The following is a 144,179-nucleotide window of genomic DNA, read 5'->3' as shown; positions in this document are numbered from 1 at the left end:
GAGATTCTCACACAGTAATGATTGGGACTTATTGTGTTTGTGTTCAAACTGTTTTTAAGATTTTCCAGCAAACAAAATACCCACCAAATGTATGCATATATATTTTAATACTTTTGGATACTGAACTGTGTTTTAGCAAGCAGGATATGATACAGACATCAGCAAACTTTTTAGCCCAAAGAAGGCAGGCTTATTTCAGAGAACACAGAGAGCTGTCTACTACTTGCATGAACACTCAGATTGTGTTTGCTCAGGTTTCTAGACACCCTTTGCTCACACGGGGCATACTCAGAGACTTAACACTGTTAGCATACTCACACTGGTATTAATACTGCATTATCTCATTAGCATAGTCACTCCTATACTAGTAACTTGATACATAATCTCACAGGTTTTAAAAGGACAAATCCTAAATCACTGTTTAAATATAGCACTATTGGAAAGTCCTTGTGGTATCAAACCAGCAAAATAAGGAATGGAACCAAAATCCATAAATACAGGGTTAATGATTCTATAATCTCCATGTGCATTAATTTACTAATGATTCTTGGAATTTAACTACATTACCGTGCTGTAGATATTTCACATCTCACCATCACAATGTGACTTTTTTGAACTTCACTTTGCAGTTAATTATATTTGAGTTCCACTAATAAAATTGAAGAGATTTGGCACTAATCTCTCACTGTTATAGTAACAAACCCGACACATGCAATTTCAAATGAAAAACTAAAGAAACTAGATAATTTTGTGGATGGATAGTGGAGTGCAAGAGTCAGTAAGATCTAGGTCATCAGGTAGAACTCGATCCAGGCTGGTATTGGCAAAAAATCATTACCACCTGATGTGGCTATTTGATAGTCTATGTAGCAGTGGTGAAAATTGGGCAACTTATTTAAGCTATATTTAAGCACCAGACTTTTAGGCACTCAAGTTTGAAAACTGTGTCCATCCAACTTTTGACTTCCTACACTGCCTCTGAATTTGGACCATTGGGTCTAAAGCCTGATCTACACTTAAACTTAGGTAGACATAGCTATGGCAGTCAGAGGTGTGAAAAATCCACACCTCGGAGCATCATAGTTATACCAAGCTAACCCCAAGTGCAGAGCCAGCTAGGCCAACAGAAGAATGATTCTGTTGACTTAGTAACCATCACTCAGGGAGATGGAGTTCCTACAGCGACTGAAAAAACCCTTCTATTGCTGTAGTCTACAGTCTACACTGTGGGATTCCATAGCATAGCTACAATGCCATGTCTATGCTGCAATAGTGCCTGTAGTATAAATGTGCCTTAGAGTAGCTTAATTCAGTGGAGTGGAAGAGAGGCCTATAGTAGGAAGAGCAAATAACAAGATTGGTGTAAGAAGGTTTCTGTTAGTCTTTAAAGTACAAGTTTTTCCAGCTCTTTGGCTTGTAAATTACATCTACTTTGATATTGTCTCTAAATTTGTTAATTGTTTGCTAAATGTTCCTGCCCTGTTAAATGATGGTGTCTGTTGATAAATTACCATTCCTTTTCAATGAAAAAAAAATGGTGGTAAATAGTTGAAGCATCAGGAAACTTTCTTAAATTATTTGCTTGCAAAAAAGTAATCTCTTTAACACATTTATTGATTACAAACCACAAGGGAACAACCTTCTTTTCATCATATTCTTTCTTCCGAATCTTTTTGACTGATCATTATGCAGCTGTGGAATGGGAGGACAAGGAGTTGAGAGCATCATTGCATCCCCCCCAGTTACCTGTAATTTTTAAATGTGTACTTCTCTTTTGTTCTGCTCAATTAACTGGCTTGCCTTAGCAAAGGAGCTGATATTTTAAAAACAGACAATGATTTAAAATTTCTACTTGAATACCTCATTTTAAAGAACATTGGACTCAAACTAATGCCCACTGGAATCAATGGGAGTCCTTTCATTGACTTCATTGAGCTCTGGTCTATACTACAAATTTATGTCACTATAACTACATCACTCAGGGGTGTGGAGTAATGTGGCTATACCAACCTAACCCCCAGTGTAGATAGTGCTATGTTGATAGAGGGCTTCTGCCTTTGACATAGCTACTGCCTCTCTGGGAGATGGAGTACCTATGCTGATGGAAGAAACTTTCCCATTGGTGTGAGTGATGTCTTCACTGAACACTACAGTGGCGCAGCGTAGCTTCAGCACTGTAAATGTCAACAAGCCTGGAGTTCTGTATTAGACTCAGAGAGAATATGGGAAGACACTGCTTGTGAAATGGATAAGTGTTGTATATTTTGCTTTTTATACAATAGACATAGTATGAAGAAACCACACAAGTAGAACAATTTCCTAATAACTAAGTTTTTATAAACTATACAAAACTTGCAATGCCTATACACATATATACACTGCTACTGTGGCAGATTTCTAAACATGGAATAAAATGGGCACCAGCTGATGGTTCACAACTAGTTAAAGGGATACTGTCTAACTGCTATATTCCTATATGATGTAGGAGTGGGAGTTGGAAGCAGTGGCTTCTGTCTTCAACTCTGCCCATTATGCTGTTTGACCTTGAGCAAGTCATTTAACCTCCCCACTTTTTGCATCTGTAAAACAAACATAATTATTCTTACCTGACTCACATGGGTGTTGGGAGGATTAATTAACTCAAGCTCATGGTGTCGTTTGAGATCCTGTGGCAAAAGGTGTTCTGTAAGTGAAAAGCAATGTTAGTTTATTCAAATATGAAAAGTTTCTGTTAAAACTTCTGCCAAAATGCAAGTCTGATCCAGTAAAAGGGTGAGTATGTTAGTCTTTTGTTGAAATAAGATTCTTTCCTGTTTGGGAGTCTTAGGTGTTACCCAATCTGTGGATATACTCGTTCACTCACACATTATGTCAGCACAGTACAGTTTTAATTAAAATTGATATTGCTCTTCTGGTGAGCTGGGCTGATCGGTTCAGCTGAATTTGAACACCTGTGAACCTGGCTTACTGGCAAATGTGTGAATAATATAGGCATTCAATCATTGTCCCATTCTCCTATCTTCAGTTCTCAGCTCTCAAGCACCAGTCTATGACCTGCTTTATCAGTGAGGGAGACAAGACTCCAACCAATGCAAATCAAACAGGCTGAACAGGAGTTTCTCCTCCAACTGTTTGTGGGCAGGCAGTCATGAGGATGAACAGCAGGAGGCCAGCCCATCTAAGATTTGTACTTCAGTAAGTGTATTTGATTAAACATTTTGAAAAGTTAGGACACTTTTTTATTTTGGATTAAACACTGGATCAAAATTTGGCCTTGGAGATGGAAGGCAATAACCTAAATTGCAAAATTTAATACTAGTATTATATGGTGGTGATCAGCAATTTATGTCCAATATTGCATGACTATAATTAAATCTATTCAATACTTGTATCAGTAAGCAATGTGTGGCAGTGCATAGGGCTCTGGACTGGGAATCTGGTGATGTGGGTTCTATTGCCCTGCTGCTGACCTGCCGTGAGACCTTTGGCAAATCCATCTTCTCTGTGTTTGGGATAGGGACTGTTTTTTTTCTCTGTGTTTGTACAGCTCCTGGCACAATGGTAGCCTGATCTGAGCTGGCCTCTAGTTACTACTTGAATTCAAATAATACTACAGTAGTAAACAAAATAATGAGATAAAAATATCATTGGACCTAGATTTCAGCATCAGCTTAACAAAGCCTTTTTTTTTTTCACCTACCATTTTTTTGTTGCTGATACAATAGTTTAGGTCTTTTAGATGATGATAAAACCATGTTTTGAAATAATTGTGAGCACAGAATGTATCTACAGTTATTTCCCACCAGCAAGTTGCTAGTGCAAAAACAAGTCATTTAAAAAAATCATGGTGCATGATAAAAATACCTTACATTTAGGTAAATAAATGTAATCTACGTGTGAAATATATATATATACATATAGAATTCTCCACGTACCTGGAAAATTATGGAGTGACCTTTTTAAGTCAGGGCGGGTTCTACGGTAACATTATTTGGGGGCAAGTCGGTATTTTGGGTCCCTAGATGTTGCTATCTTAAAAAAAACAAAAAACAAATAATCTTCCAGGAGTCCAGGGCTAATTAGAGCTCTGGAAAATCTTGGATTTTAAGAGTTTAAAATAGTTAAATTTGGCTACCATGTCAGCATGTTGCTGTGATTTAGAATTTATATAAAGGATGAAGTAAGTGTGTGTGTGTGTATGTATATATGATTCATATTCTGGCCTTTTTGACAATAACTTGGGGCCCCTTGAAGATTGTTGGAGGGGCAAGAAGGACATTTGCAGCCCTGTAGTACTGGGCCTGTTTTAAGCATAGCAAAGTTTGCTATGTTTCCACACAAAAAGAACATCTGTGCCATGAAGACCTCAGAATGCAAATGGATAAGTCAAACAAAAAGTTAGAGGAAGGAAGTAGAATGTCCATTTTACAGATGGAGCTCAGAGGTGCATAGAGATTAAGTGATTTGCCCAAATTCACACAGGAAGTTTGTGACAGAGCTAGGAACCAAACTAAGATTTCCTGAGTCCCAGCTCAGTATTTTACCCGCACACTCACCTCTCCTCTCATAGGAATGAGCCCACTGAGCCCCTGGTTGCTAATATAATTTAAACACAATAAATTATAGGAGATTATTGTAAGTGGGAATTATTTGTGTAGAAGTTTGTTGTGCATACAGGCTTTCCAAATGAAACACAAATTCTGGTTTACAAGGCTACATAAACATTGTTAAAAATCAGAATGGTCCATAAAGCTTTACTGCTCATTAATCATAGAATCAATTAATTCGGCCCTATCTGCATATTGGCTAGGTGCTGACTGATGATATAACATCTCTGGTGTTCCTTGCGGTGTCTGATTGGACAGACTTCCCTTTTAAAACGCCGTAAAATCAGCAGATTAGTATATTATCTCTTGTTTTTAAAAACAAATTTTATAGGACGGGAAGGGGGGCTTGGGAGGAGGTCTGGGGCCTAGGCTTACAAGCTAAATTATTTATTATTTATTTAATGCATCATTTTTCTTGAACACACAATATCAAATAAAGAGTCTTCTGCACTCCATTGCCTAAGTTGATGGCTCAAGGGAAACCATCCCCAAGCTGTAATGCAGTCCATATGGCTGGCTGTTTGAAGTGCGCTTAGTACTCCATTAAAGATTCTCCATTTATACTTCTCAATCTGATTTCGATAAGACGCAGGTTTCCTTTGCCAGCCTGACTTGATACAAACATGTAATGGATTAATTCCATAATAAATTATACTGACAATAAAGCTTTTTGGACAATTTTGCCTTTTAAAGTAACTTTTTTTTTATGTACTCATAAATCTAAATTGATTTTTAAATACAGAACTACTTGATATTCGGGCACATAATCTTGCACCATGTATGTTATTTCTTAGTGCATTCTGTTTTTTGTCGTGGTTTTGTAGCCTGCCCACCTGACAGATCCTGCTGAATACTAAGAGCTTTCTGAAATAGCATTGCATCTAGAAATGTACTGAATTGAGGAACGTAGCTCACTGTCATTCAGGGAACTCCAGCTGGTTCCTATCTGGCCCAAGTGGTGGTGTCATAAACAGATAAGAAAAGTTAATAGCACAGAAGTACTTTATATCTCTTTGACTATAAAGGGTTAACAAGTTCAGTAAGCCTGGCTGTCACCTGACCAGAGGATCAATCAGGAGACAGGATACTTTCAAATCTTGAGGGAGGGAAGTTTCTGTGTATGCTGTTAGTTTTTGGTAGTTGTTCACTCTGGGGGCTCAGAGGGACCAGATGTGCAACCAGGTTTCTCTCCAATCTCCCTGATACAGGTTGTTATAGATCTAGAATAGTAAGTACTAGGTAGGTAAAGCGAGTTAGGCTTATGTTTGTTTTCTTTATTTGCAAATATGTATTTGGCTGAAAGGAGTTCAAATTGGTATTTTGCTGAAAAGATTTTAATTTGTACTTGTATACTTAGGCTGGGAGGGAGTTCCCAGTGTCTATAGCTGAAAGACCCTGTACCTATTCCATCTTAAATTTACAAAGATAATTTTCACTGTTTTTTTCTCTCTTTAATTAAAAGTTTCTTGTTTAAGAAGCTGATTGTTTTTTTTATTCTGGTGTGAGACCCCAGGGGACTGGGTCTGGATTCACCAGGGAATTGGTGGGGAGAAAGGAGGGAAGAGGGAGAGAGAGGCTAATTTCTCTCTGTGTCAGGATTACTTTCTCTCTCAGGAAGAGTCTGGGAGGGGGAAAGAGAAGGAGGGAGGAAGGTGAATTTTCCTCTCTGTTTAAGATTCAAGGAGTTTGAATCACAGTGATCTTCCAGGATAACCCAGGGAGGGGAAGTCTGGGAGAGGTAACGGTGGGGGAAAGGGTTTGCTTTCCTTGTGTTAAGATCCAGAGGGTCTGGGTCTTGTGGGGTCCCCGGGCAAGGTTTTGAGGGGACCAGAGTGTACCAGGCACTGGAATTCCTGGTTGATGGCAGCGCTACGGGTACTAAGCTGGTAATTGAGCTTAGAGGAATTCATGCTGGTACCCCATCTTTTGGACGCTAAGGTTCAGAGTGGGGAATTGTACCATGACAGGTGGTTTGACTCCATTACTTCCACACTCAAAAAGACATTTGCATGAAGTCTCTAATCACTTAATAGTATGAAAAGTCGCCATATTACTTCTAAAATCCTTTTGGTTCGTTTTGTGACTCTCACCATCTTTTATTCATTCTTATGTTGTCATTGCTAGATATTATTTGTATTGTGGTAGTGAGACACGTTGTTCTGGGCATTGTACAAACAGAGACCCAAAAGATGATCCCTGGCCAAAACAGTTTACAGTCTAAGTTTAAGATGAAAATACCTATGACTCTTTTTGGAACTCTTCCCCTCTGTTCTGAATCCCACAATGACTGGCAAAGACACAGGTGCAGTAAGTGGCTGTGAAGAAACCCTTTACTGATGGTCAAGCATAACGGATCATTATAATATTCTATCAAACTACCTGTAGATGGTCCTGCTAGCAAGACAATATTCTGCTGTGGAATCCCACAGATTATATTATCTGCCTAGAGAGAACCATGAACCAGAGAGGTGGGTCTGGGCCTAAGAATAGATGGGTGGATAGTTCACTGAATCAGAGCAGGGAAGCACTGAAATTAATGGATCTGGTAAAGTGGGAGCAGCCAGGCTCTCCCAGGATACTGGGAATGGTGTGGAGAAAGAAAAGAGAAACAGGAGATGCTCTTACCGCCTCAATTTGCCATTGTTTATTGAATCAGCAGGGAGACTGAGAGGGCTTTAGGAGGAGGAGGAGAGAGGCAAGCTGGTGTGGTTAAGGGGAAAGAATGAATGAGAAATTCTGGAGCTCTTGTGCAGGAAAGGGGAAAGATAAAGGAAGGAGATGGGTTGGAAAGATCTGACCAAATATAAAGGAAGAGGTATAAGATCCTATGTAGACTAGAAGAGAGGACAAAGGCTATTTGAGTGAGAGAGAAGTATTGAGAGTCATGGCTGGGAGGAAGAGGAGTCTGGTGACCAGATGAGCAAGAAAGAAATAGCGAAAAGATGGGGAAATGGAAATAAGAAAGAAATGGAGGAAAGATGAAAGAAGATGGACAAGAAGTTAAGAATGTGAGAGAAGAAATAGGAATATGGTATCCAGTAATAGCCATTAAGAAAAGGACAGAATTGACCAGAGAAGGAAACAAACAAACTAGAGTGAAAGAACAAATGGAAAAAGAGAAACATTGCAAGTTTAATCCTTTTATAGTAAGTACAGGGTTCAAATAATGTCCTTAAACACCCTCCTTTGATCTTAAGGAGGAATTCTGCTCAATGAGGATCAATTTGATCATAATATACTACATCCAGATCCATAAACCACCAAACTTTCTAAAGCAGGCACACACATAGAAACAAAATCTCACTCTATCAAGGACAGAGTGAGTTTTTTAATTTAATTTTAATGCCCAGACCAAACCCATTATGTTATGATGCACTCTAATTATCTCTCAAACTGAAACATTTTTTACCTTCAACCAAGTTGCTTTCAGAAAGGTTTAACATCCTTCCTACTTAGAAAAGAAAGACCATATATTTCTTCCCTACCTGATCCTTTAAACCTAAGTCCCAATGATCAATAAAAGCAAAGGGACAGACACAACAGCTGCAGTCGGAAATGATTTTTAGAAAGTATTTCATTTGTCCATACAGTTAAATGGACACTTGGAGCAGTGGTGACTGTGGTCCCAATCCTACAAAGAATCATGCACATACTTAGTGTTAGACATGTGAGTGGTCCCAGTGAAGTAAATGGGTAGTGTTCATTCAGCAATAGGGGTTTAACAAAGGCACTCTCTGAAAAGCACATGCGCAAGTCTTTGATTTTATCCCCCTGACTATATAAGGAAGTATTGGGTGATATCATTGAGTAATGGGGAATGCAAATCTCACCTCTTTGACGTAACCTCCAAAAAAATTATTGATCAATATATTTATTGATCCAAGTATCTAGGCACCCTAATGCACATTAACAATATAATTTAAATCTCAGCAGTGTTATATGAGCACTTCAGAAAAAAGTCCAGCCAGCCACCTTATAAAATCTCCATTCCGCTCCTTCACTGTTTAGGAAGCATACCCTCACCCTGGTCCAAAAAATGCTATCACTTAGATGTCTTTTGTGGTGTGCCTGCAAGGTCACCACATGAAAAATAAAAATACAAAAAACCTTGTCACCAATGTGAGAAGGAAAATAAATAGAGATCCTATAAATACAGAGATTTCTGAAGTAGAGCACCCCAAAATTGAGGCGAACAAGAACAGTGGCTACTTTTGAAAAGCTGAACCATAAGGTCTCTGTACCACTGCATGGGGTTTGCCAGATTTGGAGTTCTCCTTTGCTCCCGTGTTTAGTTTTGGTTCATGTGGGTATTTGAACCACATGGAGATGTCCACTTAAGAATTATTTAAGTAAGGAATTCCAGGTAATTATCAAATAAGGTTATGGGAATTCTGGAAGGAAGGGAGGTTTGTTTGCAGAAAAATGTTATGGTGTATCATCAGATTCTATGGCTGCTGATATGTAGGAGGTCTGGCTAGATGGTCTAATGTATCTTTCTGATCTTAAATCCATGAATCATCCCGCTACAGTTTGCACACACAGGATACTTTGTGAAGGAGTTTCCCGTCTCCTTCACAAAAGGCTAGGATCAGTGGGGAGAAGGTGTGGGTTAAAAGGAGGGATGTTATCCGTCCCCCTGCTTCCCACAAGATTTTTGGAGAATTCCTATGAACAGTTGGTGCATTAATATTTTTCATGGTCCTTTTATGTGTTTTGCAGCCTTCCTGTCCAAGAGCTGGTTTGAAGTCCCAAGCACTCAGTATTGGTATTTCTGGCTGCCTTGCAGCTTTTCAGGGACCCATATAAATCCTGGAGTGGACTAAGTCATGAGGTGGGAATCACTATTTGTTCTACAGGGAGGCGAACCCTCCTTCCTGGTGGAACAATATGGGGAATTCTCAATTGACCAAAAATCCGTACTCCTGTTAAAGCCTAAACGTTGGCGTCATCTATCAGATGGCTAATATGGAATTCCAAACCACGTTAAAATAGATACAATTAGTTAACATATTTGAAAAAAAAATCTTTAATTATAATATACTTTGCTGAGTGTACCACTGATGGTAGCCATTTCACACATTACAGCACTTCTTCTGATTGCTTAATGATGATTAAAGCACATTAAAAATAGTTTTTTCTCTCCTCATCTATAATTACCTCTGTGAAAGAATGTACTACTCCTTAAAGCAGGGCTCCCCAACGTGGTGCCCGTGGGCACCATGGCGCCCACTGGGAATCTAAGTGTGTCCACATACTGGCCAGCGGACGAGCATCCACTGAAATGCCGCCGCCGAGCATCCAGAGGCGTCGTTGCTGATTTTCGGCGGTATTTCTGTAGTGACGCCTCTGGATGATGCTACTTGTCAGCAGAATTTCAGCATATGCTCGTCCGCCATCACAGTCTTCTGTGGCTCGTCGTCTGGCGCCTGCTAGATTAAAAAGGTTTGGGACCACTTCCTTAAAGGGACAGTCTGGAGGCTACAGCTGGGATTGCCTGGGGTGTATCCAAGGAGACCCCAGGGCTGATCTGTTTGAACAGGATGCTGAGAAAGAGAAAGGGGAGTAGAAGTCATGCAGGCTGCAGTGGACGATGGTTGTTTCTCTTAGATTATAGGAGACAGACCTAACTAGAGACTTTGTTTGTGAACTTCAATTTTGGGAGCTGAACTAGGGCCCTGAGGTGAGGACCTTATGAACTGTGTATTGTAATTGCTCTTACCCTGAAACATTATTAAAAGGGGATGTGCTATTTGTCGGTGTGTGTTGACTTCTCCTTCCCCTGGGCTGTGAAAATGAATGTATTGCTGCCCCAATAGGGGAAATTAAGGAGGGGCATGCCCACAGTGCCACACAAGGCTGCAAGCTCCTCTCTTTTTCCTATCCTGCTATTACAGTGGATACAGCTGTAAAGTTCATCTCAATGGTAGAACAGAGTGTCTCCTCCAGGACCTGGTCTGTTGGTATTGGTCTATGAGCCTCTGTTTGTGAGAAGGGGGGAGCATGTCACAAGTTGAAACATCTCCTTTCCTGAGGAACATAACATATCTATGATCCTCCCAGCTGCAATCAGCCACTGCAGTGAAAGACTTAGTCACTGCTTTCTGAAGCTCCAGTGTATGGAAGTATTCACCACAATTTCCAGCATGGCCAGTAAAGAATTCTGAACGTTGTTACAGACTGCTCTGAACTTTGATTAAAAGTTTAAAGCATTCTAGTTCAATGACTTCTGTCAAAACCTTTTGACTATCCAGATGTCATGCTTAAGTGTTCCTTATATAACCTGGTATCCATGCTTGAATGCTTCTTCTGAAGATTGGTCTAAATTGTAAAGATGTGGAATTAAATTGGTTTCTATGTTATAGCTTCAAAGACATGGAAAAACAATGGTGAGATAATTGTCTATGAATAATCACAGGGTGAAACTTCTAAATAGATAAAATAAGGAATATCCACGGTAAGATTGTTCTTTAGGTTAGAGGTTTAAGTGGAGGGAGGTTAGAAAATAAGTGGGTGAGGAGCCATTAATCTGTTTCTGGATGGAGAGTTAGTCTCAGGTAGGATGGCAAATGAAATAGCATACTCATAAACTTAATGTGGGCAATAAATAATGGAATTCTTGTCCATCTATTCTTATTTGGGTTGGGCTGAAAAGTGAATGTTTAAATCTGATTCCACTCGTATATAGTGTTACTCTTTACAGTAACTGGGAAAAAATCTGCTTTTAGTTTTTATTGCTATAAAACCAGAGTAACTCCATTGAAATAAAATTAATGGAGTTACTCCATCTTTATAGTTATGTGTGTAAGGGCAGAAATTAGTCTACTGTGTCTTTTCCAAAATGCAGTGTCCTCACAAGACAGCGATGCAAAGGGTCTGGGAAATTACTTGTTCCCATTCACAATTACTTGCACAATTGAGCTAAAGCCTAGATTTTTTGAGACTTTATTCAAGATTGAAGAGGGTGCCATGGAAACACTAAACTGCATGAAATATTTAATATACATTTTGCAAGAGTGGTGTAGATCTTCACTTTAGAGAAAATGAACAAAGCTGGTAGAGTTCAGACAAATCTCTCTCTCTCTCTCTCTCTCTCTCTCTCTTAAATCAATAGTATCCAATGACCTATTTTCAGAGGTCCTGAGCACCTACAGCTGTAATTAACTTCAGTGAGAATTGTGAGTGCTCAGCACTTCTGCAAAATCAGGCCACAAGCTCTTAACACTGCATTTGAGACCTTACATTCTATCTGAGATATTGCCAAGAAAGCACAGATAGATCTTTGGTTCTATGTTTGTTCTTGGCTCAGAGATCCCTGTCCTTGATTAGCCTTGTTATTTCATCATAGAACTGAGTCAAACACATAAATATGTAGAACTTTCATGATGCTTTCTACATCTCTGAGCCAAATAGGAGGTGAACACGGAGTTTTTCCTAATGAAGCTATAGAATTTATATGCTAGAATACAAGCTTTCTTATTTTTGAGTACACAGAAATGTGCTAGGTTCCTTACGAAGCAAATGAAATCACAGGCCAACATTTTCAAAAGTCACTAATGATACTGGGTACCTCAGTTTTTGGGTGACCCAACTTTTGAGAGCTCTTAAAGGGGTCAATTGATAATTAGTCTTGTAAGTGGAATAGGTCACCCATAGATATCATGGAGGGAAAAGAGGAGATGGCCAAAAATGTACCCCTGGAGAACTCCAACAGAGAGGGGACATGCAGTGAAGAAGAGTTACCAAAGAAAACAAATGAAAGTATTGTTAAAGAAGTAAGAGGAGAAGCAGTGAAGTCAGAGTCAAAAAGACCAAGAGAAGACAAGTTATATGGTCAGGGATGTGGGAGTGACCAACTGTATCAAAGACAGCATAAAGGTCCATATGGATGCTGTATAAGCCTTGAAACTTAGCTAGATAAGAGCTCATTTGAGAGTAGATCTAGCAGTGAGTTTGATGCAATGAGGTTAATACAGAGTAGGTAGATGGCCTTACTAATAATCTTGGATTTGGGAGGGAAAGTGGATGGTAGTTGAAAATGGGAAGGGACAAGAGCAGTTTTTATAGGACAGGAGAAACTGGTGCATATTTATACAGGAAAGTGCCAAAGGAGAGGGAAAGATTTACTGTGTGGGTAGGGTAAGCAGTTGGGGGCAGGGTAAAGGGTTTGTTGAGATAGTCAAAGGAACAATATAGTAGTTGCAGGAGAAGAGTAAGTGAGAGTTCTCAAAGGTTATGTCTGCACTATCACTGGATCAATGCTCCAGCGTTCGATGCACGAGGGGTCAATTTAGTGGGCTAAATCAACGGCAGATCACTCTCTGGTCGATCCCAGTACTCCACCAGGAATGAGAAGAGTAAGGTAAAGTGACAGGAGAATATCTCTTGTTGACCCAGCATAGTGCAGACACCGCAGTAAGTCGACCTAAGCTACGTCGACTATAGCTATGTTATTCACTTAGCTGGAGTTGAGTTATATAGGTCGACTTACCACAGTAGAGTAGATCTAGCAGAAGTCAATGATGAGAGAAACCTGAAATGATGTGAGGAGAAAGTGAGATGAAAAGTGAAAAAAGAAAGATTGCACTGGATTTTGTTGATTGACCCTTGAATAAATTGGCTAGATCCCAGACAAAGAGGGGAGGAGGAGTGACAGAAGGGCTTGAAATCAGCAAGAGGCCATCCCAGTGTGTGAAAAGAGAATCTCACATTGTGGAAGATGATGAGGTGAGAATTCCTGGGGCTGAAGGGATGAGATGATTGCTGAAGAAGGGCACAGATCCTGATGAAGTGGGATGAGAGTCAGGGAAAACATTGCCAGAAGTGAGAGAGAGAGAGAGGGGAAGCATCTGAGAATAGATTGGCAGAGGAGGCAAGATATATACTCGGGGGGTGGGGCGGGGGAAGGGGGACAAAGGAGAAGTTAGAGATGGTGTGATAGGATCCCCAGGGTACAACCTGGAACTGGAGTACTGCTCTGCCCACTTAACTCTCCAACCTAGGCTGTCTCTCACAATGCTTTGCTAGTGATAAACAGCAAACCCCTCCAGGCATTGTTATCATTCAGTATAACAACATGTGGAGCCCCATACCCAGCTAGATTGCATGAATGCTCCCTGAGCCACTCTCAAAACACACAGAGAAAGGTACCAGCAAATATCCCAAGTCCCCAGCGGGCACCCCAGAACTGTACCATTTTGCATTGGTCAGAAGCCTGACCAGCGTACGTTTATTACCCAGTCCACCCTCCCCTCAAAGGGGAGAGGACACACACAAGCCTTTGTAAACTGAGCTGAGATTTTCCAAGCACTTCAATAAAACTCACTTTTTTAGGTAAAATATAAAACAGATTTATTAACTACAGAAGGATAGATTGTAAGTGATTATAAGTGGTAGGCACCAAAGGTCAGAGATAGCTACTATATAAAAGGTAAGCATACTGTCTAAACCTTAAACCTTATTAGATTAGGCAGTATTTGGATCAAGCAGTTTTTCTCACCTCGTTGTTGGTACATTGCAGTCCTTACTATCCAGGTTTCCCCTTTAAGTCTGGGAAGAGTCTCCTCAGTTCAAGTCTTCCTCTTCCCAACATTCTTGTTGCTTCCAGTGTACGTGGGGGAAGAAAAAGTTAAAAGCATTGTGCCACTGTCCCCTATTTTATATCCTCAGTCCATGTGCCTGGAAAACACTAGCCCAGACATGTTCTGGTGGGCTTTGCTGAGTCACAAAGTTGAGCAATCCCCATTGTGTGGTGCTTTTCTTACAAAATTGTAAAAGCCCTGTTTGCAACTCCCCTGCTGATTAATGGTCATGTAACACCCTCCTCGGAGTATCACTTCCTTTGTTGTCACTAGAGAACTAGCAATGGAGACTCTCAAACTTACAACATTTCAATAACGATCATAGAGCAAAATCTCATAACTTCATATACGCTAATGATATACACATAATTTGACAGAATAATGGGTTTCAGCAGATAAGATATCTTGCATGGCCCCCTTCATATGAAATATCAGAACCATATACAAATGATGAATATGAGGGTTACAGGATGCTAGTTTGGGGTACAGCGTATCACAGAGGAAGGAAGGAAGAAAAGAAGAGAGTTAATGAAAGGATCAAAAGGGAGAATAAGGAAGGAAACATGGAAATGTGGCAGACAAGGTGGAGAAGATGGGATGAGTAGAAGGACAGGGACTGGGCAGAAAAGGTTTAGTGCAAATGAACATGTTGTCCAAACAACTAGTTAACCAACTGATGAATTTATTAAGCAGAGAATAATTAATTAGTGAGGAAGTCACCTGAGCAATGAATAAATTGGTCAATTAAATATGCAGAGAAACAATAGCGCAATACCTCAATAAAGTAGGTAGGGTATCAATTAGGCAAATGAGCAATCTGCTGGTAAAATAAAAAAGGAGGTTGTTGAAAAGAATAGAGTTAGGGAGTGGTCAAGCAACTGGGTCTGATTATTCAGCCATTCAAAGTGGAATAGGACAGAACTGAGATTATTACCAGGGAGGAGTATCACAAGGAGAGGGTGGAGTGAAACCCGTAAACAGAACTGTAGAAGCTAGGCCATTTATCACAATGATTGGTGGCTGCCCTTCTAGAGGTAGGTCACAGAGGTGCAGTAGTGCTAAATGGAGACTGTGCAGCAATGCCTAGTGCTGTGTACTGGAGCTTGATTCAGTACCTGGTTCCACATGAATGTAAGGCAGTAGGGCACTCTGTGGAGCTGTGTAGGAGCCATGATCTAGTGATTGTGTCAGAGACCAGCAGTTGGGCTGAAGAGGGGGAACTCATAGCTACGTAGCTCTCTAGCATGATAATGAATAATATGGTTAAAATCATATCTCTCCTTTGTCCCTCATTGACCTCTTTGTTACCCTGCTTGTTTGTGTGTAAGGTTGTAGGAGCACAAGCTGCTTCAAATTTCTACTAATGCTAACTTCACTTCTTCCTACACTTGCCTGGGATCACAGCAGACTAGCATCTCCTGCTGTGCACTGAGGTTTCACCATTAGAGGACTAAGTGGGACATCAAGATTCATGAACTCCCATCCAACAGTTGTAATTTCAGCCACTTTAAGGAGCAGTCCATTTGTGTCTACTTCAATTCCAAAGGCTACCAGCCAGTCTGTAACACAATCCGAATCTATTACATTTAAGTCATCTGAGTCATCTTTTTTAAGACAGTCAAATGTAGAGATATCCATAAGGAAACAAAGTATGTTTTCCATACATGTGTTGTACGTCTGCACACATTTTTTTAAAATATGTGACAGTATTACAAAACCGACAACTTTTTCACGACCTTTAATTTAGTGTATTTTAAACATATGGTGGGATGCTGTTCTTTTCATGGAAGTGGTAAATGTATTTTATGTATGTGCACAATACATTTGATTAAAGAAATACAATACAAAGGAAAGCATCTATTTTCCTATTTGGAGTGGGAAATTAGCTGTCATTGAAAAACATTGGAACGCTTATTTAGCTAGGATCAATGAGCATGAAGAGGCAAAACAGAAGATGCAACATTGTGGTCTGGTAGACTGTGCACTGGACTGGAGATGTGTATTTTTTTGTCCCAGGCTCTGCCATTGACCCTTTAATGCGATGGTGAGCAAGTCACTTCACCTCTCTGTACCTCTGTTTTTCCCCTTCCTTTCTTTATTTATCATGTCTATTCAGATAGTCCCTGCCCAAAAGGGTTTACAATCTCTCACTATGTGTAGGGCATAACACAAGGCATCCCAGAAGAATGGCCAGACTGGGTCAGACCAATGGTCCATGTAGCCCAGTATCCTGTCTTCTGATAGTGGCCAATACCAGGTGCTTCAGAGAGAATGAACAGAACAGGCAATCATTGAGTGATCTGTCTGTCCCCTGTTGTCCATTCCCAGCTTCTGGCAATCAGAGGCTAGGGATGCCCAGAGCATGGGGTTGCATCCTGACCATCTTGGTTAATAGCCATTGATGGACCTATCCTCCATTCTCAGTGATTCAGTAATGGCAGAATCTGTTATTATTATTTGTATGAGAGCTGCAAGGTGGATTTCACCTCTGACATTGTGCTCTCCCTACATGTACAGATTGGCTATGGCTGGTCGTGTTGTAGTGGGAGGTTTATACAGAAGTTGAGGAGGAGCATTATGTGGGGTTGTGTACTGAAGGGAGAGGGGCTATCAAAGTTTACCTGAGTTTTGGGCAAACATCCAAATGATTATCCCAGTCTCTGGAGAGTCAACCATCCTAAGTCAAGATCCATGGTGTAGAGATGAGAGAAGAAAATTACCCACAGAATTTATGCTTTGACAATAGTCCAGTGACAACATGAGAATTTTTTTGTTTATTTTTAGGCTTTTGATCAATGAAAAGCAATCTTGATGGTTGAAAACTACAGGCTACTTTTTGCTTATTCTTGTGGGGATAGAGGTGGAAGAAATCTACCACACTGCAGAAGATACTTGAAAGTTGCCTGTTTTTTCCTTTCTCAAATTCCTATTCCAGTCTATTTTCTTGAATGTATGCAATGTGTAAGTCTGCCAAAATCTTTAATGCAAAGTTGAGGCTGACTAGCAGTGTATTGTGCTCTTTTAGAATATTAAATTCACCCATACTTAAACCTGTGAAAATCAGAAAATACAGACCAGCCCCACTCAATATGCATGCGAATTGTAGTCCAATCTTCTTATTAGAATCAGTTCCTTACTGGGGGAATTTTATCTGTGAGGCCTTTTGATCAAATGACTCCAAATATCACCTTGCCCCTGTTTTTGTATACCAATATTCCAGATAATCTCAGTATGCATGTGGATTTTAGAGTTGTTGAATATTGAGAAGCTCTTATTGGAGAGGGAGTTGTATCTCAGGAACCCCTTGATCAAAGGACCCCAGCTCACACCACTATCTCTGGCCCTAATGTAGCACAGCAATTTTATGATGGGGCAATAACACCATCCCTGTTAAAGTTGCACCAGAAGTTCCTTTTTAACAGAAGGCAAAAAAGTTATACAAAATTCAGTCTTTTGTGTTAGAATATCATTTTTAAATGCTTGTTGAATTTTGGGCACTACTTGATTCTTCTATAGCAGGTTGGCAGAGGGAGAAAGAGATCATTTGAGGATTAATAGGACTGCTTTTAAAATGATCATATGACTAATTTGCTAGTGTCTGGCTTTTCCTTCACAACTCTTTTTCATAAAAACAACAGCACTTTGTGGGGTGGAAATGATAAATGAGAAGCCTTGGTTTGTGTAGATTAGATGGATTATTCTAGAAAGTTGAGATTTTTTGTGTTTATTTTTATGATAAACATAAGTTTCTGTTTTGACTGACAACAGAATCCTGGTGCCACATTACTCAATGTGAACCTTATGGCAGGCCTTGGAATAAGCCTCTTTACTATGGGCCTGTTTCCTGATGCTCATCAACCCATCGGATCATGCTGACACTGAGAGTGACTTGCCTTTTTCTTTGATCGCTCTCAGTCCCACTGATGAAGAAATGGGGGAGGAGAATGTGAAATGATTACATTACCCTATGGACAGGTCTCACGCATATGGAGTGCCTATAGATAGAGATGCTAAAGCCTTTAGAGTGCAAAAACCTTTGATATATTTTTTTAACTGGTCCTTGGTACCATACAGTAGCTGATCTCAGGGGCAGTCCATGCTATAATTGTAATGACTATTAAAGCCTTAGATTTGCATCAAAAAAAGTTAAGAATCTAAAACTTACCAGCTAATTTTAAGGGGCTTTATCTCAGGAACTACTTGACCAAATCACCCCAAAGTTGTACCACAAGCTCTAGTTCATTCCTTTTTACAGCATACCATTCTTCAAGACAAAGGTGTGTAGGTTTTACAGCAATTTTCATATAAAAAAGATCCTTTTGGGAGTGTTCTATCTGAGGAATCCCTGGACCATAGAAACATAGAAGATTAGGTTTGGAAGAGACTGCAGGAGGTCATCTAGTCCAACCCCCTGCTTAAACCAGGATCAACACCAACTAAACCATCTCAGCCAGGACTTTGTCAAGCTGAGTCTTAAAAACCTCTAAGGAAGGAGACTCCACTACCTCCCTAGGTAACCCATTCCAGTGCTTCACCATCCTCCTAGTGAAATAGTTTTTCCTAATATCCAACCTAGACCTCACCCACTGCAACTTGAGATCATTGATCCTTGTTCTGTCATCTGCTGCCATTGAGAACAGCCTAGCTCCATCCTCTTTGGAACCCCCTTCAGATAGTTGAAGGCTGCTATCAACACCCCCTCCCCCATGCTAATTTTCTGCAGACTAAAGAAGCCCAGTTCCCTCAGCCTCTTCTCATAAGTCATGTGCCTCAGCCCCTAATAATTTTGTTGCCCTCCACTGGACTCTCTCCAATTTGTCCACATAGTTTCTGTGGTGGGGGGTGGGGAGCAAAACTGGACACAGTACTCCAGATGTGGCCTCACCAGTGCTGAACAGAGGGGAATAATCACTTCCCTCGATCTGCTGCCAGTACTTCTTCTAATGCAGCCCAATATGCCACTCGCATTCTTGGCAACAAGATCACACTGTTGACTCATATCCAGCTTCTCATCCACTGTAACACCCAGGTCCTTTTCTGCAGAACTGCTACTTAGCCAGTTGGTCCCCAGCCTGTAGCAGTGCGTGGTGTGATTGGAATAACAGAGACTTGGTGGGATAACTCACATGACTGGAGTACTGACATGGGTGGGTATAAACTGTTCAGGAAGGACAGGCAAGGCAGAAAAGGTTGGGAAGTTTCATTGTATGTAAGAGAGGAGTATGACTGCTCAGAGCTCCAATATGAAACTGCAGAAAAACTTGAGTCTCCGAATTAAGTTTAGAAGTGTGAGCAACAAAGGTGATGTCGTGGTGGGAGTCTGCTAAAGGCCACCAGACCTGGGGGATGAGGTGGACGAGGCTTTCTTACGGCAACTAGCAGAATTTACTAGATCGCAGTCCCTGGTTCTCATGGGAGACTTTAATCACCTCGATACCTGCTGGGAGAGCAATACAGCGGTGCACAGACAATCCAGGAAGTTTTTGGAAAGTGTAGGGGACAATTTTCTGGTGCAAGTGCTGGAGAAACCAACTAGGGGCAGAGTTCTTCTCAACCTGCTGCTCACAAACTAAGAAGAATTAGTAGGGAAAGCAAAAGTGGATGGGAACCTGGGAGGCAGTGACCATGAGATGGATGAGTTCAGGATCCTGACACAAGGAAGAAAGGAGAGGAGCAGAATATGGACCCCAAACTTCAGAAAAGCAGACTTTTGACTCCCTCAGGGAACTGATAGGCAGGATCTCCTGGGAGAACAACATGAGGGGGAAAGGAGTCCAAGAGCGCTGGCTGTATTTTAAAGAATCCTTATTGACGTTGCAGGAAAAAAACATCCTGATGTGTAGAAAGAATAGTAAATATGGCAGGCGACCAGCTTGGCTTAACAAGTGAACTCTCTTCTGATCTTAAATCCAAAAAAGAAGCTTACAAGAAGTGGAAGACTGGACAAATGACCAGAGAGGAGTATAAAAATATTGCTCAGGCATGCAGGAGTGAAATCAGCGCGGCCAAATCACATTTGGAGTTGCAGCTAGCAAGAGATGTTAAGAGTAACAAGAAGGGTTTCTTCAGGTATGTTAGCAACAAGAAGAAAGTCAAGGAAAGTGTGGGCCCCTTACTGAATGAGGGTGCCAACCTAGTGACAGATGATGATGTGGAAAAAGCTAATGTACTAAATGCTTTTTTTGCCTGTCTTCACAAACAAGGTCAGTTCCCAGACTGCTGCACTGGGCAGCACAGTATGGGGAGGGGGTGACCAGCCCTCTGTGGAAAAAGACGTGGTTCGGGACTATTTAGAAAGACTGGACGAGCAAATGGGAAGTGCTTCCAAATCGATTTCTTGAAGACCTGATCCATGATTCCTCCAGGGACTGAGGTGAGGCTGATCAGTCTGTAGTTCCCCAGATTCTCCTTCTTCTGTCTTTTAAAGATGAGCACTATGTTTTCCTTTTTTCCAATTGTCCAGGACCTCCTCGTCACCACGAGTTTTCAGAGATAATGGCCAATGGCTCTGCAATCACATCAGCCAACTTCCTCAGCACCCTCAGATGCATTGCCTCTGGCTCCATAAACTTGTGCATGTCTAGCTTTTCCAAATAGTCCTTAACATGCTCTTTCACTGCTGAGGGCTGCTCATCTCCTCTCCCTATTGTGCTGCCAATTGCAGCAGTCTGGGAGCTGACCTTGTCTGTGAAGACAGAGGAAAAACAAGCATTGTATACTTCAGCTTTTTCCATATCAGTTGTCACTAGGTTGCCTCCCCCATTCAGTAAGGGTCCCACACTTTCCCTGACCACCTTTTTTGTCGCTAACATACCTGTAGAAACCCTTCTTGTTACCAAATGGCCCTAAACTCGCATCGCTAACATTACCCCAACCCAAATGAGGCATAGCAATTTTCAAAACCATCTGAGTATACATGTAGATTTTAGAGCACTTTGAAAATTGGCTCTTAAACCAAAAGTTTGCTCTCAGGGTAAAATTTCCAAAAAAAAGCATTGTCAAGAAGCTGGTAAGGGCAAGACTCCAGTTTGCAATACAAGGATGTTGCCTGGAGATCAATGGCCATAGCATGTTACCTTCAGCCACCTAGTTACTCAGACATCAGGCCATTTGCAAACAGTCTGGCTTGCCACAGCCCTTCTCCTGCTGCACATGTGAGAGAGGCTTTCTCTTGCCTTGGCTTGAGCCACATTGTAGCTTCAATTAACTTTTTACATATTGCTTCCGGAAAGGGACACTGGTTGCTCACTGAGATCAATCTCGAATGGTTAATATTAGTTTGGGGAGGGTCAGGGTGATAGTTTGAGTCCCAGGTGTAACTAAAAAATTATCAGAACCGTAAAGTTTTGAAGGCATGTGACTCTTTTGGGGAAGGGATTATAACTTGGGAACCCCGTGCTCAAATGACGTCAGATTTTGATCACTGCCCTAACCCAGACCCCAGTGAGGCACAGCACCAATTTTCAAGACAATCTGAAAAAGCATGTTGATTGTAGAGCATTTAGAAAAAAATTGGCTGTTAAGATTGACACGAGCTTACTGTTTAACTTCAGTGGGGCTACTGCCCCAGTATAATGTAACATACCTATAGCACTTTCTTGTCATCATGTGGTACAACATGTGGTATCTCATGTATCTTACCTGCTGTATTGTATTTTAAGTGCCAATATGCCGGCTAGAGATGAGCAATGCTACCAAAAACATTAGGTAAATGATTGTTACAGGCCAATGTCAAGGGTGCAGTGAAAGGTTCAGATGAGTTGACATTTGGGATGGAAGGTCAGATTGAGGGGGTTTGTCATTACAGACGTGAAGTAGACTTTGGCAGCTGAAAAGAAGGCTGCTTCTGAACTTTCATTGCTCCGTCCACCATAACTCCCTTTCCTGTGCAGAGACCAACTCTCTATGTTAGAAGATGAACTTCAGGTCCAGAAGCATCTGTTTTAAGAATTATTGGGTGCTTATGTTTAGTAATACAGTCTAGCATAATCCAAATCCTAGTGTTGTGAAATCCTACCCAATTTACCAGAGGGTCTGCAACAGGACAACTGTGTATCATTCACTCATTCCTAGAGAGCCATGTGTCTACCTTTCAGAGGTATAGAGTGTCTTCATATTACCTGCTTTGCCTTAATACTCCCTTTCAAGTTGCACTGTAGATTTCACCAGAGGACTCCTCATCCCTGAGTCCAGAGTAAACTTCTGGATTCTCTTGGTGCCATGCCAATCGCTATTTTCTTTCCCCAACAGCACCTATTGTAACATAAATAACATCTAATACATGATGTAATGACTCAAAGCAAAATATTGCTACCTTCTGATGTTTTCTCATTGCCAGTACCAGAAAGCTTAATTTTTTCCTAATTTACATGCTTAATATTTATGTTGGATGGAATTCTCTGTGAAAACATGAAAAATATGTAAAAACAAATGGTAAATTAAATAGTCAACAATACATTTACTGTTGGAAACAAAAAAGCACTTTTTATAGTGCAAAAGGAAAAGTTATCGACTCCAGATGCATTTTGCACATTTTTAACACTGAGAACATTTAATGCACAACTAACAGACTCTCCAGCCTATGTTTAATAACTACTATAAAATGTCTTAGAAAAATAGCAATAACTCTTCAGTGTTTACAAACAATGGAACTTTGAACATGCATTGCATTTGTATGTTTATTCTTCCATTGCTGACAACTGTAGCTTGTGATCCATTTCAGGAAACACCTGCCTTGTTTAGAAGTTCTAAAATGGAGGATATAAATTACAGTCCCTGAAAAGTTTTATGAACCATTTTACCCGAGCCAGCTCCTATGCTGTTAACTTTGTGTTCATTGCATCTGCAGCTTTCCAGACTAGTAGATGACCACTGCTGCTATGATTATATGTAAACTACATTCGTCATTGTTTTCCGTGAAAGACACTTTGGAGCACAGTGTCTGCTCAATGTGAAGTTAGCATTAACCCCTTTGACTGGCCTTCACTGCAAATTTGGTGGAAGCCTTCCTTCTTATGTCTCACCAGTGTTCCATTATCATTTATTATTTGTATTATAGCAGAGCTATGAGACCCCAGCTGAGACTGGGGACTCTCTGTGCTAGGCATTGTACAATACATAGGGTATGCCTACATTGTTTGCAGTTTGGGCTACAGGGATGCGAATCGCAGTGTCCACCTAAATACTGCTCTGTAACTCCCCTGTATGGACTCTGTGGGTGCGAGCTAAAAGGTTTCTATTTCGCATTAACATAAGCCAAGAGAGTTAATGTGAAGTAGGAACCTTTCAGTTTGAGCCTGCAGTGTCCACACAGCAGAGTTACAGCGGAGCACTTAGATGCATGCTGCTATTCACATCCGTATAGTCTGAATTGTGGGGCAGTGTAGACATGTCCATAGTGAAGGACAGTTCCTGACCTAAAGAACTTAGTTTAAATAGACAAGATAAGGCACAGAGGTGAGGCAACATGCCCAAGGTCTCACAGCAGGTCAGTCGCAGAGCCTGGACTAGACCTTGGTCTTCAGATTCCTAGTCAGCGCTCTGTCCAGTAGAGAGCACTACCTCTCCTCCTTAAGGGTCTGCACTTCCGAGGTGGTGATTCTTGAACATGCAGCACGACTAGAGAACTAGTTTGCTCCATACAGTTGGTACATGAGGCAGCTTTAAAGTGATTTACACTTATTTTCAGCGTAAGCGTATCTTAAGCATTTAATATGCTTACACATATCCTAACTTCAGACTGTTGCCGGCAGATAACTGCCTGAGGCCAAGCAACAGCGGGGGGGTCCGTCGCCTGGTGTGCCGCGCCAATAAACACACCAGGGTGGAGAAGCAAACCAAGTTTATTTGAGATCTCAAAGCGGTGCAGGGAGATTGACTCAGATCAAGCACACCTAAAACAAGCAGTCTGTTCCTTTATATCCATGAGAACTTTTCTCACTGACTAGCAATCCCCCGTTTCCCCTCCCTCCTCCTCCTTCCTCCCCCTGTAGCAATTACGTAAGCGCAGGTGCATTAAGTAATCTTGGCCGCGGCAGCTCGTTAGTAAGTTTTCCTTCTGCAAGTTATCTTGTCCTTCTGCTAAAGGTGCACAGGCCTCATTATTTCTGCTTTAGACCAGTTAGAACTGTTGCAACTGATAACAGCTGTTACACCTGGCCTTTTAGGTCGATTAAAGTTCAAACATGGAGGGACTCTTGTCTGCTGAGGCCTAAAACCAGGAAGGCTCCATACTCTTGTGGCCTTCCACCCTCCTGAGTTACGTAGGGTTATGCTTAGTGACACCAACAACTCCCTCCTTTGAGAATACTCAACAAACTTTTGGCTGAGTGTTCTCACATTTAAAGGATAACATGTGATTTAGCTCTAGGGAGCTGAAGTGCTTTACAGCAAGCAAGCAAGAGAAGAGTAACAATACACAACACCACACCAGTGAGCAGGAGGTGAACAATGCCTTCCCCTATTTTTCCCAGGTTAAGTAACCAGCCCCAGAGGGAATCAGAAATAGTGGGTTTCCTTTCCTGGGCCTTCCACTGTTTAAAAGCCTGTTTGGCTGACAGGATGTACTTTTTAATATCCTGTGCGTCTTCTGGGACATAAGTACAGCATTCATCCCCTATAAGGGCGCACATCCTGCCCTGGGAAGCCACACTTCCACCCAGGAAGTGTCCAAGTATGTCTCCATGATCACAGATCAGATGGTATTTCTGATGCGTCTGTAAGGGCAGTGGGCCAAGTCTGGTACTCAAGATCACTTCAAATGGCCATCATCTGGTAATTCAGGAAATCCCGAATTCCTAAACATACTAGATCCCACTGCAATGCCTTCCCAGCCTCAGTGATATTCAATACCATCTTTCCTTGGTGTAGTACTATAATACACCTGTTATTTAACTATTCTCAGGTACTTTCAAAAGGCATCGACATTAATAGCATAGGAGGGGGGGTTACATTATTAGTCACTCTCCAGGACACAGGGCGCAGCCTGTAGAATAAACCCCAAAATCCAATTAATACCACATTCCCAAACATGGGTCCCACAAATGTCCTCCCACCAGTGTATAATTCTTTGTTTCTTCACCAGGGTCAGTTCTTAATGTTCTTTCTAGTCAGGAATTCCTGGACTTTGGCAATTTCAGTGGAGCGAGTGTTCCTTCTTCTTTCCCAAAACAGTCGTGGTGCAGCATCCTTGTACTTTTTCCCTACTGTCCAGAAGGCACAGTGGAGCTAGAAGGTGAAATAGGCTAATCATCAGTAGGAGAATTCTCCCGATGTGGAGGGGTCTTTTTGCAGTGAGAATCTTGGGTCCATGCAGTCAGTCTTTGACATTTTACAGCGACGGTGGTAGTCACCGGGACTTAAGGGCCTTTCCAGGGTGGAGCCAGAGCAGACTTTCGTCGGTGGACCTTTACATCAATCCCGTCTCCTGGTTCCAAAGAGTGGTAGGGCTGCTAGGGTCTTTGGGTAGCTCTTCTTTACCTGTGAGAAAAGAAACTTAACACATTTCATTAGTGCCTGGCAATGTTTTGCAAATCTCATAGCTGCGTGGGCAAATTCAAGCCCTCCTTTTCCTGGTTGTTAGCCAAGTCTTAACTGTGAGCAGTGTTCTTGAATGGAGTCAGTATCTTATCTATAGCCTGAGCTTGCTATTTTATTTTATTTTTTTTTCAGTTAATTCATTCTGTTCTTTGTCCTTCTTCCCTTCTTGGCTTCTTTTAACCTGCAAAGGAAACTTCCACTTTTTACTTATACACCTTCTTCCCAACAATGAAGACATAAACATTGTCATTATACAGTACATTAGTCTTATTATTTAATATATGCCACACACACCCTTTTACTAAAATAACCTTATTACAGAGCTTTGGAGCAACAAGCCAGGACAAGCACACCCACTTTGAGGAGTTCACTCAATACAACCTCTAGTCCAATAGCCTTTCACCATCCCCAGCCCTCTGGCTAGAAATCTGAGGTAGCCAAAAAGATCCCATGTACAATATGGGGAGTGGGTTAACTTTTCATGTCTTTGCTTTCAAAGACTGTTGGTATGCAAATTTTAACAACAATTTTTGCAATTAACAGTTTGGCCAATGAAATTTCTTTTCTTTACTTAAGGAAATGCATTAGACTTTAGTATATTACATTTTCCTGATTTATCCAAACACTTTGTATTCCAAGTTGAACAAAACAAATATCTGCATTTTAATTTAACCTTTTTGTTTGATTTTAAACTAGACTATTTTATAAAAATATTAAACACAAAAATTCCGGCCACAAGACAAACACCACAGGACAGAACATAGAACACAAAACATGATTCCTATTGTGCCAGTAAATGCATGGTACGTTGAATGCTGTTCAGCTGGCATCAGTTTTCTCTGATTATCTGAAAGACAAAAAAAAAAGAGAGGTCTACCCACCCCTTCTGGGCAGACAATCATCGCTTGAAATATACAAATACTCTTGTTGGCTTCAGGCAAAACAGAGGAATTACCCCATAGTTTCTTGTATTTGTTTCATAGGCAGCCCAGGTTTTCAGTTACATAACACTGTATACATTCTTCAGCTAATTCAACTAAATTGTTCATAGCCAAACCAAATGATTGCAATCCAATAACTTCTTTTCCTGAATTTATTTACAAACATTTCACAGACACCAAAAACTTTTTTTTCTTTAGCATTTTTACAAAGTTCAACTGCTGTTTCGTTCAGCAACTACAGAGTTAACTTCTCACTCTCCCTTAAATCACTTGCTTGTCTCCCAACAGCCACTTTTATCAACTTAAATCACCATTCCAAGTAAGTCCTGGGTATTTGAAATCTCCATGCTTACACTTACTGACGCCTTCCTTCCACTACACCCTTAAAGTTTTCCAACCTGTTTTCCAATCTCTCTGTCTGTTGCCTGCCCGCCTGGGCCCGATCCTGCTTTTCTTGCTGAACCGTCCCTTCCATGGGCACCAACTTGTTCCACTACCAGTTTAGCTAGGAGGGTGGGCTTCTCATCTAGCCCCCACCCCTCCTGGTCTCTTCCCTTAAACATTCTTACTCACAAGACTACCCAAGTCCTCCTTCATGAGGCTTGCCACCTGGACAAAAACACATGGCCCATTGGGCAAAGGCCATTTACTTAACATATAATTTAAAGGACTATTCTTAGAGGGTTTACCCAGAGACTCATTCATCTGTTTGACACTTAAACAGAAAAGAGAATTACACAGAGAGCAGAGGGAATTACAGTCTAAGCCAGACTTTCCCACTTCTATACACTGACCGCTACAGGGGACGGGACAGAAGGATCTCAATTCAACCTCAGAACTTTCTTGCACACATGGCTTCCACTCCGAGGAATTACGAACAAGAGGTTCAGTTCTGCCCACACTCCTAACGCCCAAATGAACAGAGCAGAAAAACAACAGTAACCGGTTAAACAGAACAGAACCAGAACCAGATAGCGTTTTCTTATCCTATTAGGACTCACTTTTACTCATGCAGTTCTCAACATATAACACCAACAGTACCAAGCAAAGCAAACACAAAATAACAAGGGTAAAACAAATAGATGGTGTAAATTCTGCAGGGCTCCCCCCTTCTTAATTGCTCACCAAACTGTGACAAATTTCTGTTACCAATCTATCCCTCGTGTCAGGTGATCAGGCTGACACTACAGGATCGTTGGGGGAAGATAAAGAAAACACACCATATAACTGTATTTTAAAGCTCCATTAATAAAATAATAAAACAACAACGGAGAGTGTTGGGAACGCTCCCTCATCACTCAGGAAAACATTAATGCCCCAAGCCCCTTTCATACCCACACACGTACGTCCAGACTGGCCACTTCTGTGTATAATGTTCAGAGAAGGTGGGAGAGGTGAACTGGAGATTATCCTGTATACAGCTTGTCCAGAATTTCTAACATGCTTCTGCTCTTTGGAGGGCTGTTCTCTTGCACCCTGGAATCTTCTGCAGCATCTCTTTCAGAGATTCCAGTCCAGGTCAGCTGCCTGCGGCTTCTTCAGTGTCACCAAGCCACACCGGCTCCGGGGTCACAAAGGCACACTGTTGGATCTTACTGGACAGTTAAGCTTTGGAAATGTATTCTCAATTCTGTAACTTGTATTTCCTTTGCTTCGCCTCTGTCTATATTTTTTCCTTCACAGCCAGCTGGGGCCGAAAGCAGCCCCTCCCTGCACCAAGCACAGTCCGCGCCGATTCCTGACCCTGAACGCAGAGCAATCCCCCCCTTCCATCCCTGGGCCAAGATGATTTTTAAATTAACCCATTCCTTTCCTCAATAGACAAATTTGCTCACCCTGTGTCAGGGCTTTTTGGTGATTAAACGCTCCTCTTAGATGTATGATCTTATCTAGATTGAAGTACCTTCTAGTGGGCATTATTTAGATGGATTTTCACGGTGTAAATATTCCAATTCTCTAAATACCTGCAGGTTGTTGAACTATAATGTACGTACATGTAATATGCTGGGGTACCCTTAGGGGGTGAGATGGAATGTTTAGACTGTCCCCCACCCATTTTCCACTTACACACACAGGGAGGGTGCCCTGTCCGCGCTAGCGGCTCATAAACTAAGGATTTTTCCCTACAGGGTACTCACACAGGAGAGGCTAACGAGGATGGCCACGACCCTCCTACACCTCCCTTCAGCAAAGAGCGTCGGCTAGTCTCTGGGAGACGGCGCCGCTTACTCTGATTGCATCCAGTGAGATGATCAGACTGTCAGTAGCCCACACAGAAAGGAAAGGGGAAGGGAAGATGGGTACACACACTCCTAGACCCAGGCAGCTTCCTCACCGGACGATGCCAGGCCAAGTCAGCCCACCATGGGTTGGACCTCCTAAAGATCCACTAGTTACCGGGCTTGCGTTAGAGTAGTCCTGGTCACGAGCTTTTGCTTCACAGGGTACTCTGGGCGTCTTCCGGTAACAGTCATTCACACTGGCCCCCAGTACCATTCTGCATTTGATCTTGCTTTTTAGCTACAACAGGGAGAGAGTGCACTAGGACATGGGGTCTCCCCTTTCTAAACAGGTCCCTCCTTTTTCCCTGCACTATCCCTAACCTGCTTTTGGATCCCTGCACTCTGCCAGACAGAGGGAAGAACTGGAGCTACAGTGGGGTATTTTTACAAGAGCTCTCCATACAAACAACTTCAGAAGCTACCCATTTACTGACAAAACAGGAGTAATTGGAGGATCGTGTTATAATTAAGTGATCCTTCCGGTGGCCACCTTTCTGGTCCTCTAGTTGATATTGAGGCCAGTCTACTATACAGAACTTTTTAGTTTGCTTTTAGTTAGTGGATCTGATCCAAGCACTTCCCAATTCGCTAGAATGCATTCTAAGGGTGTACACCGTGCCCTGCCTGTACTCTGTCCCTGCCCCATATCCTAGGGTGACACTGGGCATCCCCAGGTCATAACAGGCAAAAATCCAGACCACTGGACTGTTCCTACCTTATCCAAGGGACCGGTTCCTCACCGTCGCCCTCAACTGCTTCTCCACTACTCGAGCGCGTTGCACCGTTGTGCCCTCTGGGGTCAGTCGAACTGCGTCTCCGCCGAGGCCCCCGGTGAAGTCACCGGTGCGCGCTGGGCGTCGGTCGTCGCCGCAATCCGTCGACCACCAGAAGGGACCCAGGCAAGGCTAATTTTAGCCTCAATGCCCCACGTTGGGCGCCAAGAACTGTTGCCGGCAGATAACTGCCTGAGGCCAAGCAACAGCGGGGGGGGTCCGTCGCCTGGTGTGCCGCGCCAATAAACACACCAGGGTGGAGAAGCAAACCAAGTTTATTTGAGATCTCAAAGCGGTGCAGGGAGATTGACTCAGATCAAGCACACCTAAAACAAGCAGTCTGTTCCTTTATATCCATGAGAACTTTTCTCACTGACTAGCAATCCCCCGTTTCCCCTCCCTCCTCCTCCTTCCTCCCCCTGTAGCAATTACGTAAGCGCAGGTGCATTAAGTAATCTTGGCCGCGGCAGCTCGTTAGTAAGTTTTCCTTCTGCAAGTTATCTTGTCCTTCTGCTAAAGGTGCACAGGCCTCATTATTTCTGCTTTAGACCAGTTAGAACTGTTGCAACTGATAACAGCTGTTACACCTGGCCTTTTAGGTCGATTAAAGTTCAAACATGGAGGGACTCTTGTCTGCTGAGGCCTAAAACCAGGAAGGCTCCATACTCTTGTGGCCTTCCACCCTCCTGAGTTACGTAGGGTTATGCTTAGTGACACCAACAAGACCATTCCTCACTAATTTTGAAATTCACGTACAAACTGGTCCAAAGTTTGGACCTGTGTGTGGATTATTTGAAAATTCTCTTGCCATGAAGTAGAAACCTAAAGTAGTAGTAATTTTGCAAGTAACAGGCAATCATCAAATAAACAGTCAAATTCTACTGTCATCCTGCTGCAATGAATTGTGATGGGTTACACAAGGATTACTAAGACTAGAATTTGGCACCACTGAATGAATGTGACTGGGGAAGGAAGTGCACTTAGATTAGTCTAGCATCTACATGCTCTGAAAATTGCATTGCACATTTTAATTTTCTTCTGATCACAATATTTCACATCCAAATGGCTGGGACTCTTCTTTCATTTATGGATGTATGAAGCAGATAATCCAGGCATGGGGGGTGGTGAGATCATAAAAGATTAAAGGTGCATGTCTTTGTGCTGGAGATGGACTGAAACTGACCGACTTTTCTCTTGCTTCCACTCTCTCCAGTGCATCTCTGAAAATTTACCTGCAATTGCAATCAGCAATTTGATAGTATTAAAATCAATAGCAAAACTCCCATTTACATCACTGGATCTGGGATTTCACCTATTATGTAGAACATACATAGACTCTAAGAAAGACGGGACACCAAATTCTGTCTATTAGACCACTTCAGTGAAATCACCTACATAAAATGCAACAGAGGGTAAGAGAAAAGGAAGTTCAGCATTAAAATGTTTTGCACAATAGTTCCATGGGCACAGAAAATTGAATGTTTAATAGTTTGCCTTATTTGAGGTTGTAAAGTTACAAGTGACATCTTTTTTCATTTCCCTGTTGGTTGAATAGAGAGAGGATAAGTTGAGAGGTGGCTATACCAAAGGGCTTGTCTACAAGGTGACTTAGTGTGTTGCAAGCCAGGGTGTGAAAGTGCACATCAGACTAGAATATTGTACAAAGTCACCACGTGGATCCCAGTATCACACACTAAAAGTTCTGTCGCTTTTTACAGATCCAGACTAACACGGCTACCCCTCTGATACTTAGAAGTTCTGTAGTTCTTTTGATGTACTGCTATTTCAAACAGAACTAAGCCATATACAAAGTCTACATATAGACAAGTCCAGAATCTTGAAGCTACAAATCAAGGCCCTGAAAGTGCTCACACATGTGCTTAACTTTATGCACAGGGGAAGTCCCAGGGAGTAGTAAAGTTAGCAGGATTAGATTTGCCACACTAAGATCTATTTAGCAAAGCATATTGCAAACAATAAAGAATTGTATGGAGAGAATGGAGGCAGTTATGGGAGGAGAACACATCTCTTGACTAGAAAGTAACTAAACGTTTAGATCCAAATAATAGATAGTATGAAAAGGTGGAATTCCTTGGGTTAATTAAAAGTACCAAAATAATTGAGCCCTTATAAGTACTATATTAATTTTTTTTTCTCTGCTCACTTGAGTTACATTTACCCTGGTCTGGTGCATCAGGCAACTTTTGCCAGTTCTCAGATCTGTGATGAAAACTTGCTATATTTCAGTGTGTTCATTACTTTTGCTATTTGTATCATCATGATTATCAACACAGAGGCAGCTTTTTTAAAAAAAATTCTTCAATAAATGTTTTCCAATAATTACTACTTCTTTTCAGAGTTTGTGGTTAACAAGCCAAACACTCAAAGCAATCCATAAAATGCCTGAAAATAGCACAAGAAATATAGTTCCTGCTCCCTGTTGGGGTTTGTTTCTTTCAGAGACATAACCTGAAGTCTGGTGTTGAGAATTCCACAAACTGGGCAGGCAGGTATCTGAGTGAAATTGAATCTGAACTTTGAGAAGGGAGGAGAAAAGGAAGGAAAGTGCACAAAAGATCTTTCTTCCCTTCCCTAATGGCTGAATACATGATATTTGGAAGCATTCAGAATCAGAATGCCTCCAGAAAAATGATGATCTATAGTGATGAAATTATTAAGGAAACAGCTTGAGCTGAGAACTCTTACTGTATTATTTTTATTAGATATTTGAATGTAGATAAAATAATAAACAATACAAATATGTAAGGCAGGGGTCGGCAACCTTTCAGCAGTGGTGTGCCGAGTCTTCATTTATTCACTCTAATTTAAGGTTTTGCATGCCAGTAATACATTTTAATGTTTTTAGAAGGTCTTTTTCTATGTCTATAATATATAACTAAACTATTGTTGTATGTAAAGTAAATAAGGTTTTTAAAATGTTTAAGAAGCTTAATTTAAAATTAAATTAAAATGCACAGCCCCACTGGACTGGTGGCCAGGACCCAAGCAATGAGAGTGCCACTGACAATCAGCTTGTGTGCCGCTCTTGGTACATATGACATAAGTTGCCTATCCCTGATCTAAGGCAAATTATGAACTTTAAATGTGTGTAGTGTCTGTATAGTCAGACTCTTTAGAAGTGCTAACACCTAATTAGGCACTTAACTGAGTCAGTTTTTTTCCCCCCTTCAATAGGGTTCCAGCATTGTTCTTAATCTCATCATCCTGAGCACTTCTGCAAATCTGGCCCTTTTATTTAGGTGCTTATGGAAGTTGTGCGGTTTTTGAAAATCTTACCTAACATTTACAATCTGTGTATTTGCCAAGCACAATTAAAGATCAATCGTGATCCCCTTTGAACTGGAGGGGACCAGGATTTATAAATAAGCAATTGTAACTTATGATTTTACATACCTCACCACTTTCAGTCTTCACTGTGCTACGTTTTTCTTTAATGGGATACTCTTTTCTCAGGTGTGGCAAGTATGCTGTGTTACTGTTATCTGAAGGTAACAGTGTGTTTAAAATTGACTCTCAAAAGTTTGCTGAGAGACAGTTCATCAACTGTGGGCTGAGATTAAATTGTATCAAAGCCACAACAGTGCAATATATGTACAATGAGGAGTGTCGTCCACTTTTATCTCAGTCACCATATGTAATTAAAAACATCAAAAGTTGAGATTTTATGGGGGAAAGAGAGAGAAAGCTCAGCTGAATTGTACTGTACTAATGTCTTTTAAAATGTTCAATAGATATTGTTACATAGGAAAAGAGCTTTCATTAAGTGAGATAACAGCAATTCAGAGAGAATGGGGTGGTTTGTTTTTTTTTTCCTCTTAGACATGTTACAGGAGTATGACCAGATGGATGCCTGACTAACCCATACTCAGAAATATTAGGGACACCATTTCCTGTTTCATTTAGCATGAAACACATACTCAGATTTTGTCTGTCTTCTTACTTTTCTCCATCACCATCCTTAAAATTCAACTTTGTTCTAAAAGATCTGGCTATTTTCTAATATTCAGAAAATATTTCATGACAGACTAAAAATATCTTCAGTGCCTTCTAGAGGCATTACGCAGTTATAACAAGGAGAGTTCATGCACCATCAATCAAACTTCAGTCTGAGAAAGAAAGTGCAGTGTTCAAACCATGAAGCACAGTGATAGAATTCGAACCTATAGCAAATGATTGAAGATAGCAAATGACACCTGCCAAGACTATGTCAGTCACCTTGACGTTTCCCTGACTAGACATGTGGCTTTATTACTGGTAAATTTCAGGCTGCCACGGCAGACAAATGTGCTGTTTCGTACCTGTCTCTACTGTTCACTCAGCACATACATCCCAATTTACATTTGGCCTCTTAGGGGAAAGTCAGTGCCATTGCCTATCTGTCCTGTGTTTTCTCCTTGCCCTCTTCATGCTTGCTTCTTGGTTTTATGGGCTACCTCAGCTTTACCTTTGCACATTTTTTATTTTTTACGCTAGAAATCTTGGGCTCATTTAGCAACATCAGAAAACACAAGAGACCAGGAATCAGACCTACAAAGTAATGGATTATTCTGCAGTCAATGCAATGTCCTACATGAAGCATTAGGCGTGATAGTTATGTTCTTTGTGAGGGTGCCATCTAAAAGCAAATTACAGCTAATAAATATGGATAGAAACTTGCCTTTTGGTAGTATCGCACTAATTACACAAGCTGCAATATTGTCATTTGCCTTTTCAAATGCCACGGCATATAGAGCTATCGCTCAAGTGAGACCTACCCTTGTTTCCTTTTGAAAAACAGGACTTTCAATGATTCTGATATGATTTGCCATTTCCTATTGAACTGTCATGACGAACTTGGAGAGATACCATCCAGGATGCAGGTGTCCAGGTCAAATGAAAAAGGAGGAAGTTCAAAGACATCCCCTCCCACAATTCCTGATATTGTAGCGCCAGCAATGTGTGTCACAGGAAATCTCAAAAAAGGCACATGCTGGTGAGGACTCAAACAGTGATGATATACAGACTCTATGATAGCTGGCAGTCAAAACTTAACTAATTGTAATCATGGTATACTCTAGACTGTGATCTAAAGAAAGTTATCTATTTGTATTTATTAGAAATGAATGATTAATTGTAAACAAAACAAAAAAAGTCTTTTAACCCCTCGTCCCCACACCGTAGCATAGGCATTGTTTACAATAACCTGTCAATTTCTTTTTGTGTGTGTGCGCGCTATCCAGTGCATAGGATAATACACTGGCTATATCATGGTGGTTGCCTTTAGTATTGCATGTAATAGCTGGAAAAGCCTTTTAATTGTATATTTTGGTGTCCGTTACCAAGCACACTAATATTCTTTAAGCTGTACTGGAAAAATAAATGAATGTCCCACCACACCCATCAATTTCAGTGTGAATGTAAAACTTGTTAAGATTCCTTTACGTTTCATGAGGCAAGTCTTAGGAACAACACATATGCTGTTCTTAAACAGCTACAGCTACACAAGCGGGCTACCTCCCTATTCTTATCAACAGCTGAACTAAATATAAAAAGCATTCTTTTATAAAGTGCCATTTAGATTCCAATGTAATAGAGATGTAATGCATATGTCAAGTTACTGAAATGTCAGCTTAAATAGAAGCCAGTGTGTCATCTAGTAATTACTGCTATTTAGGCCCTAAGTATTTGATGCTAATATTAGCAAGTGAGTGTTGAGAATATATAGTGTGAAAGTAAAAACAAAAAAAAGATGATAAAACAAAATTACATTCCATAATGCTTAAATAACTACCAGTCATGCAGCTATTATAACTAACAGTTTTATAATTACAATAGTCTAAATCAGAAGAAATAAAATGTCTGTCTTGTAAAATCAGCCTATTTTCAAAATCACGTTTTATTGCCTTGTGATACTCTAGACAAAATGAGAAAATCAGATTCAAATGCTAAGTGTTTTCTTGCAGAGGAAAAGTCAGTTCAGTTTTGCTAAACCTCATTAGTTGTGTTTTTGTTTTTTTTTGTTAAATCCACAAAGTATCTATGTATGCTTTAAGCTGAACTTAGGGCATGTTATGTTCCATTTCCAGAGCAGCATCTTAATGACTGTTGCTTAGGTCTGTTGGCTTTCCTTAAATATTCCCTGGAGTAGTGTTTCACTTAAAGCAGCATTCTAAATGTAGCCTTCTATAGCACTTCCTTGTGGTCCTCAACTCCTGCATCAGGCTTATGTTTTAAAAACATGTAGTCTATGCAGACCACCTGTTAATGGCTAATGATCCTGACAAAAAGCCAGTTATATCATGATGCTTTCCTAGCAAAGCTGATAAATGTGAAAGAGACATTTCAGAGCAGAGCAGCACAAGGTTGAGCATATATTAGACTCGCATTACAAGTGCTGTTTCTAAGCTAATCATCTCTCTCTTGAAAGAACTGAACAAAAAGAGAAGGAAAGGTTTGAGCGTGACAATTGTAAATGTGCATTTTCATTTATAAAACTTAAGATCAGATCAAGAAAGCAGATTTATACATCCCTTCCCCTCCCCACAAAGAGTATTGGGTGATAAAAGTATCATGAGCAAACTAAGATTAATCTGTTCAGTAACACTGAAGCTGTCTTCTCTAACTCACCATGCAGGCAACAGTCTCGGCAAAAGGTAATGAACGGTTTCCAAATCCATTTGAAAATACCAACTTTCCAATGATGTAAATATCTTCAAATGAACTGGCCTAAAAATAGAAATTTAAATATATGGAATGAAAGGAAAGGTGTTAAATATATAAAAAGATGTTAACCCCCATCCCCACCCTACCCCTACTATTCTGAGATGCGTTTTGTCAGATAAGTAAATTAAATTTCAATGACTGAATATATAAAAAGTTCACATGACTTATCCAGGCCTAGCACTAAGAGCTACAGAAAGTAGAAGGGGATCATTTGTCCATAGTGAAATTTGAACTATGGAATCAGCAGGTTTTAAACAAAAGCAAGGGAATTATGTGTTGCTTAGCGAGCTGGAGCCATGATATTGTAAGTCTGGCCATGAGATACATTTTTCTTTTGGCTCCAGATACTACTATTGCAATGAATAAGTTGGGTCCAGAGTAGAAAGTGTGTATTTGTGCCAACATGTGTTTGATATCCTTATTTTTGTTTAGCATCTCCAAGAGCCAATGCTTCTCTGAGACGTATAAATTCAAAGGAAAGATTACACTCAGATGCATTATAAAAGGTGAGTGGATTTTTTGTATAATAAGAGGCACTCATCTGTATTGCTTGCAAATCAGCTACAGTGGTCACTATTATTTTAAGGACAGAGGGGATCTCGGATACCATTGTATAGTAACTCTTAACAAAGATTTACTTTTTCCTGGCAACTGCTGTGCCTAACAACTTATTTTACTTGGAATGTTTTCTGCCCAAGGGTTATAAGTCTGAATGCTGTGGGTGTGTTATTCTTCCACATTTATTCATGTGTTGAGTGTGTACCTTATTCCATGAGTAGTCCAAGTGATGTCTATGAGACAATCTATTAATGTCAAGGGCAATACTACTCAAAGTTGGTAACTGTGGCAGAATAGGGCCGCCGTTTGTGAGATCATGTTTCAAAATGTTCCCAAATTGCTGCTGTGGAATAGTTTGCAACTGCTTTGCAGAAAGAACTTGCTTTGACAGTAGAGAGAACAAAGTTTGGTGCCAAGAGACTCTGTTTCTATTTATTTCTCTTTATCAGTTCTGATATGACCTTCATCACCATAGTATCTAAGTGCCTTCCAGAAGTGGAATGGCTTCTTCCTAGTCTATATTTTCCTTTGCAGCTATTTCAGTGTTAAATTTTAAAACATGGATACATACAAGGAAAATATGGGTTAGTCTGTACAGTAGTGTAAAATGCCAGTTCCTTTAACATCATAGGAGTTTTGCAGAGGTTTCAATGAGACGACAATAATGGCATATATATAAAAACACAGAAATGAACGATATAGTAGTAACTCTGGAAAATGTCATAAACCAATAAGAGTAAGATAAAAGCAAACATAATAAGATTAACACAATGAGCAAAAAGTGAAACTGCTTTAAATATTTTAAATGCCTAGTTGTAGCATGAGTGCAGTGGTATTTATTGTGCTAAACACTAATTTATACAGTAAGGCTGGTCCAAAATGTTCCATCAAAACAGTGTTTTGGTTAAAAAGAAATGGGATATAGTTTTCTGTTTAAAAAATTGAACTTTTTGACTCTATTCCAATTACTGTTTTGGCAGAACCAATCTCCAGACACTTGTTGTAGAATTTTCAAAAGTGCATGATTCTCTAGAATTTTATCTGATTTCTGTGGATGTAAATAAAAAGGAGGGGAGATGTCTGGTTTTATGTATCTCTCTCTGTGTATACATGTGCTTTTCTAAATATATGTATAGCTGCCCAGATAGAAAGAAGATTATATTATTAACCATTAAGAGGGCTACATTGTTCTTGGACTCTTAGAGTAGAACTGAAAAGTTTTGTAGCTTCAAAGCCTGAGTGCAGGTGTCCAGATTTCTCGTGCAACATCACTGACACACACAGCTGCATTCCCTATGCTCTGCTTTAGGTGTTAGTGAAATCATCAACTGTAGCAGAGGAAACATGAAGTCCTGTTTCAGCAGGTAAACTAGGGAGAGACCTTTGACATCAAGGATGCTATGCCTGTAATGTACACATGTAAAAACAAAACCTGCATTTATTACTCAGGGAAAACTCAAATTGGCCACAATGGAAGTTTTACCTGAGTTAATAAAGCCTTCAGGAATTGGTCCTTGTTTGATAGCCTGAATCCTGAATTTTTCCATTGATTTCAGTGTGGCCAGAATTTCACACATTCACTTCAGTAAGTTTAAAACTAAATAAGGATATCAGTGCTTGGCAGCTAATGGCCTAATCCTGCAACCACATATATCAGGGTTAGTTCTGCATTGCACAGTAGTAAGCAGTGTGCCTGATGCTAAGTGCTTCATAGAATTGGGTCCACAGAGAGCACCAGTGCTTTCTCCTGTCTGCCTTTATATTTTTGAGACTTATTTCAAGTCCTCTTTAATTACAACAAATACAAGGTATGGATGTAATTTAGCACATCATCTCAATATGGCATTGTCCCATGCTATTAATTGATAGCCATGGAGTATATGACATTCAGTTGTGCTTCAGGGTGACTGGTCCAAGAATTCACCAGAATTCCGCAAAAAACACTCATCTCAGTTAAAATATCTGTTCAGTCTCATTCTGTGCAGAAATACCTTTGGGTGCTGGGGGAACCCCTGAGTTTTCAGCAATATTATATAACAGTGGAATACACATTATATAGTAGACATAATAAATCAGCATTATGGTTGAGAAGTAATATTTCATGGTTACAGTAACAGACACAGTAAAGTTGAGACTTGTAATTTCCCCATTGTTCTTATCAATAAAGCTGAACAGGTGTCACTGATCTTTTGGAGCCAATATTCGTGCCTGAGCAGCTACATTCTAAATATATTTAAAGAAAAAACAAAAGCACTCATTACCTGGAGTTTCCTATTTAATGGATTCAGACCTTCTGGGGACAGGAGATAAATGAAGGTAAGATGAAACCTTTAGATGTTGTCTTGATCAGTGTTGACACTTTTCCTTGGGGGCTGACAGCTGCTTATGAATTCATCTTAAACATAACACCCAAGATCAACAAAAATGCTTTCCTTTTTCTGTATGTAGAATAAGGATACTGAGCAGCATTTATCATAAGGGACAAGCCAATTAGGACTAATTTGTGATCAAATAAAGACTATAGTCTGATCACTAAAGAACTCTTCTCATATCTCTCAATTATATTTAATTGTTTTTTTTCTGTTGAATTCTGGGCTTTTTAGCTGTTAATATGAAATTGTTATAGCTATTATCATGCCAAAGCAGATGCTGACAGAACCTGAACTTCAATGAATGTAATAAATCTACTCAATGGAGCTCACTAATTAAGACAATCTTCCTACTCTATTCATCAGGAAAAGGTGCTTTCATTCTAGTCTATATTGCTTTTACAAACCCCTTTGACCTTGTTTGTTGTTAGATGGCTCAAAAGTTATGGCTGGTTTAAAATTTTTCTCTCAACTGTTTTTGGAAAGAGAGTTGGATTTTTCAACTCAACAAAATTTTCTGTGGAAAATTTAGATGAAAATAATTTTCATTTGTATCAATTTTCCATGGAATCTCTTTTACCAGTGATGTTAATAATAATTTACATAACTGTACTTGTTTTAATACCGTAATTGTCTTATATATTATTAGCACTTTTGTCACTGGCAACTGGATTTTAGGCAAGTAGGCAATTTCAGGAAGCCCTGATTGTGGTTTCTGACCTATATCTGTATGAGTAGATACCGATGCATTGAGCTATTGTGTTTGAACTAATGCTGCAAGTAATATTTAATCTGGACCAGGGGTAGGCAGCCTATGGCACGTGTGCTGAAGGCAGCGCACGAGCTGATTTTCAGTGGTGCTCACACTGCCTGGGTTCTGGCCACCGGTCCTGAGGGCTCTGCATTTTAACTGAATTTTAAATGAAGCTTCTTAAACATTTTAAAAACCTTATTTACTTTAATATACAACTAAACTATTTGTTGTATGTATAGACTTATAGAAAGAGACCTTCTAAAAAGATTAAGATGTATTACCGGCACGCAAAACCTTAAATCAGAGTGAATAAATGAAGACTCAGCCCAGCACTTCTGAAAGGTTGCTGACCCCTGATTTGGACTGTACGTGAAAAAGAGGTTAATTCCCAACTTTCAATGAGAGTTGGGATTTAAGGAACTATTTGAAGAAGGCATGAGTGAAATACAGATATTTTACCTTGTCTCGGAAGGTAAGTTCCCTAGATCTACATACTTATTCTATTAGCTGAGTATGGTTTATGAATCATGATTTTTATATTCTGAAAGAAGACCAGGCTTAAAGCAAGTTACCCTGTTTGCACCAAGCTTCAGCTCTTGCCTTTGGCCTTCATTTCTATCTACATATATGAATATGTAAAGTTAGTGCAAAAGAGTAGAAATATACAAGTATACGCAAAAGCTCATCCCAAGTAAGTATTTTGTATATGCAAAGTTGCATGGATTTAAACGAAGACCATATTGGTGATACTTTTGAAACTCTGTCCTTAAGTGCTGAAGACATGATCAGAGAAACAAGATGGGTGAGGCAATATCTTTTATTGGAGCAGCTTCTCTTGGTGAGAGAGACAAGCTTTTGAACTTATGCAGAGCTCTTCTTCAGCTCTGTCTCACCTCAAAAGCTTGTCTCTCTCACCAACAGAAGTTGGTCCAATAAAAGGTATCTGACCCACCTTTTCTCTCTAATATGCTGAGACTGACCTAAACTGCAGAAGACACAATCAGGTAGATGAATGGGAGGGAAGTGATGATCCTCTGAGTTTTGGAACTGTGCTTGTAGTACTGATCCAAGAGAACTCCAATGCCACCATCAGGGCCATCCTTAGGCATAGGCAGAATAGGCAGCTGCGTAGGGCCTCACACTGCCTGGGGGCACCACTCTCCAGGCAGCCCAGACAGCGTAGAAGCAGGGCTGCTGGGTCCTAGAGAGAGCCGAATGCAGCACAGTCTGAGGAATGGGATTGGCTGCTGGGGTCTCTGGGAAGGGGAGGGGGTAGGGGTTGTGGAAGGAGCTCACCTGTGAGTGTGACTCTTCCCCCCCTGGCTGAGGTGAGGTGAGGCAGGCTCTGTGGCTCTGGAACCAGTATCCTTTGTTGTCTCCCATAACATCCATTCTTCTCCCCCCTGCCCCACGGAGCAATCCCTCCTTTCTCCCTCCTCCCCAGGAGCACCCCTCTCTCTCTCCTCCCTCCCCTCCGTCAGGGCTAGGTTGGGTGAAGTGCTGGGGGGGAAGGGAGGCTGGCTGGCTGCTTGCTGAGGAATGAAAGTGAAAGTAACTCTCTTCCTCGGCAGGCAGCCAGGATTGGAATGTCACACGGGGTTTGGCTGGGGTTAGCCAGATGTGTGAAAAATCAGGATAGGGGATTGGGGTACAGTGATCAGATATTCCTATTTTATAGGGACAGTCCCAATTTTGGGGTCTTTTTCTTATATAGGCTCCTTTTACCCCCCCACCCCCACCCATCCCTGTCCTGATTTTACGCACTTTCTGTCTGGTCACTCTAGGTGGGGGTAATTGGTGCCTATATAAGACAAAGCCCCAAATATCGGGACTGGCCCTATAAAATCAGGACATCTGGATCTGGCCACCCTAGCTGGGGAACGCCTCTCCCCCAGGCTGGCAGCTGCCAGCGATCCATCTCATCCGGGGGGAGCTGCACAGGGCAGGATGAGCTGCTGTGGCTCCATGGGTGCCCTGTCCCTGAGATCAGATGCTGTGCTAACTTCACCATGGTCCATAAGGCTGGTGGTGGTGCCCATTGGCGTGTGATTGGACCTGAGGGTTTGCTGCTGCTGTTGCCACTCTGCACCCCAAGAGGTGGATTTTGGGGTCCTGCAGTTTTCCACCTATCTCCTCCTCTACTGCAGCTGTTGGACCAGCGGGCTGGGGGGTGAGCCAAGCATGAAAGCAGTACTGTGTTGCCATTTAGATTGTCATTTAACAACTTTGTTTGCCAAAAATTCTTGCTAACAATCCTGAATCCAATTTCAATATTTATTTTAAAAAAAATCAATATCTTAGCCAAAAACAGAAAATTAAGTTGTTGACAATTATTAGTGACAGGTTTGGTTTGAAGCAGGGAGTGGGCAAGTTTTCATCAGAGAAACAAAAAATGTTAACTGACTTTCTTATAGCCTGTTACTCCTGATAAGAGCCCTCCAACAACTGTAATATGCTCATCTCCTTACTAGTGTATAAAGCAGGGGTTGGCAACCTATGGCACACGTGTCAAAGGTGGCAGGTGAGCTGATTTTTGATGGTATGCAGCAGCAGGCTGAGCGGCTCAGCCCATCACTGCTCTGGGGTTCCGGCTGCTGCCCTATTGCCAGCTGGGATACCAGCCATCGGCCCCACTCAGCACCTGCTGCTGGCCTGGGGACCCCCAAGGAACCCCAGGCTGGCAGTGGGCTGAGCAGGCCAGCTGAACCACTCAACCTGCTGTCAGCCTGGGGTTCCATTCACTCAGCTGGCAGCGGGCTGAGCGGGCTGGTGGCGGGCTGAGCGGGCTGGTGGCGGGCTGAGCAGGGCCGATGGGGGGTTGAGTGGCTCAGTTTGCTGCCAGTCTGGGGTGCCAGCAGCACTCAGCCTACTGCTACTCCAGGGTTCCGGCTGCCGGCCCCTTGTCAGTCAGGAGCTCAGCCGCCAGCCCCACTCTGCCTCCTGCCAGCCTGGGTGAGCAGAATCCCAGGCTGGTAGCGGGCTGAGGGGGGGTTGGTGGCTGGGATCCTGGTTAGCAGGAGTTGGTGGTCAGAACCCCAGACCAGCAGCGGGCTGAGCAGGGCCTGGGATCCTTGTCTAGGGTTCCATCCACCAGCCCACTGCCGGTTTGGGGTTTCATTTACTCAGCTGGCAGTGGCCTGAGCAGGACCGGTGGCCAAGACCTCAGATAATAACAATAGTTTATTTATATAATATAGACATAGAGAGAAACCTTCTACAAACATTAAAATGTATTACTGGCACGAGAAACCTTAAATTACAGTGAACTTGGCACACCACTTCTGAAAGGTTGCCGACCCGACCCCTGATATAGAGTGACCATATGTTGTACTAAGATTCTCCTGCTTTTTTTTTCCCTATGAGTCAGTATAACTTTTGCCAGCCCAGAAGTTGGGCAGCCAATGTTTTATGTTTTCACAATGTTTTCTCCAACTTTCATAAAGTAAATACATAGTTAATATGAGTTTAAAAGGCCAGGGACACTTCTTTGTGAAGAATCTGTACAGCAGATCATGCCCACAGACGATCCAGAAAAGAAATTTGAGGTTGAATTTTTTAATGTTGTGATGGATAAAGCAGTATCTGCTGTTGATGAAAGGTTTAATACCTTGCAAGTACACCATGAACAGTTTGGATTTTTGTATGACATAACTAAATTCAACGAAATAGGAAAACAAGAGCAACTAATGACAAAGTGCAAGAACTTAGAGAGCCTCCTGAAGCACGGTGATAGTTTTGATTTAAATGGACTTGAACTGTACGAAGAATTGAGTACACTGTCATCAATGTTGCCACATGCAAAATTGGTGATGGACATTGTACAGTTTATTCATACCCGCAAACTTGTTGACATATATCCTAATGTGTACATTGCCACGCGTATTCTACTGACAATTCCTTTAACAGTAGCATCAGGAGAACGGAGTTTCTCAAAACTAAAGCTCATTAAAAACTATCTCCGCTCTGCAATGAGTCAGGAATGCTTAACTGGTCTTGCTATTCTTGCAATCAAATAAGACACGACTTTGTCTTTGTCATACAATGACATTATTACTGATTTTGCAGCCAAAAAAGGCAGAAAGATTGCTTTTAATTAAAAACAAATCTTTGTTTCAATACCTCTTCATATAAATTTCCAATAAAATTTTGATAAATTAAAAAAAAATTTGCATCATTCTGTCATCAGAATTTTTTCTATAGTGCTGCTTCTTTAGTGCTAGTCCATCAGCATTACAGTGTGCTTAATTAAGTTAAACTGGTTTTAATAACGTGAATGTGGCAAGTTTTCCAATACTGTAGGCTTATGTTTGTGTTGCTAAGAGCAGATCAGGCACAGGGGCACCAGTTTAATAATCTCGCCTTGGGCACCATAAATCCTAAGGCCGGCCCTGGCCACCATCTCAACAATCACATTCTACATTGCCTTGGAAGAAGGGAGCATATGGAGGAGAACTCCACATGGCTGCCCTGCAACTCTTATGAGGAGGAACAGACCTGGTGCTGATTAGCATCACTAACATCTCTGTGGTAGAATTATATTCAACCACCAAACCTGGCAAAAAATATGATTTAAAAGATGTCAGAAGACAAACACTCAGACCCAATATAATTTGTTCTTGCCAAAACTATGATCAACTATCAAGAAGTTTGTCTGCCTCAGGTAGAGCACATGGGACTTTAAGATCCAATCTGTGCAAATAAATACAGAGAAGAAAATTTGAACAAGACAAGCATAGCTTGAACTCCAAAAAAAAAAAAAAAAAAAAAAAAAAGCCATTTCAGGTGCTTTGCAACATAAAGCAGATGATTTTTTCTTTATGTAGCATAAATGTGTGTTGTGAGCAGGAGTTATGCCCTTTTTACATCAGAAATAAAGATAGAAAAATATCTATCTACCTTCAACTAGAATATGAACAGTTTGAGCTAAGGTAATGCCAAGAGAAGCTGGGCAGAGAGAAGCTCAGACACATAAAAATGTACATGGCAATCAGGTAGTTTGCAAACAAAAAAGTCAAGGGATTCATTCAAACGAGGTGGAAAATCTCTGCTATTTCATACTGTAAACACTTCTAATAGATTTCTTCATAGGCCACTAAGAGAACCTTGGTGATATCAAACCCATTTATCTCATTCAGTCATTACCAAGTCAGAAGCCAACTTGTGAATGAAAAAGCTCCAGATTACTGTGGGCTTATTGAAGCCCTCAGGTCTTGATGATGACTGAGGTGGTGCATTAAAATCCTGGCGTGAATGAGCTCTCCTTAATGGAGTTAGGAGGGTTCAGCTCTTTGTTCAGACATAACTTCGCTGGGGATTACACCCCTGCATCTGAGGACAGAACCTGACCCAGTGAACTGCCCCCACCTATTATCTCCACCCCTTCCTCCCCCGCTGCCTGGAGCAATGAGAACATTTGGTAACCATTCATAATCTCAGCAACTTTTCTATGTGCATTCAACTCCATATGTATGTGGCTGAGGGAGAGGGTGATTAAAGACCCACATCACCCCAGTCGATATTAAAAGCTTCACAAGATCATTGCTTTTTAATGGACTTGCCAGCTAGGACCCGTTTTATGAGATGCCTGTGAAACATCTGAAAACTGGTTGCTATGTGAAGGGAGTGTACTATCGAAAGGGCATCTTTGTCGAAAATGGGTACCTAAAGCTAGACACTTAAATTAAAGGTGCCTGTGGTGTGTATTTATTTACTTTTTTTGGGTGCAATTTGAGGCTGCTAAAAATGATTTGAACCTCCTCTTATAACTGAAGGGTAACACACTCAAACAGATTTTACACTTGGAGTTAATAGGGTTAGCTTGAGGCAGAGGATACATCCCTAATGATGATGATGTAGAGGGATCGCTAAACACATCTAATCAGAGCACTGCTCCAAGCTACTAAAGCACTTAGCTTTTACTGACATTCCTGACCAATGCAGATGAACTAAACAGATATAGATTTGGAACAGCATCTATTAAAGACCATGGGAACTTGTATATAGTATTACGTGTTAAGAACAATAAAAGCAGGAAACTTATGACTCCTAATAAATGGTAACAATAGAAATGAGACATTGGAGGTAAAAGTCTTACATTTTATTGGGATCTATTTGGGAAAAGGCTTGTCTTACGTGTGTTTGTATGTTCTGTGTCGAGATACTGTGGTGATGAGTGCCATAAAAAATGCCTATAAATAAATAAAATTGTGCTTTCATTAAGATTCCCAAGTGATTAGCACAGAATAAGATTAAAATTAGCCCACAAGAATTTCAGCAAATTCAAAACATGTGTTGGCTCTTTTTGAGGTATGATCACACATTCCTTGTACATTCCTCCCATAGAGGAATTTTGAGTGCAAAAAGTCATGTAGGCAGAATCAGGTCCTTTTTATGGTAGTTCCTCCCTGCCCATTTAAATATTTCCTCTAATTCCTGTTCCCCAATGATTAAAATCAGAGGGAGATGAATGAAGTAGCATCTTGAGCAGCATTAATTCTATCACTGAAAATTTCTCCCAGGTCATCTTCTCATGCATTTGTTGCATTCAGCTGCTCATCTACAAGGGTTCTGTGTGTAAGGAAAAAAAGGGAGCCAAAGAAAAGATTTATTTTTGGTCATCTTGAATCCTTTGAGTCCTGGATATTCCTTGTTCTGCTGAAGTTCCCAGTAGAAATACAGAGCTCTCAGATTCTGAATGAGTTGACTATAAATTTGATTCTCCAAGGCACTATTTAATACAGCAAAGTTCCAAGGGGATATTTCCCTCCGATTTACTCTTCCTATGTGCAGATATTGTTTTTTACAAGACTGTATCACCGTCTTGCCCCCAGCTCTGAAACCTGTCCAGTTTGCCTGAAATTTTTTGCCATCTTTGGAAAGTAGCTGCATATTCTTTTTAAGCAGGCACATTTGATGTAAAAACATTGTGCTCAGCTCCTGCGCTTGAAGGAGATTATGTTTGTGCCCTTTTTTGTCAGCAGAGATTCAATGTAATAGCAGCCAATGTTTAAAGAGAATGGAACATAAAATAAACTTTTACGCTGCAGAAATAGCCTTGTGTTCCTTACCTTTCCGTAATGATACATGAGATTTCTGTATGCTTTGGCACCAGAAAATCACATAGAACATTTTTTTCCCCAAACACCAGGCATTTATCTGTCCTTTGATTCTGTGGATACAAGCATAATAGTTTAAAACTAAGCAGTTTAACCGTTTGAACTCTCAGTTCCAGTCTCTGCACGACAACTATATGCATCTTGCCAGCTGCAATGAAATTTACTACCAGAGTCAAATGTATTGTTGTAAAGTTTCATATAAATGAGATCACGCCATTGACAGTGCAAGTGCTGAACACCTTGCAGAAGTTGGGGCCCGACATAGTAAGAGCTGCGAGCTACACAAGTAATAGTAAAACCACTTGGTTTACTGCAAAAACGTTTAAGGGCTAGATCATGCCTGTTCGGCTCAGTCCTGTGTTGGATGTGGCTTGGAACTGCACTGCCCCAGGAAGGGAAGCTCCAGGAAGAAAGGTAGAATCTAGACATGCGAATTTGTCATTGAGAGATGCGATTTCTAGGTAAAATTAAGCCTCGCCCATAATCTCACAATAGAACTCTCAAACCTCAGCAGTTTTGTGTCAGCCCCGGGCATCAGGGTTCCAGCTGTCAGCCCTGGGCGATAGGGCTCTGGCTGTCAGGGGGTTCTGGAAGGAGGGTGGTTGTAGAATCTCATGGAGGAAAGTTAGCTCTAATTGGCACTAGGACCGTTTTTGTTGGAGGCGAGGGGGCAAAGTGGCCAGTTTTTCTGCATCTCAGAAGTGGCAACCCTAACTGATGTCAATGGGAACTGAGGGAGATCAGCACCTTGCAGGAGGCAGACAGCTTCTGCAATATTGGGTCCTTGTTTGCTTGAAGTGCTTATCCAATGAAGCTCATTGCAGTGTTGTCAGCTCTTGGGATTTAACCGTGAGACACATGATAGCAGGTATTTTTCTTAGAGCCTCAACTGCTGAAATCAAGAAATTGCTTGAAAAATCTCAGCTTTCATTAAAGAAAAAACGTTTCTAGCCTGTGTGGTTGCAAAGATTGGGGTCCCATTGTGTTTGACTCAGTACAGACAGCCCCTGCTCCAAAAACTGACACAAGGTTGAGGCAAGAAGTATAAAGTACAAGCAGAGTGAACAATTCAATGGCAGAAAATCTTAGGTTAGTGGTTTGATGTTGTTGGTTTTGTTTGGTTAAATCTTTTTTGGTGGGGTTAGGTTAGGAGTGGATTAGCTAGATGGAAAGAGTAAGGGAGAGAGGGGGCAAAAGAGGGTCAGAGGCAATGAGGGAGGGAGTGGGAGCGGTTGGAGCAAACATCCAAACAGCACATAGGAGAGACTGCCCTGGTCTAACAGGAAACCTGCAGAAAGCAGCCTGATATCATCAGTGTCTAGAGGTCCCTGCTGGAGCTGTCCCTGGGCAAGCTTTGATCTCTGGCTGGCACAGGAACAGTTCAGTTTCTTTCCCAAAGACTAAATCCACATGTGTGGGGCAGAGGGGCTCCTGGAGGCAGGGAAGGGTAATTACCTGAACAATTTTAGGTCCAGGAGACACCTTTCTGGGCCCCATTTTACCCCTTCCTTTCTCCCACTGGTATCTGTTCAAAGTGCTTTCTGCAGCTGCTGTGTGGGCTTTGGTCTATGGCTGACTCTTTGCACTTTCCTGCCACCTCACAGTCTTGTTTCACCTTTCAGGTGCTTAATAAAAGGCAGGTGCTAATTCGTTCCCTCAGAGACTTAGGTATCTGCAAATGGTTGTGCAATACATCCTCCTTTTCCACACAGTGAGCCACACCAACCCTCAGCAAATTATAATGTTTACACCTTCAAAAAGAAATGTGATCACCCATGGATTAAAGAGAGAGAGGCATCTCCTGTGTGAGAGCCATGAAAGAAAAAAGTTTTGGGGACAGGGAGAGCTAAAAGTTCATTCTCAGGTTAGGCTCAGAATGCAATGAGAGATCCTAAGCACTATTCTTTTATTGCCCAATCTCTATCTTTGTTCTGACATCAGTTGTGTATTCCAGTTGCCAGTATAAATCTTTAATCTTGAAAACTGCAATTTCCTCTTGTGCACAGATCTTGTCATTAGCTCTTTTCAGCTCAGTGACCTGTATCCACAGCGTTGGGTTTATGATAGACTTTGAGACTCACTCTGGTCTCATTTACTTCGGGGGAGAAAAGTCAGGAGTAATTCCATTGAAGTCAGTGGAGTTACACCGGTGTAAAACCAGGCTAAGCAAGATGAGAATCTGGCCCTTTATCTTGTGGGTACACTTGCAGCAATGTTCCCAAATGAAAAGCAACAAGGGTGACATTAAGAACAAAGGGTTTCTTGATTACACCGGGGATGTGATTTAGATTTCTTGAATGGATTATTTAATTTTCATTTTGGCTCACTGCTGTGATAGAAGGGGAAATTGCGCACACACACACACACACACAAAAAATCAGTGAGACATCTGACTGCTGTTGAGTGCTAGTTGTCTGCTCTTTCCCGGTGAGATGACTGCTGCTACTAGATCATTTTAATCATGCCTGGCTTTCTGATATTTTTTTGTTGTTGGTTTTTTTTTTCTCCAGCGTCTATTGAGAACAGACCTATGTAAATTGGAACAGAGCCTTGATTAAAGGCAATGAGCCAAATTCAGCCCTGGGGAAGCGCCACTAAAGTATGTATGTTCTGCTCTCACAAGAGCCTGGTAATGAGTGGTTAGTTATATTTGAGGCAGAGTCAGGAGATTTGAGTTCTTTCCAGTGCTGTCCCAGACTTCCTATGTGACCTTGGGGCCCTTACACAAGCATGTACTGTTCCTCCCTCCTTGGCAAACAGTTCAGGCAGTCGCTGTGATCAGGGGAGCACAGGAACTTCCCATTCATTACTTCCTAGGGAAGCAGAAGGATGAGAGGCCATCTATGTGCGTGCCCAGAGAGCAGGTGGGGTGGAGGGTGGGGAAGAACAGGCAGCAGATTGTAAAAGGACATATTAGTGAATTGTCCCTGGTGCTCCCTTAGGGCCACCTCAAACTCGGGATTGTGCCTAAGGCTATGTCTAGACTACTCGCCATATCGACTGGTTAAAATCGATTGCTCCGGGATCAATATATTGCGTCTCATCTAGACGCGATATATCGATCCCCGAGCGCACCTATATCAATTCCGGACCTCCACCAACCCCAACGGAGTTGCGGAATCGACAGGGGGAGCCGCGGACATCGATCCCACGCGGTCAGGATGGGTGAGTAATCCGATCTTAGATATTCGACTTCAGCTACGTTATTCACGTAGCTGAAGTTGTATATCTAATATCAATTTCCCCCCGTAGTGTAGACCAGCCCTAAGAGGCAAGATCTAGTCCAACCTCTCTCTGCTTCAGCTTCCCACTTGTAAAATGGGGATAATATTATACCCCTCTGTCAGAGAGGTGGTGTGAGGAAGAATGAACTAACTCCTTGGATGTGCTCAAATGCTACAGTGATGAAGGCCATAGAAATACCTATCTATATGCATCACATCTGTCTAGTTTCAGTAGACCTTGGTATGTTTTGTTATCCTTTTGGTTGTTTTTTTGTCATTTTATTATATCAAAGTATTATTTCATATACTGAAGCATTTTCAAATAAATAAATTGTGTTTTATGTCACCTATGCAGCCCCTTGCACTATATGTTTGTGAGCCACAACTGAATATCTGCCCCATGGAATTTAACAGAGAATAATCTGACTGTAGTTTTTGTTTGTTTTTAACCATTTCATGGTATTGGCTATACCATGAAAGTCCTTTGTTAAATAAAGGCACAAATTTTCAGAGGGACAGGATTGCAAGCTGCATTGCGTTATATCGTCACTTTGGGTTTGTTTGTGTTGTGTTAACAGATTTTATTCAATGCTTACACTGCTGTGTTCACTTACAGCAGTCAGCAAAGAATGTCTATCCTGACCTGCTTGGCAGTGGAGGGCAAGTGAAACCACAGTCCACCTCTCTGCCAATTAAAAATACATTTAAGGGCAATGTTTTTTGTTTGGTTGGGTTTTCTCTGGGTGAGTGGGGGAGTTACATCAAGCTACAGCATTTAACACATGTGGTTTTCTAATTGTGATATGCTGGGAAGGTTCACAGCATTCAGTGGCCTTTTAGCCTGCACTTCCACCTGCGCGGTGGTATGGCCTTGTGTTAATGACCTGGGATGTGATTTAAATCATGTATGCATGTAAACTGGCTGAAGATTTGCTGATGTATCTTTTTGTCTCATCACTCTGTTTCTTTGACTGTAGTAGTTACATCTTTTCCGTTCCTGCAACCTACAAGCTGATACGGTCCAAATGTGATAGGCCAGTTCCCAGACTTGGTTCCCCACCTGTTAAATCTAGATGTATATAAAATGGTGTGTATTGTTGGAAGAACATGAATGCATTAGCAATCTTAAAAATCATTCTCTTTCTCAGTCTTCTACCTTCATCTTAATGCTGATTTGGTTGTGGATGTTAAGTGTAGCTACTGAATATAGAGCCCACACATTTTCACACTAGGTAGGTTTACTATTTAATTGTTTTTCATTAGCGCAGTTCTATTGTATCACAGTAAGTTTGTCAACACAAACTGAATAGACAAGAGGAAGGAAGAATTATAATAGCCTTTTTCAGATGGCGAACTGAGGTGCAGAGAATAAAGAAATCCGTGGTAGAGCTGGCAACAAAACCTGGAATGCCTGAGTCCCAGTCCAATGCCTTATTCCTTTCTCTCTAGACCCTCCTTCCTTCCTTCCTCAGTTACCATTATACATTCTGATTGTATCTGCTGGCATCCAACCTTGCTAAACGTTTTTGGTCTCATCCCTCTCTACACTTTGGACCTGCAGCCAGGCTCTATAGCAGCTGACCATCTCATGCATAAAAATACAAGTTCCTGCATGACAAAGAGACGCAATTGTGTAGGGAAGAGTCGGAAGTAACCATTTTAGAGCTCTGAATGCATTTTTAAAAATTTTCTGAGCTAATTTTTCCCTAAAATCCCTAAATTAATTCTCCTCAGACGTTGCCATCCAAATGTACATGCTCATTTCTTTGTCACCAGGCATGAACTTTATTGCTAAAAAAAAGTCCATTTGTTCTTTGCTTAAACATCACTGACTACTTTGTTTCCATTTTTACTCTAAATAGGGAAGATATGTAACATGACTTAAGGGAACAAACTTGTCCTTTCATTGCAAAGTGCAAAAATATGGCACTTTTGTGGGCCAACATGCAAGATTACTTAATTTAAAAATAGTTTATCAAGTTAGTATGTTGGAAGAAAATATACACAGAATTCTCTCCTACAATAGATAAACTCTCTGGAAAATCAGTTTACTTGATCCTTCTCCTTTTAACCCTGGTTACCCTAGATCTTAATAAAGTCAGTTCTCACCACATATGGCCTGACAAATTTGTTAGTCCCTAGGCACTCTGCAGTAAAATCCAGTCCTCCACCAACCAGCTGTTGGACTCCACCTGCTTTCCTGTGGTCCTGTGAAAGCTGTCCTGTCCTTGCCAGGGACTTTGTTCTTTGTAACCCTGTTCAAATGCTGTATGCGGTGTCAGGTTGGCTTTTTTAACCCTTTATACTGAACTAATTTTCATAGCAGCCTCAGAGGACTTTGTTGTCTTGAAACTATTAAATGAGAATACCATATGCCAAGGCTCAAACTATGTGCTGCTTTTAGTTCACACCCAAATCTCTGCTACCAGTGCCAGGCTGTTTCTTGCAGCCTGCTGGCTTCTTTGTTCTCAGCTATTCTTCTTAGAAATAATTGAACATTTTAAAGTCTTCCAGTGGACTTTACCAACACAATTTAATGAAGCCCCGAATCCACCTATTCAGTGGGCAATATTATGCTCCTTTTACACATGGGTTAATAGAAGCACAGAATTTATAAAAATCCAGAAGTCCCTATAGTGGAATGTTAGGAATAAAAACTGGAGGTTTCGTTCCCTTCCTACTGGACCATCCCATCTTCTCATATCGCCGTTCATACTTTAAACAGAATGGACTCCCCCTTTAGCACTACAATGCTGCAGGATTCCCCCTCAATATCAAACTGTTGCTGAGTTTGATTGTGCTGTATACCCTCTCAGTGACCCCTTCATTTGTCAAAAACATCATTTTCCTGTCAGTCACACTTCCATCTTGGGCCTCAATTCCACAGGGAAATCCCCACTAACTTCAGTAGGGCTCCACACAATTGCAGGACTGGAGCCTTGGTTTGCTGCATTCTCCACTCCCCATTCAGACATAAAGACTATCTAGGTACTTACGTGGCTGCCATTTCTAAATATCTGGGCACTTAGGAGAACAGTTTTTTCCAGAATGAAAGCATTTTAAATTGACACATTTGAAATGTACTGTACGTGAATCTTGTAAAAAAAAGTCTTTTATTGATAAAAGTTTAATATTGCATGATGTCAAAGGAAAACAATTAGGTATGCAGAATTATTAAATCAAAGGGAATAGATTTACTATCCCAGTTAGAAGCATTCAACTTGAATATCAAATCGAGACAACTCAGTTTCTCTGTATGTTTGTGTGTCTCAGCAATGGGGCATGTGTCTATATCCTGGATAGAGCTGGCTGGAAAACAAGAATTCTGTTTGTGGAAAACATTGAAATTTGGGCATTTGTTTTCATTCATCATCGAAACTAAACTGAGACCTTTCAAAATTTTCATGAAGAACGGAGACCTCCGTGTCGTGCCGCAAAGCCAATTGATTAAGGCACTCACTCTGAATCAGGCAGCGCAGGGACTAGAACCTGGTTCTTCCCCACGGGAGGGCTCCCACCACAGGGCTAAAGTAGAGAGAGTCTGCCTGTCTCTCTCTCTCTCATACATGCACTTTTGTTTAAAAATTCCTGACAAGCTTTAGCCCTGGAGAGGGGAAAAGATACATTTTAATCTTTGAAACATTTATGGTTGATAATTCACATATGAAATTACTTCTTTCCTGCATAGATAATATTGTTTTAGTAATTCCACCCAGGAAAAGAGACATGAACTTTCCCCAATTTTTGAACTTAGAAATTGATACCTGTTGGAAATCAGTCAACTTTTTGTCTGCTCCCTCCTTCTCCAAACAAGAGAGGAGGAAAAGAATGAAGCATTTGCTGCCCAGTACTACAAGATGCTGAGTATCCTCAGCCAACATTGGGCCATATCCTGGTCTAATGTAAATCATTGTAGCTACACTAAAATCACATACAAAATCAGAAATGCCTGCGTTATCAGATCAGCTCCTTTGCTGTTGCCGTATATTAGATGAAACTTTAAATTGCACTTCCTTTTAGGAGTGAGGATTGTAAACATCCCATGAAGGAGGTAGTGTTGCCTAGTGGAACTTTGGACAAGTCTCTTAATCCCTAATTTTCCTGGAGAATGGTAGTAATAATACTGTAATCTTTTGTAAAGTACTTTGAGATCTACTGATGAAAGGTGCTATATATGAGAGAGCGAGAGAGAGAGAGAGAGAGAGAGAGTATTATTATTATTATTATTATTTATTATTATTATAAAAGCTTATCACACTTACTGAAGAATGTGGAGAATAACCACTGAGTCCCAGCCACTGTTCCTTGACCTATCACAGGTTTATGGGGAAAAAGATTTAGAGTGCCTTCGTATGTCTTCAGTGGAGGTAAAATGAATTGTACCAGTTGGGGATCTGGTCCATCGGATGTAATGCAAATTGAGGAGGCTCAGGATCAAGCCCTTAAAGTAGGGGAAGATGAAGTACTTTATTTCCTTCCTTCTTTACACTATATTTTTCTGAAAACCTCTTTTTATTTTTTTTAACTCAAAACCTGAAACTTCCTTGTAGCCCATCAGTTTTGGTTTTGTCACTTTGACTTGCACAAGTCATTTATCACCATTTAAAAACAGAAGCATAGGGAAACACCTGCCTGCTAGAGACACTTATTATTCCTGATTAGGTTACCATCTCCTTGAGAGTATTTGCGCCTGGTGGCTAGCAGTAGATTTTAAACTTGGCACTAGTGTCCATTGTGAAAGACTGACCTATGGATGATTAATGAAGAAAAATTGTTAATATTCTCATCCACTCACTTTCAGACATCTTTCTTCCTTTAGCAAACAATTTATCACAGCAAGGAGCTCGTGAATGGTCAACTCTGCTTTGTTCTGAATGCTAATGATGTAATGGATACACTTTTTCCTTCAGCTTTTCAACATACAGAGCCTGAGCCTGATTCAGTTCTGTTTCATGCCAGAGTAAGCCAGGAGTAACTTCGCTGAAGTCAGCGGAATTCCACTGGTTTTAAACCTAAGTGAGAGAAGATTCTGGCCCATTGCTCTCAGCCAGGGACAATATGCTGCTCAATAAATCATCATATTAGCAACTGCAGTACACTTGGGAACAGCTCAACAACTGATGCTGCTGTCCAGAAATCCATTGAGGTTATTGATCAGGCTTAGCTCTCAAGGTTTTTGCAGCTCTGCAGCACAGGATCAGAAGAAATAGGAGTGTATGTGGTTTCCATGAATTTACACACCCATCTACAAAATATACTTTTATTAAATCTTTTGAAAATAATTTCGTTAACATTTTCAAGTGGGTGCTTTAAACTTATGCAGCCTGTGTTTGCAAACACTTCCACTTGGGCATGCAAAACACCACATTTGCACAAATAGGCACATTTTTTCATATACTAGTGGGTGGTTAGATGGGGCATTTATTCAACATTCAGGAGCTATTTCCCAGTTTGCCTATGCCAAATATGGGATTTGTGCATGCAAAGCAGATGAACTTCGAAATATTGAAGCTATGATGGAGACCTGTTATGAGTTAGGCCACAATTGACTGATATGCTAGGCAACAAGAAAAATAAAAGGGACTAGGCTCATGAGACTGTTGTCCTTCTAAGAGACTCATGTAGAATAGATTCCTGATCACAGTACCCTAAACAAGTGGTTCAGCTTAGAGTTAAAGAAAATCTAAATTTGCATGGAAATCAACTATAGTGTAAACATAAAATATAACTTAACTTGAACCAAAACTGAAAGAGTATATGATGATGGGGTTCCTTGTAGACTTCAGAGAGTCACATGGTTGAACTAGACTGGAGTCATATGATTCAACTAGACCACTTAAGAGATTAAATATAATTATCAATAAAGCGCTAAGTTTATCACTTTAACATCTCCTATAGCACACCAAATAGGTATTTTGGGAAAAGATTGAACTAACTTGATCAGAAAATAGACCAAGGGAAAATTCATCTTCCAATCTGGCAAAACTTATGTTCTGAAAATTGTCTTCACCTGTATATTGAAGTGATGGGAGACCAGAAGGCTTGAGGGAAAGGATACTCATCATTGAGAGCAGATCTTTGAACGTCCTGGAAACAGAAATGTATTTTGTTCCACAGAAGCATGGATCAGAGGAGAATCCTCACTCTGTTCTGTTACTATTGATCTCACTGTGACAGTGTATGTAATAACACCTGTCTTTACTCTGAATTTGTCCTCTCACTTCCTTCCTCCCATTTTCCTGTTTAACCACCTGTTTCGTGTTGTTTAAATCCTAGATTCAAGCTGTATGGGACAGGAACCGCTGTTTGTACCTAGTACAATAGGCCCCTAAAGAGGGATTTGAGAGAGGTGAGAAGTTAAATTAAATACAGTTTGTTTGATATTTTCCAATAAAAGATAAACAAATAAAGCATAAGTATGCTACAAAGAAACTAGCAGAATTATTCCATTTCATGCTTTATCTTGCTAGACTGTGGCTCAAACAGAAATGAGGAAAACCGTAACTGTCCTCCTCATCTGAACTTTCGCACTTAATGACAGTCCATTTACTTATTTGTAATGGAATCAGGTAGCTTATTCCAGGTGTTTGGTCAGCAACCCCCAAAGCTTTCCAATTACAGAGCCATTACTAATTCAAATAAGCCACTATCAAAACCCCTTATATGTCAAAAACTCAGAATAATGACATCCTAATTGCAGACTTACAGGGATTCCGGAGGGAGTAAAGGAAAATCACCTAAACCATGTCAATATGCACTGACTGTCTAGATACTCAACGTAAAATCCCGCCTTGTTCTGATCTTGCACCCCAGAAGTTGTACCAAATGGATGGCAGAACACTGTTTGGGAGAATGCAGTATAACAAGTAATTTTTAAATAAATGTGTTTGGAGCGGCCTAGCATGCAGCTGTTCTGGCAAAGTGGTCTGTATGCATTTCCAGGAGATCCTAAACTCACAAGTACTTGGTCCTCTTATGGGTCAACAATAAAACTCACAAAATTAATGACTGAGTTCCCTATTTCTGACAGCCCTAATTAAAATTTCAGGAAGCTGGCACAATCCATGTATTCCACCTGTAACCCTTCTGCCCCTCTGAGTTGGCAGCAACAAGGGCCGGGTTCAGTATCCAGGGGTTCCATTTCAATAACACAATGCATAACCGGCTCGAGCCCCCACCCAGTGACCTGGGACAATTACATCCCACCCCCCCTCAGGTGCCTCTAGGAGGCAATACTTCCCTCACTCGCAAGCACGGAGTCTGAGTATAGCAAAATCCTTTTAATAAAAGAGGGAAACAATGCGGCATCACGGTGGAGAAACACCACAAACAGGATTGTAACACAAACCATAAGCAAAAACCCTCCTCCAAGTACGTTTGGCAATGTCCTTTCCCCCTTAGGGTCTTAAGTCCAATCACCCCAAAGTCCAGCAACCTGAAAGTCTCTGGTCAGTGCCACCCCAGAGTTCAAAAGTTTATCTGCAGAGTTTTACCCTCCCCCAACCTGGGTGGAAATAGGGGGGGCACACACAGGGTGTTAAGGGGCACCTTACATGGGCCAGGGCCAACTGCTCTGCCTCTCCGTGGAGTTCTGCTGCAGCCTTCACCACGAGCAGCTCCACTACACCAGCTGTAAAAGCAGCAAAGAATCCTGTGGCACCTTATAGACTAACAGATGTTTTGGAGCATGAGCTTTCGTGGGTGAATACCCACTTCGTCAGATGCAATCAGATACACCGGCTGTGCCGCTTCTCCAGCCAACCCGTGAGCCACTCCAGCCGTCCCCGCAAACTGCTCCACTCCACTCACTGTTCCGTGGGCTGCTCCAACATGCTGCAAACTGCTCCACCCTGCCAGCCGCTTAGCGATAGATCTTCAGGCTCCCCCACTAGTTAACACAGCACTCAGTGATCTCACCTCAGCTCTTTTAGTGATTTCAGCTCATAGTAGAGGAGCCCCGGTGCTGGTGCACCATTGGCCCAACATGAATTCAGCTCAGCAGCCTCTAGATGGACTCCTAATGGAATCAAAATTAGCTCTACTCTTCAACAATGGAGAGAGGAGGATGTGCAATTGGTGTTCCAGGCCCTCAAAAGGGGCCCATACCATCAGGTAAACACACCGGTCCCCAACCTCTCTCATTTCAATGGGTTTTGGCAGCCATGTCCCTTGTCTAGCAAATGCTACTTAATTGGTATTAAGACATCTCTGTCATAAAGCAGTCTCACAGTTCCCCATTCACATAATCAGGGAGACAACACTTTATTCCTCCTGCCCCAATAACAAAGAAATTGGGGATCCCAGAGCTGTCAAAATAACCATCCCAGGCTGCCGTGGGCTATGCTAGATGGGGTGAGTGTGCCAATGCAAATACCTAAAATTCCTTTCCACACTCCCCATAATTCACCACCAGGTGTCAGGGTAGAGCTCATCCTGACTCTGCTTACACACCCATTGGTTCAATGATTTCTGGGCAAAAGGAGCAAACTAGATATGGTTAGTTAAAACAATGACAAAATCATACAAGATTGTAGCACTAGGACTCCATTCATGATATAGGGTTACTCAAGACAATGCAGAGCCCCGATCATAAGCCATATTCTTAAGCTAAAGCACCATGCTAAGTTCAGTAGACATTTATATACGTGGTAGAAGAACATACCTTAATTCAAAGCACCCTATGTTTTGTATGAACCAGTCAGTTTTCTGTATATCTGTTATAATATCCTGCATCAATAGATATATATGAAAATAGTACTTAACGACCAAAATTATAACAATCTTCCCTTCTAAACTCTGAAAATGGCCTTCCATAAATTAAAGACAAGTAAATCAGAGTACAACAGTTTCATATGGCTTCCCCTGTCATAAAAATGTTACTAGTGATTTTTGTCATCTGTCTTCCTTTTCTCTCTTTCCCCCCTCCTTACTCCCTTCTTTTAACATTGTATTAGAGATTTGCTCTGGGGGGCAGTGCTCAGCTCATGTGGGATGAGGATTGGGGCACTGAGGTTGGATTAAAGGACGAACCAGGACTAGGGTTCAACCTTTGAGCTATTGTCTTAGAGATGAAAAAGTTGCCTATGAGACTGCCATGTTCTCTTGCAGCATGCATCTGATGAAGTGAGTTCTAGCCCTCAAAAGCTTATGCCCAAATACATTTGTTAGTCTCTAAGGTGCCACAAGGACACCTCATTTTTTTCCCCATCGGTGTGTGTTCCTAATGCAGCAAGAATTATAAAATTGATATTAAATGTACTTATTTTAATCATAGAATCATACAAGATTAGGGTTGGAAGAGACCTCAAGAGGTCATCTAGTCCACCGCCCTGCTCAAAGCAGGACCAATACCAACTAAATCTTCCCAGCCAGGACTTTCTCAAGCCAGGCCATAAAAGCCTCTAAGGATGGAGATTCCACCACCTCCCTAGGTAACCTATTCCAGTACTTTACCACCCTCCTAGTGAAATAATTTTTCCTAATATCCAACGTAGACCTCCTGCACCATAACTTAAGACCATTGCTCCTTGTTCTGTCTTCTGCCACCTCTGAGAAAGCTGAGCTCCATCATCTTTGGAACCCCTCTTCAGGTAGTTGAAGGCTGCTATCAAATCCCCCCTCACGCTAATCTTCTGCAGACTAAATAAGCCCAGTTTCCTCAGCCTCTTCTCATAAGTCATGTGCCCCAGTCCCCTAATCATTTTCATTACCCTCTACTGGACTCTCTCCAATTTGTCCACATACTTTCTATAGTGGGGGGCACAAAACTGGAAGCAATACTCCAGGTGTAGTCTCACCAGTGCCAAACAGAGGGGAATAATCACTTCCCTCGATCTGCTGGCAATACTCCTACAGATGCAGCCCAGTACACCTTTAGCCTTCTTGGCAACAAGATCACACTGTTGACTCATATCCAGCTTCTTGTCCACTCTAATCCCCAGGTCCATTTCTGCAGAACTGATGCTTAGCCAGTCGGTCCCAGCCTATAGCAGTGCATGGGATTATTCCATCCTAAATACAGGACTCTGCACTTGTCCTTGTTAAACCTAATCAGCTTTCTTTTGTCCTAATCCTCCAATTTGTCTAGACCTCTCTAGACCCTATCCCTGCCCTCCAGCGTATCTACCTCTCCGCCCAGCATAATGTCATCCATGAATTTGCTGAGGGTGCAATCCATCCCATCATCTAGATCATTAATGAAGATATTGAACAAAATTGGCCACAGGACCAACCCCTGGGACACTCCACTTGATATTGGCTGCCAACGAGACATCAAGTCTTCAATCATTGCCCATTGAGTCCAACGATCTAGCTGGCTGTCTATCCACCTTATAGTCCCATTCATCCAATCCATACTTCCTTAACTTGCTGACAAGAATACTGTAAGAGACCGTATCAAAAGCTTTTCCAAAGTCAAGGTACATCACGTCCACTGCTTTCCCCATACACACAGAGCCAGTTATCTCATCATAAAAGCCAATCAGTTTGGTCAGGTATGACTTGCCTTTGGTGAATCCATGTTGATTGTTCCTGATCACTTTTCTCTCCTCCAAGTGCTTTAAAATGGATTCCTTGAGAACCTGCTCCATGATTTTTACAGGGACTGAGGTGGATCAATCTGTAGTTCCCTGGATTATCCTTCTTCCCTTTTTTAAAGATGGGCACTATATTTGCCTTTTTCCAATCGTCTGGGACCTCTCCCAATGGCCATGAGTTTTCAGAGGTAATGGCCAATGGCTCTGCAATCACATCAGCCAACTCCCTCAGCACCCTCAGATGCATTAGATCTGGCTCCACGGACTTGTGCATGTCCAGCTTTTCTACATAGTCCCTAACCTATTCTTTCATCACTGAGGGCTACTCATCTCCTGCCCAGTGCAGCAGTCTGGAGTTGACTTTGTCTGTGAAGACTGAGGCAAAAAAAAGCATTGAGTACTTCAACTTTTTCCCCATCATCTGTCACTAGGTTGCCTCCCCCATTCAGTAAGGGTCTCACACTTTCCCTGACCTTCTTGTTGCTAACATACCTGTAGAAACCCTTGTTGTTACCCTTCACATCCCTTGCTAGCTGCAACTCCAATTGTGCTTTGGCCTTCCTGATTACACCACTGCATGCTTGAGTAATATTTTTATACTCCTCCCTAGTCATCTGCCCAAGCTGCCACTTCTTGTAAGCTTCCTTTTTGTATTTAAGCTCACAGAAGATTTCTCTGTTAAGCCAAGCTGGTTGCCTGCCATATTTGCTATTCTTTCTGCACGTTGGGATGGTTTGTTTCTGTGCCCTCAATAAGGTTTCTTTAAAATACACCCAGCTCTCTTGGACTCCTTTCCCCCTTTGATTAGCCTCCCAGGGGATCCTGCCCATCAGTCCCCTGAGGGTATCAAAGTCTGCTTTTCTGAAGTCTAGGGTCCGTATTGTGCTGCTCTCCTTTCTTCCTTTTGTCAGGATCCTGAACTTGACCATCTCATGCTTGCTGCTGCCCAGGTTGCACCCACTTCTATTTCCCCTACCAATTCTTCCTTGTTTGTGAGCAAGTCAAGAGGATTACGGCCCCTAGTTGGTTCCTTCAGCACTTGCACCAGGAAGTTGTCCCCAACACACTTCAAAAATTCCTGGATTGTCTGTGCATTGCTGTATTGCTCTCCCAGCGGATGTCAGCGTAATTGAAATCCCCCATGAGAACCAGGGCCTGTGATCTGGAAAGTTCTGTTCGTTGTTCAAAGAAAGCATAGTCTACGTCATCCTCCTGGTCTGGTGGTCTATAGCACATGCCCACCACGACATCATCCTTATGGCTCTCACCTCTAAACTTAACCCAAAGACTCTCAACAGGCTTTTCTCCAGTTTCATACTGGAGCTCTGAGCAATCATACTGTTTTCTTACATACAGTGCAACTCCTTCACCTTTTCTCCCCCACCTGTCCTTCCTGAATAATTTATGCCATCCATGACATTGCTCCAGTCATGTGAGTTACCCCACCAAGTCCCTGTTATTCCAATCACATCATAGGTCCTTGACTGTCTCAGGACTTGCTTCCAATTCTTCCTGCTTGTTTCCCAGGCTTCTTGCATTTGTGTATAATGTATAATATTTCATTTGTACATTGATTTTTTCCCCATTGGTGATGGTTCTGCTGTTTGTATGCAGGTATAACTTCTATTACAATAACTGGGAGTTGTGTGCAGGCTCCAATGTTAGCCAAATGGATGCCTGCAAACGTAGCATTAAGCAAAGAAAACACTGAGCCAGTACTGGTATTTTTCTTCTGCATAGTGCTGCTTTGGCTTTTTCTTTTATTTTCTGGGGAGAAAAATATGTTCTTGGCACCGAATGCTTTGTTTTACAAAAGCAAACTGTCATGTTGTATTTTTTTTTAACAAGGGCTCTGCTCCATCTTTATATAGTTCCATTAAATGCCTGCAAAAATGTAGAGTGCTTGTCAGCATAGGATTTTCACATTCCATTTTCTAAATAATGTATAGTTCAAGCTAACATACAGTATGGAAACCCAGCTGCCTCTGTCAGCCTGTCCTTCAGCAATGGGCTAGACAGTTCGAGAAAACAAAGCCTGTTTCAATTTTATATTTGTGAGATGGGAGGAAAGGTGATGGTCAGAGATGATGTAGCAGGATAAGACTGATAGATAAGAAACATGAAAAAATCACAAGCATGACAAAACAATCCATATAACTACTTATTAATTTGAATGGAGGAAAAAAAACGCTCTTCTGCCTAAAACTGGGAATCTGATGTACAGAACAAGCGACAGATACAAGGAAATACTCCCTCTTACATAATTTGGGGCCAAATTTAGACTGGGTCTAATTAGCTGCATGTAACACCAGATCAGAATTTAGCCTTCTTTTCTTTAAAGGAACTGAGGTACTTTTGCTCACCTACAGAGATGTAACCTAATGTATGTCGGGTACAGTGTGACCTGGTTATAGTGAATGCAGATATAGTGAAAATCCATTTTCAGTGAGTTACACTGTGTCCTGAGTATTTTTAATGTTGGAAGTGTGCAAACTGCAATTCTTGCTATAGTCAAGTTCCTCAAACGAGGTCTGATCCCAAAGCCTATAGAACCCTACTGAATGGAAACTCTTCCATTGACTTCAATAAACTACAATCAGGGCCATAGTGAAGTTAGTCTGTCAAATGTGTGGTATGAATTTAAACTGAAGGATCAGCTGTTCTAACTCTTAAACCAAATAAATTAATCCCTGCTTCTTATTGTTGTACTATAAAACATTTCATGCCTTTGTTGTGATCTTTGTATAATTTATTGTTTAACCACGGATACAAAAAAGAAATTGTTTTGTTCATAATTATATTTTCACAATGATGTTCTAGGAATAAATGTAAACTTGTCACAGACGTCAGCAGTGTGGTTCCCCATCTGTCAGTTAAATCAAATCAACTGAAAGACAGACTTCTTGGGTAATTTCCCTTTAAGTCAACTGCACTCTCTGATTTAACATTTGGATAATGACCACGTTAAAAAAAACAACAAAGACCTTCGGCGGTTCTAGTATGAAAATCCCAGCATTTTAAAATATCACCAACACCACAATGGATATAGTTGCTCTCTTCCAATGACCTCTGAAGTCATTTGAACTCACAAATAATAGCAATGTGTGCCAAGCGGTAGTATATGTTAGCATTCTGCAGACTGTGAGAAAATAGAACAAGGATAAGTTTAAGAGATGACAAAGTGGGAGGTAGAAACCAGAGAAGGGGGAAGGGAGGACAGAATGGGTATGGGAGAATGTGAGAAGTGGATCTGTAGTGCACGTGAAAACGTTAGGCTGCATTCCAACCCCTTCTTTAGATCCTGTGCAAGATTTTTTTCAGTAGATTGGTTTGTACTGTAGATGGGTCTGATCCTGGCAACCCTCACATGAGTAATTTCCTTGAAGTCATTAGTGCTACTTTTCCTTTGTTTTAAGCACTTTGAGACTAACAGCTAAGTGTCACAGGGGTTCAGTTCTCAAGTGCTCAGCACTTCTGCAAGATGAATCCAAGTGGAGATCAGTTGGAGCTGAGAAAATTCAGCAACTCAAGTAGTGCACAGCACCTTGTACATTCAAGCCCTATGGATCTGATTCATAGCCCAATGAACTCAATGGAAAGACACTCATTTGCTTTGGATCAAGCTCTATAAGACATCTATAGAAGTAGTATTACTCAATTGAAAAGGGATGTTCTATTATCAAGTAGATGAGGTTTCAACCCTGTGTTGGCTTCAGAAACCTTTATATTTGGTCACATCTCCTTACTTGTGTATTGTCTTTACATAGGGGCAGCTGCTGAGTCAGTATTATTTAAATATAATAGAAGAGAATATATTATCTTTGTATTTTGTTGTTTTTTGGACTGGAAGGTTAGAATTCATAGCACCTCATCCTCCATATGCCTGCCTCTGGACCATTTTATTCACAGAAGAACCTGAGTGGTAAAACAGACAGCATAGCTAAGAGTGAAGTCAAATGTATGACCTTGTTCAGAACCCAGGCAAGAGCAATGAGTGGAATGAAATAAAATCTGTATCACTATAATATATGCATGATTTGGGGATTCTTATTGGAACTGAAAGGTATTACCAAGAACTGAACAACTTTGATTGAATTGACTAAAACAGAAGAACAATAATACTAACATTTTTACTGGTAAATCTAAATAAATCCCTATCATATATTCTGAAGTGGGGGTGTAGGAAGGAGAGATACAATTGTTGTGTATTATGCGGGTTAAAGCAATAAATTAACTTAAGATAATAAAAATTGAAAGGGAAGTGTTGTAGCATGTACCATGGGTAGAGTAATGAGAAGAAGACTTTTGTTGTTGTTCTTGGATTTTTTTTCAGGGGGAGGGGTAGGAGTTGGAGCTATTACAGCTGGTCCCTCAGTTTTAATTCATAACACTAACGGAAATGTCTTTACAACATTAAAATACATGAGGCATTAGGTTTTAAACATATTCATTTTCAGGAACAGACAGGGCTTCATAAACGAGTGCCCTGTATGTCCTTGCTTCCCTCCACCCTGTTTTTCACTGGGAAATCCTGAACCCTTTCATCACAAGCATATGCTCTTGCAACCCCTTTTCAGACATATAAAACAGGAGAACACACTTGGGGGAAAGAAGAATTTCTTTAGATTCCCTTGTGTTTCACAGATTGGATTTCTTTGGCTTTTTTTAACTTCCTTTTCTGGAAAACAAGGTACCAAGTAAATGGGATGCTTTAACTCTGAATTTATCTGACAATAATGTAATCTGTGTGGCAAATGGCTAATGACTAATAACCGTTTATTCCAACTGTTGGCTCGACTAGACTGGACCAATATAGGCAAAATGTGACATGAATATTGCAGCATTTTAGGTCTCCTCTATTACACCAGAATCAGGCTAGGTTCACTATATATTTCATGGGCATATATCTAATTAGTGAGGCTGGCACCTAAGAGTGGTTCTTTTAAATAGCGGTTTTTGTTTGTTTGTTTTTGAGAAGAGGCAAATCTTTAGAAACCTCTTTGTCTTTAATTTCAAGTTCCCTCCAAATTGCTCTAACATAACATCTCCTGTTACTTTTCTATTGAGGGAAAAATCAGATTAAAATCAATGTAAAGATACTTTGAGGGCATTTTATGCTCTAGATAAGTAACCTGAAATCAAGGGGTTGATTGACTGAGGTACTGATCCTCCTGGACTCAGTGGGAATTTAAGGGTACTCAGCATCTTGCAAGAGGCACTTAGCACTGTTCAGAGTTTGGCTCCCTGCTGAACATTTTAACTCATGCCCCTGAAAATATCTTTTTAATCAGTAAAATGTGTAGCATAGGACTTTAGTTAATGGTTTTGAAACATCAAAATTGGAATTGTGACAAACTAGTAAGCAATAGCACATGCAGTTTGGCTGGTCAAGATACGCAAATCTTGGGTCTGGTGATGGCGTCTTAATGCACCCAAAGTGTGTATATGTTAGCTGAAAAATGTACACCCCAGAGTTAATGCACCTATAAAATGTTTTATGGTAATGGGGAAATTTACATATATTTTGATATAATAAAATGCATAAAAATAATCCATTCCTCAAAAAACATTGCATTGGAAATGAGCAAATTGTTATTCAGTGAGTGGCCAGGAGGAACTGAGAGCTATTTCTATGCTTCGTACCTCCCCTGTGTATGTCTTTTCTCCTTCCTTACCCCAGTCAGCTGGTGCTTCATATCCCAACACACTCCACCTGCTTTTCCATCCCTTTTCACTCTCTGGTCTCTCATCTCTTGTCAGGGAAGGGGTGAGGCCAGCATAGAGATGCTTAATACTGCTGCTCTCCCTGCCTGTAGGGACTGAATTGATAAATCCAGACACCCTGATTTAGCTGTAGGAAAAGCCCACCTCAGTGAACTGAAGGAAGACTACCCCATTCTCACACTGCCTCCTCAGTGGCACCTCAGAACTGCTTGGTGTTTTAAAATGGATTTCTCTAGCCCTAACATCCCATACCATCCACTCCTCCCACAGGGTAATGAAGGGGAAGTAATACACGTTTAAAACTAATAAATAATATTTAATATTTTTACCCTTTAGGACAAATCCTGTGCTTAGTTATTGACTTCAGAAGGACTTGCAACCATATAACTAAGAATCCAGTTTTGAACAGGGAACCAGACTACAAATTAAGAATACTGGGTATTCTTCCATGCCTCACTAGTTATGATTTCTGCCAATCACTTAAGTTCACTCTTTAACATATATTAGTTTCGTGCATGTAACTAAAAGCAGAATTTGGATCTTTATTATTTTATATAAATTGAACTGTAAATGTTTGGATATTGTCCGGTGATCTGCCTAGTAGAGAACATTTATAGTTTTGATATTTAAACACATGGTTGCTTCCATGAGAGTTTTGCACAATCAATATATTGATTCTAACCCTCAGCTCTCTGACTCAATTCCAAACTGTTTTATAAATGTGGATGCCCAATTTACAGCTCTTCATACACTAGGTAATTTCTGTATCGCATCATCTTTCACAATTTCCTGAGTTTGGGGAGCTTAGTGATATGGGTAGTGCTAATAATTAAGATTACCCAACATGCTCCATTATAGCACCCTGTTTTCAATTGGTTATAACTTTTCCAGATTTAAACCACTCATGGTATTATTTCCCATGTTAGGTTGAAGTTTTCTTTGAAAGTTTCAACTAAAATGGTTAAGCCTTTTCCATAGTTAGAAAAAAATATTGTTTTGCTCATCTTAAAACATTTGTACTGACTTTTCAAGGAGATTGTCTGGTACCTCCATACTTTGGAGCAGGGACTTGAAATTTGGTAGGGGAAGGAGTCACCTGAGTGTTAGGGATGTCCTTTTGCTGTTCCCATGAAAAACAAAATGATGTGAAATTTCTCAGGTCACACATGCTCAATAGGGACTTCTTAGACTTTGACCGCTAAATTCTCCAAAGATTCTGTGTGCACGAAGTATGCTCTATCTCCTTGCAGCTCCTACAGGCCAACCAGCCTGTGTATACACCATCTTCACATAGCCACCAAGCATACTCCATCACAAGGCTTCAGGGGCTGGAGCAGAACCCTCCCTGCAATAGATACTCCTAGTGGCTGTGGGCCACTGTGGTGCTAGGTAATGGAAGTAAGAAAAAAGAAGTTGCTCTTCTGTGTTCTTAATGCTCCCACAACTGGCACCAAGTCGGTGTGGAGGAGAAGGAAGCTTTCTGACTCAAATGCAGAAGGGTGAGGATTGGAGGGAGGGGAAAGGAGCAGAAACATAAAAGGGGGCAGAAAAGGGAGTGGGGAGAGGCAGGCCCTGTGGATGGAGAGGGTTAGGAGTGGGAAGGGCAGGAGCCATGTACAGACAGCAGAGGACAGGAATCAGGAACGGGAGTGGGAGAAAGCAGGAATCAAGGAGGATAGCGCTAGCTGTGTGTGTGTGTGTGTGTGTGTGTGTGTGTGTGTGTGTGTGTGTGTGTGTGTGTGTGTGTGTGTGTGTGTGAGGGGGATATGTTATGGATTTAAAGATCTCAGACCTTCTGATGTCACATATGGAGTTTCAACATGGTTCCACATGCTGGGATTTTTGTTTTTTCATTTTTTTTTTTAAATTAGGAAATTATATAAAACACTACATTAAAAGAAAGCTAAAGTTGCAAAGTTAATTCAGATCCAGGTCTTCTGACTCGTAGCCCCTGGGTCCAGCCTTCTTCCCTCATGAGCACTACCTTCTTCCACATTCACATAGAAGCCTAATGATAAAAAATGCTACTTACAGTATTATATAAAAGTTCTAAAAAGTCTCCTGCTCCAAAAAACTTACTGCTACTTATCACCTTTGAGCTTTCACAAAAAGTCACAAAGCATTTGAAATCCTGTACCAGACTCTGATCTCAGGTAGTTTGGTATGAACTCAGAACAATTTGTCGAGAGCCAATGGAATTAATCTGAAATTCATTTGTGTAACTGAAGTCAGAGGGACATAATCTTATTGAAGTCAATGGAGCTACACTGATTTACATCATCTGAGAATGTGGCCCTAAATCTATATCTAAAGCAGAATAGTTCAAAACTGTATTTGTATGTATGTATGAATCTAAGAAACCCTGCAGAACACTCCTATTATTTTTGGAATAACGAGGCCCTCAGTGGGGAATCCTGCCTAAATAAATAGTCAGTCTGTTGTTGAATACAATCCAGTTAACAGATTGACTACAAAGATGCTATCACTGTGAATCAGGAGGATGCTTTTACAAGTTGCAAATGTCTTCTGACTTTTTTCTGCCTCATTAAAGCTTTTGTGAATCTTGCCAGATGTTTTTGACTGTGGAGAGAGTCAAATGCATACGGAGATTTGACAAGGGGAATGGGCAGGATATAAATGTGAAATTTGTACAGTATTTTAGAATTATCTTTTGTTTGGGACATATCTTTGATAAGACATCCTATAAATTAGCATTCAAAAGCACTTCTAGCTAGCCAGACTGCCAAAAATAGGAGCTGGCATTTTATTCTGCAGTTTGCAGTCATTCTTATACATTGTGTGGGGCTACTTGGCCTTCTGTCAAATTACAAGCATGATAAATACAGACCTGAAACACAGCAATCCTAGATTTTATCCCCAAATTCTGGAAAGTGTCTATTAGGAAATATAACTCTTGGAAAAGCTGGTATGATCATTAGATAGCACAGAATTTCACAGATAACCCTGTGAGATCGCACAAAGTAATTGTAATTACTATATGTCTCTACTGTAGCTCTCCAGTTACAGTCATACATATAATTAAATCAATGACTATTTACAGCCCATTTAATATATTTAATCTTTCCATAAAACATGATGATCTCTTATTACGTTTCCTATACAACAGAAAAGCACTTGGAAGCTCCACGGGCTTTCTGGGCTGTGCAGACCTATCATCTTATTCATTCTTCCACAGAAAAGGCTACAGTGCCCTGAACTATCAACTCAAGGGACTGCAGCTTATATTCCAGTCTATATTTTGGAGCGGCACCAATGGAAAGTACTCCATGGTAACACCACCTGCTGAATTTCACTTCCTTTCAATTAAACGGCATAGAGCCAAAATAATCCAGCTTTATGCTTGAGTAGACTGCATCATTTCATCCTAAAGACCCAAGTGAACTCTCACCAGCACATACCAAAAGAATGCAATAAAAGATAAAGGGAAGGCACTACCACAAGCATAAAACAGATATTAAATTCTTAAATTCCAATGATACTTTAAATAGAATTTTCTACAGTAGCTTAAGGTACTTCAGCTATAGTGCCAATTTCAAAGGCAATTGTAGTAAAATCATGTGATCAATAATCAACAAGTGGAGCTTTGCATGTCTGTTGCAATTGACAAAGGATTTTGGCAAATATTAGATGTGATTAGGCTCTAATAGAAACCTGTCACTTAATATCAATAGCATATATTACACTATAGAATCACAGCCCTGGCTATCTTGCTTCTAATAGCAATCAGTGAAAAAAAAAAGAATTAACACAAATAGATTTGAGATCATTGCAATAGAAATATAGCAGCTACTATGCGGTTCCATGTTATATTGCTAATGTTTGGAGTACTACACAGGGCAGTTTGGATGTAAATGAGGTCAAATTCCTCACAATCTCCAACATGCTCTTCAGCCAATGAGATTCGTGAAAGAAGTGTAGGTTTTATGATAAAAGCATGACATTTTTCGGTGTTTTAGGGCATGATCTAATAAAGATGTTCAGATATGGCAGCATCACCAATTCATGCTATATTGGCTGCGGCGGCCATTTTAAATTCTGAATGCACTTTTTCTACTGGTTGGTTTGTTATGGTATTAAACCATCCCAGTGAATGGGGATTTGGGGGGAGGGGTTTTGCATGTATATTCCTATTGTTTTTAGGGCACCTAAGACTAAAGCAATGTATTGTGAGGGCTTGATATTATACAAAAATATTAAGAGTTAGCATGCTGCGTAGTGTTACCAGAAAGTATTTACTACAATATCAGTAATATAGAAATATAACATTACAAGTTTCTGTCTGTGAACAGAAAGTTACATTTCTCTTTGCTAATAACCGTATTTCAGACTGATCTGTGTATAAAAGAATATTGCTATTTCCCAAAAAATTTGAAGAGGCAGCTTACACAGACATGCTGTCTAAAACAATTTAAGAAACAAGACAGACTTTCACAGTCTTCAGTATATTGAAACAGTACGTTCCCCACCACAGTGGCACAGGGCAGTGCAACTCGGTGCTGCCTGACACACTTGCACCTGAGTTGGTACCCCATTTTTGCAGCCACATCTTAGGAATTCATGACAATAATAACTTGCTTCTAGGAGGGTTTGTTCACAGAGGACTCTGTCTGTCAGTTCCCTCAACCCATCCCTATTCCTTGGGTGAGGTGAGCCCAGGAGCAGGTAGTTAGGCCTGACTCCACAATGTTCTGCTTGCTATGCAGCTCGCTTAGTGTGTTGAACCAGAGCAGTTTTGATCAGTGGAAGGAATTCCAGACCTCTGCCCTTCTGTGTGGAGAGCCATTTGCAGGCCTCCGCATCAGCACTGTTTTGTACCACTTGTCCTGTTGTACAGAATCACCATAAAGCACTCCAACAGAGACATAGTTTCATCATCTATATGTTGTGGTGCAGCAGACAAACCCATGAAAGCTGAGAGTCACTTCTTCAAATGCCTTCCACGTCTTCTCTGCAGATTTATTTCCTCTTCCGGCAAAGGCAGACACTTTGTCACAACCAGTATAGACATGAAACACTGGTAAAGCCTTTGAATTGCTCGAGTCAAGTAAAGAAGCAATGTTATGAGCTGGTATATATCTTAAGGGTTAGCTGGGTCTGAATGCAACCCACAGTTCAAGTATCTGAAGTTTTTGCACACGTGTGTCAACTGTGCATATGACAACTTTAGTATATCATTGACTGAATGCATCAGACACATGCAGCAGCATTCTGGTATCTGCTTCCTTGTGGTGGCATGGGGAACAACTGGTCTTATCACGTGCAGAGCTGCAAGGTGCATCTTAACCATCTGTAGTGATTACCTCTTTGCCGTCTCCTGCCAACTTTGCAATATGCTTTGCAAGGAAGCATAAGAGTTCCATTAAACCGTGGTTTTTAATTTGAAATATGTCCCTTTGAATAATTTTTGCTGTTTGGGACAGGTGAAGTGCTGTTCTATCACAGTCTTTCTTGCTTGTGTTTTTTGGAGGGCACGTCCAGTATCCTGGTTGAAGGCAAACAGCACATCACATCCTTCTTTGTATGCTTGGAGATCTGGAATGTGTGAAAGGATGCAAGATTTTAGTTCGGTGATGTGAATGCACCCAGTCAGTGTCACCCCCAGCTCTTCTAGTCTAGCTGTACAGAGCCTTGTGAAGTATAGACCGGAGACACATCTTAATTCAGTCTTGTATCTTCAATGTATGCTATTAGTTCAGCAAAGGCAACCCCATACAACATCTCTGTGTTGTTTTGCTCAGTTTTCTTCTCCCTGACTCTGCTGTAGAGAGAAACTTGCATGATACTTTGCCTCTTAAAACATTGTCACTTAGTTTTGCAAGCACGCACTCATTTTGCACACTTGTGGATTGAACTATCTATGCCAAGTGTAGAAACCTCATAGAAGTCTTCTGATAGTATTTTCATTTTACAGATGAAAAAACACGTCTTTTTCTGGAGGGTCATTTATGTAGGTTACTTAAATGTGTCTGTTTTCTCCTCAGTTGTTCAGGATGATCCACAACTTTTATTATTTTCCATCCCTCAACACTTTTAGGTTTGGTCCTGTTAAACTTACTGTAGCAGGATTTGTACCAATGACCATTGTTCTTGTTGACCATGATGCTGAAAATACTTTCATCTAATCTACATATTTCTATGAATATAGGAAGTGCATTCAGCTTATGAAATACCTGATATTTTCTGCTAGAGTCCAAAAGCCAGATCCAACTTGCTCTTCCTGATTTTGCTGGATTATCACCTTTGTACCCATGTCTTCTTGACAAATGGCATGACACTTAACCCCAGTCAGTAGACAAATGGGATCTCTCTGTTGATGGACCTAGCTCTTGAATGAGCTTGTGTCTTTTTGATGTGTTTGAAACACTAATAATAGCCAATAGGAATCTAATATCTAATAACTGTGTACAGTTAACATTATCCAGTCACCAAGCAACTTTCATGCAACAAAAGAAACATCTGAAAGCAAAAGAGAAATGTGATTAAATTCTTCCAAGCCCCACTGACAGTCAATATTAATATATAATGTGTCATTACTCCAATTTTAGGGTCACACAGAAGCAAAGCCAAAAATACATCCCTTGTATGGCTAATTGTAAAACAATATTATCTGCTGATTATGATGATGTTGTTTAAAATGCCTGCCATGGCCAACATGGCATGAGTTGGCAATGGCCTCATATCTGAACATTTTATTAGTTCTTGTTCTAAGACTCTGGTGAATTTCATGCTTTTTATTATAAAACCCATACCCTTCTTTCCCCCCACAAATTGGACCAGCTATTCTGTGGGAAGCAGTTTGTCAGGTTCTCATATGCTTCTTTTTCTGTCCATTTCAAATCTGCCCTTCTGAGATGAATCTACTTATTAAAACAAGATGTTCAAAATGAACTTTGCAATTCCATGGGGAAAGCTGAGGAGAAAGTAGTGGACTGATAGTGAGATGCTGTGCTATTTTAACCTTCCCAGCCAATCAGTTTAGAGGATTTGTTGTGTAATTTGTTTCATGTGTATAGCATTCTCAAACAAGAGCCGAAAGTATTAGAACCGAGTGCTGGGTATTTAGAGTTTTAGCTGTTGGAAAATCTTTAGGTAATAATGTGAGTTGGGATTGTAACTATTAAATACAAACTTTTGATTGCTGAGAAAGTAGTTAGACTGGGATAGACATAATTACAATCCATCTTATAGTCAGTATTTGAATATTATGTGGCATTAATTACAGAACATATGTTTCTATAGTTTTATGAAAAAAAAATTGTTTGTTCAAAACATCCGTGGTACAGAGCATCTATACATCTATTTTAGGCCCTAGGTTTGTGTTTTCATATATCCAGGGCTTAAATTCTCAGAGTATTTGCCGGAACCCCACGCACCATGCCCCAAACTTGTTATGAAAACTCCAGGGGGTTGAAAATAGTTACTGGAGTTCTGCTCTGGACAGCTCCAGCTGAATTTAAGCCCTGTATATATAATTCTAAATAATACATTTCTGAGGGTTTCTTTTCATTAACTTTTCAATGTTAATGTTATTTCAACATAAATTGTCCCATATTGGAATGCCATGGGCTGATTGGCTAGGATGTAGATGTACCGTGACTGCTACCTGTTCTACAACTATGATCATTTCACTGTTATTTTGTCCTCCCACCTTGTTTATTTGTTCTCCAAGGCTGAGATTCTAGGGTGCACCTCAGAGAAGTGTAATACAGAACTCAAAGCCCAATCAATCGTGACCGAGATCCTGGGCAAGGTAATGGAAAGGCTGACACAGGACTGGATTAATAATTAAAGGAAGGTAATAAAGAATTAATGCCAATCAACATGGATTTATGGAAAATGGCTCCTGTCAAACTAACTTGATATCTTTTTTTGTTGTGATTACAAGTTGGATTGATAAGGTAATGGTGTTGAGGTAATATACTTAGATTTCTGTAAGGCGTTTGACTTGGTTAAAACACTAGAATGATATAAAATTAACACTGTACACATTAAATGAGTTGAAAGTTGGCTAACTGATTGATCTCAAAATGTAATTGTAAAAGGGGAATCATCAAGCATGTGTATTTCTAATGGTGTCTCACAAGGATCAGTTCTTGGCCCTACACTATTTAACATTTTGTTTCAGTGACCTGGAAGAAACAAAATGTAGGTGACACAAAAATTGGGGGAGTAATGAATAATGAAGAGGACAGGTCACTGACTCAGTGATCTGAATTGTTTGGTAAGCTGGGTGCAATCCATATGTGTTTCAATATTGCTAAATTATGCAACAGGGACAAAGATTGTAGGCCATACTTACAGGATGGGGGACTCTGAAATCATTGACTTTGAAAAAGATTTGTGGGTCATGAGGGATAATCAGCTGAACAAGAGCTTCCAGTGTGACAGTTTGGCCAAAAGAGCTATTGCGATCCTTGGATGCATAAACAGGGGAATCTTGAGTAGGATGTATTTTACATCTGTATTTGGCATTAGTGCAACTACTGCTGGTATACTGTATCCAGCTCTGGTGTCCACAATTCAAGAAAGAGGGTGATAAATTGGATTGTGTTTAAAGAAGCATCACCAGAATGATTAAAGGATTTGAAAACCTGCCTTCTAGTGACAGACTCAGGCAGCTCTATTTCTTTAGCCTAACAAAGATAAGGTTAAGAGGTGATTTGATTACAGTTTATAAGTTCCTGCATTGGGAATAAATATTTGATAGTGGCCTTGTCAATCTAGCGGAGAAAGTTAAAACACAAAGCAGTGGCTGGAAATTGAAGCTGGGCATATTCAGACTGGAAATAAGGGACACATTTTTAACAGTGAGGGTAATAAACCATTGGAACAACTTATCAAGTGTCTACTTATGAGGGATTCCCCATCAGGTGCAATTTTAAAATCAAGGTTGGATTTTTTTTCCCTAAAAGATATACTCTAGGAATTATTTTAGGGGGGTTCTCTGGCCTGCGCTATATAGGAGGTCAGACTAGATGATCACAGTGGTCCCTTCTGGCCTTGGAATCTTTGAAGGGGATTGTGAGGGTGGAGGTGGCTATGAAGACTTTAAGCAACTTTGCAGCTTTCTGATGCTGGGCTGTTCCAGGGCCTTCAGAATTCTGAGGGTCTGTAAAAGGGTTAGTTTAAGCTGTGAACAGGCTAGCCTACACCAGTTAGCTTGAATTCAGCTAGTGCAAGTAAGAATAGCAGCAAAGAGAGCGCAGCCAGAACTAAGAGCCCAGTACGTACCCAAGGAATATGCTGGGCTTATACTACCGGGTGCTGAAGCATGTGCTGCCCTGTCTTCGCTGCTATTATTATTCACTGCTGCTGTTACTTGCTCTAGCTGGATCATACTTCCTCAGGCAAGTTAGTCTGTACTCAGATTTTGCTGTGCATATATACGCTAAGTTACAGGAGTCTCTCAGGGCTATCCTGTGGGCCACAGCATTGTCCATGATCAGTGTAGTGTTGCATGTTGCTTCCCCACCCCTTTCTGGCAACTTCTCCCCCCCTGCCCCCAATCCCCTCCACAGCCACTACCCTGCCATGACCTATCTGCCAGCCAGGGCTTGCAAGCTGGTCCTTACAAGGAAGCTTTATGTCCTTTTACTTGGCGTAAAGGGGCCAGTGCAGGAATCTCTTGTCCTATTTCAAAATTGTAAACTCTTTGAGTCAGGGATTGTTTTTTTTTATTACATTTGAGCAGTGTCTAGAACAATGGGACCTTTAATATAATGTGGATACATGATACTAATACACAAACATATCTTATTGTCATATGCATGTGCCAGCTGTTGAGGCCCATACTTGATTTTGACTAGGATTGTATTTTGACTCAGTGGGAACTTGCCAGAATCAGAGCCAGTAGGCAATGTGTCAAAAGGATTCCAAGATTTGGTCTCATATTTTTGTCATTTTGTTAATCAGAAGTAAAGTCCTTCTTTCACCACAGGTTTGCAACATACTGTTCTGGAGGGTTTGAAATGAATTTCTCACCAGGAGGTCTTTGTCTTCCCCTAATAGTAACTTTGTTCTCTATGAGTCAAAGACCATGCTGAATGGAAAAGACCAAGATATTCCTAGCTTTATTGGAGTTAAATCCAACCTCTGATGAGAGTGAAGGAATTCCAAACCCAAACCTGAGGTCAACTATACTAAATAATATCTGTTTTTTGATGCAGAACTCTGTTCCTTTGTTGATCACTAGTGCAAGCATCTTTATCAAGTACTGTGCTCTTATCACGTTTTCCAGATGCATGTTTAAACAAGTTTGAGGAAAAGGAATTTGCTGGGGGATAGCCTCCTTGCCAGCAGTTTAAAGAATTGGTCCTTTGTTAGTACATGCCAGTGCATTGGCTTTCCTTGCAGAAATTGTTTCTGTGGATATTTTTTTAACAGGGCTGAATGAGAGGGAGAGTTTTTAGGTCTGAGCAGATGTCAAAACTGTCTGATGACTGCATTCCACATTTCAAGAATCACAAAATGCTACTTGTGTGGTATGGAAAAAAGGGGTTTCAATCACACACAATGTCAGAACAAAATTGAGGGTTGGTTATTTTATGACAGAATTGTGGCTTTTTTCCCCTCTACTTTTTCTAGGTTATCTTGCCTTTCATTTTATGGGTATTTTTATGTTTATACCTCAGCGCGATCAGAAACTCAAGCATTTACAACTTTCCCTCTTGCTAGCTAGAGAGGGTAGAATAGTGAATAGGAACTCCATTTCACCAATATTTTCCAAGTGGGCTTTGCTATGAGTCATGTGTATGTTATCTGTATTTACAAGTATTTGGTTGATCCAAAGCTAGTGATAAAAATGGTCTTGAATGCCAAACGTTTGACAGATTTTATCACGGAAATTAATTCATATGATAATTTCATCCCATGTTGCTGCTGTTGATTATTATTTCTATTATTAAATTGCCTACTGGCCTCACTTCAGATTGGCACCCCTTGAGCTTTGTACCTTCTAAACCAGAGGTTGGCAACCTTTCAGAAGTGGTGTGCCGAGTCTTCATTTATTCACTTTAATTTCGCATTTCGCGTGCCAGTCATACATTTTAACAGTTTTAGAAGGTCTCTTTATATAAGTCTGTAATATATAACTAAACTATTGTTGTGTGTAAAGTAAATAAGGTTTTAAAAATGTTTAAGAAGCTTCATTTAAAATTAAATTAAAATGCAGAGCCCCCCGGACTGGTGGCCAGGACCCAGGCAGTGTGAGTGCTGCTGAAAATCAGCTCGTGTGATGCTTTTGGCAAGCGTGCCATAGGTTGCCTACCCCTGGTATAAACACATAGAGAGATAAAGTCTCTTTCCCAAAGAGGTCACAATTTAAACAGATAAGACAGACAAAGGTAGTATTCTTATCCCTATGGTACAGATAGGGAACCAAGGCAGAGAGTAATCAAATGACTTGCTCAAGGTCATTCAGGAAGGGATTTAAGACCTTTTGGGCTAGATTTTGGCTGCTCCTAGATGAGTGCTTGGAGAGAGGTTGAACAGGAGCTCTACAAACTGAATCAATGTAAACAAATGCCTTTTCCAATTACAACTCAAAGATGGGATGTCATCATTCCTCTAGTCTAGCCCAGAACAGATAGTTGAGTTAAACTGGAGCTGTGTAACTATTCTGATTGCTGCATATTCACAGGATCCTATTAAAAGCAATGAGTGGAAAGGTTTCATTTTTATTTTCTAGGCATAGCCATCCCAAACAAAGGATCTCTGGAAATTAAGCCACATCTTTTTTGTGCCTAGTTTATTTCAGCTGATTAAACTGAGAGAATTCTAGTCTTGGAGGAGTCAATCATTTAAAGGGATATAAATGGGAGCAGATACGCTAAGCTAGAGGAACTTGTATTTAATGGTTCCGCTTCAGTAACTTCATGAAAATTGCTCTAGAGAAAAGGTCCAGGGAATCAGAAGGCTAAAGAGTCTATTACTTTGGAATGAAAAAGGGCACTAACATTTACTGTAGTAAGCATTATTATATTGGCAATGTGCTGTGAAAATTGCCCTAATAAATAGAAAAGACTCATATTTACTAGCTAGTTTTGGAACTAAGAATGTGCACTTCATTTCATTTGAAAGTTAGTTTGGTTTCTAAAATGGAATTGCTGGATTTATTGCAAGGCAACAGAGGGCAAATCACTAAATGCTATGACAAGGTAATTTGTAACCAAACACAACATTATTTGGCTCTTTGTCTGTTTATGTTTATGAGGCTTCCTTCTTTACATGAAATAGCTTCCAGGCAAATGCAGACTGTGGGCTTGCTACACAGTAATGTTGTACATTTGAAAGTGAAATTTATAACAGAGTCATGCGGGCTGATTCTCTGCTTGCTTACACAAGTTTTAAAGCAATATACTTCACAGGAATTACTCCTGATTCATACCAGTGCAAGAGGAAAATCAGCACTATAAAATTTATAGAAGGCTAAGATCTATTAGATGAGTGTTTAAAATCTATTAGTTACTGTGACCTGTGGGACCACAGTCTGACCCACAGAATTCTGAAATGTGGTTCTTGGACTGAAGCCTGCCCACTACCACAGTCTTTAGTATGGAAGTGTGGGTCATACTGACAAAAAGGTTCCAGCATGCAATGCTCACTTGGGACCAAGAGGGATCACTGGAGAGAGAGTATCATCCGTGGATTGCCCTGCCATGTTAAAGATGTCAGTTCCATTATATACAAATTAAATACAGTCTTAAATTTCTCCAAAAGCTGATAACTTGGCCCTCACCTGGGCATCATCAAGTTCAACCCCTACTCAACAGGATTATTTCATAGAATATATTCTGTCAGTACTCTGTCCAGCCTGTCTGTGATAATTTCCTGTGCTGCATTTTATTGTAACACATCTAAATAGTTAACATGATCGTGCAAAACAGGTTCTTTGGCTTTTCCAGTAAATGTGCTTCTAGAAAACAACCAGAATCAGGGCCAGTGCAAACATTTAGGCAAACTAGGTGGCCGCCTAGTGCGCCTAATGGTTGGGGGCGCCTAAGAGTCCCCTCAGGAAAGGAGGTGGAGTGGAGGTGAGCTGCGAGGGGCGCGTGGGGAGGGCTGCCCACAGTAACAGGGGGGCTGTGTGCGCACAGAGGAACAGCTCCTCACCCCAGATCACCTCCACTCTGCCTCCTTTGCTGAGCACACAGTCCTCACTCTAAGTCTCCTCCAATCAGTGCCACAAACCTAGGCAGGGAGGAGAATTAGAACGGCGCTGGCGTGCTCAGTGGAGGAGGCAGAGCCGAGGTTAGGCAGGGTTAGCTTCTACGGGGGGTGGGGGGAGGTCTTCCCCAGGCAGGGTTAGCTGCTGCGGCGGGGGGGTGGGCTTCCCGGGTGGGGTTAGCTGCTGTGGGGGGACGGGGAGGAGAGGGGTTAGCTGTCGTGGTCAGGGGGATAGCTGCTGCGGGGGGGGGGGGGAGCGCCCCAGGTGGGGGGCTGAGGTAGCTGCTGCGGGGGCTGCAAGGTGGAAGTTTCACCTAGGGTGCAAGACTTCCTTGCACCGGCCCTGACCAGAACCAATACTTTACTGTTTTAGTCTTGGCTGTGTTTCCAAGCTGGATTTCCTGGTGTCTTCTGCTATTCCCACATCTCATTCCCCATCCTGGATCTAAAAAGGGCAATCTTTTTCAGGATGAGTTTGTCCACACTGATCTTAAGGAAGGTCCAGCAATTGAATGGAGATGTGAAATTGAATACGATGGATTTATAGTGTTTCTGGCAGTACAGGTTAAGCTAATACTGAACTAACTCAAAACAGAGCTATCCAAACTCTGCCATTTAACACTTCAGCCCTGTCCAACGACTCATGGGGATCGTAAGAGGTATATTTACTTATTCTGATTATAACTATGAATCATGCCAAGAGATACTGAATAGCGAAAAGCTAGATAAGTCTGCTTGTAATGAGTGTCCCATTGCAAGCCCAGGTCAGGTTCCATATTTTGACACTGGCATTCAGTCTGTTTAATGTAACCATTTCACATCATTATCTGACAACTTTGCCTTAAGCAGAAACAGAGATACAGGGGAGAAGAATTAGGGAGCTCTGTGAATCCATATTTTCACTATAAAACCAGCATCTTAATAGTAATTAGTCAGGCCAAGATGATGGTATTCAGATCTGCATCTGGACTAGGGGTTAAAATCTGGGTTGGGGGTAAAACCTAGTCTATAAATCAGGTTTGGGTTCTAGGTTCACTGAAATCTTGTGAGCTGTTCTAGAGATTTCTGCCTAAACTTGCAGAAAATTCTCAAAACCAGTTATTCTCATGAGATTTCAGTCCATGCTCAGCCATGTCAAAATAGATCTGGAAAATATGCAGTTTCTACTTTGGGATCCAACTCAAAACTCAAATCATAAGGTAGCTTCATATTCTGGAATTCAGTCTGAACTGTTCTGCATGGGTGTATGTGGATCGTATCTGAGGCTCCAATATGGAACCACTTCTAAAAACTGAGGATATAATAAAAAAATAGATTGTAAATTGAGGGCATATGTCCCCAAAAGGTTCACACACACAGGGAGCCACCTACCTGTTACAGTACCTTTAACTAATAGTTTAGCAGGAACTGAAGGATTCTATGTCTACTGAAGATGGCAGGAGTAATTTTAGGTAGCAAAATGTAGTTTCTTAAATGAAAATTTAGCCAGGACATCAGTGACCATGGTTTTATTCTTCCAAAAAGTGCTGTAGGATACTGAGCACATGTGGTGAGGATTTCAATATCTCTTCAGAAAGATGAACATTGTGTAGCTCCTTCTGATAGCTAAAACACTCGGATTACCTTGTGCACATGTACTGGTGTTAACTGTCAGAAAACAGCTGGGGAAAAGTGCGGCTAAATAAACTAACACGTATAATATTAAAAGGCAAACTGCCCCCCACCTCATAATGACAAACGTCTGGGCATGAAACTGTTGCTTTTATTTACTCTAGAACCTAGAAGGGGAGACAAAGAGTGTTTACATTTTCTGGCAGTAACTCAGTCAGTGTAAGTGGCTTGTGCTCAGGCTTTTGTGTCAGTGGCATATTTGTGACTAAAGGTCAAATGCAAAGCTTCTCAGAGAACAACCGCGTTCGTGTTGAACATTTTCTCTTCCTATTTCAGCCACTTTCTGAGCTGTAACTGTATCTGACGTGACTGGAGGCAATATTACAGGCTAATACAAGCGTCCTATTTCAGTGCATGTTTTACTGGAGTTTCAGTGGATTCTCTCACAGGTAAACTGTGAGTCTATGTATAGTCCTTAGCCGGAAGTGGTGCATAAATTGCACCAGCCCAGCAGAAGCTCCTGGAGGCATCATGACTTCTAAGACAGAAATTTTTGTTACAGTTCCACTCCTGCTTCCTCCTTTCTCTGTGGATGGGTAGTACATTTCTGTTGGGGTAGTGACTGCTGCTAGCCTATTCCAGTGGTGAATTAATCACCTGCCGTTCCAGCTCAGCTGTGACTTGGGGGGCAGGAGGGAGAGTGGGTTAAGCAAAAGATCCACCATTTCCTTCCTTGTTCAACCCACCTGCTTCAGGGGGAAAGAAACAGGCATGGAACGGCTTCTTACGTTTACGTTCCCAGACTCAATCTCCAGGTAGCCTGTATGTGGCATGGAGGGTATCAGGGGAACTAGAGATTATTTTTTTAAACTAACATATTGTTTTATTTCACAAAAAAATGGCTTTTGGATTGAAATTAAACCTTTGGCAAAAAATGTTCATTTGGATTGAAGTTTTTCAATTTGCCAATCAGTTTTCAACGAAAAACTGAAAGCTGAAAAAATCTATAGTTTTTTCATTTTTGGTTTTCTCCCCTTAATGGTGAATTTATTAAGCTCTATATCCTAGTAAAGAAGGTAGGAAAAATGTTCTTAATGAGCAAACCTGCGATTAAATGAGGTTATTGATATTAGGCGTCATGGAAACTTGGTGGAATGAAGATAATTAAATGGGACACAGTCAAAGCAGGGTACAAAATATATAGGAATGATAAGGGTAGGTTGTGCTGTTGCTAGAGTGGCACTTTATGTGAAAGAAAGCGTAGAGTCAAATAAAGTAAAAATCTTAAATGAATCAAATTGTACCATAGAATCTGCCTGGGTAGAAATTCTCTGCTTGAACAAGAAGAGTATAGTGTTAAGAATATTCTACTAACCAGCTCAGCTGACCAGGATGGCAACAGTGACTACAAAATGCCCAAGGAAATTAGAGAGGTTACAAAGGCAGAAATGCAATAATAATGGATGACTTAAATGATCGTATATTGACTAGGAATATGTCACCTCAGGAAGGGATGTAGAGAGAAAATTTCTAGGCACATTAAATGGCTGCTTCTTGGAGCAGCTTGTCCTGGAACCCACAAAGGGAGAGGCAATTCTTGATTTAATCGTAAATAAAGCACAGGATTTGGACCAAGAGGGGAATACAGCTGAACCATAAAGTAATAGCAATTATAATTTAACTAAATGTAGCATCTTTGTAGGGGGGGAAATACCAAAGAAACCCACCACAGTAGCATTTAACATCAAAAAATGGAACTAGAAAAATGAGGACACTTGTTAATCAGAAATTAAAAGGAACAGTCAAAGGGTGAAATGCCTGAAAACTGCATATAAACTGTTAAAAATGCTATAATAGAAGCTCTAACTAAACATTCCCCAAAGATATAAATTAAAAATCAGTAAGAGGGTCAAAAAATGCCACCGTGATTAAACAACAGAGTAAAAGAGCTGGTTAGAGGCAAAAAGGCACCCTTTAAAAATTGGAAGTCAAATCCTTGCAAGGAAAACAGAAAGAAGTATGAACTGTGCAAGTCAAGTGTAAAAGTACAATAAGGCAGACTAAGAAAGAATTTGAAGAACAACAAGCTACTGACACAAAAACTAACAGCAATTAAAAACAGACTCAGGAAGCCTGCCAAACAATCAGTAGGGACCCTGGACCAATGAGGTGCTAAAGGCGTGCTCAAGGAAGACAAAGCAGTTGCAGAGGGGGGAATAATGAATTTTTTACATTGGTTTTCACTGCAGGTGATATGGAGGAGAGCTCCACACTCAAGCCATTCTTTGTAGGTAACAAATCTGAGGAACTGTCCCAGATTTAGGAGTTATAAGAAAAGGTTTTAGAACAAATTGATAAATTAAACAGTATTAAGTCTCCAGGACCAGATTGTATTCACACAAGAGTTCTGAAGAACTCGAATATGAAATGCAGAACTACTAACTGTGGTATGTAACCTGTTGCTTAAATTAGCCTCTGTAATATATGACTGTAGGGTAGCTAATGTAATGCCTATTTATTAAAAAAAAGGCTTTTGAGGCAATGCTGGCTTTAAGAAAGCCTTTGACAAGGTCTCTCACCAAAGGCTCTTAAGCAAATTAAGCAATCCTGGGATAAAAGAGGAGGTCCTTTCATGGGTCAGTAACTGGTTAAAAGACAGGGAAAAATGGGTAGGAAAAGTGGTCAGTTTTCACAGTGGAGAGAGGTACATAGCAGGGTCCTCCAAGGATCTGTACTGGTATGTGTGCTGTTCATAAATGATCGTGAACAGTGAAGTGGCAAATTTTAGCAGATAATAAAAAATGACTTAAGATTGTTAAGTCCGAAGATGACTCTGAAGGGATCTCACAAAACTGGGTGACTGGGCAACAAAATGGCAGATAAAATTCTAAGCTGATAAATGCAAAGCAATGCACATTGGAAAGTTAAATCCAACTATATATGCAAAATTATGGAGTCTAAATTAGCTGTTACCATGCAAGAAAGAGATCTTGAAGTCATCATAGATAGTTCTCTGAAAACGTGCTCACTGTGCAGTAGCAGTCAAAAAAGCTAACAATGTCAGGAACTGTTAGGAAAAGATAGATAATAAAACAGAAAAAATTCTAATCCCAATATATAACCCCATACTCCATCTATATCTTGAATACAGCATGCAGCCCCATCTCAAAAAAGATATATTAGAATTCAAAAAGGTACAGAGAAGGGCAACAAAAATGATTAAGGGTATGGAACAGCTTCCATATGAGGTGAGATTAAAAGGAATGGGACTATTTAGTTTAGAAAAGCGATAACTAATTGGGGATATGATAGAGGTGTATAAAATCATGAATGGTGTGGAGAAAATGAATTAGGGAGTCTTATTAATCCCTTCGCATAACACAAGAACCATGATTCACCTGATGAAATTAATAGGCAGCAGGTTTAAGACAAACAAAAGAAAGCACTTCATCACATAATGCACAGTCAACCTGTGGAACTCCTTGTTGGGATGTTGTGAAGGTCAGAAGTATAACTGGATTTAAAAAAGGATTAGGTAAATTCATGGAGGACAGGTTCACTGATGGCTATTAGCTAAGGTGGTCAAGGATGCATCCCTAAACCTCCAACTACCAGAATTGGATTACAAGTGATAGATCACTTGAAATTGCCATGTTCTCATAAGCATCTGGCACTAGCCTTGTCAGAAGACAGAATACTGGGCTAGATGGAGCATTGGTCTGACCGAATATGGCTCTTCTTATGTTCTTATCGTTTCCTCCCTCTTTGCAAAATCTAAGTATTCTTCATCCTTAACTTTAGTGATAGCTATTGTCATCTGCTATAATAAAAAAAAGAGGTAAAATGCTTGGTTTTCCTGTTGAAAAATTACCTATTTTAAGAAAATGTGTTAATTGGGAATGGAAGAAAAAGAAATATTTATTTGGCTTGAAATATGCAAATGATCTGTAAATGAAGTGGTACACCATCTGAATATTGTTTCTATCTTTGTTATTTCATTTTCTGGTTCTTACATGTACAAAAATGTCTTATTGATATGCCCTTAAACAAAAACAAAACAAAACAAAACAAAAAATCAAAGCAGATAGTGATGGGATGGGAACACAGAAATGAATGTATCTTGGGAACTTCCAAAAGTTTGTCTACCTCTGTTTAATGGGGCTGTAGCTCCATGGCTTACAGTAGAAAGGGTCATATCAGAATGGAACAGCTGTTTTCCACCTCTTGGAACAGGCAAGTACCCAGGCAGAGGTTAATGCTGGTCCCTAGAACCCACAAGCTTTGGAGGCTGTGACCACTGCCTCTTCCAGAGCTCCCTAAGACCTCCCTCTTGAAGGGAACTTTAATTGGACATTTTTTTCTGGGCCTTTTGTCATCCTCCCATGAGTTTTACTATGGAATTATACTGTAAGACCCACAGGGACTGTTTATTATTGCTGATTTAGGTATTAGTCCCTGACCTCTTTCCTGATTGTCAATAATTATGATATATGTGTAATAAAGGAAATCTGCATTGTGCAGTGAACACAAATGCTTTAAAACAGTGGTTCTCAAAGCCGGTCCACTGCTTGTTCAGGGAAATCCGCTGGCGGGCCGGGCTGGTTTGTTTACCTGCTGTGTCAGCAGGTTTGGCCGATCACAGCTCCCACTGGCCATGGTTTGCTGCTCCAGACCAATGGGGGCTGCGGGAAGAGCGGACAGCACATCCCTCGGCCCACACTGCTTCCCGTAGCCCCCACTGGCCTGGAGCGGCAAACCACGGCCAGTGGGAGCCGCAATTGGCTGAACCTGTGGACGCAGCAGGTAAACAAACTGGCCCAGTCTGCCAGGGGCTTTCCCTGAACAAGCGGTGGACCAGCTTTGAGAACCACTGCTTTAAACTATTAGAGATTTTTAAGAACTGTTCTGATTTCATGTTACTTAAACTACCAGAATTGTTAAGAGTAGAATGGTTGAACTGTTAAAAGGTACTGAGGCCATTAACGGAAAAAATAAATATTTTTGACCTTGCTACAGACCTTTAGATGAAAATGTTAAAAAATTGTATCCTCCATCAAATGGGGTTACATACCAAATGATAATCAGCAAACCTATTGACTCAAATTTTTATCCTACTGAAGACTGATGCTTTCATGATAGCATTAGAGCATATTAGACCAGCATTCATCTTCTATGCCTTCGGTCAGCCTTTAAAACTAAATCCAATGAGAAACTGCACAGTTAGGAGTAATCTTCTAGATAGATTTTACCTGACGAGGCACTTCAATAATGGATTATTATTTGCTAAGTCTATAATTAAATGCCAGCCTTCCAGAAATTGTCCTTGTTTTCATGCTTCAAGCAATCAGAAACAGAACCTCAGCAATGTGTAAAGTAGAAATCACATAATATACCTGTAATCCTGCTGGAGTAATTCTATCTACTGCTATATAAAGGACAAAATGATCCCCATTTGTAGAGCCTTAAAGTGAAGATGTGGTAAGGTTTGGACTCTGAATTAAGGCTCTGAGATGGCTGTGGTTGAACTTGAAGTGGGCAACTCTTCCATCAAAATGTTTCAATGTCACTTTTTACCTTCATTATCAATATTAGGACATTTCAACACTAGGGGCTGGATTGTGATTTAAGAAGTCACTGCTGTGTGGGAGAGATCTGAAAGGGAACAGTGCAACCAGGCAGGAAAGCACTGTAGGCAGGAAAAATAGAAGGAAGCATGGCTTTGTGAATAAAACACTGGCATGGGTCTAATATCAGGGTTCAGTTCCTATATGACCTTGAACAAGTCACTTAAGGACATATAATTTGTGTGTGTGTGTGTGTGCCTAAATATGCATACCTTTCTTCTCCCAGCTCATAGTCTGATAGACTTTAGCACCACAAAGGACAATCATGATCTTATAGTCTGACCTTCTGCACGTTGCAGGCCACAGAACCTCATCCACCAGCTCTTGTAAAAGATCCTTAACCTCTGGCTGAGTTAAATAAGTCCTCAAATTGTGATTTAAAGACTTCAAGTTACAGAGATTCTGCCATTTACTCGAGTTCAAACCAGCAAGTGACCCATGCCCCATGTGCAAAAGAAGGCAAGATGTCCCCTGCTGTTAGGAAATATTCTGAAGGGTGGTTAGGTGGCCCAAATTTTGGAATGTGAGCATAATTAGAAATCTAAAGAGTTGGAGCTTTTAACTTCTCTACAGCGTTTGAATATTGATGCTCAAATTTGATCTACTTTTCCTTTTATTTCTTTATACTGCATCTATTGGAAACATCTAGACTCTATAGATATATGCACATGGAACTGCTATAGATTTCTGTGGAAGTAGCTATAGGATTAAAAACAGTATCATACTTTAGCACCTTCCATTCCTGAAACAATTACTTCAATGCATGTTTTAGCTGATAAAATTAGGCAAACAATTAAAAATGCCTGAAACCCATCCCTCCTGAGGAAACCCAACAATAGCCACCAAGGTATATAAAAAATGACAGAGGCAAAATGATTGTTTCAATATTTCACAGTGTTAACCTAAACAAAGTGAGCAATTAGTGGTAGAGCTGGTTGGGAACTGAAGTTTCTGTTCCACAGGAAATTCTAACATTTCAATTTGTTTTCATTCCAATTGAGAAAGAAAAGTCAAATTTTTCTGCAAAATGAACATTTAAAAAAAAATTTCAACTCAGGACCACCAAATGTCATTTTGATTCATTTCTGTTTTGAATAGTGTATTAAATATCTATATACATAACAGTAAAAATAATATTTTATAATATAATAAAATTAATATTTAATATATGGTTAAAGTTTAAATAACATGAATCAAAATGACACTATAGAAATGAAACATTTCAGCTTTTTTCCCTTAAAAATATTTGTTGAAATGAATACATTTGCAAAAAATGTTTGTTTTGGTGAAAAACTGTTGCGTCCAAAAAAATCCAGCCAATTCTGTTTAATGACTTCAGAATGGAGATTCCAATAGGCAACACTCTGGACTTGTCCTCAGGAGACACAGGTTCAACTCCCAGCTCAACCATAAATCACCTGAGTGAAGTTGGACGATTCAATTAATTTATCCTGTGCCTCAGTTCCCCATCTATAAAATGGGGAAAATATTACCCTGCCTCGCAAAGGTATAATGCATGAATACTCGTAAGGTACTCAGATATTATGGTGTGAGGGCTATATAAGTAGATGGACTGGCATGTGTCTTTAAATGAGTAGAATTCAGATGATCTGATGAGCCAAATTTCAAAAATCCAAATGGTTAGAAAATGAGATAGCTCAGGGGATCAGTAGTAGGATAATATACCCTTTCATCCCTAGATCATCAATCTGAATCCAATCCAGCCCAGAAATATTGAAAATTGTTACCATCTGCAGGCTGTGTCGTGGCTTACACGCAAATAGTTGGTGGTCTCAGTCTTTTTCTTAATGGACAGGTGTCCATATCATTAAATCACCTTCCCAATTAGCAGTAATTGCCACCCTTGGTAGGAATCTGCGAAAAGAAAAACAGCTTGGATTTTGAGAATGAACTGACTCTTAACCCTACAGGTGACTTCTCTGAAATAGGGGTGAGGAATAATGGGCAGGTCAGTATGGGCAATTTTGCTGTACCCTGTACCTGTTTCTTGGACATATAAAGGATTTCAGTCTCCAGCATGAATGAACTGAATCTTATTCAAGAGCTGTTCTGCCTCAGAAAACCTTTAAAAATCAAATTATTAATCTAAATGCAAAATGTAAAAAAAAAATGCTTCCCATTGTTCCAAGAGGAGGAATCTCTTAGTAGTGGCCACATAATGTATTTAAGTATCCCTCTTTCTAGTGAGGATAGGAAGGTTAGAGGACTATTCCACACGTGCAAGCGCACATACATGCATTAGAGTCTTCCTACCGGGACAGGGACTTACTCTGCCTATGAGGCCTTACCATTTCACATGGGCTGTGTGCCCTGCAGGTGGAGATGTGACTGGCTTCCAAGAAAGGAAACAATGCAGCAGCCATCAGCTGTTGGGGGAATGATATTTATATGCTCTTTTCCCCAAGCATCTCTACAATGCGCCCTCGGAAAGATGTAGGATTTTGTCTCTTTGGCCTTCAGTGATAGGATGATAATTTCTCTGCAAGTATTCCTAGCTTTCAAGGGCTTTTGCAGCCAGAAAAGGTTGCAGATATTTTTTTCCTGGTCTGCCCCTTATTTAGCAACATATAATAACTTTCTTATATAATCTCAATAAAATCCTATTCTGTTTTTGAAAAAACAATCTGATACTATACCAGAAGTTGGCAACCTCTGGCATGCGGCTCGCCAGGGTAAGCACCCTGGCGGGCCGGGTCGGTTTGTTTACCTGCCACGTCAGCAGGTTTGGTCAATTGCGGCTCTCACTGGCTATGATTTTCCGTCCCAGGCCAATGGGGGCTGCGGGAAGTGGCGCAGGTGAAGGATGTGCTGGCTGCGGCTTCCCACTGCCCCCCTTGGCCTGGGATGGTGAACCGCGGCCAGTGGGAGCCACGATCGATCGAACCTGTGGACACAGCAGATAAACAAACTGACCCTGCATACCCTGGCAAGCTGTGTGCCAAAGGTTGCCGACCCCTGTGCTATACCCTGTGTTGCAACTGAGATGCTGGCCACTTGAAAATTGTGTGCCATTAACAAAAAAAGGAGTTTGTTTATCTGCTAATGCTGGTGTAGTGCTTCGGTTTCATTTATATGTTTATGGCATGCAATTGAAAATGAATGATAATCATTTCATGGCTGGGTTTTAATAAATGTCTTCTATTTACAGAGTATGCTTTGGAAAATGACATTCCACCATTTCCTTTCCTTGATACATTGATTCTTAGACAAGACAAACAACTTCAGAAAATGCCTGAGAAATAATTTGTGTTGCATATAAACATTTATAGCAGCTACTGTATCATCCCAGATCATTAGTCAGCCAATTTATTACACTGAGAATTGTGTGCATCTGGTGGTAATTTTTCAGAGAAATATTTAGTCATGCTTAATGCATTTTTTTTTATTGAAAAGAAAGTACATGTCACCACCTCCACCTCAAGAAAATTATCTGTAACCCTTTAATAAGAACATTGTGGCCCTGAATCTCCATTAGTCTGCACCTTGCATAGTCATTTACAATCAGTGTGAAATGAATATAAAGTGGGTATAAAATGCTGTAATTCAGTTTTTGTAGCAGTTTACACCCACTTTAGTCTGGTGTAAATGACTGTGCTGAGTGTAGGGTCATGAAGAATCCAACCATGTTTTCTTAGAGGTTTGTGTCAATAAAGTTCAAAATAACACTGTTGGAAAAAATAATCCTCATGTGTTCAGAGGAAGGGGGGATTGTCTAGTGATTAAGCAAGACACCTGGGTTCTATTACAGACTGACACTGACTTGCTGTGTGACTCTGGCCGCTTATCCTTTCTGTCAAATGATACCTACTTCCCAGGGATGATGTAAGAATTAATATTTGAAAGGTTGTTTGATCTTGCAGAGAAAGGAGCTAAGAAGTGTAAATGTATTATAATCATTATGTTTAATACATTTCTTCATGTACTTTTAGCAAACACAACCCCTTGGGTCTTGCTCAGACATTGGTGTACTATGTTTTGCAGTCACATAAGGGATTCTGTAAAAAGCAACAAAGAGTCCTGTGGCACCTTATAGACAACAGATGTCTATAAAGTGTCACAGGACTCTTTGTTGCTTTTTACAGATCCAGACTAACATGGCTACCCCTCTGATACATAAGGGATTCTGACATTCTTCCATGTCTCTTAAAATAGAGAGCGGGGGGCAGGGGGAATATTTTAGATCTCTGGTTAGGTTCAATAAGGACAGTAACATTCAGCTCATTGTTATGTTCCTTTTATCCTGAAACTAGAGAATTGTAATCAGTTTGTTAAAAATAAGAAGAGGAAACCTAATTCTTTGAGAGGCAGAGTTTGCTACCGTCATCCTTGCTGCTGTGATTTAGAGCTTGGATTCTTGAAAGGCACAAGGTTACATTTGAATGCCACTGGGAAACTGGACCTGGTGCAGAACGTGACGGCCAGTGTATTTAATAGTGTTAATTGCAAGGATAATATTGCACAAATGCGCCAAAAACTACACCGCGTTTGTCAGTTTTGGGTGTTGATTTTTATTGTTGAAGGCCTAACCGTCTTAGCATATGTCTGCACTATGGAGTAATGTAGAGTACGGGTTCAATACATGTACCTACATGCCACGGTGAAAGGCAGGCTCTGTCCACGCTTGTCACTGCAATGCGTAGCTACAAGCTGCAGTGAAAGACTGAGGCAGCAGGGAAAGGCTCCAGCTGCTCCATGTTGCCAGAATTTTTCTCCACATGCTCCCTGCTTTCACTGCTGCCAGAGCCTTTCACTGTGGTGAGGAAACGTTCGGGGGAGAAGGGGAGCAGAAGGAAGGAGCAATGGGACACTAAAAATAGCAGTGTAGATGTGGGAGCAATTGCTTGGACATAGCCTTGTAGGGGGTACAGTAACAGGAGAGTGAGAGGAGTGGTAGGCCTTAAAAGTTTAAAGCTTACTTTGTTGTGACATGTATATATTAGCCACACATCTTTTATTTTGTTGTTAATCTGAGGGATTTGCTATATCAAAATACAAGACACATCTTTATAGGAGCCTGTAGTTTTCATTGGGATGTCAATACTGGGGCTTTGCCACAAGATACTTTGCCACTGGTGGAACTTTTCTAGAGTTTTGGAACCACTCACATTTTGATTAATTGAAGAGTAAGAAAAGGGCTTTTGTGTCCTTCATTATTTGGACGATCAACCATATTTTTGATGGAGCCGCACATTCTGGAACATAAGGTGAAAGACTAGTCTTGACTTATTTTTTGTGAAAGGTTTAGTTCAGAATGTAAGTGTGGTTAAGCTACTAAATAGCAGTGAGCATAATATAATCAAGTTCGACATGCACTCAGGTGGTATGAGACTAAGAGGCAGGATTGTGACACTGAACTTCAAAAAGGGGGATTTTAACAGAAAAGAGGAAGTTAGAAACAGCCTTAAGGGAAAAGATAGGAAATTGAAATCCAGAGAATCAGCATGGAAGCTTCTTCGAGACATAGATTAGGGACAGAATCCATGCTTATCCCAGAACCAAAAAAAAAAAAAGAAAAATAAAAAAGAAAAGAAACAAAGCACAAAGGGAAAAATGGTGTGGTCAAATGGCAAGGTATGAGAGTTTCCTGAGGCCAAAGGTATTTTATATAATGGAAAGCCAGCTCAAGTGATGCTAATACAAAGGAACATGTAAACTTTGGAAGGTAAATGTAAAATGGAGATTAAGAAAGCTTAGAGGAAATTTGAAAAATGAAGAGCCAAAGATACAAAGACAAAGATATCCTCTTTAAAACTATTCCAGTGCATCAGAAGTAGCCCACAGAGTATCAGTGGGTCTGCTAGGCCATCAAAATGCAAAGGGGCCAATCAAAAGAAGAAGATTGCAAAGCAGATAAATGGTTTCTTTGCATCTGTCTTCACCACTGTGGGTGTCAGTAAAATGCCCACATCACAGCTACTCTACAGTGAGTGTGATACAGAGATATCAGAAACAAAAGTAATGAAACAAAGCAAGAAATGCCCTTGTTATAATAATTCTCCAGAGGTCAGTCCTTACTACAGTTTTCTATGTAGTAATCACCCCCTAAACTGCTGGAGCACTGTTGTAACATGTTGTATGTTGACCTATTACTATCAAATACTGAACTGTGTTTACAGCAGGTGCTGTGTTCTTCTGAATAAATGGGAAGGAAATGATAGTAAGAAGAGGGTAGTAGTTTTCCTTGTAGTAGGGTATACAGACATAAAGGGGAATGTAACGGCAATCAAGGAGATTCATTAGTGAGGTTACTGGCTCATCTCTCCCAGATCAGCAAGAAACAGCCTGCCTCCCCAATGTCTTCATATAGAAACTCCTTTTGATCTTGTCTGAATGAGACAGTCATAGACGTTACTGTTGGCTACATAATACCTTCAAAGCAGTGAGGGGTTGGGGAGCAGTGTCTCAAAAGGATGTTCTCCTTTCTTCCTGGGAGGCAACTGTGGGATACTGCAGTTTCGGAGGAGGGTTGTAAGTAGAACTGGCCAGAGGACAACAATTCCATTTCAGCACAACTTTTGAGGTTTCAAAATTTATTTTTATTCCACATTGATCTGAACTAAACCCTTTTGAATGTGTTTTGCAAAAGGAAATTGTGTCACAAAGCTCAGGATTTTAATTCAGGTCTCTCTCTAGAGGTGACCAGAGAGTCCACTCTGGACCTCCTGAGCCTTCCTGTCAAAATCTTCTCTTAATTCAGTCCATCTGCATGGAGAGATTTGGCTTTAACAAAACAGCTGTTTTGGGGGAAAAAGTTCTGGTCGAAAAAGTTCCAGCTAGCTCTATTTATAAAGCACCAAGCTGAGTAGGAGATGATAGAGACAACCTGGAATGGCCCCTGCAAGCCTACATCTGTGCTTGGAACTAGGAATGAGATTCCTAACTTGTGTAGACATACTCGTGCTAGCACTCATTGATCTAGCACATTAAAAATAGCAGCGTAGCCATGGTAGCATGGGCATCAGTGGCATGGGCTAGCCATCCCGAGGACGTGCCCATTGGGGCCAGTCAAGATTGTACTCGTGGTGGCTAGCCCATGCTGCTGATGCAGCTGCCCGTGCTATTGTGACTACACTATTTTTAGCATGCTAACACAATGAGAGCTACCATGAGTGTCTTCCCTCAGACTGGGACTCACACTCCTATCCTAAGAGGACACTCTGACTTGCTGATTCTTTTAAAAGTCAAACATCTGGAAGAGCCAGTTAGCATCAATTATGTAGGCTTTCAAATGGCTTTTGAATAAAGTCCCTTGCAGAAGGTGACTAAGGAAACTTGGTAACCACAAAGTGAGAGGTAAAATCCTGGGATGATTAAAAACTTGGTTAGAAGGTAGGAAACAAAGAGTAGGAATAACTAACAGTTTCCTTTGGCACCATCTCGTTTACTTTGTTTATCAAGGAGACTTTCATGATGCTTCCAAGGAACGTTTAGTCTGTTTCCTTTGATGCAATTTGCCATTTGATTCTATTTTATAGTAGAGAGGCCTGAATGGAAAGTGATGATTCCCCCTTGGTAGAAGCTGCTGTCAGATAGCAAAAGAGGATACCTGAAATGACATAAGAGCCATGATTGTTCACTTTTAGTTTTCTAATTTGAGATCATCAAATGGTATGGCCCCAATGGTCAGGTGGTATAAATCAGTACAGCTCCACTGAAGTTCATTGTACCAGCTGAGGATCAGGACAATGATGTTCTTAAATGAATATCAGAAACTCCTGTCACCAGTAAATGGCCAAGCAGTTTGCACCTGTGTTTATTATAGCCTTTTTAATAGAAGATTTAATTACAGTATCCTTTAACCAAAGCACCAGATTTAAATGCCTTGGAATGTCTGGGCAAATTCAAATTCAGATTGGGATTCTTCATTTCAGCCCTTCTTGGTTGCATCTCTCTGCACGCTCCTCCTTGGGCTTCTCATTCTGAGCATTATTGTCAAATTATTATATCTAGTGTCATATTGGGCTCAAAGCCACTGTCTGCATTGCTGGGATGAAAAGGGACCTCACGCAGCAGTGAGAATCCCTGTCAGAATTCTGAGTAGTTCAGTCGATGTTTGTGTTTCTTGAGAAGTGGGAACTCAGCTATCTTTTGCATGGGACAGCTCTGTTGGCTGTGTGTCTCTAGTCCTCACTCTGCCTATCCTTTTTTGTGGATTGCCTTTATACAGAGACACAAGGGTATGAGTGTGGGGCAAGCTCTTTGTACCTTCTGTCCAAGCCTTGTGCACTGGTTGGATGCACAGAGGAGGACTGGTGCACAGGAGATGGGACAGTTTGCCCATCTGATATAAGTCAGTGCAGTGATTTGTGCAGCTCTGCCTGGATCTGGCCTACAAGCAATAACTTTATTGTTACAGCATGGGTCAGATCTTTATTTTCTAAAGATCCTGCATAAAGAAGTGCAATAAAACCCATTTTGCAAACTTTCCTCTGCCCAGTGCTTTGGGTTCTATATTCTATCCAGCTCCAGATAACACATGCTAACTCCTTGCCTTTTGTTTTTAAGTTAGGACAGCACCACAGGGCACATATTAACACACATTAATGAATGGATTATGGGTTTGTTAGAGCTTCCGGTGATGAATTTAGGCCCATTAAAGACTAGGCATTGATTGCACTGGAGACTGTAGCTCACTGTTTAATCCCTAGCAGGTGGGCACCGATGCAGGCTTCAGCATCTTGCATCAGCAGTGAACCTCAAATGTGATCTCTCGAGGGAGGAGGGTAATTCATTTGCCATGTTTATTTTATCCTTGACTCCTTTTTAGAAGGAGTTTTCTAACTGTGCTGAATTGTTCCAACTTAAGAGAGGCAAATATGTGATGTGGCTCGCGTTCTTGGAGGATTCCATAACAATTGCTATGTGTGTTTGACCTTCAGCCAGTTTTTTAAGCCAAGTCTCCATAGCCAACAAATGAGTCTGTGTTATGAGCTCTGTTAGATTAACTGTAGCCTCCTTGGTGGATTTTCACTGTCAGGGCATATCCAATAGATAATGCATTTCCCTCCACCCTCCTTAATTTCTGTTCAGCCAAAAGCACTGTTTGACTTTTACGAAGCAAACCGTGACTTTTACAAAATAAAATGTAATAATGAAGATGAAAGCAGATAAAATCAGGATAAATCTGAAATCGAGACATTTAGTGACATTCCTGATTATTTGGGGCTAGGCAAGTCTTAATGTAATTTGGAAAACCCTAGTTTTTCTTTTGAAATGTCTGTTGCTAATCAGTGCTAATAAGATAAATGATGGACAAAAACATGGAGCTGTCTTGTCTTGTCTGTCTGCCTATCACTCAAACATTCATTCTTTTATTTTGGAGATAGGGTCTAGGCAGTTTTTTTTGCAACCCCACCATCCTCTCTTTCCTCCACCAAAAACAAACAAACAGAACAAAGTTAATTTTTGGTTTAATATTGGATTAAATTCTTTGATTTTTTTGGTTCAAATCCGCAACACAAAAATCACACACATTTGTTAGCAAGACATAGTTGAAAATTTCAATATCACCTGAAACTTTAGGTTTTTCCCTTAGAAGCCATTTTCTCTTTCCTCTTTTATCCTGTATTAAAGCTACATGTTCCTGTTATTTGTTTAAACTGCATTTTTCCTTTGTTGTAGCTGCATTCTCTCCACGGGTCCAGTCTTGCTTCTCTCTCTTCCCAACTAAGGCTCAAGAGTATGCAGATGGGTTTATATTGGTTCTGCACTCCATCAGAAAAGGGGTTGAGACAGGATCTCGCTATGCCATGCTCTCCACCATCCAACCAGTGAGCATCACTTGGAACCTACAGGCAAGAGCATGTGCAGGAATTTAATTCTTACTGCTTTTGTGGGAGCACCGGTGGGGGATGCAGAACTCCTCTCGTGGGCCCCAGGATGAGTGGGGAAAGAGCTACCTTCTCAAGCCCAATTCCTCCTGCTCCTGGGCTGTGTCAGAGATAACAAGGAGCTCCTCCTGTTCTGGGCCTGCAGTGGGGAGCACGAAACTCCTTCAGCCCCAGGGCTCTCTCTGCTGCAGCCCTGGAGGAGAGGTTCTCTCTCTGCCGCAACCCAGGAGCAGGAGGAGTTCTGTGCCTCTCACTGGGGCCTTGGGGATAGAGGAGTTCTGCATCCCCTTCTGACTATTGGGAGGCCCGTGCCTCTGCTTGCCCTCCCTCCCCATGCACACCCCTGCCTATGGGTGGATCTAGGGGAAGAATAGGACAGGGCTGACATGGATGTTTCTTTAGCATAACAGCCCTTTCTTGGCTAAGGGAGCACTATGTGTTGATGCCCTGACCCTTCCCCAACCTGAAGCTTGGGACAGGACATAGGCTGTATGGAGACCATTATATAATTAATTATGTAATTATTTGTGTTCTCATAGTCCCCAGAGGCCTCATCAGGATAGGGATTCCATTGTGCTAGGTACTGTATAGCATACAGAAGAATGTACCACCTGTAAGTGCATACAATCTGACTTCCACACTTGTAGAGCTGTGGTCGAAGGGCCTGATCTAAAGCACTTTGAAGTCAGTGGAAGGACTGCCATTGACTTCAGTGAGCAATGAAGCAGCCCCTCAGCAGAGACCCTGGCAAAGCTTGCTTCAACCCTAGTCCACTTGCCTTGAAGACTCTAAGAGGAGAAGTGGAAGCTGAACCAGCTTACTTTCCTCTTGCTTCCTTTCCCTTCTCTTGAGTGACTTTGCTGCTCTTTTCCCTCAGGTTCCACAATAATACCACAGTAAGCGGTTGCCATTTGTTTTGCTGGCATTATGTATGCTTGTCTGTTGCTTGCGTGTGCCAAATTCTTAGCACCCATACCAGATTACTTATGAGGTAGAATAGATACTTTAGTACAAAGATATTGAAAATTTGCAATTTTAATTTTCTCTGTTAGCTATGAGCACCATATCGGACTACCAAAATGAACTACCTACAGAAAATCAGTTTATTGCCATACCAGTGCCTACAGGATCATTGTTTTCCTTGAACAAGGTTATATAGCCTTAGGAGATTAGGCTCTATTTCTCCACCTTGTGGAAGGAACTAAGCATTTCAGAACAAATTTGCTGGCAAAACAGGTGCAGTGTGTATGTAGGGGCACGCAACACAAAAAAATCAGAGGAGGTGCCCTGAAATGAGTGTGGGATTCATTTATTTACGTTACATGTTTTCCATAACTTCAGTTTCGAGATCCAGAGGGAGTACCAGGAAGAAATTAACTGAACTGTATGTACACTGGCTGTTAGGAGAAAAGACCTGCAGTAGCTTAGAGGGGTGCCCCTCTATCTCTTTTAGTATCCCAGGATGGTGATACTCTGCAATATCTTGTGCTAAATCCAGATACACTTTTCCAGATTCCCTTTAAAATTCAGTTTCCTTAAAGCAACTGCAGTTGTTCAGGAACTTTCCATTTCAGTGATTTCACTGTTGCACCTAATGACATTTCACTCTTATCTTGTCCTTCACTCATTTGTTTGTTAAAATCTTCTGGGGGTAGAGAATGTCTCTTTGTTAAGTTTGTGTTCAGTGCCCAGCAGAATGGGGCTCTGATCCCTCATCAGGGCCTCAAGGTGTGACTACAATTCAATTAACTACTACTAATAATGAAATCACGGTATTTCATATAGCAGATAGAAAGATCTAAAGTGTCTCCTTGGCTTAAAATTCAAAGGAGTGGCCACTATAGCATTTAAGATTACAACATCATTTATTATGAAAGTATTTCCTTATTGCAGCATCACAGAAAGCAGAGAGATATCCTTTTCCTTCATAGTTCCCTTCTGGCTCAGTTCTGTCACCTTCACTCACATTGCGTGTATCATCTACTTCTTGAATAGAAAAGCCGTCAGGATTTGGCTCAGTAGGAGTCCTGACTGGGCAAGGACTTCAAGATTTGACCCATTCACTTCAATGATTTTTTGCTTGAGTTAAGGACTGAGTCAAAATGGTGTAAAGACTTCAGAGTATATCCCCATATGGAGCTGCTTGAATTGTTCATTTCAGATAAGATTTGTTGCAGATGTAGTCCATGTTTCTGTTCACAAGGCACTGATGAGCCAATCCTTATTTTTGCAGACATATTGTTTAAGCCCTTAGCGTATTGGTAATGTAGTCTCCACAGAACGTGCTATTCAAAGGGAAATCAACTGCACACCCACCGTTACCTTAGTCTGGGAGTTATTTCATGGAAACCAGCTGAGAATATTTTATTTTAGAGTGAAGGCTCCATTTGATTTGAATTCATTTATTTATGAGTTAAAGGTTTTGAGGTTCTTCCGGAACCATATGTGTTCTTTGGGTCAGGGTCTGCTTTTGTTTACACCCATGTTAATCTAGAATATGTGTATTTTGTGCATTGTCTTCAGTGGGATCACTCCAGATTTATACTGGTGTAACTAAGAGAAGTATTGGCTCTTGTATATACACGTTTGGGACCAGATCCTCCGCTATGCTAATTTATGCCAGCTCAGAGGATCTGGCCCTTTAATTCTTAGACCCTAGAGGCAGGTTTAACATGAAGAGTCCATAGTGCTGCTAAAAGATGTGGGAATGGAAATGCAGTCTGTTTTTGTAAGCCTTGTGCTCTTCTTTGTCTACCTGCCTTACCTCTTCCCCATGCCAAAGCAAGGAATAGTTTCACTGTCCAAGTAAATCAAGGTTTGACAATGGCTAATAGATTCCCCTTCACAGTCAAAAAGCTGTCAGCAGCAATCCAACTAGCCATGGGGCACTGGGTGAAACCAATGACAGCTGTGTGTGGTTGTATTCCTTTGTGGGCTACAAAGAGAGAAATGTTCAGGATTGTTAATGACCAAACAGTTGGACACATAAATAAAAAGTAAATCCTGAGGCCATTATTCAAGAGCTCATTACGAAAAGAAAAATGCTCTAAAACCCTGGAAGCAAAGCATTCCTTTGGCCTTGGGTCAGAGGAGAAAGAGAAACATTGCAAGCTTCTTCCATATTTTGCTATCCTTGATTTAGCAGTTTGCATGGAAGGACACACATACACACACACACACTCACACACACACAAAACTTCTACTTCTTAGATGTTAGTTCATGATTTATTAGGTGTCCAAACGCAAACCCGAGAGCCAGAAGATATATAGAAAACAGTCCTCAAATGGTCAGTCCAGATTTCCTGCTAGGCATAAAGGCTGTTATATTCATTAGGGAATCGAACAAAGAGAAACATTACAAGTTTCCAAAAACATGTCTGATCTGAAAGCTGTAAAGTGGAGCTTAAGAAATTCCAAAATGTGTGATTTGTTTAACATTTGTGTTACCTGCATGACATTGTGTAATCTCGGTGACACACTTTAGGCTGATAACTCTAAAGATCAAACTGACCACTTAGCCTCATGCTGGTTTTCCCATCCAGTGCTAATTATGTTGTTTGTCTTTGTAGAACTTTTATGCTCTTGGCATTCAAATGTCTTTTCCACTTGTGGCCCCAGCTGGAGGAATGATACTTAAGCAAGAAGGCATGAGGCTGAGTTGTTTTTATTTCTATGTTTGTTCCTTCTGTGCCTTCACCTATTTGCCAGAGGTTGACAGTAGTTTCTCAGAAATGCCAGAAGAATTCCCATTACCTCAGTTGACAAGCATTGAAAGACAATTATATCCCTTGTTTTCCTCACACACGTTTGTTTTGAGGTTTATATAGATAATGTCTGTAAAATGCTTTGACATCTTTGGATAAAAGATGATATAGAAGTGTAATGTGCTAAAAAGTACATTTTTAAAATCAGCATAGCTCCATGAAACAGCCGAGGACCTAGCTGTATTGCCCCATACACACAGACACTGCAGGTGAACTATTTTGATTTGTGTATGGCCAGGATTTCACTCTGCAGTTGTCAGTGGACAAAGAACCCGGGACCTTTGTCATGAAAAACACAAGTCTTCACCACCTGAGCTAAAAGAGAGAGTTCTTAACATTCAGAAAGAAGTAGGCTTTTATAGTCAAGGGGAAAACTTACTGGAGGGACACATGATCATATGTCCTAGGCCACCATATGGCAATCTTCCTCTAAAGAGACAAGGTGAATAACATCTTTTATTGGACCAACTTCTATTGGTGAGAGAGACAAGCTTTTGAGGCACACAGAGCTCTTCTTCTGACCAATAGAAGTTGGTCCAGTAAAAGCTATTACCTTGCGTACCTTGTCTTTCTCATATCTTGGGACCAACAAAACTACAACTACTCTCCACACAATCTTCCCCTAATTCATTTTTATACTTATGTGCATCTCTAAAATTCCTAACGAACAGGTCAGCAACATCAGTTCTTATGAATGGACTCTGTTAGCGCCTTGGGCTTTGATCTCATCAGATCTTGCCTCTGACCATTGTTGGGTCTGATTGGTTCTTTTATGGGAAACATCAAACAAAAAAAACAAGGAAGAGGGGCTGGAAAATGAGTAGATGGAACTCTTTCCTCTGAACCAGTGTCCTAGCATGTTTCTCATGGGTGGGTTTTGGAGGTCCTCCCGGTGAGAAGTAAAATTTGTAACTACGAAATATCCTGTGGCACTTATCACAACAGTAGGTTGCTCTGCCCTGACAGAGGTGGTTGTATTTAGTAATAGATGTTGTCATGATTCTTTCAGCACTTTTGGATCCTTTGGAATGAAAGACCATACATAAATGTAAGATTATTGCTATTTCATGATGAGTATTTTGGACAGTTCCCTACTATGACCCATGAAACTTTCCCTGGTATTAAAATTGATAACACCTTGCCACCATTCACCGTAAAGAAAATAAGGCAAAATTTATTTGAACAGCATCAATTATTATAATTCTTGGTTCAGTAAAACAATCTATTGTGATTGTCTATTATTTCTCAAGGAGAGATATGGTATTGGCTACAGAGACATAGCTCAGTGCTCTAAAGTGCTGAGCACCCTTAACTCCCACTTCATGTCAAAGGAAGTTAAAATTCTCAGCCTTTCATAGGTGGCACTCAACACCTTGCAGGATCTGAAACATAGTATGTATATACTTTATCTCAGACTGACTACTGACTCTATGAAAGAATAACATCATTCAGCTAGCAAATAAGATTGGGGAGAGATGGGCAAAGAGCTCATTTAAACATTTACTAATTATATGGTTAGCTGAAGCCTGCAGTCCTTAATCCTGAATCTGTGTGCTGTCACACCTCATCAGCTCTTCAGTCAGAGAGCTGAGGGAAGAAGCACCAGGTTCCACTGGAGATTTTGACTCTTCAAACTCATTTTACTTTGTGAGTCTGTGCTGTTGCTCAAAGACTGAATGTCACAATGCAGCAACCTGCAGAATCACTGCATTTCCTTAGGGAAAATGTGGAGAGAAAACATTTATTGACCCACTACACTGTTGTCTGCTAGAATTGTCCTGGATCCCATAAACACACAGATCCTTTTCTCATTTAACTTTAAAGTCTTAGATAATCCCATGATATAGTTTTCATGATTCATAAAATATTTCTGTAACTGGCATATAATATCCATTGCACTTTCCTTGGAAATCTCCTAATTATAAACTGATGCCAGGAGTGAAAGTAACTTACAGGACTTACCAGTACTTCCGGAGTCCTGAGGGGGCGTGGCCTCATCTGGAAGAGGTGTGGTATCTCAAGATTTAAAGGCCCTCAGGCACCAGCTGTGGCTGGGAGGCCAAGGGCCTTTAAATCAGCCAGGGGCTCCCAGCTGAAGAGGTGGGTGGGAGCCCCCCAGGGCTCAGGGGCAAATTTAAGGGCCTGGGGCTCCGGCCACCGGGGGGAACCCCGAGCTTTGTGTGGCTGGGGCAGGGATTTAAAGGGCCCAGAGCTCCTGCCTCTGATGGGGAGCCCCGAGCCCTTTAAATCCTGGCGCCTGCCCGGTCACCAGAGCCATGGCCGGAATTCAAAGTGCTCTGGGCTCCCGCAATGGTGGGGAGCTCTGATCCATTTCAGTCCCCACCGTGGAAGCCAGTGTGGTCCAGCATGCCATACTGGCTCTTGCCAGTACGCCGTACGGGACCAGACTGGCTTACTTTCACCTCTGACTGATGCAATATATTTTTGTTATTGGACAAACTTTCCTTTAAACTTTAACCAACTTTTTCTCTGCTTGGGAAAGTTCTTTCCGACCAGTAACTATGATGTAGAGAAAACACAGCCTTCTCTTTGATGATTATGATAATTAACTACTAACTTGTTCTTAAAGAGTAGCTGCCATTCATAATCTTAAAGTGCTTTATAAATTTCAGTGAATTAAGCATCAGTCCACTCTTGACAGCTAAATATTATTAACCTCATTTTATAGATGGGGGAACTGAGGCACAGAGAGGATAAATCACAGAAACAATCAGTGGAACAGCCGGAAATCAAACAAGAATCCTGGTCCCCAGTCCTGAGTTTTAACTACAGTGCTATTATTCAATCCTTATTGAATGTCGCCATGAATGCTGGATGAATGGTAACATGGAATGAGTAAAAATGTAAAAGGAAAGTCTAAAGTTTTTTTGTAGCCCATTTTTGTTCTACTGTCCCTTGTCAGGCACACTTCATTTGCCCAATATGCTTGTTACAAATCAGTAGAAACCACTAATCTGTTTTATAGACTAAGGGGGCCCTCTGGAACTAGACTATTACTAACACTGCCCTTTGTATTATTTTGAACAATGCCCATTGTAATTGATGCCATTCCCTATAATATATATTAAATTCTCTTTACCTCTAAAAACTAGTAGCTCCACAACATAAAAAAGGCTAATGTCACAAGATGAGATTTAAGTAGGAGTGCACAAAGCTTGCAGTTTTGTTTGACTGAGCCAGAAGCAAATGAGCCCCTTCTAGTTAGCTCCTGGGTTGGTTTGATTACATTCTAGAGCATTTTAAGGTTATTATTTATATGGTGCCATAGATGGTCACTTTTAGCCCTGTGTAATCACCTCTGGAGTAGCCCAGGGACTGAATTATGTCTCATGATTAATAGGAATTGGGTGTCCAAAATCTTCATGTAATGTTGGAAACCTCAGTCCAAGAGAAACAGGAAGAACCCTATTTTGTTGAAACTTCATCACTTCTGAAGCAGCTAGTTTCCTTGATGTCTGAGTTGCTAGTGAATTTTAAAAACCCTTGTTAACTTAAAGTGACATATTTTCAGGGACTTGCATTGCTACTGTCTCTATCCATTTACTCTTTTTTACTTAATTTGACTTGGGAACTATATTAAAGATGAAAATGGAGGTTTACTTTCCTTTTGCTTTCATAGCTGTCAATAAGAAATGACACAATTACTCAAGTGACAATTAAATGGCAGCTGATATCACTATAAAAAATTCTAATCTATTTCAGCATTGAAAGATGAAGGATAATTCCACTGAGAATTCTGTTTATTCATTAACAGATCAGGTGCAACGAACACATGTGTAATACATTATGCCTCACATTACTTCAGTAATCCAATAGAAATTAAAACAAAAAGAATGCTTGTCTTCATTTGTATTCAGTCCTGGGTTGTCAGAGCACAACAGTGTCAGTTACATAATAGAATTTAGCTCAAGTATCTGCTCACAGATATGGAAAATAATGGCCCTCGTAACATTGTAGCTGCTGACCTCCCTAACAAAATGTTACTCTTAAGACAAGGAAAAGAAATGACAAACATGTTGACTGCAGTATTTTTCCTCCAGTTTGAACTTTAGCGTCCAAAAGTGGGGACCTGCATGTACCCTTCTAAGCTTAATTCCTAGCTTAGACCTGATAGCGGTGCCACCTGCCAAAATATAGTGTTTGGCACACTTTCTGTTCCCCCAAAATCTTCCCTGGGGAACCCAAGACCCAAACCCCTTGGGTCTTAAAACAAGGAGAAATAAACCATCCCCCCTCCTTTCTCCCTCCCAGACTTCCCCCTCCCTGGGCTACCCTGAGAGACTACACTGACCCAAACTCCTTGGATCTTAAAACAGAGAGGAATTAACCTTCCCTCCCCCTTTCCCCCCACCAATCCCTGGTGAGTTCAGACCAAATCCCCTTGGGTCTTAAACAAGAAAAAAAATCAATCAGGTTCTTAAAAAAGAAAGCTTTTAATAAAAGAAGAAAAAGTAAAAAATATCTCTGTAAACTCAGGATGGAAAATGTTTGCAGGGTATTCAGATCATATAGACTAGAGGGACTTCCCCCAACTCCCCAGCCTGAAATTCAAGTTACAGCAAACAGAGGTAAAAGTCCTTCCAGCAAAATACACATTCACAAGTTAAGAAAACAAACATAAGACTAATCCGCCTTTTCTAGCTAGTACTTACTATTTTGAACATGAGAGACTGTTTCCGAAAGATTGGAGAAACCTGGGGTGCACGTCTGGTCCCTCTTAGTCCCAAGAGCGAACAACGAACAAAACAAACAACACAAAGACTTCCCTCCACCAAGATTTGAAAGTATCTTGTCCCCCAATTGGTCCTTTGGTCAGGTGTCAGCCAGGTTTACTGAGCTTCTTAACCCTTTACAGGTAAAAGAGACATTAACCCTTAACTATCTGTTTATGACACATGACTTTGAGAATATGGTTTCTAAGGGCTGACTGGATATTTCAGAATTCTGAGATTCGCCTCCCCCACACACACACTTTATGCTTAGCCTCTCTTCTCTCATCAAGTCTAGTAGACTATTGTCACCCCCACCTGCAACTTACAGGCCTATAGAACAGTGCAGGCTCTTGAAAGTGGGTGGGTGAAATTGACACGTAAAGGGGTGATCCAGCACTGGGTAAAATTGATAACGTAACTGCTTAGAATCAGGATAATTGGCATCTACCTGTCCTGAGGAGCCATTAGTGGTACAGGGTCTTTGTTTACCAGAAAGTATTGGAGAAATGAAACCCTGTGAAAATTTTGCCCCTGTGAAATCAAGCAATGAATGTATATCCGTGGGAACTATTTTATTCATGGCAGCATTACAGTGTGTACAGGATATTTTCCAGATACTGTAAATTAAATGTGTGTGTATGTTAGTTCTAACCAAAACAAAGTAAAATAAAATAAAACCAAAACTAATTAATAATAACCTATACTGAGAGACTAATTACTATAGAACTGCCATAGAGAGAAGAAAGCAATGGCCCTATTATTTTGTGGAAACCTCTGGCAGAAAGGCAAGTAACTAGCAATAGTTCTTTTTCCAATTTAGCTATGTCATTCCAGTCAATAATAGCTACAGGAATGAATGTATATATTAGCAGCAGCTGAAAGTTCTCTGTAAGTCATTTGTGCAGATAGATTTCCAGATGCTTAGGGCTGGCATAGGCTAAGAGACTTGGAAACTGCGAGCTCTTCCCACTAGAGGTGTGCCCGGGCTGCATAGTCTGAATCAGGAGCTGAACTTGCCAGAAGTTTTGATAATGTTGAGCTCAAGAATGTTGGAGTCAGCACTATCTCTACTTCCTTTGTGTATGGCATGTCATGAAGCTAACTATCATTTGTCCAGATTTAGAGGTGAGAACACGATGTTATTTATATATGTGCTGTAACTGATCATGTAAGTAAATTATAGATCATATAAATGATGGACTAATAGCATTTCCTCTGGCATAGTTACTGCAGACAGGTGATGTCAACATGCCTGACTGCTCTTATTCCACTTCTGGGCCTGCCTTATACAGAGAGTGTCAGCTATATCAAATTCCATCTTACTGGGTGGTGATTTTTTGAGACCTCTTAAATGAGGCCAGCGAACTCATTTTTCTGTAACCTAGCACAGAGTCCAAACTCAGTGTTTCAAAACTGAAAGGCCAATAGTAATTTCCTTCACTTGTATAGATCTGAAAGATCTACACCTACATTAACTAATTACATTTCACAATGCTTCTCTGTGGTAGTTAATAAATATGGAGAGATTTCTTCATCACAAATGAAATGCAGCCCTCTCTCGAGTGGAACACAACAGTTTCGGACAGAAGGTGTATCCAGTTGAAAGTGCTGTCTCGGGCAGCAATCTGACAAAGTCTGTGGGACACAATAGGCAGATGGGGGTTGATGCACATTTTGATTGTGACAAACACTGCTACCAAACACAGCAGCAAAGGAGGCATTGGAAATTCAGCCACTCTAGTCTATGTGGAGTATAAGAAGGAATTGAACTGTACTTCTCATTCATCAAATCCTAACTTCTGATTCTGAATCATTAGGGAATTACTCAAAACACAGCATTTTTTGAGGTACCCTGTTGGCAGATTCCCTTAGGGAACCAGATTCTGTTACATCTTACAGTTATGAGTTATATAACATCCAAGAAAATAGCGCAATGCAATTAACGTATATTTTATTGCATGTTAACTTTGTGGGTTGTCATTGATGTCAAAGGGAAAAATGATTTCTTGATAGCATGGAGTGAGCCAAGCTGTTGCATAAATTAAAGTGATATCTCATTATGACTCAAAAGTAAATTAATGGGCCTTATCAGCATAGTGCATACAAACAACCTATTCAATATTCTTCTGAGAATTTAAACTTTTACTAAGTATATGCAAAAGTTTGTGTTTGGCCTCTAAATGAGGACTTTGCCATTTCGCACATGCATCCGACGAAGTGAGTATTCACTCACGAAAGCTCATGCTCCAAAATGTCTGTTAGTCTATAAGGTGCCACAAGACTCTTTGCTGCTTTTGCGGATCCAGACTAACAAGGCTACCCCTCTGATACTTGACTTTAGGAGAGAAGTTTTCACATTTCCTGTTTTTGAGATTGTGGAGGAGAAGATAGGGAGTGAAAGCCAACCTGTTGTGTAAAAGAAATAAAAGAGGGGACTTCCAGGATAGTACAGCTCCTTCTCTCCTTCAGCCATATAAAGGCTGCCTTCGGTTCTTTGTATAAAAATATTGGCTACAGACTACAAAAGATCCCAGTTAAAGTTTCTGATGGAATAATATATAGGACAATTCAGAAACAGAAAATTCAGCCACCAGTTAGGGAGCTGTGCTAATTGGTTAAGTGCTCTCAAGTGTCTGGCTACATATAGGCAGGCACAGTGGTGGAACAGGTGGATTTGAAACCCAGGGAACATTCTAACATAGCCAAATATGAAAGGAGAGCTTGTGAGCGTGCCTATAATTGCAGATGTACGCAATGTCAAAGGACAGCTAGAATTAAAGATCAAAGACAATGTTGTGTCTTCCTGTTTGAAAGCATATGTTGACAAATAAATGAGGCCTTTGACAGATTTTAAAATTCTAATCCTCCTTTAATACCCATCCTATCCATGAGATAGGTTTTATTTCCACTTTACAGATGGGAAATTGAGGCATAAAGAAACTCATTTTCAGCAGGGACTAGTGATTTCTGCATTCTCAATTTTTGCCATTTCACACATCAGATGTCTTAAGGGAAGCAGATTTTCAGGGAGCGTCAACAACAGGGTCGGCTCCAAGTACCAGCATTCCAAGCAGGTGCTTGGGGCGACAATCTGCAAGAGGCAGCAGTCAGTGTGTTTTTGCCCCCAAGCAGCACGCCGAATTGCCGCCGTGGACAGCAGGGGCAGTCCGTGTGCTGTTAGGGCGGCAAGCACATTTCCGCAGCGGCGGCAATTCGGCTGCAGCTTCTATGTTCAGCTGTCTGCGGCAGCCCAGCTTCTGTGTTCCAGCTGAAGACAGAAGCTGCCACCGAATTGCTGCCACCATGAAAATGCACGTGCCACCCTAACAGCGCATGGACTGCCCCCGCCGTCCGCGGTGGCAATTCGGCTCGCTGCTTGGGGTGGCAAAAACAGTGGAGCTGGTCCTGGTCAACAAACAAACAAAAGCCCCTTTCAAGTGTTTCAAATTGGGCAGCCAAAATCATTGGTCACTATTGAAAATTGTACTTACATGACTTGCTGGAAATCACAGAATACCCTGTGGCAGAGCCAGCAATTAAATCAAGCTCTTCTCGGTCCCAGTTTGGTGCTTCAACCACAAGCTCATCTTTCCTCTCTGTGACAGCTTGAATAAGAATCACTGCAACTGAGATCTAGTTTCCTCATTAAAGAGAGGTTTTCATTAGCATCTAAAGAACTAGTAACCACCCCACATTCGATCATCGCCATCATTTATCTGTGTATAGCCCCTGAAAGGCAAATCTGATTGTCAAGCAGAAATCAAACATTATGTACTGGGTTAACCCCCATGATGTTCGCTGAGGTGTCCTATGAACTTTAGAAGAAATTTTACTAAAATAATTTAAGCAAATTGCAAATGAGTTCCCACATCTGGCTTGAACTCATCTATCATTCATTGTAACACGAATAAATGAAGACATTCATCACAAAGCACGCAACAGAAATTGTGTTCTCCTATTGATATAATTAAATACTCATAGAAGGCTAAATGCATAATAGCTTCCAGACCCTTTATTTCATGCCAGAATTCAATGGCTCCATACTCATCTGTTCCTAGTCAGAACCATTGTGAACCCTCTCCAGTTTCTAAACATTTATTGCTGCTGCAGTAATAATAAACATCTTGCATTTATAAAATGTAATGTTGCCTAGAATTTTTCATTTTTCAAGAATGTAGATCACACTGTGTAATGGCTCTCATATGTCCAGCATGCCCACGAACAATTTGTCTTCTGAGTGGAGTGTTAATCTGACACCTCAAGGACAGAGCTGGTTTCAAGAAGACTCAAAGGAAAGCTGGAAAGTTTTAGATTTTGCAGTAACTTCTGAAATTCCAAGTGAGCTGGTGCTGGGTTTGCTCACGTTCTGGATTGCATTACCTCTGATTGGCAATATTTTGTTTAAATGGGAATTATTAAAAATAAAGGTAATTTAAAACCTAATGATATGACATATATTGTTCATTTCTTTACTAGAGTTAGAAATGAGGTGGGCAAGAGTCGCTGACTCTTTGATCTGGTTGGAGAAACAAAGGGAATAAACTCATCCCAAACGCATTAACACTGAGGTAAAGTCCCTTCTTGGATAAAGTTTTAAATTCAAGATTCCTTCTGCAAATCAAGGTCTTTGTTTCCATGGGGGTGGGAAGAGAGGTTATTAAACTGGCTGCTCTGTGAGCACTCCCTGTGGCCTGAATAATAGAATATCAAAGTGGCTTGCAAATGGGAGTAGTATGGTCCCCATCCAATATCCATTAATATCAGCTGAGATATTTCCATTGATTTTAGAAGAGGTTTGATTGGGTTCTATGGGCCTGATTCAAATCTCACTGAAAAACTTCTGTCAGCTTCAGTGGGCCTTGAATGAAACCCCGTTGTGCCTTCATCCGCAAGGACTAGGAATCCAAAAGAAGAAAAAAGTTGTGGAATTTAAAGATACTTCATCAGATTTACCATCTAACTGGGAAAAATTAAAAATAAATAGAGAACAAAGATCTCCGAACCCTACCCATCTATTGTATTTATATATGACAAAAAAGACACACAATATAAACCAGAAGAAAGTGTTTGAAATGATATGGTTAAATTTTTGTAAAGTATTTCAAAATATTGGTTCCCTGAAATTCTTGAATATGTTGTCCAATTGTCATCAAAATGGTTGTCAAAAATGTTTTGCTTACAAAAAAGCAGGTTTTGTGTAAATTAAACATTTTCATAAGCATTTCAGTAAGGTTTTCAAATAGTGGCCCTGAAAATGTCACAAAAATACTTCTAAACCATCAAAAGTTTTACTCAAAAGGTTTCATAAAAGGCCGTTTTTCAATAAGAAACACCCCAAACTGTTTTCATTTGAATAATTTCAACCAGCTGTAATTTTAAATAAATTAAATTGCTAGTTTATAACTTGGAGTGCACAGCCACACACGGGAGAAAGAATCTCTTATGCCTCTGTGGACTAACCCGACCCTGGCTTTGGATGGGCAGGAGTGAGCAGGCTCTTTCATCCCCCTGGACCAGCAAGGCTAGAGAAACTTTGGTTCCACCCCCAATATGCTTGCGCAGCTGAGCAGAGGTTGGGGTGACTACTTGGCGCTGTTTTAGACCAGGAGAAAATTACTAATCCCCTCTCACCATCACAACCAAGCAAGTGGGAAGCAGGGCAGGGATTGTGCCTCAGGGTCACTCAACACTGCTGCCATTGTCATGCAGCAAACACACCAATCTTTGTTCAGGGCTATGCCTAAATAGATAAAATAGCCATAAATGATTAATATTGACACTCCAAAAATGTTGGGTTAAAATTTTGGGGGCAATGGTTTGTCAGTTCTTATTCTAGTGAGGGACGAGAGATATTCTTGTGGTAGCAAGACCAAACTGGATTGGATTAAGTATATCCTGAGTCCCAGGAGAGAAATGGGACCAGAAGGAGCATACAAGCCATCCTAAACACTGAATAGTTCATTCTTTTGGGCTATCAGATTCCCTTTCCATGGAGAGGAAATCATAGAGACTGCATTGGGTGGTTTCAGTGTCCCCCTGGGTGACTACTCATGTAGTTTGTTCACATTTTTCTCCCTGATTTTTGGGTGAGATTAGAAGTAAGGGGGAGTGAGAATTACATCCTTTTCATGGATCAAGCTGCATATTCCTCTACTTGTATCAGTTCTTCTTTTCTCCTGTCCCCTACTGGTTCAGTTCTCTGTACAACATGTATTATATAAAAAGCAACAAAGAGTCCTGTGGCACCTTATAGACTAGCAGATGCATTGGAGCATAAGTTTTCGTGGGTAAATATCCACTTCGTCAGACGCATGTGGTGGAAATTTCCAGAGGCAGGTATAAATATGCAGGCAAGAATCATATTAGTCTATAAGGTACCACAAGACTCTTTGTTTTTTTTTACAAATCCAGACTAACATGGCTATCCCTCTGTGTTTTATAGTGAATGGCAGAGATTCTGGGGGTAGCACAACCAAACTAGATCGGACCCTCTTGGCTCACTTTGAAGGACTTGTTTTCATGCTTCTCCATGGATATTAATGGAACCAGAGGTCTTTGTGGGAAAATGTTATTTTTTTAGCAGTTAACTTTTGGTACCCTGGGTGTTAACCTCAGTGGAATGGCTCCTCTTCCTAAACTTCATTCTCACATATCACATATAACAATGGTATTCAGATTACTTGTAATGTAAGGACGTGGATAGAGTACTGATGGTGGAGGTCTCATTTTGAATCAGGCTGCTTGTGGCACAATTAATATTTTAAATCTTAAATTATTTTTGTGCACAAGTTTTCTTCACTTCCTCCATAGCACACATGAAATCCTGAGCAGCAGAGCTGGTTGATGGATGTTCAGATACAATCGTGATGGTTATTTGTAGATTCATTTTAAATGTATTTTTAACATTTGATTGTTGTATGTGTGGTATATTGAGGTTTGTTTGGAATTACAAGCTGTTACTTTAAGTGTGTATGTCGAGGGGTTGGAGATTCCTGATCCTGCAGGCAAGGGGGATCTGTAGGGACGTAGGAGATCAGATTTAGTTTTAGGGAGCGGTCTGGTCTATCTGTTTGTGTTTGTCTGTCTGCCTCTTTCTGTCTCTCTCTCTTTTGGGTTCTTGCATGTAATCTGTTCTGAATTCAAATAAATGAAGTACTACTATGTTGCAACTTTCCAGCGAGTGTATTTCATATTTTGATCTAATTTGTCTCTGTCAACATAACAGTAAGTGCTTGATAAAGCGTAGGTAGATGCAGCAGTAAATCACAATGAGCTGTTGCAGTGGATCAGGCTGTATAGTCAACTAAAGTTACTCTTGGTAATGAGCAAATCCAAAATAATAATTTAATTAAAAGCAAATACTACACTAGTCAAATAGTTTTTATACAGATTTTGAAAATTAGGACTCCCCTTAACTGAAATGACACATCCAGGGATATGTGAAGCATACGCCTGGGTATTAATATTATTTGCATTACAGTAATGCCTGGAGTCCCCAAGCAAGATTGTGCTTGGTGATGTACAAACACATAGTAAGAAAGAATTACTGCCTCAAAGAACTTACAGTTTAAACAGACAAGCATAAAATATTTCCATTTTACATAAGGGGACAGAGAGATTAAGGTTAAATTTTTCCAAAGTCACATAGGAGCCTAACTGCCAGTTTTTAAAGTGGCAGGTGAATGGGACCTAAGCTCCTAAGTCACTGTAAAAACTGGGAGTTAGGCTCCTAAGAAATTTAGAGATAGATCCACAGAGTCTTAGGCATGGAAATGCTGAACATTGCAATGCCTAGCTCCTAGGTGCCGTGCCCCCAGGTGGAATTACTGGAATTAGGTGACCAGGCTCCCCATACAATGCATGAGGAGAGTTAGGCTCCTCAGCATGGGATTCTCAGAACCCATCAAGCTGAGCAGGGAGCTGCCTAAACTAGCCAGATGTAAAATATAGATGGAAGGGCCCAAATCCACCAAGAGATTTAGGTGCCTAAATCCCATTGCTCTGATCCTTAGATGCCTGACTGTCAGGCTGGAGAGAGATGCCTATCTCCACTCAAGATTCTCAGACATGAAGCATCTCCTGGAATGGGGGCTGACTTGGCTTAAGGCACCTTTCTCATGAAGAACAGGAGAAACATTTCCCAGCCCATTATAGCGAATAGCCTAGTGGTTAGGGCACTCATCGGGGATATAAGAGATCTACTTTTCAAATCCCTGCTTTGCCCCTACTCTTCCTATGTCATGTATTATACAGGAGGTCAGACTAGATGATCACAATGATTCCTCCTGGCCTTGGACTCTGTGAATATGATTTGGAGCAAGGACTTAAACTCAGGTCTTCCCGCATCCTAGGTGTGTGCCTGTTGTAGGATTTTAGATGGAATATATGGGCCCAAAACAGTTAACATAACCCAGTTATTATAGATTTTTAAACAAGGTTCATGGCTTGGAATTCAGAGACTTTAACTCCATGGAAAACAACATTTAAACCATTTTAAAATGTATTAAAGGTACAGAAAAAGAAGGAAAAACAGGTAATGTAATATATGTAACATATTCAGTAAAATGAAATGTAATGTATTAAGTAAGGTTTTCATTTAAACAACATTTCTTGACGCCTTTCTCTTTAGCTGGAGAGAGTTTTTAGAAGGAAACCTCTCTTTGTTTGAAAGTCTCTTAGCTGGCATTACAGATTACAATAACTGTCCTTTTTGGTGAAAAGAGAAGTTAGCTAAGATGGACTTGTCATAACATTTCTTCCCAGATCTGGACCTTAGCGTCCAAAATATGGGTGTTAGCATGAAAACCTCCAAGCTTAGTTACCAGCTTGGACCTGGTAATTGCTGCAACCAGCCAGGAATTATACAGTGCCTAGCTCACTGTGGTCTCCCCAAAACCTTCCCTGGGGAACCCCAAGACTCAGATTCCTTGAGTCTCACCACAAAGGGGAATAAACCATTTCCCTTCCCCCTCCTCCCCTCCAGGTGTTCCCTCCCTGGGTTCCTGGAGAGATATACAGAAGCAAGCTCCGTGAATCTAAACAAAGGGATTCCGCCCTCCCTGCTTCAGATCCTTGAAACACAAGCACCGAGAGATCTAACCTCTCTCCCTTCTCACCCAGAGGGTATGCAAAGTCAGGCTTAGTAAATCTAACACAAAGAGATTTTCCCCCCTGACTTCTTCCTCCCACCAATCCCCTGGTGAGCTGCAGACTCAATTCCCTGGAGTCCCCACTAAAGAAAAACTCCAACAGGTCTTAAAAAGAAAGCTTTATATAAAAAGAATGAAAAAGGACATAAAATGGTCTCTGGATTAAGGTGACAATATACAGGGTCAATTGCTTAAAGGAAAAAAATGAATAAACAGCTTTATCCAAAAAGAATACAATTTAACACATTCCAGCAACTACCCACATGTAAATACAAAAAAAAACACTATAAACCTATTGTCTTACTATCCTTGTACTTACAACTTGGAAACAGAAGATTAGAAAGCCTGGAGATTCCTGTGGTCACTCTCAGAGCCGAGAAAAAGAACAGACCAAGAACAAAGGACTCACACCCAAAACTTCCCTCCACCTAGATTTGAAAAAGTCTTGTTTCCTGATTGGTCCTCTGATCAAGTGTTTGGTTCCCTGTGTTAACCCTTTACAGGTAAAAGAACATTAACCCTTAGCTATCTGTTTATGACAGGACTGGAGCTGCTGTTGTTGCTGTTTTAAAGTCTGACCCCATTTCCTAAAAAGAGAAAACAAGATAAACATCCCAAAGGGCAAAGAAAAGAATTGGAAAGATAGAACATGCCATCTCTGTGTCTGGTGAGGACTTTCCCGTGGTGCCTCACTGCTGGAGAAACACAGGCATAGCACAGGGTTTTATCAGCCACTCTGAGATCTGGCAAACTTAAAAGAGCATGGGGCTATTTCTGGCATTGCTTTCAACTGCTCTTTCTGGTCCCAGGTTTACAGCAATTTTGCAAAGTATGTAGTCTTGGCCAGCTAAACCAGACTCTTCGACCATAGAAAAAAAGAAGAAATAAAATAGAGAAGGAGAAAGCACACATGGCATGTGGTGGGGCAAGAGACAAAGTCTTACATCCCAGGTGTGGCTGGGATTCAGCTGGAGCTGGTGGAGATGATTATATCATCTGGCTCCGTCTTCCTGGTTTGATCTAGTCAGGACAACTTTCAGGATTGTAATGAAGAAGGACCGGGTCTCAGGAGACAGTGAAGGTGGTGGTGATGGTGAAGCTCTCTCCAGTAGCCAGTTTTTCTCCCAAAGTCTCTTTTGTTAAGAAAGCACAAAGGCAATGGTGGGCAGAATATCCCCATCCCCTCATTATTTTGGCCACCAATTAGGCCTAGTTTGCAACATGCCAATTTTGGTTCACTGATTTCAGGTTCCATTCTTGTTTACCATGCATGATCTTAACACAGTCTCTGAGTTATATTAATAGCACTTTTTATTTGGACTAATTCAGTCTTTCTGTCTCGCTTTTGCACCTTTTCTCATTAATATTTATGGTTGTAAGTTACTGAGTCATCTTATGAACTTTCAGGTACTTTTTACAGCTTAGCTCACAATTAGGGTAAATTTGTCGGCCCAGCTATCATGACGTGCCCTATTCATCAGGCTATTGGATATTCTGGAATGGGTCCTGCATAACCTCTTCTGTTAGAGCTGTTCCACTTTGTATAATTAAATATTAATTGGGCCTGAGACAGTAAGGAATTGACTCTATAGCCCAGTGATTAGGGCACTCACCTGGGCTGTGAGAGAGTTAGGTTCAAGTCCCTGTTCCATAAATGTTTGTTTAATTAGTTGTACTAAGTGGAACAGCTCCAACAGGAGAAATTGAGATATAATATTCTAGAATACTCAAGAGCCTAGTGGTTAAGGTAGTGCCCTGAGAAGTAGGAGACTTGTTTTCAAATCACTGCTCCACATCAGGGAGAGCAGAGATTTCAATTTGGTTCTTCCACATCCCAATGAGTGTCCTAACCATTTGGCCATTAGGTTCAGTAGGGAACTCACACACACCAGCCAGTCCCCAACATCTTCAATTTTCTCACGCCAGCTGCCTTCTGTGAGGGGCCTGAACCAGTAGGCATGCTCAGAGCACATCAGCTGAATTACAGCCCACAAGAGAGAGTGGTCGAGATCTCTTGTTTTGAGAATCCTACTCGGTCTTAGGCGTGAGTAAAGGTTCTGAGCAACTCATTCGCTGTCAGGCAGTGTCTGGACTTAGGCTGCTTTGTGCCTGAATTACAGGGCTAGGCAGCACATGAACAAGAATAGTTAGGCACCTAAGTCTTGGTCTACACTAAACAGGTCAATCCAGCCATGTCACTCCAGGATGTGAAAAACCCACATCCCTGAGCAATGCAGGTAAGCCAGCCTAACCCCTGATGTAGACAGTGCTAGATCAATGGAGGAATTTTTCTGTTAACCTAGCTACCACCTCTTGAGGAGATGGATTACCTACGCTGAAAGGGGAATCCTTCCTGTTGGCATAGGATGTGTCCACACTGAAGTTCTACAGTGGCACAGCTGGTGCACCACTGCAGCATTTCAAGTGCACATAAGCCCTAAGTTTTTTTGTGAATCTAGCCCTTAAGAATTTCTGAAAATTTTAAATGAAGTCAGACATGAAGTCTGTGGCAGAACTAGGAATTTAACCCAGGTCTCTGGAGTCCCACTCCAGTGCTTTAATCACAAGACCATTTTTCCTTTTGATGGGTAAATGTTTACTTTTAGATAATTGCAAAACCCGTTGCACAGCCTCTTTTCTGCACTTCACATTTTATTTCATTGTTGTTTTCTTGCCAAGAAAATCATTGTTGGGAGTTGAGGAAAGCATTTAATTGGCTCACATTTTGGCATCATGAAGGATGGGCTTCACACAGAAAATCCATCTTTTTGCCAGACATGACAGAATCCAGAATAGGAGCACTCACTTGGCTTTTGGATTTACAGTGCTTACAGCTCCTCTTAAAATGTCAGGTTGTAAAGGTAGTCTCATCTAACTGATTGCTACAAATATAGTCATTTTCTTCAGTAAAATGACAGAGGCCACACTTGATTAAAACATTTTACTATGATCTTTCCAATTTATGATATCTATTTTTCTACTTATCTAGATACCTGTTTGGCATTCTTCCTTGGAATATCTTGTATGCCTAATAGGGCTGAAATAACTTTTTGTCTTGAAGTAGCAACTGTTTCCAACCATTCACACTTGGTAAAAGATATGGAAAGCATATACAAAGCTGGGACTGATATTCTGTAAAGGTTTTGCATATATTATTAGATAATCACAGCTCCTGGAAAGATTTCAAGTATTAGCTACTGCTTACATTCATAAAGACACCCTGTGGAATGCATTGTACGCAGCAAGAGCCTGATTTGATTGTCAGAGGCCTGTGGAGTAATACTTACTTCAGCAGAGTAGGGGAAAACATACATGATGATTTGGGATATCATGTACTTCAGAAATAATTGGATAAATTCTTTTTGATTATGTGATTCTCTTATCACTTAGTTAAAACCATTACATGCAAAATTTCCTCTGTTAAAACAGGCTAATCCTTGGCTTTCATCCAGGAATGCTTTGTACAGCTCTGACGGAGGGTGTGCAAAGGTGCTGGGAAGCCACCCACATGCTCCCTCAGTCGCAGGTTTGGCCTTCACCAGGGGCCTTTTACAACAAACTGAGGTGCAGGGATGTCTTGGCCACACCGCTTTTACCCTGGTCTCACACATCTGTTCTGCCAGAGAGATGGAGGTGATTGTGTAGAAGCTTTATACCATCTGAACACTACCTTATCCAATGATCTTCCTATGACTAGTTATACTATCTTAAGGAGTTTTCCCACAGTTGTGTCCATACCATTCACTGCTATATATTTCTAGTGAGGTTTTGCCCCAAAATATACATGGGTAGGATTGGCAACTAATAATTCATTATCATCGAATCATCATTCTCATCATTGCTGCCCTTCACTACTGAGGAAGTCAGAGCATTGGAACTGTATTTCCATTTGCTTACCCAGGTTTACATTGTGATTACTCCTTACTTACACCAGCATGAATTCAGACTCCAGCCTTTGGCATGAAAGAGGAAGGGCATTTGTAGCCTGCCTGACATTATAACCAGCAAGCACTTTTGAGAATGAGGTTTTAAAATTAGAGATAATCCTTCCCTTCCTGATTGTGGTTTTCCACTCATCTGTTTTATAAGACACATTTTCAGGAGTCTGATGTAATGTTTGCATCTTTAAGCAAATCCTTGCAACTGTGTCTTTAAAATTAAGACCATGGGCTGAGTTTGTCCATGCTACAACACTATAAAAGTCAATGAAGTTACACTAGGGATCAGTTTAGTCTGTTGGTACTAACAGTTATTAAACTGATCTTGTGATTGCAACAGCTCCTGAACCATTATGCTATATCAAGTCAATAGCTGTATGAGACACTATCATGGTGAAATGACTATAAGAACATTGAGAAACACAGTTTCTGTTGACTAGTCTACTCAGAAGCTTGATAATGGTGAGACAGCTGGTGTACCGAGACCAAAGCTTATCATGCTGACCAGTGTTTTCTCATTTGTTTTCTTGTGCTCTTCCATCCTTCTGTTGGTATCCACTTGTTGTCTCTTGTATTACACTTAAACTGTAGTGTGAAGTCTTGTTGTAGCGTTGTTGGTTCCAGGATATTAGAGAGATAAAGTGGACGAGGTAATATTTCACTTCTGTTGGTGAGAAAGAGAAGCTTTCAAGCTCACACAGAGCTCTTCTTTAGGTCTCTTTCACATAATTTGTAAGCTGTTTGGGGCAACACAATACAGTACGCATAATGATAGCTGATTTAGGAATGTTTATAATGATATAATTTGAATATATATAGTTTAAATAAGTAAAAACCACCAATACCTACAAAATGTCAGCTTGCCAATGTTAGAATATTTTATTGCTAAAACCACACACACAATTGAAACCATATGTAACTATTTATTTTGCAATATCATAATCAAAAATTGGCCAAATAAAGATTTGGAAAAGGATCAAAAGGGTCCCACATGTTCAAAACGTGTGTTCAGATTGAATATTTTATGTGATTGCTTTTTAAATCCATAAGAATTACAGAATACTATATAAAGAATCAAAGTGTGAATTGTATTCACAATACACCTGTTGTTTATATATTTGTGTAGAACTGTTATAAATTTTCTGAATTTTGAAAATTTAACATTTTGAATTTAAAGAAACAGTTTGATATTTTAACATAATTTTCTTTCTTCCCAGTTTTTCAGAGATTTAGAGAGCTACTTGACATCTTTTTAATTTAAATTGCTTCATTACATTTCAATTTTTAGAACTGGGGTATGGGTTGGAAGGCACTTTTGAGATAAATTTATTCTTTTTTAAAACCATCTCTGGTTTTTTAAGGTAACCAATATGGCAGTGTCCCAAGCAGTATTACCCCAAATTATCAAGTGGAAAAAGGAGAGAGAGAAAGAAACACTGTACTCCTCCTGCCTTTACTAAGGCATTTGCTCTATTTTACTTGCATTCTGAAGAAATTATCACCCTCAAGAGTTCCAAGCTCTCTGCACTCTAAGGGCTGTCTTATTTAATGTAGACTCATTATTTTCAATTACATGCAGAAACAGCTGATGACGTAAGGTAAATTTGCAGCATGCTGCATGGGCAGTAGTGGACATAGTTCTGTATAACGGTGTGTGTACAAAGTGTATATTATGTCCAGGAAAAGGCTCTACAAAGTCTGATTTTGGAGGGATGCTTGGTATCTGCCAGGTTAAGAAGTTTCACAACTACCCCCCAACCCCCCTCCCCACCCCGCTCTGTGCATCATTGGATCTGTTTGACATTGGATCTGTTTGACCCATTACACTTTGTCACACATAAGTATATGACACACTGGGGCTTGAACCAAACCTGGGATCTGGAAAGCCCAGGAATTTGGGTCTAGATACAAACTTTACAGCTGGAATGATCGAAAAACCCCAGATCCAAACACTCTGAAATTTTGGCTCTTTGTCCCTCCTCCTCCTCATTGGAAATCTGAAAGAAAAGTAACCTCCTGGCAGATCTCTAGCTAGCTCAAATCCATCTCTGATACATCATTTGAAGTGTAATTAATCCACAGAACACCAGGATTGATGCTTGAATTTTCCTCCAGGCAGAGAGGCTGCACCAGGCCCTATATACCACTTAAGCCCTTAATAGTGGGTTTAGGTGGTGTATTGGATCTAATATTGTACCTCAGTAAGCCTTCTATAAAAATATTTTAAGCATGTTAATAATTCATACCATGTGGACTGAGAGAAAACTCCTTATAATAATAATAATAAAGCAGCCTTGTCTCTATTTCACTGCATATAAGCAGTAGTGAAATAAGTAAGCCCTGTTTCTAATTGTAACCTTTAAAAACAAGGAAAAATCAGATGAGGTAAACCACTAATGAAATCAGTACATTTTGGAACAATGTGCAACTTTTGGTTGAGTTTTCCAAATGTGTTGATTCAGTTAGTAGTATTCACAATATTCTGTTACTCTTTGGATTTTGCCGTGCTCAAGTAACCCCTATTGATCCACCTTTACATTTGTGTCAGAAGGCCAAATTCTGCCACAGGTTATAGAGGCATAATAGTCACTGACTTCAGCATAAGTTTGCAGTGTCTAAAGGAAGGCCGAATTTAGTCTCTATATATTTTTAGGTCAAAAAGGAAATAAAAATGTTGGAATTTTGTAATTTTTTTTAAAATTCATATATAACCCTTTTTCCAGGTGTCAGTGATAGTAACCATGACTGGCCTCAATAACACATCTAGGATACCCCTTCTCAAATAAATTAAGCTCATGGGTTAAGTCACCACCCACAACCTTATACCCAGCCACATTTTGGGAACTTAATTATCTAACTTTTCCAGGTGTTTCTTTCCCACTTACAAATATCTGGGGGTCCCTGGAGATGTACAGCTGCAAATATATTTTATTGAGAAACCTCATAACTTCATATTTACATATAAATGAACAGGACCCACACAGTGTAATAGGGTTGTAGCTTACCCCCCCGAAGATCCAATTATTTATTTCTCTTCACCAGTAGGTCCTGCCGCTACCTGGTCTCTGTCTCAGAAAAGTCAGCTTCAAAGAACATAAGAGCATAACATGAGAATGGCCGTACTGGATCAGACCAATGGTCCATCTAGCCCAGTATCCTGACTTCCTACAGTAACTTATACCAGATGCTTCAAAGGGAATGAATAGAAAAGGGCAATCACCAAGTAACCCATCCCCTGTCATCCAGTCCCAGCATCTGGCAGTCAGAGACTTAGAGAAAACCAGAGCATGGGGCTGCATCCCTGACCATCTTGACTGATAGACCTATCCTCTATGAATTTATCTATTTTTTAACCCAGTTATTGTTTTGGCCTTCACAACATCCCCTGACAATGAGTTCAACAGGTTGACTGGGTGTTGTATAAAATACTACTTCATATTTATTTTAAATCTGCTGCCTATTAATTTCATTGGATGACCCCTGGTCCATGTATTATATGAAGAGGTAAATAACACTTCCTTATTCAGTTTCTCCACACCATTCATGATTTTATAGACATCTATCATATTCCCACTTAAATTGTCTCTTTTCCAAGATGAATAGTCCCAGTCTTTTTAATCTCTCCAGTTCAGCTACTGCACAGATGGGGGAACACAAGGAACTAATGAGACAAACTGGTCATCAGGATAGGCAATGAGAGAGAATTTACTTTAGAACTGCTAAAAGAAAGTACTTTTTGTAGGCAAAGCATAACTAATCTATGACACTCCTTGTTAGAATATATTATTGAGGTTAAGAATTAAAAGCAAAATAGACATTTTTATGAAGCTAGACAAATGATAGATAACGGATATCAATTCTCCTGCTTTGGGCCATAAACCCACGAATAACTGCCTGGGGTTAGGAAGAAATTGGGGTATTGATATTGCATAGCTGTCCACTGTGGGAGTTTTATATCTTCCCTTGAAGCATCTGATATGGGTCACTGTTGGAGATTGGACCACCGGTCTGATCTAGTATGGGTCTGATTGCAGAACTGGGCACGCAGTGGATGATGGACATTTTCAAGTATCTTAGATTATAGTAAAATATTTGATACATCAGTGTCAAAACTTACTCTGTTTTCTTTGAAATCAATTTGGATATGAGCATGGTCTCTTAGACTGGAAACTGACAAAAGGGCCTTCATCAAAGACAATGAATATTGGAGGGTGGTGTGATGTTTAGTGGAGTGCCATAGAGTTCATTGTTGGTTCTGTGTCATTATATACTTTCATTAACCATGTGGAAGAAGGGGTAAACAATATGTTAATGACATTTTCAGAACTACAGTACTGAATTGTGAGGTGCTGTGAATATCAGTGAGGACACCAAGGGTCCTTGAAAGACGAAAAATATTGGGCAGAAAATAATGGACTTTGTCTGGAGACAAATTCGTGTGTAGACACATGTACATGTAGGCTGATGCAAGATGACTTGCATCAACCTAATTTGTAGTGTAGACTAAACCTAAAATTCAGATAGGAGAAGTGAATACTAATGCACTAAGGGAAAATTAATCAGAAACACAGATATTCAGTGGGAGAGAAGAAAATCCAAAACACCTGAAAAGCAATGAACAAGTAAATTGGATGCAAGGATCAAACTGAAGGGTAAATCGTATATTTGTAGTGTAATATAACTACAAAATAAAATATGCAATATTGGGCTGCATACAGAGGGACATCTCATCATGTCTCAGAGAGATGATACTCTAGGAATATATGTGATTAGGTTAAACCACATATAGAGTACTGAGGTCATTCAGAAAGATGTAGACATTTGGGAAGAGGTTCACAGAGGAGAAAAAAATATGATGGGTCCTGATGTTAGCTTATGAGGAATATGCAAAGATAGGAGATCCATCTACACATACTGGAAGTGTATAAACACCAGGGATAGAGAGTAGTTATTTAGAGAGTAAAACTCAGGCCATGTCTACACTGCAGCTGGGAGGTGTAATTCCCATCTTGGATAGCAGTGTGGCTGCAGCAGCATAGATGGTGGCTTGGGCAAGCTGCCCAAGTACAGTCCCATCCAGCATCCTAGGTATTTACTAGGGTAGCTAGTTTGAGCTGTAGCCACACTGCTATTTTTAGCATGTTAGCTCAATCAGAGCTAACAGCTGTACGTCTATCTGAGATGGGAATTACACCTCCCAGCTGCAGTGTAGATGCACCCTCAATGTAATGTAATAGAATTGAGGATAAGATAATAAAGGTGAACATCAGGAAGTGTAGCGGAAACTGGCCCTTAGTTATTTTGGACCACCTTGTGGCTCATCCTGTGGGGTAGGATGAGGGATTAAAACGACACATGATGCTTTCTTATTGCCTTGCATTGGTGCACTGTATCATCATTTCCTGTATGTGAGGGTTAGCAGGATCTCCGGAGCAACTATGTTCCTCCCTCACAGATGGGCAAGGGGCAGGTGGGAATGGACCTGTGTTTCTACAGTAGTTATGCTAGTGTCTGAAGGAGTGTATACTGCACTGCACTGTCCTGTCATAGTGTACTCCCAGACCCAGAGCAGCAGGAAAAGACTCTCTGGGCTTCTTCAGGACCAGCATTATATCACATTGTCACTTGCTATGGGGTAGATTGGAAATTGATGGTTTAGCCCTTTGACTTTATGAACAAGGTGATTACTCACATTCAAGATCTAGGTGTAGTACATTAACTCACACTTGTAGTTGGTCACCTCAGTTTTCACACTGGACTACTCATAAAAGTCATTTTCCACAGTTTTGTACAGTCTAGTCCTAAGAAGTAACACCAGAGTTGGTGTGGGGGAATTCACTCTTTTTGAGTTTCAAAATTGGAAATTGTAAAAGTTCAAAATTCAAAACTGTGGACCAGGTCCATCATTGTTAGAAAAATAGTGGAGAATTTTTTCAAAAAATATATTTGAATTTTTCACTTTGTTTTTTGTTTCCTATTTGGAAATTTCCTCCAAATTTGAAATTTTATCCGAATTTTAGACCACCATTATTTAATATTCCTGAGCAGAATCTTGGGTAGCATGTGGAGTAAATGTAGGGAGCAACTAACATTTTCATGCTGAGAATTTACATGTCAATAACCACTGGATAACCAACTGAATATCAGCTCCCAGTGTGACACTGTGGTCAAAAGGGCCAATATGATCATTGGATGCATAAACAGGTAGGAGTAGAGAGGTTATTTTACCTCTGTATTATATGTCACATAATCACTTTTGAAAACTTTACCCAACATGAACAGAAGTGTTTATTTGCCTACAAAGCACTCTTAAATGTTACAGTAACAATAATAGTAGATGCACTGTTGCTCCACTCCCCAAAAATATTCCACGTAGATGCAGAACCGCCCAGAGGATTCAAGGGGCTTGGAACAAAGCAATTTTGGGGGCCCCTTCCATAAAAAAAAATTACAATACTATACAATAATATAGTCTCATGGGGACCCTTGTGGGGCCCAGGGCAAATTGCCCCACTTGCTCCCACCCCCATGAGTGGCCTTGGGAAAAATAAACCTTCTGCATCTCGGCACAAACCCAGTTTTGAGAAAACTTATTTACAAGGTATCACTAGTTCTCAGGATCAGTTAGTGCTAAAAGGCACCAAAGCTCATTAAAAGGTTAGACAAATATTTTCCGTCAAAACTTTTTTTGGATCGAAAACTAGGGGTTTTTAAAAAGCAGAAAAAAATCACAGACAATGTCTGCTTTCCTTCAAAATTTTTTGTGGTTTTTTTAATTGAAAAGCTGAAATTAGTCTGCCAAAACCTGAATATGGTTTGGGGTTGCAGAAGTGTGTGGCCAAATATTTGCTGCTTGCTGTATTAGATTGTTTAAAGAAACAATAAAAAATTCTGCTTAAAAAAAATCCAAAACTTTTGAACCACCTCAGCTTGTAATCAAATGCCTGAGCCCATCCAGGCAGAGATTTTTCCAGGTTTCTGATACTCTGCTGGCTTCCTTGACTCATATCTGTCTCCATAACTTCGGGTTAGAACAGAAGAACAGCCATACTGGGTCAAACCAAAGGTCCATCCAGCCCAGTATCCTATCTACTGACAATGGCCAATGCCAACTGCCCCAGAGAGAGTGAACCTAACATGCAATGATCAAGTGATCTCCTTCCTGCCATCCATCTCCACCCTCTGACAAACAGAGGCTAGGGACACCATTCCTTACCCATCCTGGCTAATAGCCATTAACCTCCATGCGTTTGTCTGTTTCCTAGAGACTGGCTCCATGGGGTCCCTCACAAACTGGAGATGATTACTGTGGGTTTGTCTTTAGTATAGCTTATGTATATATTCCACGAACTGAGCATTTGAGCTTGTTCCAAAATCTGGGATCAGCCTATGTTGTGAAAACTGACATGCTAAAAATAGCACATGCATGTGAATGGACACAAGGTGCTAAAATAAAATTAACCCCGGGGTTCTCAAACTGGGGGTCGTGAGCTGTCAGTCTCCACCTCAAACCCTGCTTTGCCTCCAGCATTTATATTAGTGTTAAATATATAAAAAAGTGATTTCAATTTATAAGGCGGGGGTCGCACTCAGAGGTTTGCTATGTGAAAGGGGTCACCAGTACAAAAGTTTGAGAACCACTGAATTAACCCCTTGAAAGCCTCATGGAATGCAGAGGAGGGGAGGTCTCCCTTGGTAGGGTTGGGAAGGATATTGCTCTTCTCATGTGATCCCTCCCTCCAGTGGCTAATTTTAAATGAAGCTACCCTCCCCTGACATGAATCTCCCTTTGGCACTGAAATTAAATATACACCATAATTTGGCATTTGAGAAGTGAAAGGGATGGTAGCCCTAAAGGAAAAGCTAACAGCTTGGCTCTGCTGCAAGCCTCAAACTGCTGAATGAGCTTTAGGGTAGGGAAGGCTGTGCCTCCCAAACAGCCTGGCCCTGCCCCTATCCGACCCCCACCCACTTCCTGCCCCCGACTGCCCGCCCCCTCAGAATCCCCAACCCATCCTGCTCCTTGTCCCCTCACCATCCCCCAGAGACCCCACCACCACCATCACCCCGGGACCCCACCCCTGCTCCCTGTCCCCTGACTGCCCCGACCCCTATCCACCCCCCCCACTGAGTCCTGACAGACCCCAGAACACCCACGATCCACCCCCCTATTCCCTGTCCCCTGACCACCCCCAAACCTCTGCCTCCTCACTGTCCCCTGACTGTTCCCGGGACTCCCTGCCCCTTAGCCAACCCCCCCCGGCCCCTTACACCCGGCTCCCCCCTCACCTGGAGCCTCAGGTCATCCAGCAGTGTCCCTCGACAGCAGCAGCATGGCTCTGGCGGGGCCCCTGAGCTCCACCCCGCTCAGAGCTGTGTGATAAGGGCTCGTGGCTGTGAGCTACAGCAGGGCCTGAGCTTCCTCCACTCGCTGTAGAGCTCACAGCCCCACCCCCTTATCACGCGGCTGTGAGTGGGGCGGAGCTCAGGGGCCCCGCCGGAGCCACGCTGAAGCTGTCCGGGATGCTGCTGGATGCACTGAGGCTCCGGGAGGGGCGGAGGCAAGGTCGGGCCAGGTCAGGCCAGGGAGGGAGCTTCAGCCGTTCTCGTGGGGGCCCCTGCGGAGCCCGGGGCCTGGGGCAAATTGACCCACTTGCCCCCCTCCTCTGTGCAGCCCTGCATAGATGTAGGGAATAATATGAAAGTTTGCAGTGGCTCAGAGATGAGAAACAAAAGGGTTAAATTGCTGAGACAGTGGAGAGCATCGTTCAGTCATGTTGACCTTTCATCGGAGTCTGCCAACAATTTCATGGCTAAAGTTGATCCGTAGTACTAAGTCGCTTTGCACACATTGCACTGTACATAGGATCCTCTGAAACTCTGTGATGCTCTGGCCTAAAGAAGAATGCTGCAACATTTGGTTTTATAAGACTGATGCTACCGTTCCTACCCGGGGCATCTAAAGTGCTTTACATGGGAATATGTTTAGTATTGCTCATGCAGCATTCTGGCAGGCAAATACAACACATCCATGATGGAAACAGCAAATGGTCAACACTGCTTTGGATACTAAAAGCTGTGTTACTTGGAAGAATAATTTTGGCTGGATACTGGACAGATCTCCGGCTCTTTCAGAAAAGGAGAATGAGTTATTTAACTTCCATATGGGCAGAGATCAGAGATGAGCTGAAGCAACCTTGTTTTTATCATGGCGTGATCTGAAGCAATCAGGAATATCTGGATCAGTGGTCAAAGAGTTACTCTACTGCCCATTGGAACACATTTTTTAGTCTTTCATTCTCCACCTTTGCTCCAGCTCCAAATGAATCCATCACGAACAATGCAGGACAGTGCATTTACAATCTGTGTTTTGATTTGTTTGTTTGTTTCTTGTCTTTTCAAGAAAAGGCCAAAATATATTTCACTTACTAAAAGAATCACAGCATTCATTTAGTTTTACCTCCAAGTTCCTGGATCTGTATTAACAAAGAACATTGCCAGCATCAGGAGCCATCCAAGGCCAATTGACGTCAATGGAAGTCTCTCTATTGACTTCAGTGGGTTTTGGATCAGTCCTACTGTGCACATATGCCTTCGCTTTGTACATTTAATCCTAGTCATGAATAGTTTCCTCACTGTTGCCTTTGGTACTGAAATCTGTCAGGACATTGGGGGTGCTTGTAAAACCTGTGGTCACCGTTCTCTCAAAGGCAAAGCCAGGAAAATCCTGAGCTAGCTCCAGGAAGAGAACAATTTGCCAAGATGCTAGCTGAAGCAGGAGGTTCCAATATGTTTGGATGCTATGTACTGTGTGCTCAAAAGGCTTCTGAGAGAGCACAAAATCAAAGTAGTACAATATAGAGTAGGAAATGCAGATGTAGAGTTCATCTGTACCCTGTCAAATTATGCTGCCTGTTTAGATTGCAAGCCAGATCCTTTAAAGCAGTCATTGGAGATGTCATTGACGAGAATGCAGTAAACAGCTGGGGGGGGGGAAGGAGGGGAGAGCTGGACAACTGCAGCTGGTGTTCCAGCTGGCGATGGACTTGCAGCAAGGTCAAGGCATTGCAGAGCTCCAGTCAGTGCACCACTCTGAGGGCTATGTGGAATATGCTGCTTTTCCCACCCAGCCAGCTCTGCTGGAGAGGCTAATGCTGGCCATCATGTCAGCCCCCTGGACTTAGCTATTGCACCCTCTGAGTCTGACCACTGTGTGGAGGGTCCAAGAGTGGGAGGTAATTATTGTTCCCCTTGAATGCTTTATAGGGGAGGCATGGTGGCCCCAGCTATTGACAGCATTATTGTTAAGAATGTTTATATCACAGCAGTACCCAAAGGCCCCAGCCAAGCCTGTGCTGGGTGCTGTACACATGCATGTGAAAACAGTCCGTTCCCGAAAGAGCTTAGCAATAGAGAAGTATTGCTCTATACTTCTTTGAAAAGTCCTATGGCAAGCAGCACTCTCACCCTACGCAGAGGGAGAGAAGGGTGGTCCAGCGATTAGGGTGCTAACTTGGGAGACCTATGTTCAGTTCCCTGCACAGATTGTGTGACTTTGGTCTAGTTAATTAGAGTACATCTACTCTGTTTTAAAAGCCATGGAAATGACTGTCAGAGCCCGGGTCTGCAGGCTTGAGATGCTCACACTGCAGCACTGAAAACAGTGGTTTGGACGTTTGGGCTCAGGCTCTGAAGCCCAGTGTGGGGAATGGGCTTCAGAGCCTGAGCCCGGGTAGCCACATTGCTGATTTTAGTGCCATAGCGCGAGCCCCGTGAGTCTAAGTCTGTAGATCTGAGGTCTGAGACTTGCTGCCATGGGATTTATAATGCAGAGTAGACATACAGTGAGTATCTCTGTGCCTCAGTTCCCAGCTATAAAATGATGGTAATAGCACTTCTCTGTCTCACAGGGGTGTTGTAAGAATAGATACATTACAGGTTGTAAGAATAGATACATTACAGATTGTGAGGTGCTTGAATACTATGGTAACGGGGTGGGGGGGGCATATAATTACATAAGATAGATTCACATGCAGACATACACAATATCACTGAACATCCTTCCTGCAATCTATTTTATCCTGCTGATGTCCAAACTCCCATAGGCAGGACATATAATTTTCATGAAACAGCTGGAAGTGCAGAAGATATGAATGTAATAATAACCCACAACACAGGAAACAGTACAAAATTTTCTTCTGTACCCATTGCTGTCGTCATGAAATATTTTAGCTTTCTGATTTTGGGTTCCAATTTTTCATAACAAAGTGTTACAGGAAATTTAAAAAAATAATTGTTTCTAAATTTCCCATAAAAAATAGTTGGCATTTTTTACCAGCTCTAATAACCTAGGAACACAGAATTAAGCACTGGCAAAAATTGCTGTAGATGAACTGTCATCGTGAGCTAAGTAAACGAATGCATTTTTGGAGTTACTTGTAGTATTCTAAAACCTATTGAGCTAGTGTGGAGTTTCTTTAAAAGAAATCTGCCTATCCCAGTTTATGTCCATTACCTGCCTCTTTGATTTACATCCAGATGATAAAGCTGAACCAGGAAGGAAATGAAAAGGACTGATAAACTCTCTCTGCAACATCTGTGGGTGATCTTCCTCAAACCTCAGACTCTTTGTGCTGATACAGTAGGTGTGCTGCACAGCTGTGAGTTTGTCATCTCTGAGGCAGGGTCATTATTTGCCATATGTCAGTTTCTTTATGTAAAATGAATTCTTGAGGATATTATAGGGAAAAGAAGAGGGAAGGGACTACAAAGAGAAAATGCACAGCACACATTAGGAAGCATTCTTTTCTTCTCACTCCTAACTTTGTATCTGGTCTCCTTTAAATTTCATTCTTCTACAAGTTATGGCAATGGTACGAAAAGTTGCAAGCCTGCACATACAAATAATTAGATCAGACATCGAACATCTGAGACTTTTCTTTTCCATACTGGTAGTTTGTATCCGATTCCCCATATTTGTTTTAGGAGTAACTTACAGCAGGCATTACAACTCTTGTCTGTGTGTGTGCATGTGTAGATATGTGTGTGTAATGTTTCAAATGAACCCTTTACTTTCATTTATCCTTGATCTCTTTAAACAGTTTTAGTATTTCACTTATCTAACTCTAGTGAATCTTGTACTAAAAGGGGCAGGCCCTTCAGAAATATAAAATTTTACGAACTCTAGGTAAAATATACACAGTCAAGTTTTCAATGAACTGTCATTTTCATGAGAGTTAAGAACAGAGCTTGAGGTTAAGAATTTCATGACTTTTGGCAATATACAGCAGTGATTTTTTCTCAATGGGAGTGATATACTGTGATATATTGTGCACTGAATGTTCGTTTTTGGGGGTTTTAAAACAGCTTGTATAAATCTACATGTGGAAAGATGTAGCTGCAGAGTAATAAAATGTTACAGCAGATCACTTGAGACATAGTGAGAGCCTTTTATAATATTAGGTAACCTCCTGGAAATGTTATTCTTACACCACCTTTGCTGGATCTTGGATAGACTGTAAAGATTTAAATCCCAGCGGTGGTGAGAATTGACATAAACAAAAACTATGTATTGTAAGTTTCCTGAGCCTCAATAATTCTATCTTGGAAAGCAAGTTCATTTTCTAAGAGCAGAGCTTTGTCTTTTGTTGCTGTTCTCTAGAACTGCATAATGCAGTAGCAACATTGGGTTGTGTAGTAGTGTGAATTATGCTACATAAATATGCTCTCCAATATGAAATGCGCCAGAAGAAAGCTATGTAAGTCAATCAGATGCCGCAGTGATGAGTATGATATAAATGTGGAGATTGAAGTTTTAAGACTTACACCATAGAAACCTCACATGAGCTTTCAGTTAGGGGAGACTAGCTTCCTGATGGTGATTGCAACACACTTCTGAACACTTAGAGGAGCTCTGATGTTGGTGGTGCTGCTGCTGCAGCTCTGGGATGAGCTTTGTGCATATCTTCAAGAAAGTTACCTTTGGTATCCTAAATTTCTGCACACTCTGCTGGTCATCCCAGGTCTGTATTGCAATGTTTCTCACCAGTCAGTTCTTGTTTCCTGAGCCCAGAACTGGTGCTGCACTGAGTCAGTCTGCTCCAATAAAAGTTCATCCATAAGCAGCTGCTTGATATCCTCCTCTCTTCCTCTGGGCTCCAGCTGACTTCCAAACCACAAGCCAAGACAGTGACGAGATCTCGAATACATCTCCACCAGTCTCTGCAAATTAGAGGTTGTCAGGATCACAGCACAGAGCATTATTCTATCCATGCTGGTTGACAGCAGTTTGAAAATGGCACTGTGCTCACAAAAAGGTAAAGAATACTGGGAGGGTGGACAGTAGTCATGGGCATTCTTGAGTTTGATTCCAAGTCTCAGAATTACAGTTGCTTATGGTTGGCATAAGTTATGTATCTCGCAATGCATTGTGAGAAAAGGCCCAGGATGTATAGAACCCTGCAGTTACGCAACACATTATGTGATACCCACCCAGAACGCTGCATGCTTACTCCACAAAAAGTCCCTGCTGTTTGGTCACAGTGATTCAACTGAAGTAGGAAACAGCTGGCCACATTGTAATAACCTTAGTCCCAGATTTGGACCTTAGCGTCCAAAATATGGGGGTTAGCATGAAAACCTCCAAGCTTAGTTACCAGCTTGGACCTGGTACTTGCTGCCACCACCCAAAAAATTAGAGTGTTTTGGGGCACTCTGGTCCCCCTGAAAAACCTTCCCTGGGGACCCCAAGACCCAAATCCCTTGAGTCTCACAACAAAGGGAAATAATCCTTTTTCCCTTCCCCCCTCCAGGTGCTCCTGAAGAGATACACAGACACAAGCTCTGTGAAACTACACAAAGGGACTCCCCCTCTCTGTTCCCAATCCTGGAAACAAAAAGTACTTTCCTATTCCCCCAGAGGGAATGCAACATCAGGCTAGCAATCCAACACACAGATCTCCCCTTTTCTTCCTCCCACCAATTCCCTGGTGAGTACAGACTTAATTTCCCTGAAGTAAAGAAAAACTCCAACAGGTCTTAAAAGAAAGCTTTATATAAAAAGAAAGAAAAATAAGTACAAATGTTCTCTCTGTATTAAGATGATACAACACAGGGTCAATTGCTTAAAAGAATATTGAATAAACAGCCTTATTCAAAAAGAATACAAATCAAAGCACTCCAGCACTTATATTCATGCAAATACCAAAGAAAAGAAACCATAGAACTTACTATCTGATCTCTTTGTCCTTACACTTAGAAACAGAAGACTAGAAAGTAGAACTACTTCTCCAAAGCTCAGAGCAAGCAGGCAGCCAGAACACAAAGACAAAGACACTCAAATCCCTCCACCCAAAGTTGAAAAAATCCGGTTTCCTGATTGGTCCTCTGGTCAGGTGCTTCAGGTGAAAGAGACATTAACCCTTAGCTATCTGTTTATGACACGCCCCCCAAATTGCAGACAGTGGGGAAGCTCACTGGCGGCGATTTCCTTCTAGAACTTGAAAATAAACAGATTAATACAACACATACACCTTTACATATACTCCTAAGTATATAACTAACAGACTTCTACATTTTAAGAACACTTTTTAACTACTGAATTCTGGGAAACTCTCACGGGAGAGTGCATCAGCTACTTTGTTAGAAGCTCCTGTGATGTGTTGAATTTCAAAATCAAAATCTTGGAGAGCTAAACTCCAACGAAGAAGTTTCTTGTTGTTCCCCTTGGCAGTATGAAGCCACTTTAGTGCAGCATGGTCAGTTTGTAGTTGGAACCGCCGTCCCCAAACATATGGGCGTAGCTTTTCCAGGGCGTACACAATGGCATAGCATTCCTTTTCACTGACTGACCAGTGACTTTCCCTCTCAGACAGTTTCTTGCTGAGAAACACGACAGGATGGAAGTTGTGATCTGTTGCTTCCTGCATGAGCACTGCTCCTATACCACGCTCAGATGCATCTGTGGTTACTAGGAATGGCTTGTCAAAATCTGGGGCCCTGAGCACAGGGTCAGACATGAGCGTTGCCTTAAGTTGGGTAAAGGCCTTTTGACACTCATCAGTCCACTTAACTGCATTTGGCTGGGTCTTTTTGGTCAGGTCGGTCAGTGGGGCAGCGATTTGGCTGTAGTGGGGTACAAATCGCCTGTAGTATCCGGCCAAGCCTAAGAAGGATTGGACCTGCTTCTTTGACTTTGGGACAGGCCACTTTTGGATAGCATCCACCTTGGCCTGTAGGGGGTTTATGGTTCCTCGACCCACCTGGTGCCCCAGGTAAGTCACTCTGTTTTGGCCTATTTGACACTTTTTGGCCTTAACAGTTAGTCCTGCCTGCCTGATGCGCTCAAAGACCTTTTCCAGGTGTAGTAGGTGTTCGGGCCAGGAGTCTGAAAAAATGGCCACATCATCGAGGTAGGCAACTGCAAATTCTCCCAGTCCAGCTAGTAGACCATCTACCAGCCTCTGGAAGGTGGCGGGTGCATTTCGAAGGCCGAAAGGAAGGACATTGAATTCATACACCCCCGCATGGGTGACGAATGCTGATCTCTCCTTGGCAGGTTCATCTAGCGGTACTTGCCAGTACCCCTTGGTTAAGTCTATTGTAGAGATGAACTGGGCATGTCCCAACTTTTCCAATAGCTCATCGGTACGTGGCATTGGATAGTTGTCCGGACGAGTTACCGCATTTAGCTTACGGTAGTCCACGCAAAAGCGTATTTCCCCATCTGGTTTGGGTACCAGAACCACTGGAGATGCCCATGCACTAGTAGATGGGCGGATTATACCTATTTGTAGCATGTTCTGGATCTCCCGTTCTATAGCAGCTTGGGCATGAGAAGACACTCGGTAGGGTGGGGTTCTGATTGGGTGAGCATTACCTGTATCAATGGAGTGGTATGCCCGTTCAGTCCGTCCTGGGGTGGCTGAGAACAATGGGGCGAAGCTAGTGCACAGCTCCTTGATTTGTTGCCGCTGCAGACGTTCCAGGGTGGTTGAGAGGTACACCTCTTCCACGCCACCGTCTTTTTTTCCGTCGTAGTAGACACCGTCAGGCCACTCAGCATCATCTCCCTGGACTGTAAACTGACAAACCTGTAAGTCTCTGGAATAGAAAGGCTTGAGAGAATTAACATGGTACACTTTAGGCTTTAGTGAGGAATTGGGAAATGCTATGAGGTAGTTTACAGCTCCCAGGCGCTCTTGGACCGTGAATGGCCCTTCCCATGATGCTTCCATCTTATGGGCCTGTTGCGCCTTCAAGACCATAACCTGGTCTCCTACCTTGAAGGAACGTTCTCTGGCATGTCTGTCATACCAGGCCTTTTGCTCTTCTTGAGCATCTTTTAGGTTCTCTCTAGCAAGGGCTAAAGAGTGTCGGAGGGTGCTTTGTAGGTTGCTTACAAAGTCCAGAATGTTAGTTCCTGGAGAAGGCGTAAACCCCTCCCATTGCTGCTTTACCAACTGTAATGGCCCCTTAACCTCGTGACCATACACAAGTTCAAATGGTGAAAACCCTAAACTGGGATGTGGTACAGCCCTGTAGGCAAACAGCAACTGCTGCAACACTAGGTCCCAATTATTGGAGAATTCGTTGATGAATTTTCGTATCATGGCCCCCAAAGTTCCATTGAACCTTTCCACCAGGCCATTGGTTTGATGGTGGTACGGGGTGGCAACCAAGTGATTCACCCCATGAGTTTCCCACAGTTTTTCCATGGTCCCTGCCAGGAAATTAGACCCTGAATCTGTAAGGATGTCGGAGGGCCAACCTACCCTGGCAAAGATGTCTGTTAGGGCCAGGCACACAGTGTTAGCCCTGGTGTTGCCTAGAGCTACTGCTTCCGGCCATCGGGTAGCAAAGTCCACTAAAGTCAGTACGTACTGCTTTCCTCTGGGCGTCTTTTTTGGGAAAGGGCCCAGAATATCCACAGCTACTCGCTGAAATGGGACCTCAATTATGGGGAGTGGCTGGAGAGGGGCCTTGACCTGGTCTTGAGGCTTTCCCACTCTTTGGCATACCTCACAAGACCGGACATACTTGGCAACGTCCTTGCCCATCCCCTCCCAGTGGAAGGACTTCCCCAACCGGTCCTTGGTTCTGTTCACCCCAGCATGGCCACTGGGATGATCATGGGCTAAGCTTAAGAGCTTCCCCCGGTACTTAGTTGGAACCACCAACTGTTTTTGCGGCTGCCATTCTTCCCGGTGTCCACCAGAAAGAATTTCCTTGTATAAAAGTCCTTGGTCTATAACAAACCGGGATCGATTAGAAGAGCTGAGAGGCGGTGGGGTGCTCCGTGCCGCCGCCCAAGCTTTCTGAAGGCTGTCATCTGCTTCCTGCTCAGTCTGGAACTGTTCCCTTGAGGCTGGGGTCACCAGTTCTTCCTCAGACTGTGGACTTGGGCTTGGTCCCTCTGGAAGCGCTGTAGGTGATGGGGTTGTTTCCGTTGCTGGTGAACCACTCTCCGCTGGTGCACCTGAGGGTATTTCAGGCTCTGGCTGAGCCTTTTGGGTATGGCTGTCTGTTGCTTCTGCCAGTTTTGGCTCGCTGGCGCCCTCTGGCGTTGAGTTTGAAGATGTAGTTGCACTTGCTGGTGCTGGTTGCTGTTCCAGTTCCGGGCCTGGGACTGGAGATGCTGTGGCTGTTTCAGTGGTAGGCATGGAATCCGGGTCCACTACCTCTGTCTGGGTCTCTGGTAACACAGACGGGGCCTCTGTGGACGGCTCAGGAACAGGAATGGGTCTGGAAGCTTGCCTGGTTTGGCTACGTGTAACCATTCCCACTCTCTTGGCCCGCCTCACCTGGTTGGCCAAGTCTTCCCCCAGTAGCATGGGGATAGGATAATTGTCATAGACTGCAAAAGTCCACATTCCTGACCAGCCTTTGTACTGGACTGGCAGTTGAGCTGTAGGTAAGTCTACAGCTTGTGACATGAAGGGGTAAATTGTAACTTTGGCCTTTGGGTTGATGAATTTGGGGTCAACGAAGTATTGGTGGATAGCTGACACTTGTGCCCCCGTGTCTCTCCACGCAGTAACCTTCTTTCCGCCCACTCTCAAATTTTCCCTTCGCTCCAAGGGTATTTGCGAGGCATCCGGGCCTGGGGATCTTTGGTGTGATGGTGGTGTAATGAATTGCACTCGCATGGTGTTCTTGGGACACTTGGCCTTGATATGTCCCAGTTCATTACACTTAAAGCATCTTCCATCTGATGGGTCACTGGGCCGAGGTGAGTTACTGGAGACTGGTGAGGTTGAAGGGTAGGGTATCTGTGGCTTTACTTGGGTGGTATGTGGGGTCTTTGGCTGTCCTCGGTTGTAGGGTTTATGGTCTGTGTGCCCCCTGGGGTAATCGTTCCCCTTGACAGTAGCTTTCTTGCTTTCTGCCAGTTCCATCCATTTGGCTCCAATCTCCCCCGCCTCAGCGATATTCTTGGGGTTTCCATCTTGTATGTACCGCGTGATGTCTTCAGGAACACCATCCAAGAACTGCTCCATTTGTATGAGGAGGTTCAGTTCTTCCAAGGTTTGAATGTTGTTTCCTGTTAGCCAGGCCTCATAGTTTTTTGCAATGTAGTAGGCGTGTTTGGGAAATGACACCTCTGGTTTCCACTTTTGGGTTCTGAAGCGCCGACGGGCATGATCTGGGGTTATCCCCATCCTGTATCTGGCCTTGGTTAGAAAAAGTTTATAGTCATTCATTTGGTGCTTAGGCATTTCAGCTGCCACCTCTGCTAAAGGTCCACTGAGCTGTGACCTCAATTCTACCATGTACTGGTCTTCGGGAATGCTGTACCCAAGACAGGCTCTTTCAAAATTTTCCAAGAAGGCCTCGGTGTCATCACCTGCCTTGTAGGTGGGAAATTTCCTGGGCTGTGGAGCAATATTTGGCGCCGGGTTGTTAGGGTTGGCTGGCACAGGCAGCCCAGCTTTTGCCAACTCCAGTTCATGTTTTCTCTGTTTTTCCTTCTCTTCATTCTCTTTTTGTTGTTTTTCCATTTCTCGGTGGTGGGCCGACTCTTCTTCTGCTTGTTTCCTTCGGTAGGCCACCTCTTCTTCTTCTTGCTTCCTTCTGTGGGCCAACTCTTCTTCTGCTTGTTTCCTTCGGTAGGCCACCTCTTCTTCTTCTAGTTTTCTTTTGTGTGCTGCCTCCTTGGCTGCCTCTTTGGCTGCCTGTTCTCTTTGGTAGGCTGCCTCTTTGATCTGTTCTTCTCTTTCTTTCATCTCCATCTCTTTTTGTTTTATTTCCAGTTGTCGCCTGTGTTCAGCTTCTTTGATTTGTTCTTCGGCGTCAATTTTTGCCTTAGAAGTCATGGTTCCTGTTTTCTTGTGTTGGGGTGCCCTCCGGTGTTTATCTTCTGAACTGCAGGTTCTCTGTTGCCTCCTGAAGTCTGCCTAGCAACAGTGCCTTTAGCTAATTTTCCTTTTCTCTTTCTAGCTAATGTTCAATGAAGGGAAACCAGAAAAACCACTTTATTTGCATGCATATAAGTGCTGTTACTTGCCTCCTAATGGGAGGGCTATTGCATGACAAAAGACCCTCAACAGTTTCTTAATGGCTTCTCGCTTAACATGCAAGCCACAAACTGCCAGAGAGAGCAGAAAAAAAAATTCTCTCTGGTTCCCTTTTAAAACCAACTGTTTCTCTCTGCTAAAAAGCCCTTAGCAGAGAAAAGAAAAATATAATATTCCTACTGGCTTCTGGATTCTGTCTATCTCCCACCCACTGCCACCATGTAATAACCTTAGTCCCAGATTTGGACCTTAGCATCCAAAATATGGGGGTTAGCATGAAAACCTCCAAGCTTAGTTACCAGCTTGGACCTGGTACTTGCTGCCACCACCCAAAAAATTAGAGTGTTTTGGGGCACTCTGGTCCCCCTGAAAAACCTTCCCTGGGGACCCCAAGACCCAAATCCCTTGAGTCTCACAACAAAGGGAAATAATCCTTTTTCCCTTCCCCCCTCCAGGTGCTCCTGAAGAGATACACAGACACAAGCTCTGTGAAACTACACAAAGGGACTCCCCCTCTCTGTTCCCAATCCTGGAAACAAAAAGTACTTTCCTATTCCCCCAGAGGGAATGCAACATCAGGCTAGCAATCCAACACACAGATCTCCCCTTTTCTTCCTCCCACCAATTCCCTGGTGAGTACAGACTTAATTTCCCTGAAGTAAAGAAAAACTCCAACAGGTCTTAAAAGAAAGCTTTATATAAAAAGAAAGAAAAATAAGTACAAATGTTCTCTCTGTATTAAGATGATACAACACAGGGTCAATTGCTTAAAAGAATATTGAATAAACAGCCTTATTCAAAAAGAATACAAATCAAAGCACTCCAGCACTTATATTCATGCAAATACCAAAGAAAAGAAACCATAGAACTTACTATCTGATCTCTTTGTCCTTACACTTAGAAACAGAAGACTAGAAAGTAGAACTACTTCTCCAAAGCTCAGAGCAAGCAGGCAGCCAGAACACAAAGACAAAGACACTCAAATCCCTCCACCCAAAGTTGAAAAAATCCGGTTTCCTGATTGGTCCTCTGGTCAGGTGCTTCAGGTGAAAGAGACATTAACCCTTAGCTATCTGTTTATGACACACATGCATTCAGTTATTGCAGAATATCTAATCTGCAGCAGTTAGTGCACAATAGCTCAGTACAAAATAGCCCTTCTTTCCCAATGTAGATGAGGCTGGTCTCTCATATTCCCACCTTCATGGCATCTCAGTGCCAGATGCTTGGTTCTTTTAATGGTGGATTTAATATGTTCATATTGAAAATGACCGTTTAGCAATTTATAAAACACATTGCATCTTCAAAACACGTTACAAGGGCTGATGAAATGAACTTGACAAGTTAGATTGTAAAATCTTCAGGAAAGGGATTGCTTTGTACTCTGTGTTTGTAAAGCACCTAGCACAACAGTGCCTCTCTGTTACTGCAATACAAATAATAATAATAAAGAGAACTAACCTGTGTCTCTGTGAATGCTGTGCATCTCTCACATTTTAGCAATAAATATGATGAACTCTCAGACCATCTGATGACACTGACTTTGTGTCTTAGCAGAACAAGTGTAATATATGCCACATCATACAATGGTTTGCTGCAGTGTGGAGACATAGATTTGGGAGAGCAGAGGAGGGTAGATAACCAGCTGAACATCAGCTCCCAGTGTGATGCTGTGGTCAAAAGGGTGAATATGATCATTGGATGAATAAACAGGTAGGAGCAGAGAGGTTATTTTTACCTCTGTATTTACCACTGTGCAACTTCTACTGGAGTGCTGGGTCCAATTCTGGTGCTCACAGTTCTAGAAGGATGTTGATAAATTGGAGAGGATTCAGAGAAGAGCCACAAGAATGATTAAAGGATTGGAAAACATACCTTGTACTATAAGGCTTATAGTGACAGAGACAAGGAACTGAATGTATTTATCTCAGCAAAGAGACAATTAAGAGGTGAATTGATTGCAGTTTGTAATTACCTACTGTTAGAGGGCTTTCCCTTCGACCCTCCCACTTCCCTGGTTCTTGTTATGCAGACAGCAAGCAGCAAAAGACCAGAAGTCCAAAGCACAGACAATGCAATGTTTATTGGGGTTAGTTTCCCAGCAAGCATATTCCAAAGCTCTTCACAGCAATCCAGCTTATCTCTATATGCCGACAGAGGCGGTTTCCCAGTGTCCCTTTCCCAGCTCTGACATCACAGAGCGTTTAGCCAGTTCCCCTTCCCAGCTCTGACGCTGCAGAGTGTTACCCCATTCCTCTTCCCAGCTCTGACATTGCAGAACATTTACCCCATGTCCCCCTTCACAGCTCTGATGCCACAGAGCATTAACCCCATGTCCCTATTCCCAACTCTGATGCCACAAAGCCTTGCCTGTTTCCCTGTTCCCCATTCCCTGTTCCCGTTCCCCCCACTTAGCGAGCATGATTCCAATTTCCCTTCCAGTTCCTGTTTGATCCCAGTTTATATAGTAATAGTCTGTTATACCTTAACCAATCATTTTACTGAAATCTATCTAACCAATCCCAACACATTGAAACATAATTCTCTAACCAATTATATCCCACTACCCTAATTAATTTACACCTAGCAAAATTAATTATACAGCAGACAGAAACAATTAGAGAACCAGACAGATTAACAATAGAAAAGTGGGGGCCCTAAAGATAAAACAATACAGAAATGAGGGTTTCAGAATCACTGAGAAGTGATTTCTTGCCAGACAGGATGCTATCAGACTACTTTTTCTTTTACCATCTTAAGATCAGTTTCTTTATCTGGTGGTGGTGGGCATTTTCAGGACAGGATCATCTTCCTAACAGCCCAATACCACCTTATTTCAATGTGGCTGGTTTGGAATGTGAGGATGTGACCCTACGCTTCCCAGCTTATGGCTGCTCCTGCTGCTTAGCCAAAGGCCTTAGCCTACGAACAAGGCCTCAGACTATCCTAGTGAGAGAAAGCCCATACACAGGCGGACTGTGACTTTGATTCTTTGTTTTATACCTCTATAATTAGCTAAGTGATAAAAATACACCTAAGTTCTTAAAGTATAGGCCTTTACAGATAGGCCTGAAATATCTATATAGAACACCCACATGAGGAACAAATATTTGATAATGGGCTCCTCAATCTAGCAGAGAAAGGTGGAACATGATCCAGTGGCTGCAAGTTGAAGCTAGATAAATTCAGACTTGAAATAGAGCCTAAATTTTTAACAGTGAAGGTAATTAATCATTGGAACAATTATTTCAGGATCATGGCAACTTTTAAAACAAGATTAAGTGTTTTTCTAAAAGATAAAAAAATATTTGTGGGGAAATTCTGTGGTCTGTGGATGATCACAATGTTCCCTTCTGGCCTTGGAATCTGACTCTATAAATCTATGAAAAGCAGTCACAGATTTCAATAAGAAGATTTCTGGATGGCATCATAGCCAGAATTCTATATGATGGAAAACAGAAGGATCAACAAATGCTATCCCTGTTATGTATGTTGTTCTGCATGTTGTTGCTGCTCTGCCTGGAAAGAGAGAACCTTCTTTCTTGTTTAGCTTTATCTACTCAATCAGTTGTATTGTTCTCTGAATACATGCTCTGTCTTTCAGTGCAGGTTGCTTTAGTGGCTGGCCCAATGAATATAAGTCTGCTAATTACTTATAGCTAAAGAAGTAGCATCTTTAGCTCTAATGGGTAAGGCCTTGTTGGACTGAAGGCTCTGAGAAGATAATGCATGAGAAAATAATCCACAGGCAAGAGGATGTGGAAATATTATTGGTGAGGGGATCAATATATGAAAAAAGAGTGTTTTGAAGCACAAAGATTCTGCAGTGATGATGGGTATATCAGATACGGAGAAGGAGAGAGGGGAATTGGAAAAAAGAGAAATGAGAGCACAAGCAGTGGGAGGCTGCCTCAGTCCTAAGAGAAACTACAGAAGAAGACAATTCCAAGTTGTGAATGAGATAAGGGGTGGATGGAGACGTTCGGAGGTAAAAGCAGGGGAGGTGTAAGGAACAAGGAGGAGTGTGGGATCAAATGAGAACGGAGATATATGCAGAGATAACAATATGAAGAGCCTTGAAAATGAGGATGTAGAGCCTGAAGCAGAAAGCCAGTGCATGGACTTGAGGTGGGGCTGACATGGTCAGAGCAGGAAAGGAAGATTATTCTATCAGGGTCCTTTAGCATACAGTGTGGAAGGGTCAGAATTGGAGCCATTCAATCAAACCTCCCTCGTAACTGTTGGAGTTAAGATAAAATTAACACTGGATCCAAACTATGAGCCTTTGGATTCAGTTCCTGAATGAGATTTTGCAAAACCCAAACCATTTTCCTGTCTATGCCAGATGGAGAAGTAAGAAGTGATGAGAGAGGCCAGAGGGGACGAGGCTGAAGAGGCCAAGGTGAATACGCAGACAGAACAAATTTAAGATAATTGAGGAGGAGGAGAAGGGTAAATATGAAGCAGGAACCAACCACTTTCACAGTAGCACTTAGTAAGAACAGCTCGGCTGGCAGGGGTCATATGAGGAAACCTCTGTGGGAACCCAGGTAATAACAGGCTACTAAATTATGAATGGAGAGAGAAGTGGATGTTAAGTTAAAGAACCTGAACTTCCTGTGCTTTTAAGTTGTGGTCATAGCAAAATCTGGACTTACTAAATAGGTTATATTTACCTTGTATCGTTCCATGGTATAAATAAAATGACACATGTAATATGCTGCTGTGAAATATGGAATTATTGTAGAATGAGAATTTGGACAATAAGAAACAGCTTCCATTTCCATTGAAACTTCCTGTCTGAAAGGGTCTCAACATTTGCTTTAGTTTTTCCATCTTCCTTCAGGCTCCTGTGGAAATGCTGCCAAATGATCATAATCAAAGTTTTCTGGTCTGGTGGCAAAACTTTGAAACTGTCAAAGTTACAAAGGATCAGATTTTGGTATCCTAACTTTCATTGATTTCAAGGAAACATAATTTGCTTTTAAAACGGATGAAGATTATTAATTCACAGAAATGTTAATATCATCAATTTAGATTCAAGAGTCATCACGGGCTTTCCTTGATGTCTTCAAAGAGGCAGTTCTGAAAAACCCTATATCAAACAGGAAGAGAGTCAGCAAGATGATTAATTCCTATATGTGACTAAGCAATTAAGGAGGATCATTGCCATTTGTGAGCCATATTCTCAGATCATGTAATTCAGCGTAGCTCCACTGACTTCAGTTCAGCTGTGCCCATTTACATTAGCTGAGGATCTGTCCTGTAACTTCTCTCTCCCTGAATTATTGGGAAAAAAATTTACTGTTGAAAAATACAGAAATCCATTTTGCAGAATGTAAAATCTACATGTAAAAAAGTGGGATAGTTAAATCTGACTAAAATAAGAGTTTAAGTAAAGGTGTGAGGGACGGATAAAGACCTACATCACAACCACCTTGTAATGTAATAATGCCACACTTTTGATTGTTAAATCTCAAAGTGCTTTGCAAAGGAGGTCGTTATCATTATCCCAATTTTACAGATGGGAAAACTAGGGCACAGAGTGGTGACGTGAATTTCCCAAGATCACCCAGCAGTGACTCTGCCATCCACTGGTAGAGCCAGGAACAGACTCCAGCTCTCCTGAGTGGCTCTATTTACACGTCCACACTGTCTCCTTGGTACTGTGATCACAGCAGAACAAACATGCTAACTTTACAGGTTGGGTGTGTTAGCACTTAGATAGAATGGGCCAGCTTCTCCAGTGTGGTGTGACCATTGTGTCACACTGCTGGTGTAATCTAGTTCTTAGCCAGCCCCAGGATAAAAGTAATTTGATCCTCCAATGTTGTAGAGCTAGTGGGTGGGTACTTATGCCATTGCCCAGCCTGGTTGCTGATGCAGGAGGGAAATAACAGGTGCGGTGAAGAAGCTCTGTGGGTATTGTAAGGGATCTGCTGCTTGGTGGGAAATCCCTTGGTCAGGGGTCGGCTGCCCAGAGTGGGGATATTTTTGCTGGGTGGGATGTTCTACTCCTAGAGGAGGTCACTGGACTGGTGAGGTGGGCCTTTATGCCAGCAAGATGAGTGTGGTACTCTGATGAGCTC

The sequence above is a fragment of the Gopherus flavomarginatus genome, chromosome 1, assembly GCF_025201925.1.
Source record: "Gopherus flavomarginatus isolate rGopFla2 chromosome 1, rGopFla2.mat.asm, whole genome shotgun sequence".
In the NCBI taxonomy this organism is placed as follows: domain Eukaryota; kingdom Metazoa; phylum Chordata; order Testudines; family Testudinidae; genus Gopherus; species Gopherus flavomarginatus.
Note: the sequence above shows the minus strand (reverse complement) of the source record.